We start from the raw sequence: 144,179 nt of genomic DNA on the forward strand, positions 1-144,179 counted from the left end.
CAAAAAAAGTACATCATAGGTATGCTCATGAGCACTGCCCTCCTTTTCTTCATGTCAGTTGCCATTTTGATAGTCACATTTTCTTAACAGGTGCTAAGAAGTTGGCTTCTTTTAGCAAATTGTGTAGCAGTATAAATATACAAACCAGATTTTTTTTCATTTCTGTGGCATGAACTCCTGCAAAGGCCTGGTAATGAAACTTTTCCTCTGTTTTTGTAGTTGAAAGGGTGATGAGGGCACAGCCACCTTTTACTCTGCTGTACCTCCTGACACCAGCCCTAAAAGAATCTTTTTAGACCTGGTGTAAGGATTATTTGCTTTCCTTTTCTGCAGAGGACTGCATGCATGCAAGAGGAAAGCAAACCCTGACCCCTCTTCCAAAGGACCTGGAATCCAGGACAGATTTCCAGTGCAAGGTGTAGCCAGGTGGTTCATCAAAACCAAGCCTCTCAGCTGAGCCTAAATCAAGGCTGAGGGGGAGAGGACTTTCTCCCTGTTGGGGCTCTGTGTGCATTGGTATTCTGAATACTGATTAGCAGTAGAGGAATGTGGGTATCCAGAGCAAATGGAAGGCACACTGTGCTCTGCACAGGTTCTCACCCATATGACAAATCCCCAGGGCACTGGAACATGCTTCGGTGATGTATTCTCCTCCTCTTCCCAGCTTCTCCCACATTTACTTTAGCTTGTCTGGAGCCTTGGAACTGGCACTCAGTTACCCCAGAGAGCTGCCATGGGGGGTTATGAAGAGAGAGACCTGAGGAGAGAGGTGTGCAGTGACTCCTTTGCAGTGGGAAAATGTATATCCATCGCCCCAGGAGGAAGGCTGAGCCTCGGGCAGGGAGCAGTGCTTTGGGAGATGTCATTGCAGGAGGGAGCAGGAAGGGCTAATGAGGTGAGTTTGCTCCTGCTCCACACTGCAGAGGTGAAGAGGCACAGGCCTGAGTGGTCATCCAAGGGATTTGCAATCAGCTCCCATGTGGAGCAAAGCCACGGCCGGAGAGCCCGCGCCTCTGGATTCCTGATGGAAAAACACTCTTGGCTGAGCATGGCCTAAAGTGAGATCTTTTTCTGCAGGGCACAGAAATGTTGTGCTCTGAACACAAGAGGATCAACGCAGCTGGTTGCCAGCATCTTGATTAGGGATGGATGAACTGGTTTGGATAAAGCAGCAACTGGTCTGACTGTGCACGGATCTCCAGCTGAGCCTGAATTTGGAAGGGTCAAAGCAATACAAAGCTTATATTATTATTTTCATTCTTACATGTTGTCATTTATTTGTAGTCCCTGGCTGCAGCAACACAGCTGACAGACAGTGGAAGGTTGGCACATTTCTTGGCTGACTCGAAAGAAAGAGGTCACTCGGTGTCCCTATCACCAGACATGTTTCTAGATGAGATATGTTTTTCCTCTGAACCCAAGCACACATTAAAAAAAAAGGCAAACATTTGCCCATTTCTATTGTATTCAACCTGTATCAGTTAAGAGAGAGGTCCCTATCCCTGATAGGTTTTCTTCTGAAGTGTCTGTGAATTTTCTGTAGAGGAGGCTGTTCAGGGCTGGAACACTGAAAATTTCCATGTAGACCCTTGTCAGAGTTTTCTCAACATGCTCAGAAGGCACAAAGCACTTTGCATGTCCCTGCCAAGGGGAGGTGGAGCTTCTTGCTCAGTCATGTAAAGGACATCTTGGCAATACTCAGCGCTTTGGCTTTGTGGGAGCACCGTGCAAATGTTTGGATTCTGATTTAAAGTGAGCAGCCACCTGGCAGTTGTGCTGGAACATGTGTTTTCTGAAAGTGCATCTCAATATTTAGCACAATAAGATACTAGTTTTGTCCAGAAACTAGTATCCAGACTTTGTCCCTTAAAATGCAGCAATATATAAAGTTTGGTATTGTTATTGAATATACACACATTGGCCTTTTTTCGGAGTCTTTCAGTATTTTCAGAGTATTTTTTAATTTCATGAAGATGGAATGTAGGAAATCCTGTTCTGTAGCCCTTCATGGTTAATCTTTGGAGAGCTATATTTTACAGTGAAAGCTGCTATTTAACATACATAATAAGATTTTTTTTCCCCTTTAATTGCACAGAAGGGATTGTTTCCAGTAAATTAAAATTTCTTTGACACCAATTATTTGGCAATATGGAGATGTAGTATTTTGCTTTCATTTAATTTCCTCTAAATTAATCTAATGATGATTAGATTTAAATAATAAAAATAATGAGTTGTTTCCCTCTCTAAATTACTTTTTTGTCATGTGTGTTTCCCTTTGTATTGAACTTGGTGACTTATTTGCTTTTAGTAGTTTTGAAATATTCTGACACTAATTGCATTTTGAAATATAACCTTCCAACTATGTTGCTTCTGTTTTTCACTCATTTCAGATTGGTTTAGAAGCATTGACTTCTTATTTTATTGCTGAATATTGAAGCTGAGAGCCACGTTACATATATCAGTGTGCTTTCTTTTCCATCTTTAGCTTTGTTAATTAAATTCTGTATTCTCTATATTGCTCATGATTTGTAATGTTTGTTGCCAAATCCCAGGCACTGCAATGTGAAATCTATTCAATATAAATATTTTATTTGTCCAAATGTTTTTTAGAAGTAGTTCAGCCATAATCTCTAGAATTTTCTTTCCTTGCAGTGTACTAAACAACCATTACATTATCTAAAAAAATCAAAGGGAAATATTCTGACTACTCCATGCAAAAATAAAAGATTAAGTGTATATTTCAAATGCTGCTAGTAAAAATGTAGAGAGATGAGTTATTAAGGTTTCTGGGCTATATGTGACAGAAATATAGCAGATTACACAGCGTAAAGCAGCCCAACAGATAAGACCACTGCTCCTTCTGGCTGAGCACTGGATATGGGACAGACCCCAGCACTAAGAGTGGTAGGGAGTTACAAATAACATTTCATTCTTCACTTGTAATGCATTAAATGCACAGGGGAAAGTGTTAATATGTTTCAGGTTCCATGCCTTGTAGCCTAAAGCCATAAACACATAACAATGGGTCAGACAGAAAGTCCATCTGATGCTGAAGTCTGACCCTGTAGGAGCCTGTGAGTGAATGTTTAGGGAAGAGTAAAAGCAGAGTAAAGATGGGGGATGTTTCCATTCACTATTTCTGCTGGTCTCAAACTTTTTTCAGTCAGCAAAGTCTATATGCCAAGTCTGTTTCCTTCTGCTTAGCAGCTGTCAGTGGATTTCTCCCCTAGTGTTTGTCTCCTCTTGATCCCAGATTTTGCATCCCACAGCATGTGTGAGGAGTCTGTCTCCTGCTACCTTGATTTCATGCCCCTAGTTCTGATTCTATTAAGAAAAAATTAAACAGTTCGTTCCTAGCCGTTCTTTTCTTACCAGCAATGCTACTGTAAATTTTTCCCATATCCTCTCTCAGTCTCTTAATTTCCATGGCAGAGATTCTTAGCTTAATTGTGCCCTATACAAAAGCTGTCCTACACCTTTGATTTTCCATTGATTTTTTTTTTTCTCTCCGCATATTTCATATTCCTGTGTTTTTTCAGAGATTAAGGAATAGCCAACATTCAAGATATGGACGTACCATGGGTTTATACAATGGAATAATGGAGTTCTCCACTCCATTCTCTCCATTTTGAAATAGTTTCTAACTATGATTTGTCTTTTTCGACTACTATTGAGCCCTGAGCAGGCATTTTCAGGGCATTGTCTATCACAATTGAAAGATCACACTCTGAAGCTGCAACGCTCAGCTCAGCAGCCATCACTTTAAATGTGGAGTTGAGATTATTTTTCTTCTGTCTGACTAACTGTACTTTTACCTATATTGAACAGCATCTGACATTTTATTGCTCAGCCTCTTCTCAGCTCAGTCTCATAATATCCTTCTGCAATTTTTCATGAGTCTTGTCCTTCCTACTTTAATAACTCAGTATCGTCAGCAAACTTTGTCAGTTCACCACTGGCCCCCTTTGGGAGGCTATATTTATGGCCATATAAAACAGCAGGGGTCCCAGGGAAATTTCACTGATGATTTTCTCTCACTGCTTGAGACCAAGTCATATTACATCTTCTTCATCCCATTGTTAAGCCTATTATCAAGCCAGGAATTCTTCCCTTGCATGTGTCCATCTGGTTCTCAAAAAAAATTTTTGAAAGACTTGTTTGAAAAAAATTTTGAAAGGCTAAATAGGTTATATATGATCTTTATCTAGATTTCTGCTGAACTCCAACAAAGAGAACCCCAAAAGGTCTTTAAGGCACTGCCTCTTTGAAAAGGCACATTGCCTTTTTCCAAGATCATGTTTGTTCAAGTTCCTATTCACCCTCTCTTTTATTAAGGGGTTTACTAATTGGGCATGTGCAGGCATCAGACTTCCATTTTATTCCTTTGACATATTTTCCTTGACTTAATTTCATTTTATTTTCTAATGACACCCTATTTTTATCTTCACATTAGCACAGTTTTATAACAATTTATAATCTACTGTTTGTCTGCTTCATCCCCAGGTTCCCTTGAAACTCCTGAGAGGACACCATCTGGTCCAGGTGAGCCCCTACTGCTCACATTGTCCATTTGTGTCTTGACTTTTTCTGCAATGATTTCAATTTCATATGGACCCTCTGACAAGTCTCACAGTCAAAAGGACTTGAACATGGTGGTCTGGGGTGTTTTCCAGATTAGCAATGGTGTTAAAAATTTATTTGGGTTCTCTGCTATGTTTGCACCTTCATTGAGCGTACTCTTTGTTGCCTTATCATTAATTGGTCATACATATATTTTGCTCATTTCATGTCCCTGCTGCAGGAAGGATTTATTATTAGATTTTATTGCATGCTTGTATTGAGTCTGTCACTTTGATTTGTGTGAGTATATGTGGTTTCATTAGTAGGGCTCAGCCTGTGCGAAGGGAGTCTTATCTCAAACCCTACTGCCTTTCTGCCCTTTCAGAGGTGTTTCTTTAGAGGGTTTCTGTCTCACAGAAAACCACATGTATTTGCTGGGATGTTCAGTTTCTTTAAAATGCAGTTTCCACAACTGTTGAGTAACCTGTGACAAAGTCTGCACAAGCAGATTCCTTCATCAGGTATATAGAGCAGCCTATAAGTGGTGTTTATGTATTTTTTCAAATTAATCCAGTTGTAGTGGAGCTAGTGAGAAGTATCTAGAATTCTAAGCAGGTGGTTTCTTGTTAATTTGAATCAGTATATAAACAAGCTTTAAATGAAAAGGAATATGGAAATTATTCAGCGAGGGAGACCCACAGAGACTTCTATGATTGCTGTAAACATGAGGGATTCCAGATGGGGTTCCCCACAGGAGTTAATGTATGGAAACCTGAACATTGTGCAGGTTCTGTAAGAATTCAGTGGAGTGAAGATGCTATTTTTTTTCCTCTGTTGCTTACTCATCTCATTGCAACTTAAAAAAAAAAAAAAAGATGAAAAGAGGATAAATGTTGTCAAGGTTAAATTCCTGTCTTGTCACAACTGAAAAATTATTGAACACCTCTGGCAGCTCCACACAATATCTTTTTTCCTAAGGTATGCAATATGTAATGAGGTCATACTGTGGGCAGCCTTTCCCTCTGTTTTGGGAGGCTTTTTCCAATTGGAATTTCACGTTATATTGTCAGCTATAAAAATTATTCCTGACTTCTCAGGAATGCAAATGAGATTGTTGTTGGTTTTGATTCCAGGAGAACAGGGAAGAAGGATGAAAAGCAGTTCTGGAGTCCAAGGTTGTGGGAACAAAGGTTTAGGAAAGGCTCTTGTGTAGGGGATGGGCTAAGAGAAAAATGAAATGGAAAGGAAGACTGTCCTACCCCCTCTGGGGAAAGAGAGACAGAGAACTCGGCCAAGAGTCCTGAAAGCAGCACTGCTAATTAGGAAAGGGATGAGAGTGGATGTGGTAACAGCACCCAACCCATGTTATCTACAGCCATCTCTCAGAAAAGCACTTCAAAGAGGAGCTGGTTATTCAGATTTCTTAGTCCTCAAATCAAATTATTGAGTCTTGCCTAATCTGAATGGAAAAGTCTGAAATCCAGAGGGTTTCTTTCAATTCAGATACAAATTCTCCCACAATCACAACCTGAGATTTGCTTAGTTTGTTCATTTACTTGACTTGTTCTCTTAGAATAAAAATACTTTACAAGACTGTGAGCAGGGATATTACTCAATGAGAAGTGAATGCCTAAACTTCTACAATAGCATCAATTACTCATTTTTGGATATGTCCACTATTGAGCAACCAAGTATGAAAAAAATCTTGACTGTGGCATGAAGATGAGCAGGTCTGCCCTGTAAACAAAAGTCACTTTTAAAGGCAGACATAACTGTCTTATTTTTTGGCATGCAGTAAGTTGGATTCCCATGTTGAATATTGTCAATGGTTGTTGTGTTCCCTCTGCAACATGGGGGAAGGCTAAAGACCATTAATGCAGCTCTCAGCTGAGGAATATTTAAGTGCCATGATGCTTAATTTTTATCTCCAGTTTGATTTTATGGAGTTTTTTGTGTGTAGTTGATACCATAAGTGTAATGAGTTTTGTTAATGGAACTTTAGAGACTTTAATTAGTCCTAACCACATCAAAAATAATTCCTATCAGGGCATTTTTTCCTTCTCTCTGAAGAAAAGCTAAGCAGCATTAGTACCAAGTTTGGAAATTAGCATGAAAAAAAGACCTAAAAATCACAGGTATTTGTTGCTTAAGGTTGCAAGGTTATTAATTTCTCCCTCCCAAGTGTCTGTGACAAAGATCACTCCTGGGTTTCTCCATCTGCATCATTATTATTTAGAAGCCTAAATAGTAAAAGTGCTAAAAAATAGGACAGAGTATTCCCTAGAGTAAAAAACCCACAAAAACACAAGGGAGAAAACTGGGGATACCTTGGGTAATGACACCCCCAAGTATTGCTACAGGCTTGGGAAGGCTGCCCACTGGAAAAGGACCTGGGGGTGCTGGTCACAGCGACTGCGCTGAGCCAGGTGTGCCCGGGTGGTCAATGGCATCCTGGCCTGGAGCAGCAATAGCGTGGCCAGAGGAGCAGGGCAGGGATTGTCCCTCTGTGCTCAGCACTGGTGAGGCCACACTTCAAGTTCTCTCTTCAGTTTTGGGCCCCTCATTCTGAGAAAGCCATTGAGGTGCTGGAGGGAGTCCAGGGAAGGGAACAGAGCTGGGGAAGGGTCTGGAGCACAAGTCTGATGAGAGGCTGAAGGTTCTGGGGGTGTTAGTGATAGACCCAATCTCTACAGACTCTACAAGTCCCTGAAAGGAGGATGTGGTGTGGTGGGGGTTGATCTCTCCTCCCAGGTAACAAGGATGAGAAGAAATGGCCTTGAGTTGTACTAGGGAAGGTTTTTATTAGGCATTAGGGAAAGAAAATTCTTCACAGAAAGGGTGGTCAGGCATTGGAACAGGCTGCCCAAGGAAGTGGTTGAGTCATAAACCTAAAAGTGTTCAAGAAATGATTGATCATGGCACTTGGGGACATGTTTTAGTGGCAACTTGGCAGTGCAAGCTGAATAATTGGACTTGATGATCTCAAAAGTTTTTTACAAGCGTAATGATTCTATGATTTCCGAAAGTTTAAATGAGATAAAATGAGGGAAGCAAGATAAGCAGAGACAAGCAAAATCATTCTCAAGGCAGTCAGAGAAGTGCCCATTAGTTAAGTGCTAACATGGAACAAGATACAGCATTTCATTGATTTTATTTTTTTTATTGGTAAAAGGAAGCCTAGTGTATGTGTGTAAACTACATTTCTGCAGGTTAATCTTGGGGACATATATTTTTAAGGCATATAATTAATGGGAGCATTTATGAACTGTAAAATCAGAAGAAATATAGATATTTCATAGAGAATAATTCTCACTCCTCTGCTATTCACAAGATAAGAGTTGAAATTCAGCTTGGAGAGAGACCCAGGGGAGTAACGTGCCTTGGAACTTTATGTACAGGAGCAAGAGCAAGTCCCATTTCAATGGCAAGTCCTCTCGCAAGGTTATGTTAAAGAATGAGGTCATTCCACATTTATCCAAGTTAACAGAGCACTCCAAAAGCTCCTGAAGAATATGAAGTATAAGATTAATTAAAATACCAGGGAGAGGTGCTTCTGTCTGGAAGACGAATAGTACAACTTATGCAGGGGCAGCAGCAGGCAGGCTGTCAGTTTTCTACTTGGAGTTTTCTCTGAATTTTCCAACTTCCTTTATAAATAACAGAGGTAACTGCGAAAGAGGAACAGTGCAATAGCACCAACAGTTGCCTGCCTACAATGCTGTGTTTGCATACATTGAAGACACCTACTTACCCTGCTGCTGGTAATGTGTTGATTTGTAGTTTAAGCTGGCATTAGGCACCCATTGGATTTCATGCGTAGATAATGAGGAATTCAGAGAATTGGCAGCTCGCAGAGATAACACCACAGTTCCTCTGCAAAGGGCTCTCTGTTGGCACTGCAGCTTGGCAAGCAGCGCTGCTTTGATGGAGAAGGGCTGCACAGCTGAAGCATGGCCCCAGGTCTCTTGCTCCCATGCCTGGCAGGGTGCACACACTTTTGGGATGACCTGCAGCAATGAAAATCAAGTTCTGAGGCTTCACTGGCAGTGCTGGCTCCGTGCTTAAAAGTGGGCTCCTGCCCAGTCCCTTGATATCCTTCAGAGGAAGCTGCTTACTGACTCCTCCAGCAAAAAAAGGCAAATTTAATGTTCATGCTAATCTAAATTTTTGGAGACGTGGCAGAGGAAAAGGGGTGGGAGAGAGAGAAAGTTCTCATGTCACCTTCACGCAGACTGTTGATAAGGAAGGACTGATAGACTAATCATAGCCAAGAAGCCTTGCTGGTCTCTTCTGGAGGATGAGTTGATTAAAACCTTGTGTAATTACATTTCACCTTAAATTCTCTCTCTCCTTCTAATTTTTTTACATCTTCAGTGTCAAATTAGAGCTAGAAATTGCTCCTTTTCATACAAGATCAAAACAGTGGCTTGTCTTGTTCTGAACTTTCCTGAATTAAATCTTACTAGGACTAGTGTACCTGGTATATGTGGCCTGTGAATACTGCTGCTCATAACATACTAGAATATTATTTTAAGAAAACTAAAGCCAAGGGATTCACTTGCTTCCAAATGTTGGGTTTCCACTGAATAAAGGATTAAAAGTTGCTTAGTAGACTCTTTGATTTTTCCTTTTCTTTTTTTTTCTCTGCTTCTTTAAGAGGACTTTAATTTGCCCTCTTTGTATATCTTTTTTTTTTTTTACTTGCTGCTCTCTTTCCTCTTCTAAAAGGATCACTGGACATGGCTGGATTAACCCCAAAATATTGCCATTCCTTTTCATGTGGAAATTGCACACACAATCATTGAGCAATAATCTTCTAAGCTTCCTCTAAGTGAGGTGTGGATGAGAATTGCTGTGGTGATTGGAGTGTGATTAGAGAACACCGTGTTCCTTATCAATTGTGAAGAGTAGGATAAGAGATTGGAGTGTCTAGACTTGAGCTGAGGAAAAGACACTACATTTCTACATGTCTAGAAAATCATCTTCAGCCTAAAGGGCTCTTATAAAATGGAAGGAGAAGGACCTTTTATAGAGACAAATAGTGGTTTTAATGATTTAAAACTGACAGAGGGCAGGTTAAGATTAGATGTTGGGAGGAAATTCTTTACTAAGAGGTGGTGAGGCCCTAGCACAGGTTGCAGAGAGAAGTTGTGGCTGCTCCATCCCTGGAAGTGTTCAAGGCCAGGTTGGATGAGGTCCTGAGCAACCTGGTGTAGTGGAAAGTGATCCTGCTCATGGCAGGGGCATTGGAACTGGATGATCTTTGTTGTCCTTTCCAACCCAAACTGTTTTGCGATTCTGTGAGCGTAGAATTAAAAAAATGGATTGGGGTATAGCTGCTTTTGCTCAGCACTGATTTCAGCTCATATCTCACACATTTGGCTGGGAAATGAATCCAAGAGATTTGTTTTGCTAATCTTAAAAACAGTATTTCAAACCACTGCTGTCATCTCTGAAAACAGGACATACATATTTATGACAGAAATAAGCACTGTCTGATTAATGGCATGCCTAATGCTAAAGGGGACGTGTCCATGACTTTGTATGGGCTCCTCCCTCCTAAAAAGCTCCTTCTCTTCGTGAACAAATAAATAAGTCCCCATCTGTGTAAACTGTATTATAAGGCAATTAATGGTGTTGTACCACTGAGGTCATCCATCAGCCTATGAGCTTCTCAAAAATTTAACATATTGATCCTTCTTTGTTCCATTTTCCTCTACATCCAATATCTTTCGCACAGTTGCTAATTATTTATTTTGGTAAAAACACAAATGCTCCAGTGATCATTGCCAACAGTTCAGCACTAATGAGCAGCTCTCTTGTAACGAACAAACACTGTGTGCATCCAATATGAGACGTCAAATTGGTAAGGAAAAAGCTTTAAGCGATGTTGTGTTGCTGTTGTAGATAATAGCGAGGAGTAAAATCTTATCTTTGCAATTATTAAAAAGTATCCATCATCCTGAGAACTGAAACTTAATGGACTATAAATATTATCACTACTGTTACTATTATTATTGTTATTGGGGCAGCAATCTTTTGTTCATGGTGAAATAATGGCAGTGGAGAAGCACTAACACTGCAGCAGGTACTTTCTGGCTGAACAGAGAATAAGGAAAGCTTTTATTTTATCTTAAAATGCAGTTCAAGGTAGCCTATAATTCCAGCACATTCTTATTTCTGTCAGATATATCAGTCGAGTCAGAACTCTGTAGGAAATTTTTGAGGTGTGAGTAGAAATTTGTAAATTTCCAGAAAGTTAATTAATTTAGCAGAGGAGAGATTCTGAGAGCAAATGGTTTATTCAGCTGCATAGGAACATTCTTCTTCAGGGTCTGCACTAGAAGTCAAGACCCCTTTTTATCACCTGTTCTGACCACCCACATATCCTTTCACTTCAATGTTTTAACAATTTATATAAAAAGAGGGTCCTGAGATAGGAATTCTTCTATGTGTTATGTGTTATATATGAATTATTATATATCATGGTTTGAACCCAGACTTCACCCTTTCAGCAGGAACATCAGAAGGATTGTATTTCTTGCTTCCTTGTTTTCATAGAAATTTCAAGAATGAATCTTTTTGAAATACATTAGCCAATTAATTTGAAAGGTTATCACACACCCTGCACATCTTCATTTTGAGACCTCTAGCATTCCTGTATCTGCCATGAAGAATGCACTGGAGCTGGGTGCATGAATTGCAGCAGCTGTCTCGTCCATGCTGGGACCACTCGTCTTCTCCTGTCTCCAAGGACTTCATTAGGGCTTTTAACAGTAATATTGTGTTCACAGTTGATGAACAGGCAATCTCTGACCTCATCTTCAACTGACTCATTATTTTCATGGCTGTGATTCCCAAATGTTTAAACTGCCTCCTGCAATACACATATCTGGGTATTACTCTGAATTTTTGGCTGACTTAAATATAGACTAATGGATGACTATTGTTTAACCAAAAGCTACATTTCACTCTTTAATACTCTGCTGCATCTCATTGTTACCCATTAATCCTTCTGTGCTCTGCAGATTCTAGTGTTTATGCCCTTGTCCAATAATTAGCATGGATGCTTATAATATTTCAAAAGTGTAGCTATTTAATTTCCTATGGTAATGTAGGAATCCTGTATCCCTGCACACCACTTTATTTCTTCAAAGCTTTCAGAGCTGGGTGTAACAGAGAGCTTCAAAACATAGATCTGAAGTAGAGGTGAGCTCTCTTCCCAGAAGAATTTCTATTTATTATTAATTCAAATATTCCCTATGTTTGTGTTTTACAAGAATGTGGCTACTGAGAGATGCCCCCTCAGCCCTGTTCACTGATGAAGATGACATATGAGTCATTCTTCAAATCTTAGTGAAAGGAGAGATTGAGATATGTCTGTTTTGGGTTTTTATTTGGCAACTTCATCCACTATTGAGATTCTTTCTGGGTGAATTTTTATGTATTCTACATTTCAATAGTATTTGTCTAATTGGGTTTTCAGTTATTTGTTTTGCATCATTTTTGTTTCAAAACAAGTGTTAATTTTAGTCAAATTAGACTGAATGTTTCGTGATTAGGCATTTCATTAGTACATAAATCTTACAACATCCCAGCTTTTTGTTCAGATTATCTTATTTCATTCAAATGCATAGCAAATGACAACTCTGAATTTAGTCCCACTTTTTATGAATGTCTTTCCCAGTTCTGGTCTTTTCCTCAGCCTGGATGCTAGTGAGTGTGTCTTGTAGTGATTAACGATGCTGTAGCTGTCCTGCAGAGAGCTTCCCTCTTGCCTGCTGCCTGACCAGTGCCAGCAGCCACCTGTAGCCACTGGAAAAGCTGCAGTGTGTTCAGATAAGTAACATTTCAGCCCCTCTGTGTGCTTTAGCTGCTGTATTAAGAGCTTATTTATTGGCTGTGGTGTAATGGATGTGTTCACAGGGGCACCCCTCACCCCTGCCTGCTCACAAGCCCACAGGAGCAGCAGCCGCCTGTTCAGGGTGTGAATGCACTGATGGAGGTCCTGGTGGAGAAAACAGAAAGTTTTAAACTTTAAAAAAAAATACAGGGATTGTAGGAAATGGCTTTGCAGATTTGTGCTGATAATGGGCAGCTTCTTTGTTGCAAACAGCATTTCCAGAAATGGTGCAGACAGAACTTTTAAATGAGCTGATTTCCCTCCCCACCCCATACCACCAAAGAGTCATTCCCTAATCTCTATGAAAGCAGTGGGTTTACAGAGTTTGGGATGAAGGATACTTGTTTGTTCTGCTGATTTACTGTGTGGCAGAAGTGACTCTCAGCCCCTCCCTGAATATCCTCAATGCTCCAGTACCTGCTTTACCCACATAATCTCTCTGGGTCTTGGGAATCATTGTGGTTCAGCTGGCACTCAGCCATGCTCACACAGGGAATGAAGGCAGAGAAATCAGAATGTTCCATGTAAACAATGAATTATAATGGTTTGGGGTGGGTGCTGACCTTGAGATTTCCATCTGTTGTCATGAATGTCAAGGTGAATATATTTACATGGTAGTGAATGGATGTTGTAATTCAGACAGAAATGAAATTTGAGAAATATTTGGGAAAGGAGAGATGGTGCTTACCCCATTTACATCCATACACTTTAGAGAGGTCACTGGGGAAGCCCTAACATAAAGAGCTCCTCAGATCAGGCTTGGGTTTGTGTTGCAAGTTCTACAATGTCAGATAACATAAACAAAAAGTAGTTTTTATGATCCAAGAAGCCTTTTTTCCACATTCTTTTTGAACAACTTCTTGAATTTTCTAAGACTATTTAATAGACTCTGTTAGGTTTTGTTAAATTGGTGTTTTAATAATTTAAATTGATTAGAGCTTAACATCAGCTTGTTGAAGTTGTTGCTGTGGAGCAATTGGTATGAAGAGGAATTCTTGCTCACCTTAGGCAAGGAGAAGGCATATAGGTTTTGGATCCAGCCCAAACCCATCACCTATTAATAGCTCAGATACAGACATTGGTATCTAAAATATATGTTGAAGTAAGAAAGCAGACTTAAAAGTTTTTAGATGAAGCAAAGAGACAAAAAATCTGTCTCGGGTCCTTTGTCATGTTTTAGTCCATTGAGGCTTTTTAACCAAAACAGCTCCTATATTCTGTTCAGCTCCAGTTTAAAATAACCCTGAAGTGAGAGCTTTGTAAGGAGAAGATGTCCCTTTGCCAAAGACAGTTCCTGCTGAGGAGCAGTCTGGCTCGCTTCCTCCGGTAACTTCTGTGGGCACACAGAAATGGAAGTGTTCCCTTGAGTCTGGATGGGCTGGAGGACAGCAAATATTCACCTTCCCACCCCTGCCAGCCCTCCACGACCTTACCCACCCCACACAGAGATGGAAGCTCTCTCAGGGCTCATTAACTGAGCAGATAAGAGGGTTGATTCTCACTGATGAAGCCACTGGTTCTTTTTAGGGTTTTAATTCTCAGCCTCCTACCTTTACTGTAACATTTTCTGTCTTTTCAGAGTTTTAAGCATTAAAAAGAAGCTTATTTTTAGCTGTGCTGCGTCGGGGACTGTGGAAGCCCCTCCCTGGATGCAGAAACTTCCCTTGTGCCTGAAATATCCCTGTTGGACAGGCACATTGTCCAGTCTCTCCTCTGTGTTGTGGAGGGAAGGCTGTCCTTGAGAGCAGCTGTACCTCTGTGGCACTTTTCCTGTTTTCTGGCTGTCTGCTGCCTGCTGCTGTGGGCTGCAGCATCACCTCACTCTGTGGCTTCTCCTGTGATGGCTCACAATCACAGGATCATGGAAAATCCTGAGCTGGAAGGGACCCATGGGAATCATCAAAGTCCAGCTGCTGGGATCCCTCTCAGGAGGATGGGATTAGCTTGAGCTGCAGGAGGTGGTGTGAGCCTGGGGCCACAGCCTGGGGTGTAATAGGAGGGAGAGGGGATATCCTGGCAGGAAGTGTAAAGAGAGGTAGGAAAAAGAGAAGAAGACAGCAAAGATCTCCTCTTTGCCTTCTTGCACAGCTACACAGAGCTGGGGGTGAGCACTGCCAGTGATGGTGTAACGTGCTGCAGCCAGTGATGCCCAAGCAAAAGAAGCTGGGAAGCCTCTTTCCAAGCCTCTTCGTCTTTGTCGAAGAATTTAAATTCTGTTTCAGCCTGAACAAATTCAATTCTGTATTTCCCATCTCCTTGAGGAGAGTCAATTACAGGCTGCTCTGGGGAAAAAAAAAAAAATCACACTACGCTCTTCATGGTGAGGCTGTTCCAATTTTCAGAAAACACTGCAAGCTTCCTTAGACCACAGAGAAAAAGAGAATGACGTGTACAGCCTATTTCTTAGGCATTCCATGATAAAAAAGAGATAAAAGTTTTGGTCTCTGCTTCACATATTGTCACTGCATTTCCAAGTACTTTAAATAGATTACAAAACAAATGTTCGGGATGAGTCAGTTACTTCTAGTCAGGATAATTGATCTTGAAATTCTGAACCCAATAGTTTACAGGGTTAATTGTTGATGTGCCAAGAGCTGCTGAGATTTCCTTTCATGCAGATATCTTGGGCTTGTCTTTAAGTCAGTAAGACTTTAAGAGATACAAGGCTAGGGCAAAGGCACAAGAATTCTTTGAAAAATGTTTTCTGAGGAACTTCCTAAGGCTCAGCACCAACAGTGCTCTGTTAGTTTTGCAGTATTTTTTCTTTTCGTAATACTTCTTTCTGTAATACTTTTTGCTGTTTTCCTTCCAAAAAGATAATTTTCACTATTTTTTTTTTCCTTTGGCTTGGATTATTTTTTCCCATAGAAATATTTAGCTGTGCTTGGCAGTGTATGAGCCTAACTTAGAAACTCTTTTAAGATGCATGACTTTTTCTACTGCCTGTGTAGGAAGCTTGGGGGGGATTAGGGTTTCACCTCATCAAATTGCAGATTACTACAGTATCTAGATCTGTGCTAGTTTTCTAGATCCCACTTATCATCAGGGGAGAGAAACGTCAGTGTAAGAAGTTATTTGACTCATTCTAAGTGACAGAAACTGGATCAGAGGAGCCACTGCCTGGAAGTGAATGATGCTTCTCTGTGCTGAGTGTGAATATTCCATGACCATGTAAACCTGTATCAGGGTGCTCTCCACTGCCAAATACCTGCTTCCAGTTAGGGGGAAGGGGAGAGGGCATAATTACCAGTCTAATAAGAACCTCAGCCTTGCACAGGAGCACACACCAGCTTGTATCAGGAAAGGCAACAGCTCCCCAGGTACAGGAACTCATCAGAAACCAGCGGCCAGGAGGGGCTGCCTCTTGCAGAGTAAAATGCTGTTATCACCAGTCCTCTGGGCAGCCTCTTCATTGCACCCAGAGGAGCTCAAGAGGCCCCTTACTTTCATCTGCCTGTGTCTGTGCAAGACAACAACTCTCTCTGAGTTTCTGCACATGTTCCTCTCCTCCTCAGAATGCAGCGCTCCTGGAAAAGTTCAATATTATTTTGTTTTTTTTAAAGTATATGTATCCAGTGCCTCTCCACTTGGTGTGTGTTGAACAAAGTGGAGGTCTGAAAGAGTTGAAGTTGCAGGTGTTTTAGGTCCTGGTCTGACTTAAAGTCCTGCTGTGCTCTCAAGTGCAGACTGAGGTTTGGTTGTAAAAGGCTGAGTTCTGTCTGTGTCTGGGCTGAGGGCACACAGAGGGTGTGTTTGAGGTTCTCTGGACATCTCATCAGCCTTGCACTGCACATCCTGAGCAAGATTTAAAAAGCCACCATGCTGGCTGGAACCATGCAAATGTATTAATTAGGATCCCAAAACCCAAGGGGCTAGAACAGGCACTCTGACTAATGAACTTTTCTGGTTCCAATAGGATTTGCCATTCTGTTTCCAGCTGCAGAGCCTGCAGTGCCAGCACAGCTGTGTGTGACCTTCCCACAGTAAGTGGCAAAGGGGAACAAGGCACAAAAAATCCAGGAGCATTCAAATGTTGCTTCCAGAGCTTCAGAAAGCACAGAATGTTGTGTAACCAGCCATGCAGCTTTTGTGCAAGTGTTTCCAGGTTGAAGTGTTGGGGCCAAAGTGCTGACTGTGAGAATGGTCTTAGAGAATTCGAAACAGGAAAGAGAGATGTACCACAGCCTAAACTCATCTTTGCTTGAGAGTGGGGTGAATGGTAGAGTAGCCTAAGAATCTGCACTCACACAGGGAAAGAGAGAAATGGAATCCTACTGAGTGGCAAATTTAAATGTATATCAAGAGAAGCAAAAAAAAAAAATAAAAATGGACTAAAGCCTCCTTAGAGACACATGCTATAAATCATAGAGTCCTTTTGATAGCATCAGTTCAATAACTACAACAACAAAGAAGATTATTTTTTAATAACTTGTCCTCCAACTAGACCAGTACCATGTAAAATCAAGAGAATGACTGACAGACAAAACTACCCTGCAAAAGAGACAGAGCTGCTTTTTAATAATGCAAGCTCAAATTATAAATCATTTCATGGTCTTTGCCCAGAGAAATCCCATGTCACAGGCCTCACTGAGAGTAGCCTGTGGCTCAACACCTATGCTGCCAACACAGCTGCTCAGATGCAAGGTTTCCCTTTCTTTGTGTGTGCAATTTCACCATCATTTTTCCCTCTGTCAGTTTAATTGTTTGGAGACCTGATTCCAGATCAGATAGCCCTCATGGAAAAATACAGAGAAGTGGTGCTGCTACTGCATGGAAGGAAATCATGGGAGCTTCTTGCAGGAATTGTTCTTCTTCTTTAGGATCCCTTTAAAAGTTTATCAGATTGCCTTTGGGCATTACCTGTATCCTTTGGGGGAAATAAACATGTGAGAAAGTAACATTAGCCTCATTCATCATCCAGGTCAGGGCAGTCACAACCTCTGAGCTTGACAATTCCGAGCTTCATAATTCCTCCATCCACCCACCCCCTGTCCCATTGCCAAAGGACACTTGGGATCCTTTACACCCTTTGTGCATTCTCCATGGTCCAGGGGGACTGCATAAGCCATGTTTCCCCTCCACCCACCGTGGATATTCTGCACTTGTCTACTGTCCATGACAGCACTACCCACAGGGGAACCTCCTGCATCCTCTCTTCTTTCAGAAGTCCAGCTTCTGAGGGGCTCACATTCGCCCTTCTTCCTTTTGGTTCCTCCTTTAAATGCTGTCTGAGGTGCAGAGACAATCTTTCCTGCAAGCCTGCTGCATGATTTGGGGAAAGCAAGGATGGGGGAGCATTTCCTTGAGTACCATTGCTGAGAAGACAGCAGCATCTGTCAACTGTGATCTGCTTCAACAAGGATATTGGCACATGACTACCAGGTGAAGACTTGACAGCAAAAACAGCTGACTATATATATATATATATATATATATATGATGCATATAATATACATAACATAGCTGATAATAGGACAAGGCAGATAATAAATGAGCAATTTTACACACCTCAAGCCTTAACAAATCTAGATGATATCATAAAGCATGAGTGATACCATAAAAATAATAATTTGAGGTTTGGGTTTTTTTTTTGTTTTTTCTCTTTGCTCTTTATTTCTGTGCTGTTAGTTTTCAGGATAATCATGTTTTATTCTTGTTCTCAAAAATGTGTAGGCTGGAAATTTGTTTTAAAGAGGAAAGAAGGTACATATATTCATATATTCTGGTACTGAGGACTACTTGGAGGAATAAAAACAGGACCAGCCAAAAGGAACAGAACTATCAGGACTCCATGAGACAATCAAGCTTCCAGGATTGTCAGTCTTGACTGAGTTCCCTCAGTTTACATTTCTGGAACCTTTTGCTGTCTTAGTGAAAGTGTTGCCCAGCAGTAAAAGAAGAATGACATTTTTTTTAGTCAGCAAGTGTTTGAAATAGCATGTCACTAACAAAATCTTTCCTACCACTCTCAGCCAGTCCCTTTCTCATTGCTCTACTTAATGAGCTTGAGACTTATATAAGTATGTAGTCAGTTCTCTTTCATAAGATGGGGATGCCATGATGAGTAGAAGCACATTTTCTGCCATGACAAACTTTGATCCTGATTTCACTGTACTTCACAGATTAAATTGTCTATTTTCTGTCCTTAGTTGAGGACTGCAGTAGTTTGATTTCCTAAGTGTTGGTTTATCCAGCAATATTTAAACCCTCTTTGTGCACAACTGTGTGGAAATGAGAATGTTGTTATGTAACTAAAGGGTTTAAAGAAATTTAAAACCAAGAAACCTGTTGAATATTCAAAATGCACAGTTTTTTCTCCTGAGGGTGTCTTCGCCATTTCTGTTTCTGTAAAATGTAGTCCCTGCAGAAAACCCAAAAAATTAAATGCCACTTTGGAAATTTAGAGCTGTTGCCTGACTTGAATAGGGGAAAAAAAATAAAAATATATAGTGAGGTGCTGTATTTGCTCAGCCAGCACATGTTTCTGAGATGTTTCTGGTGGGTAATAGTTTGTTAGTGGGATGATGTATGTTCCCTTGTGGAGGCAACAGTGTACTGTCATTTCTGCAGTTTGTCCAGAGAATTTTTGCCAACCATACTGTTTTCCTGAACAGAGCAGAGCTACCCATTGCACTCTGACAGGGCAGGATGTGCTGATACAAATCACAGCGTGGTTCCTGAGCTCCGAAGGATCTCATAAAATGAGAGGATAGTCCGCTGTAATTAAATTGTGGAGCGGTCCCTACAGAAAAACATACTTCCCTTAAGGTATAATATGCTTTTAATAAAAAGGATAGATCTCAATGCATCCTATTCCCTCCCAGCTGCTTGGCAGTGTTTAGGTATTCAGGATGTTAAATCAAACCCTTGCAATAGCAAAATTGGAAGTCTGAGATGCCATATTTCTTTTTGATGAGGAACTAATTGTACCATATCACTGACATGCTGAAAAAACATCGCTGAAAGATCAAGTTCCAACCTCAATAAGCACTTTTTGGAGTCACACAGGTTCAACTTGGAGAAGAGGACCTGTTTGTGATCAGCCTGTTGTGTCAGGTAGTGATTTTCAAAACTACAGCCAGAAATCTATTGAGATAACAATTGGAAATACATTGGTCTTTTCAGGTCTGATTGCTTTACTTATTAATTTTTAATTTTAATATGTAATCTACAGAATTGTTGAAGACAACTGATATAAAATAGTTCTTATAAAGCATCCTGGTTAATTAAAAGTTGTAGAAATCCTACAAACAGCCCAGCCAATATCTATCACCATCAGAGGCCTTAATTTCATGAAAAAAAAGCCCTCCAGTGAAATTCCAGTGGTGTCTGGCTAAGAGGACTCTTTAATTTACTTGTCTCCTTTGGGAGCATTAATAATGAATGCCACTCTAGCACCCAGAAATGTTGTTTTGTGCACATGTGACTGCACACACACACAACACACACTTGAGAAAGCTCCACACAAAGAAGGACCTGGCCTTTGCCACCTGGAAACAACACATGGAATTATGCACTTAAGTATGGCCCTTCTTTCTTGTATAAAGGCCAAAACTAAAGTCATGTGTGCAGCTGGAAAGGAATTTTCCATCTTGACCGTTTGGTAGGTTGTATTTTTTTGTTTTATTCTTTCCCAGCAGGGCAGAGCAAAAGGCTGATTCACTCTTATCTAACTTGTCTGAATTGTAAACTGCATCAGGATGCTTCACTCTGGCTTCCTACAAGGTCATGTTTCAGGAACAGCACTGACTCATCTTCAGGTGGCTGCCCAGAGAGCCAACTCATTATGGAATCACAAAACTGAGGGCAGGATGGGGGCTGCCTATTTCCAGTTTTGTAGCCACTTTCTCATGGACTGCACTTCCTGAGCATTGCCAGTTGGAATAGGAAGGTGGACAGTCAGGAAGAACAACACAGTAGATCTCTCTCTATATATATATATGCTTCTATGTTATTTCTGTGGTGTCTGAGCAGTTCCTCTCCCCTAACACAGTTAACTTCACAAAACTTTAGTGTGGAGCACCTTTTTTACCTTCATTTTACTGTCTGGAGCTGAGAACCAGGCAGTGTCTATGTGCAGATGGACAGATTTCTGTAGGGGCTGCATTTTATGCAGAAATGTTGTGTTTAGAGTACTTATGTGGGAAATCCAGCCTGAAGAGACTGACTTTTCACAAATCTAGCTCTCCTGGGAGTGCCACAAAGGCAGGACTTGGGTAGCTGGGCTGAGACAGGAGAATGGGCTTTGCTGTTCTGCAGCAGGTGATACAGGGTGCACCTCAAAGTAAAAGATTCAGGATTCAGGGGAAGATTTTGAGAAAACAGTAACCTGACATTACCACCCAGCAAGGACTTGTCTCTCAGAAGTCTCTTTGAGGGTGTCCTCTGTGCCCAGGGAACTGCACCAGAATTTCTCAATCTGAGCATCACTGAGTGAAGTGTAAAAACTGGTCCTGTTGCTGTGCTGAGAAGCAGGGGTAACTCTGCTTCAATCTATTTTAAATGAGGTTAAAAATAGGTTGACCAAAATAAAAAATGAATTGGGAGTGTGTCATGATGGACTGCCTTCCACTTAGCTTCCCGTCAGGGTTCCTTGAGGCAAGGGTTGAAGAAGTGGGTGCTTTTGCTTCATCGCGGCTGTTGGTTTGTTTTTTGTGGTTTCAAACAGGAATCCACACAGCCTTAAAGACAGAGCTGTAGTGCCAATCAGTGCAGATCAGAAATACCTCAAACAGCAAAAGGACAAACCAAATTAGACACTGAGCCAAATCCAGCAGAACTCATTCTGAGCAATGGTTTGTGAATATTCATCCTGGCTTTGCCCTTTCTGTCCCTGGTTTTCCAGCTGACGGTAAGGACTGTGCTCCAGCACTTCAGGGCCACTGAGCAATGCACTATTTCTGCACTGTTATCCAAGGGACATTGCTCCATCAGGACTTGTGGTCTAAAGAATGGATTTTTTTGGTGGGGAAAAATGGGTGAGGGACAAGCTGCTGATGATTGATAAGCATAATTGTGCTGGGGGATTATTATTTACTTTACACCATGACCAGAACCACAGAATATGTCTGTTACCAAGATGTTATCTCTCAGTTGAGAGAAAAAGCTGTATTTTAATAAAGAAATATTGAGCTCAGTCTCATCCTGCTTCTCAAAATATACTCATAGGCTTGCCACAATATTCTGTGTGTTTGATTAGTTGCTTTCAATCTGCTTAATTTATTATGGATTTTATTTTCTTTAATTGTGTGGGGACCTAACTTTGCAGACATGCTGATATGAATTCATAAACCTTGAGGATTAAATCCCTACTGATGCTGAGTCTCTGAAGTTGCAGCAGCCTTTATTCTTCTCCTGTATTGTTGTGCAGTGATCCCCTGTGCTGATAAACCACTTCCAAAACTCATTGCAGCCATGTCTGTGTTTTAATTGTAGGTGAAATGATCCTTGCCTGCAGCTTGTTAAACACTTTGACATCCTTTTGATTTAAAGGTGTTATAAAAATGTAAGATCATTATGTGGCTTTAGATTCCCAAACATCTCCTATAAGTATTTGAATATTGATAAACTCATGGCTTGAAAGTGCTGCGATTGCAACTTCAGAAATTTCTTCTGTTCCAGTTTGTTTAACCAAAGCTTGTTTAACATTAAATATTTAGCAAATTTCTTTCTTCAGATCAGCATACTCATTAATAACTTAAAATATAAACTATCATGCATTAGAGATGCAAATCAGACTTTTTATTCAGACTGGATCCTCAGTCTCCTACACATAGTTATGATAAATAGCACCTTCTGCAGTGAGTCACAGCACTGCTTCTGTCAGAAATTACTCCCTGAGCAAGAAGCAAGACAGAATAAGGCAGCAGTCTGGCTGTATCTATGGCTAGTGCTGACTGCCTGTCACAACACACCTTTAAACTTTTGGCCTCTGTTTCCCAGTTACCAGGCTCTGGGAATGTCCTATATTTAACTCACTTCAGGGTGTCTTTACCTGGGGACAGTAAAAAAGACCTTTTTTTATTAAGGTTTTTTTTTTGGCAGCCTGATCTGTGGCATGTTCACCAAATTATTGCTCCAAAAAGGCATGTCCATTCTGGGAATTCTGGAAGCTGAGGACCAGCCTGGTTCAAGCTGTAGTTTTGTGGAAATGCCAGTGGAATGTGTAAATATCTGGGGGAAGAGGACTTGATGGCGCTGGCAGAGTGCATATGGGTACATCTAACACAAAACTCTCTTAATCACTGTCAGAGACCCTTGGGCATTCAGAGAAGATACCAACCTCACATGGAAATTGTGAAGGGTCATGGTGAAATGAAATCAAAAACTACACAGCTTTTCCTCTGGGTGAAGCGTTTGTAATAGGTTTTTGCAAAGGGCTCCCAAAGGATTGTGAAGGATTGGTAAAGACTACAGGAGCTGCTCAACCCTTGGGGGACTTAGATATTGATGAAAATACAGATAGACACCAAATGGTGTTGACTTTGAAATAGGCTACTATTTTGTATAAACAAAGTAGATCCTGGAGACAGTAAGTAATTTCATCCAAGCCTATTAAATAAAAATCGATTGATCTTTCTAGGGAAACAGGAATTGCAAAGAGAGACATTTAATACAACCTGCCAATTCAATTTGGCAAGGAGGAAACTGAGGCAATGCATTACACAGTTCAAAAATGAGCGAGCTCCTGGTCTCAGACTGGGGGCATTTGTTGTTTGTCTTACTGAGCCCTATCAAAATCATGAGTTTTCTAGCCACACCACTTCCAGATTTCACAAATATGCTGCTCCTCTGCCTTCAGCACAGCCTCTCTGCTTCTATGCACTGCCAACAGGCCAATGGTGAACACTCAATAGTTTCCTACATTACATGAAACAAAAAGAAAAAAAGTATCTTCACACTGACTACATTTTGTTAACATGAAACAATTATTTTTAAGGATTTTTAGCAAGAATTACCTTAAAAGACTAGCATTAGTTGAGTGTGTGGTTATTTCATTCTGAAAATGATGTGTGTTTTAATATTTGTTTTGTTTGAGGCTCTGCTCTTTCACAGAATCCCTATTTGCAGAGAAGAATTTCATCAGCTTTAGCCAATGCTGCATCATATTCCTATTATACCTTGAGTTTAAGTTTGTATGGCCCAGGCTGTAAGACTAGGAGACAGAGGAAGGCTCACACAAGGAAGGAAAATATTAGAAGGGCACGGATTATGTTAGATTCTAACCAGGATTTTCATTCAGATGTATTTTCTGATAATTGGGAGTCTTAGTTTGACTATTGCATGATACTGGAAAATAGCACCCTCTAAATTCTGAAAACTCCTCAGCCTGCAACATGGTGGCTTGATTTATACCTGAGCTCTTTGTTTTAAGCTATATGGGTCTCATCTGATTATCTTCCTTGTCCTAGGTTTCATACCAGTGTTATTTATTAAAACAGAAAGGTTCTGAGCATTGTCCTTCAGCTTTCAGAGCATTTGGCTAAATGGCTATCACACTACAGGCTGCCTTTTCTTTCAAGCTATTTGTATTGCATCTGAGTATAGAAATTGTTTAGTGCACTACAGCCATGTGAAAACTGTTGTTTTCCTTAATTCTTTATTTTCCTTTCATCCTAACTGATTACCACCTCCGTCAGAATTTATCAGCACTGCTCTGTGCACTGGACTGTGTGACCTAAATTTTATGACCTTGAGTCCAAATCTAATTCTCTGGTACAAACTCATATTTCTTTGTTGATCTTTTAAAGACATTTTCTTCATTAGCATGGCAGGAAAGCATGTGGAAGCCAAGCGAAACAATATGCAATTTTGCATTGCACTCAAATTCCTTGCTGCAGTGCACTCAACTAACCTTCTATTAAAATTGTATTTTCCCCCCATATCCTTGCTTCCACTTTTGCCAACAAATAATCTGTCAGTGCTAAGGAGTTATTTATTTTGTTCATCTTTGATTATTCCTCTTGCCTACCAGCCTTCAATTTGTCCATTTTTCTGTGGCTACTCAAGTAATCACAGTGCCATCAAAACCTATCCAGGACTTGAAAAATACCAGCAACTGTGTTTCTACTGCAAGGATATCTTTATTTAAAATTACAATATTAACTAGGAAATTTATACAATAACAAAATAAATCTAACTCTCAGTTGTGCAGAAATCATACAAGTGATTGTAAGTGGCAGCATTTTTTGTCCCCCACAAGAATTCTTCAAGAATTTAGATTTTTATTTTTTTTTTATAAATATGAAACTAAGGACCTCTCCAAGGCATTTATATATCCATTCTTGGGCAAAACAATGTGTTTGTATGTAGCTGTCAATGCAATTTTATTTGACCATGTCACATCCTGGTAGACACACAAATGCTTATGGGTCACTTGCAAAGCTGTATAACAAATATCCCTCCTGAAGCAGCCAAGATCATCAACAACTTAAGATAAAATGTAAGATTTTTTTAGCATCACAATATCTCCACATCCAGTCGTGAAAAATAGCATTTGTACTTCAATTTATGCAGAAAAATCACCTCAGAAAAAATTGAAAATAACCCAAAAAATAATGAAGGGCATCTAAAGGGTTTTACTGCGATGCATGGGGTAAACTCAGGCTGATGGGATTCCATTTTCACTTCTAGGAGAATTTACTGGTGGTATTTAAATCTGATGTCAGTGTCACACCACCTTCAAAAACACTGAATTGGGAAAAAAATGTTGCTTCCCTATCTTGTGTTCATCTCTAAGGTATTGTCTGACTCTGGAAAATGGCACAATTTAAAGGAACAAAACACAGGTGAGGTTTATGCCCCCATTCATATATGGAGAGCACTTTACTTCTCTGTGGTAGATACAGTATATATTGAATAACTGGAAAAATTATTAGTATTAGAGCTATTTGGGGGAGAGGAAATTTGGGATGGTGAGAATACCTGATGTTTAGACATTTCCATGCTTTTGTTACAAAGAATTGGCTCTCTATAAGGTAATGTGGTAATTTTCTAGAAGAGTACAAGTTAGAAAGTTATGGAAGACTAAAGCACAGCCCCCCTTTTCCCCCCTTTTGTTTGCTGCCATTAAAATACGTGCAGTTTTATGAGCTTCAGATAAACTTTTCACTTTTCACAGTTTATTCAGCAGATGATAATGCACTTGATTAGGTACTTAACCTCCTGTTAAATTCATTGACTCTTGCTGAGTTAAGGAGGGTTGACTTGTGTGCATGCTGAACTGGATACCTTTGTTTTTGTTATTTTTAGTTATTTTTACTAAATAATTTCTGCATCCCAAGGTATCCTGCTGTCAGTCAAGGGTGACAGAAGTTCCTGCCATGTTCTTAGCCAAAATTGGCCTGTGAGGCCCCAGCTCCCATCAAGGCTCTCATCTAGAAATGTCCCTCCAGCATCTTGCCAACAGCAGCATCCCAGGCAGGCTGCATGACCCTGCAGTGGTCAAATGCAAGTAGTGATTTAGCTGACACACACTGGGTTATGAAACCCAAGATCCACAGCATCGTGTCAGCCTCAAGAATGCAAATACCTCCATTTTGAAATAATTGCCTACAGAAGCCTTCAAAGCATAAATAATAACGAGACAATGCGCAGTGTTTGCTATGGCAACATGAGTTCAAAATCCAGCAGTGCAGTAATGATGCCTCTGAAGAGAAAAATGTGGAATTGCTCTGGAAGGCAAGTGTCTCAGCACTGCTTAGAAGTTGATCCAGACCTCCCCTGGCTCCCACAGTTGCACCTTAAACCAGGTTATTTGTATGTGAGCAGATCCTTGCCTAATTCAAAATATTGCTAAAGACTATAAATGAAGTTTGTTCATTTTTTTCCTAGCATCAGAGCCATAGGTCTGCACTACATGTTTTGGAACACATCAGGAAAGACAGATTTTGGGGTAAAGTGGATACTGTGGTACAGTATTGGAGGGTTACACATAGTGAGGAGAACCAAAGTGTCACAGTCTTATCCACAATGAAATGTAGGCAACTGTCCCTTGGGTAAAATATTTGAAACAACTCAGTTTTGTTTGGGTGGAAACTGGTTGGTTGAGTTTGAGAACCTAGACCTGACCTGATTTGTGTTCAGTTTGGACAAGCAGGGTACCAGAGCTTAGGGTTGAGCTGTGAAGCTGATCACAAAGAAGACAAACCCTTGGTTGTGTTTTCTTTTCTGTTCAGATGTGGAAAGAAAGCATTTAGATGCCTCTATATAATATTCAGTCCGAGTGTTGCATTCCCAAGAGGAACCATTTGCAAATGTTTTTATAAGCTTGGGTAGAAATCAAAGGCCAAAAACACATCAGAAGCTTCTGACATATCTTTCATACCTTCTAGCACCGCAGTGTCTTGAACTACAATAAAAAATAATTTCAAACCCAGCTAACATCAGATCAGGACTTTCCTCTGCAAAAGAAAGAGTTGAACAAGTCAGGTTGCTCTGATAGCTGAATGATCACAACCTCACTCGTGTTGACTAGCGTGGCATTTCAGCAAGATTTGAAAAAGTATTGTCAGAGCCCATCTGCTTCCACAGCTAGTGTGGTTCACGTGCTGACTGCAATTAAAGAAGCAGAGCTGTCCTCTCCTATTAGATGCTTTACATACTCTCAGCTCAGTCACTGAAATGGGCCCAAATATGCACCAGGTGAGCAGTGTTTGCATCATTTCTCCGAAGCATCCACACAGCAAGAACTGCTGGAAAAAAAAAAAAAACAACAAAAACAAAGCAGCTCCTGCTGGCTGTTTACCAATGTAAATTAATAACAGATGTTCTAACAAAGTTATGGCATGCTGTCTGGATAGTTAGAGCAACAATCAGCCATTAGTGCTGTCAAAACAGATCTGGAGAAGTGGATAAAACCCCATGATTTCTTTGAAGGTGATTTGACAGGAGTTGAAAGTGTCACCTAGATCCTGGAGCCCATCATCACAGTTCTTTGTGACAAAGGAATGCCTAAAGTTCTGGGGACATTATGGAATGATTTTTATGTCACTGAAAGTCACCAGCCCTGGGCTGGCAGCTCAGTAACAGCAGTGGATACTTCAGAGTGCTTAAACACTGAGATATTGTAGCTTTAATTGTTTTTTTCCTCTGGGGACATACACACACACAGAGGGAAGGAAAAGATATTCATTTCTTGCAAGGAGCTGTGTGCTCAATTCCAGATGCAAGATCTGTTCCCATGAGGAAACCCAGAAAATTAAGATTTATGGTGGATGCTGTAATTCTGGTTGTATAATATGGCAGGGACAGAGAGACACACAGGTGGGGGGTAACAGCACACCTGATAAAACTTTAGAAGGCAAATCCTTGCAATTTACCCCCCACCTGTGAAGTCCTCAAGTGCAAGGATTTGAAAATGTGTGCTTGAGAAGATATTAGTGGGTGTTCTGGTATAAATCAGAGGGGTATTAAATATGCTGGTGTATGAGATTACCAGCTGAAAATTGAAGACAGTAAAATGTGATTCCCCCATGTGGATGAAGCTGTGCAAAACTAGGTATTCATTACTGTCAGCACTGGCAGAGGAATACCTAACAATACCCAGCAATTTCAAATAGTGAAAGAATCTGCTCAGCTGCTTGTGATATTATCAGTGTTCAGAAGTCTGCCCCTCTGGGGAGGATGTCAATCAACTCATTATCATTAAAAAAAGAAGTAGAGAGAAAAGTTTGAAATGTGGATTCTGCCAGTCTGAATTTACTGTGTGTTTGACATTGGCTTTGTTCACTAAAAACAGTTAATTTCCTTTTGTTGGAGCCAATTTATTTTTGAAATTGTTGCAAATATCTTGTTTCCTACAGAGACACATAGTTTATTGCAATAGGTGTAATATTTTTGGGGATACTTTTTCTTTATTCCTGTTGGCTTTTACCTTAAATAAACTCCAAAATTCACAACATTTTAAGGAGACAGTGACTGTTTTTAAAATGGGTTATCTGAAGTTTGGAGATGTGACTTTTGGTCAAAAATCTCGTGGAGAGGAGGAGGCTTTACCAAAGGGAAGAAATCAGAATGTGTGGTATACCCAAGAATATGTGTATGTTTCATGGAAGCTTTGTTTGATAAACTTTCAAGAGGAGCTATAAAACTCCAAGATTAGGATACTTCTGAATGTGATAGCTGAGATCAAAGGGAAAATCATAATGTTATATATACAAAAGCACTTCTATCTCTGGAATACATTACTCAGTCATGGTAAGCAACCCACTTTAGATTCCATGATTACTTGAAAAACACTTTGTGGCTTACACAGAGCAGACACAGCACTTGAGATATGCTGTCATTTGTATATTGTAGGCAACAAGCTTGGAATTGCATAAAAATCTTGCACCTATTACATAGGAAATCAGCTAGGAGGCTTAACAGTAGAGATTGCATTAAGATGTCAAAGGCAACCCTGTTCAAGGATCTTTCAAGGGTTTTAGTTTAAACTTTGCAAAATAGAGTTCTGAGACACAGAGGATAATGTGTGTTCTGCTGGGTTAATGACCTTGGTCAGGGACAGGAGGCATTACAAAGTCCTTAATTTACATCCTCACAGCACTTGTCACCACAGAAGATAATAAAAAGTACAGAGAGAGTTCCCATTTGTGTCTTTCTCCATATGAAGAAATACTTAGAGAATTAAAAGTAATGACTAGGGAAAAAAAATAGATTTTTCTTTTTTTTCAGTGGCAATTGTAATAGTGTTTAGTGATTTAAACACTCTAAATAGACATTTTTCAGGACATGGTGATGCCACTTTTGAAGACCATGTCTATATAATTACCTGTGCAAGAGGAGAGACTTGGAGGACAAACACCTCATTTTGTATAGCCAATGTTTAGGCAAAGCTATAAACTGATGGAGAAGAAGTATCATAAGGAGAGCAACCAATCATCTATTCTTACCTTTTATAAAGTGCTTTACAGGCTTTAAAAATGATTATCATTAAATACTGGAAAATCTGTATTAACAAAAGTGGTTTTAACTCCCCATGGGCCTTCTGGATAGTGTTAATAGACATTATTTTTGTTCTGTTTTGTTTTGTTTGATGGTTTGGTGGCTTTTTTCCCCTTGCAATAGTACAATCTCATAACCTTGTTTGAGAGATCATTATCTAGATCCATTTTTCCAGAAGAAGTATTTTTTTACTCATGTCTGATTATTCATTTAAAGAACCATGTTGACTGCTCCTTGTGAATGGGAAGTTCAGTTTGTCACTCTTCTTTTCTGTCTTCTGGGTTCTACCAACAAATTTCTCTCATGGTTTCATGCTTCAGTGGTAACTTGTGATGGGTTTGGAGCTGCTTGCTAAGAAGGATGAGGTAGATCTGAAGCAAGATCTGAAAGCTCTTCAGAAATAATAAATTAGTTCAGTGAGGAGAGTAGTACCTTTTCTGCTTGATAAGAAAGTGTAACCTTGGCTTTTCTTCATAGGAGGCACTGTAATGGTCCATGACTCTGAAATTCTTCCCTGTATGGAACTGGCAGATCCATTTTCAGTCTGGTGATTTCTCTTGTCCTCAACACTGAGAGGCTTTCTCAGTGGAAATCAGTCTGCTTTTTTACTGCATGCCCTATCTCTTACTACTTTTTCATTTATAAAATTATGAGTATTCACTAGTATTTTTAAGACCAAATTCTGCATGAATAATTCCTTGTTTGCATTATGCTTTAATTTTAACCCCAGAGTGGCAAAATGTAAGCTGCTGTTCATTTCTCCTCCTGGCAGGTGTACTAAGAGGTGCCCATAGTCATGCTACATGTGGCAATTCTTTGTTCCTTTTCATTCTTTCCTTAGCCTTGATTACTGTTATCTCTTTCACCATTTGCTGGATCCAGTTTTTTTTCTCTTTGCCCTTTATTTTTTTCCATGTCCTTTTCCAGCTTCTCATCCTGAAAGTTGTGTATGGAAATTCCCTTTCTCCTTTGTTTGGTCTCCTTCAGCACTACCTTGCTATCACTATTTCACATTCCTGTCCAGAAATGTGCCTCCTATATCTTAGTCCAGAGGCAAACAGTGAATCGTGCCAGAATCTCTGCCTATAAATCTTTGGTGTATTTGAGTACCAGTGACATCTCCAGACTCGACAAATTCTATTCCATGAGGTCCATTAAGGAAAAGTTCACAGAGGAGCAGGAGGTTTCTGATTGTGTGTGTTATTGTGCTCCAGAAGATTGTGTTTCTGTGCTGAATCACGGACTTAAGAGCAGTGAACCCTTTTTAGACATTGTCAGAGGGTCAAGACATCTAAGGCAAGTGTCTGTGTCATGTTATTTCTTCTCATACACTCCAACTGAATTAGCAGCACTGTACAGCAGGTAGCAAAATTCCTGAGATTCTGCATCTCTGTCTTTAGGCAGTGCATGTGTGGAGAGCTGTGACTTATTTTCTACAGAGGGGTGCTTTTATATTGTTTAAGTGTTGTGTGTATTTTCAAAAGGTGGCACTTTTTTTCCCCACCCATTTTTAAATCCCTTGGAAGCTGCAAAGTAAAATATGTGAGATAAAACAGCCCATTCCAGTGAAAAAAAAATATTTTAGATTAAAAACAACCTTCTGTTTTTGTGGCTGTGTGGAAAAAATCATGGAGAGGGGTTCTCCCCACTGGGGAGTGGGTGTTGGGGCTTTATAGCTATTTTCTCATATTGCAATCTGAAGCCAACTATCATCCTTCAAACTATGATTATATGCCTTGATTTTAGCCTGGGGAATGGCATGATCCTTGTGTTTTGAGCTATTTCCCCTGTTTGTAGTGCTGAGGTTGCATGGGCTGCTGTTTTTAAGGGGTTTTGTATTTATGAGGCTAAGCAGAGACAAAAAGGATCCTTTGGCAGGTGTCTCACTGAAAACACGAGTGTTGCTGCAAACTGCACAGGTACCGAAACCCCAGCACTGTGGATGGTGGAAGTTCATGTAATCAGCAAGTTTGAAAGCTGCTGGGGTTTGCATGATACAGAGAGAACTTTTCAAAGTCCCTGAGCACTGAACAGCTCAGCTCCCCCAGCTGCTGAGAGCCCTTTTCCATTCACTTGAAGCAGTGCTCAGCCAATGCAGAGTGCCTTTGGCATCATCCATTCCAAATTCACCACCCATTTCACAGCTCCAGAATATCTCCTTTTCCCTTTTCTTTCCTTGATTTTGTACATTGTGTTGAGTATTTATCTTCTTTGTTGTCTTATTTAATAAAGTTGTTCATGGTTTGCACCTTACCTGATTGTGACTGGAGTCAGTTTTTCCACACCTGAGGAATTTCTAGTCTGATTTATTTTACTTCACCATCTACTTTGCATTTGCTGGTTTGGAGGGTTTTTTTTTTGGGTTTTTTGGGGTTTTTTTTTTGAAGTGTTTTCTGTGGAGAAAATTCAGTACTAATATATCATTGCTACTCTGTTTTATGTTTGTTCCTGACTTGCTGGTTTTTATTGAACAGCTATCTCTAAAGACATAAAATCTTTTAAGGTTTGTCTCAGATGTCTCAGGTGTCTCAGAATTTAAAATTAGACAAATTATTTCAATATAATTTCTTTTTTTTTCTTTTTTTTGCATGCACAAAGATACAAAACTCTTTTGTGGCAGATTGAGGATAACGAGATCTCATATAAGTGTCTGCATGTAATATGGCAGCAAATTACTTTGATTTATTGCAGTTTAATTGTATAGAAAGCCAATGAATTGATATGTCATACACTGAAAGTAATACAATTTAACTACAACAATTATGCAGCTAAGTAGAATTAGAACTTGATTGCTAGTCTATAATAATCTCTCATAACAGAAAAATCTCTTATTTATCCTTTTTTAAGCAATAATGAAAGTTAAAATGGGTTCTTCACACTTTAAGGATGGAAGGCAGAAGAGGAAAAATGAAAGGAAGATAGAGATTTGAACTCAATAAATCTATTTTTATCCAGTGCTGTTTACTTTCTCTGTTTACATGGACAGATAAAACAAAACCTAACAAAATCACAAAAGAAAATATCCCCAAAGCCAACCATAAATCCTCAAAAAAACCAAACAAAATCCAAACAAAAAAATATCCAAACAAATGATCCCTCCTAACAAAATCCAAAAGTGAAAAATTGGGTAGTTTTCCCAATATTCCAGTTGAAGCCCAAGATCCAACCAAATCCAAAAACCTCAGCTGTAATCTAAATGAATAATTCACCTTCAGTGCTATTTTAATGCAAGGCTATGCTTAATAGGTACTGACAGTTCCCCTAATCCATGCTGAAGAATCAAGAGTGTTTTGGTGTAAAAAAAGTATTGTACAAAGCCTGTTGCCATTTTGCTTAAAACTACAGGTTATTTGCACCAGAGGAAAAAATGCAATACAACATGTTATATCAGGGACAGATTTTTTTCCAAGGTATATTGTCAAGTTTCAGCAGCAATCAAGCTTGCTCTTTATTGGCAAGTCTGTGTTTTATGTACTGACTTTAAAAGGGAGTCAACCTCAGGAAAAGCACCAGGGCTAAAGCAGGAGAGTGATGGACAGGAGGCCATGAGGACCTTTATCTCACTGTGACACCAAATTCTTTGTGACTTCTGACGCCTCTGAAGCTAATTTCTGATTTGTGGTGTGCTGCTGTGCTGAGGCAAAACAGGTTGCAATTATTCACAGCTACTCCACAAAATCCTCATTTAACAGTTTTTGAAAGGTGTAGGGTCCCTGCTGATGTGTCACATACATCCCACAGCACCAATTTTTAGGCTGTTTCTGTGATTTGTGCAGTCCCCCTGCAGGCCTGGATGCTGCAGGACCAAGGGGAGAAGGGGCTGGGTGGGATGGAGTGGAATGCAGTGTCCTTGATTTCACATCTTTTGTTGCAAAGCAATGGGTTTCACCCTCCGCCTCTGGTAGGATGACAGGGAGGAAGGTTTTTTCTTGAGGCAGTGGACACAGAGAGGCACCCAGGTTGTTGCTTGCCACAACCCACAAATTCAAGGGTCCAGCTTCTTTCTCAGAATCAGCAAAATGAACACAAGAGGTGCCTTTTGCCAGCAGATTCCCACTGAGCCAGTGGAGTAGGAAGGAAGCAATTAACTGACATGTACTCCCAGTAATAGCTGCTCTAGGCAGCACATTAAGCAGTACATTAATTGATGTATTAATTGATTTATAAACACCAGCTTCCTGATTAGCTTGATTATTGCTATTGTACTGGGATGAGGAGGATGGTGGGGGTCTCAGTAAGCCTTAGTGGCAGTGTAATTAAGCATTTCTTTTGTCATACTCTCTGTGACATTCACTAGAACAGCACAGGAACGATGCATTTTTCTCTGCTTGAGTAACACACTGGATTCATTTCAGCAAACTTTACAATGCACAGGGTTGCTTAAGGGTTTTCTGAACTGTGACTTATCTAAAACAAGAAGGTGTTTTAGTGAAATTAACAATGAAAAGATGCAGGGATCTGGGAGGCAGAGAAGGGCTAAGAACCAGAAGTTTAACTGCAATAAAATGTGTAAGGAAAGTTGTTCTGCTCACTGACACACCTGGACCTTAGAATGTCCTGAGGAGGAGCTTTCCAGATCCCTTTTTTTGAGATGAACATCAAGCTTCAGCTGGTCACAAGGAATTAAATTATGGCTTTGTGCAGATAGATTCTGCTTTTGCTTACAGTGCAGCTGCTGCCCTTCCATGCTCTGGGTATTTCCACTGGCAACAGGCAAAGGGAAAACCAAGAGAAACTGATGTCCCTGATCAATCCCTTCTCTGATGCTGGGCTCAGGGACAGCTGTGAGAGTGTAAATTGCACCCTTCAAAGGCCTCAGGAGAGAGTATGTGTGAGACAATACAGCTAAATATTTCTTCTCAGCAGGGGCTGTACCTCAAAGTTTGGGCTAAATTCTGCTCTTTCTCTGCAGCATCCTTTGCTCCCCTTCCCTCTGCAGCCTCTTCCTCACTATCTATCTCTGCAGCCTGCTCCTCTCTTCCCAGTGGATCAGCAGGAGCTGTGAGTCATTCCACATCTCATACTAAACTCAGAACAATATTTAATCCCTTGACATCCCCCTCAAGTTGTTAATGGACTCTGTTCCTTCTCCTTTTGCCCTCTCATCACGGTGGGGGCAGAGAAGCATCTCTGGGGTCTGTCAGCACTTTGCTCAGGCAGTTGATTGGGCATTGCCTCGGTGTCAGCAGCAGGCATTAGCACAGAATCCTGGGTGTAGGGAGCATTCTGCTCCGGCTTTGAAGGGATGCAGAGCTGCAGTTTAAAACACAGATGCTGCCCAGTGTGTAGATGGGGTGTCATGCAATCACTGGTAAGTGGGTGACTAGGGAAATCCGAAAAAAATTGTATATGTGTATCCCTCTGCCCCCCATACCACTTCAAGCATCCCATTGATTCCTTCTGAGGTGAAAGGGTTTGTCATTGCCTGAAACTCGACGATGAAAAGAAGCTGCAGTGGAAACAGAATATTAATACTCACGAAAAAAAATCTTTATTCCAAGATTTTTCTCTGCTTATCTTCTCAATTAGATGTCTTACACTAATTTTCAGCAGTTCAAGATATGGGTGAGCTCCGTGGAAATGAAGCTCCAGTGATCATGCTCTGTATTTTTATGAGCCAGGTGTATTGCCTGTACCAGGGAGGTTTCATTCTCATAGACATTGGCATATTCCTCCCCCATGGACAAATGCTTGAGGGCAGCTTAGTGTGCAGGGCATGAAACTGCTGCAGCTGGACTTAATCTTTCCAAGTTTCTAGATTGTATTAATATTTGGGCACTGTAGGAAGCTACCAAGTCTAATTGTTAGCTGGGAAATGCTGCAGACATTTGTAATCTTGGTACAAAACAGTGAAAATAATATCTTAGATTTAATGAGGAGAGTGGAAAGCAACTAGGAGCAAAAGTCCCATTCATTTCAGTGGAATTTGTGCTGCTGAAATCTCTTCGAAGTTCTTGAAAATCCTTTTCTAGCTTAACTAAAAATATTGAAAGATGAGACATTAGGCATGTTTCTATGCAAAATAACTCTGCAGAGTCTATCTTTCCACGTTTATTGCAGCTGACACTGAGTAGTCTTTTGTTGCTTGGGTGGTTGGCACTGTCTGAATAATTTGGGGCAAGAAGCAGAATAACTTCAGTAATGTTTATCATTTATTTACTTTCATAGAATCTGTCCCCATAGGACTGCAAATGATGTAAGAGTCTGCTTCTTCTGTTCCAGCAACACCACTGGGAGTCCACTGGTGGAAGAATACAGAGGGAATGTGGTTGGAAATCAAAGTTCACAGGCTAATGCCAGGGTTCAGCTTGAAATGGAAGCACAGGGATGACTCTGCTCTGTTTGCCATTTTGCTCATCTGCAAACCTGGGCTATTTTTCCTGCATGCTTCGTATTTCTGTTTCCACATTAGTAAGAAAGCAATAGTTTCAGCAGCACAATCATCCGGGCCCTCAGTAAATGCTCCGTGACCCCTGATATTACAAATGAATAAGACACAGAACAAACTGTGTGTAGCTCAATACCTTACACAAGGCATCCTGTCTCTAGACAGTTCAGTTCTATCTCTGTTCTTGTTGAGTTCTGGCTCATTCTATTTTTACAAGAGTCCTTCCCTGTAATAAATGGTAACTGTCCTCCAACTGCTCACAATGATTGTGGTAGGAAATAAGTTTATTCTTTAAAAATGCCCAGAAGATAATATTAAGTTTAATCCTCTCATATTGTACCACTTGATTGTTTTTGTCCTGAATTCTCCAGAGGTACTAAATTCTGGCTTTTCAATACAACTAGAAAGGTTTATGTTGTGTTAATACTAATCATCTGTTAATACATTGACCAACAGTGTCACTTTAGAGTGGCAGCTTTCCTGACTGTGGACATACATGGAAAACCTTATCTGAACCTAGGGGCAGGTGTGTGGATTAGCTGTTACTGCATGGATATCACAGAAGTATTGCTGAGCAATGTTCATTTATGGCTCTAAAACTGAGTGATTAACATATCACTCAGATTAATGAGTCTGCATTCTGTATTCTGTTACCTTAGGACTAACATGCCTGAAGGGGTGCCCTTTAATATGTTGGTTGTTTATGTATTGCTGCTACTCTGTACTTGCCATACAGGGAGCCAGCTCTGTTCAATCCAGAGAACTGCTGGAATAACTCAGGGTCTTCTGAATTTGATGCTACAGTAATCACAACACCAGCTTTAACCTGCTTAGCAAGTGATCCCATCTGAGGCAACGTGGATTCCTTACCTTCCTCACCTTGTGGGGTGAGAATGAGCAGATAAAAGATTGTCAGGGATTTAGGGATGATGGAAATGGGGTGTCTCAGATGGTTCTGGAAAAGTGTAATACATTTCTCCTGTGCTATTGGGAATTAGCACCAGTGGCATTCACTGGCATCCAGTCTGTAAGCCCACTTGAGCCACAGAACAGTGACTGTGATTCTGGTGGGTCAAAGTGGGGACAGGGTTTGTTGTTGGTGTCCAGTTTCCACCAAGATCTCTGTCCCTGGCAGCACTCCTTATAGGTTTTCTGGAATTCTGACCCTTCTGGCATTCTTTCCTGGTGTGTGGCAGAACAGTTGCTTACCTGAAGCTGTCCTTAATAAACAGCAAAGCTGTTGGTATGTCAGGGGAATAAAGTATAGCGGTGATTCTTCAGCCCACCAGACACATTAATATGTTTTCTGATTATTAATTCAGTTTGCTGTAATACCAGCAGTCTCCTCTTGTGACAGCAGTCAGAGGCAAAAGCTCTGACTGTAATTACAATTGAAATTGTAAATGAGCTCCTCTAGACTAAATGGGCATTAGATCAGGTACCCTTTGAGAGGTAAACAGCAAAGACTGAAGGGCCTGATTGATGTCTTATCTGGTTTTGTCTCATTTTGCTCTCCCTAAATCACTGCCATTGTTATACACAGATTTTCCCAGTCATGGAAAGATTTGAAAGCAGGAACATTCTTGAGGGTTCATTGGTATGATGAAAAGTGCAGAAGCATATGCTGGTGAGTTAAGTTTTCATTCTCTTGGCTAGTGATGCAGCATTGGAGACTGTAAAAATGTCAGTTTAGGACATATAGCTCCAAATAATTACTCTTCTGGAAGTCTGGATAAAGCAATATAATGAAATTACTGCTAATACAGTGAATTATGGTTTAGATTAATGTTCACAGGCAATGTCTGTTGGATTTTTTTTCTTCTTTTTTTCCTTCATTGTTTGTTTTTTTCTTGTTTCCCCTGTAAGCAAGGTATTTTGATTTCAGGTTTAAAAATCTCTAATAGCTTTCTTTTTAAGGTCTGCTAAACTAACAGTATGAGGTAACTACCATTGATCTTAGCTTGATTTATGGTCTATAGATGACCAAGCAAAGGCTTGAAAAACTACTTTGCACTAAAGAATAGCTATAAACCCCACTTTTCCATCAGAATGAATTTTGTTAGTCTGAAGATTCTGGTATAAAAAACCTTGGTATCATGCTCACAGATAATAAATTATCTGCAACCTTTCCCAGCCTGCAATCAATATGTTATTCGCTATTTATTTCCCAATTTTAATCAAAACCAGAGAAAGAAAACTCAGAAAAGTCAACCCAGGACAAAACTGATGATAACAATGACATTTATTGACATTTCTGAGGCACAAGGAGATTTAAATGAAGTTAAAAAACCTCTCAGCAAATGACAAGGGGTCTAATGAAAACCCAGTGAACACAATAAAATATGCACCGTCAGCTGCGTGCAGGTCAAAGATGGAATTTACATAAAAGTAAGAAAACTTTGCTTTTGTGGCACTTTATCCTGCTGCTAGACAGCTCCTTGGTTGCTGCAAATCACAGCAATAACATTGTAATGGCCAGGCCACACAGCCTTACTTCTGATTATGTAAAAGAGAAGGAAACTGAAAGGAAGGGTTGAGGGGCAGAGACAATCCAGCAGCTGAAACTCAAAGACCTTTATGTACTCTTCTATTTGTTTATGACTTAGATATTTAACTGGATTTCTATTTGCTAACAGAGCCCTTTACTTACAGCTCTGATTCTGGGGGACACATGCATTTTAGCATCCTACACACTTGGCTTTTGCATTTGTGGCTTGTTTTATAATGTTCCACCAGACCCTGTGCATGTACAGCTGGTACCAAGCCTACTTTCAACCAAGAAGAATTTTATTTCCCCAGTCTCACATTGCTTTTGACCTTACTCTGCTAAAACCCTCAAAATGTCTGAAATGTTCCTTCCTGTGTTCCTGTGTCTGTTTTGGAGACACAGCCTTGGAGGCAAGGCTTACAAATATCTGCAATCTAAAGCACTTGTTGGATTGTTGTTTCAATTAATTTTTGAGACAAATTTCATGCTGCTATTAAAAAAATCCTGTGGCTGAAGACAGAATCAGGCAGCATGAGGAGAAGATGGTGAATGTTTTTTTACTTGTCTATGTGAAAGGAGACAAGGTAACAGCTGATTCATGGGTCTTCTGGGCTGATGAGGTAGAAGAGAATACGTGAGAGAGTAAATTTGCAGCACTTTCAGAGGTTTGAGAGACCATTTTCAGAGAGCAGGCTTGTGAGCAAGATATACACTGGACATTTGCACAACTTAGGCTTCAGTTTCCAGGCTCCTCAGAGCAGGTTATCTGCTCTCCTGGTGCCTGAAGATCTTAATTCTGGAACACCAGGAGTAATTGAGAACTGTGGAGGGGTGGAGAAATCTTCTTGGTAACATCTTATACGAGGGCCTGCCACACAACCATGGGACACGCTTGAGGGAAGCTGCAGGAGAGACAAAACTTCAAGCAGCATTAAAATGCTGGTTGAAAAAAAACCAGGTAGGATTGAATTTGCAAGCACATTCAAATACCCCCAGATTGTACATCATCAGGCTCTGTCAAAAATTGCATTTAATATATTCAAGTATGGCACAATAACAACTTTCATGTTACAATCCCTCCAGACTGCTCTGAAACAGAACTGTAAGTCAAATAAGAAGTTTTTTTTAAAAAATTATAGGAGTAGCTTCCATTTTCATATCCTTATCATGGATGATCAGAGAGACCCAGGTTTCACTTAGAAGTGCAGTGGTGTTTAGAAATGAGGTACTACAATTGCAGACCTGGATTTCATGCTGCTACACACTAAATAACAACAGCTGAAATAAAAACAGGTCCTTGTCTGATCTTTAAATTCAAAGTGACACAAAGAAATAGAGACAATACTACGATGTTATATTTGTAGCTGATGCAAAAAGATGTTCAGTAGACTTTTTGAACATTGGATACATACAGCCACTCTATCTTGTTTATCAGTCTTTGTAGGTGCTATATCGTGTCTTGTTATGTTAGTATCAGTCTTGTGTGAATATGCAAAATGAAATATGTGTAATTATTCCTTTCTACACAGAGCAGAAAAAATATACAATCAAGCAAAATTGTCATTTTACCTTTTTTTTTCTGGGCTGGCATAAAATGGGTGATTTTATCCTTTCCAGGGTATGGTTTTGATATTCTTCCATACAAATGAAATGAGCTGATGTAATTTAAATGACAGCTTTTGGAGGGATACCTCCATTTATTTAGTTCTGCTTTTTTTCACTCTTTCCTATTGTATAGCTGATGACTTGCTTTTAAAGCTGCTACTTTGTATGAATTGTGTAAATACTTTTAGTGTTCCATGCATCTGCTGAAATATTTTTACACTTAGGCAGCTCAGAGTGTTAGCTTTTCCTTTAGGTCAGGCTTTTGCATTTGTTTCTGCTACTTCGTGCTCTCCTGCGATCTCTTTCTGTCCTGATAAGGAGGAAATGGCAATCAAATAAAATTTAGATTGATTTTATATTTATACTTCTCATCCTACATCATACAGCCTGTCAAGAGGGGAGCTGTAGTAAAGCTGCTGCTGTACCTACTAAAATCATTACACCACAGATCCTTTGTGCTGTTTTACGAGCCCATAATCTGCTTCCGTACGAGGCAACCAGATTAGTGCCTCATAAAAATGGCAGAAGCACCACTATTACTGTTCTACAAGTTTTTATGCTTTGCTGAATGTTATCATTATTATTGTTATTTTACTGTTAGTGTGGCCTAGTGAAGCTCTGGTTGCAAAAGAGAATACTTTACCTTAAAAGAAAGCCCAACCCAGTAGTTTGAGAGAAGTGTGACCCCCTTGGATGGAAGAGGGAGTTTTATCCATGGGCTTGGGACAGAATTCCTGCCCAACCTGCAAGTCACGTTCATGATGTTGTTCAGTGGGATAAGGTGGTTTGTGAGGCCAAATAAATTTGCAGCTCTGAGTTTTGAAGTGGGGTGAAATAGCTGACATCAAAATCGTTGAGGTGATAAAAGGGAGATAATGTACCTCCTCATCTAGCTATTCAAATATCTAGAGCAGTATTTGAATACTAAACTTCTATAGCTCTCATAAAGCCCCCTTCTTGTTTGACAAGTAAATTTATTGGCTCATACCAGCAGTTTCAAAACTGCAACTTGTTTTTTAAGTATCTCTGTTTCTAGGTAACAGTCATGACAACAGAAGACTGAACTTGTGAGAAAAGGGGGGAATTTTCTTCTAGTTGGGGGAAGCAGGCAGAATTATACCCATTTGGTCTATGGAAATTCTCTTAGAAACTGAGGGAGTTTTACCTGTTTACTTGCATATGTATTGTATTGCTCTGAGAAAGTCACCCACAGTCTTTGTTTTCCCCTAAGTGTGGCCTCAACTTTAGAAAAACAGGATGAGCACAAGGACAAAGCTCCAGAAGTTTTAATGAGAATTCCTGCAGATGCAGAATGATAGAAGTTACGTCCCATGTGCCAGGGGAGGGAGAGAAATCCTTGGGATGAGAGGGCAGGCAATTTATCTGTCCCTGCAGCTTTAGAGGCAGAAAGGACACCTTAGAGGGTCAGAGAACTGTGGGTTCTGGAGGGCAGCCAGACAGGGGGAGAGCTGAAACACAAGCACTGAGGGGGCAGGTGGTGATGCCCATGTCCCTGGCTCTGGGCACTTGGTCTTTGCCAGGACCTGGAATAGCCCCAGTCAATCCTTATTGCCACCCTGCTGAGTCAAAATCAAAGAAATTCCTTTCTTTGTAGCTTTGTTGCTAACTGATGGCAACCTTCTAGATATCTTCTGGTGCTGCTGTTTCTGAATACTTCACCTTTTAAAGTTCATTTTTCTTCTGTTCCATCTGGTGCTATATATTGAGTATAAATTATAATTGCAAACGCAAATAAGGGTATTTATCTTGACATCACTTTAAGTGTATTTTAGCAGAGTGACTCCAGAGTGCCCATTCAGCAAAATGCATCCTTTCAGGTGGGATCATTTGCTTTTCCTGAGCCTGTCAGACAGAAGACTATTTCAGCTTTTGTCTCAATAACTCAGGGCTCTCTTAATTTAAATTTATTAGAATCCAGGGAAGGTGCCCTGCTGCAGTATAACCTTGGATGTCTTACAGGTTTTTCAGCTGCAGGATAGGGGCAATGCCCTGAGTAGATACAAATTTAACTAGACATGAGAAATTGCAAAATCCTTTTTTTTTATCACCAGTTTTCAAGTCCCTTGATTCGACCATCAGAATAAATTTTCTATGATCTCATAACTTCAAAAGCTCTCCTCTCTCCCTTCTTCCCCCATCTGTTTAACCAATAACCTATTCTCACAAACACTGAAAATCACATTATGAGCAAAGTTGTCTTGATGGGTCTGGAATGTACTGTGGATCCATGCTGAATTAAGTTATATGTGTGTTGAGACTAGGCAGTTTTTACTAGAGTAAAAACTGGCTACTTTTTTTCCTTTTTTTTCTTAGAAGTAGGCTTTCTAAAAAACTCTTTTTTTTAAATAAGGATAATAAAAATGGATTTGGGGCCAACTAAGAAAAATGGACCTGATTTGTACAGCTGAAATTGAGAAGGCTTTTATTCCAAAATATTGCTAATCATCAAGGAATATGGAAGCAAGACTTTTCCCGCCATTTGTTAGTAATACTGACTGGTCAGAATTGTAATTTTGGAGACTTCTTTATATTTTCCCCCTAAATAATTTGAGGTGATGTTGCCAATAATCTCTCTCTTAGTAAATGCACACAGAGAATCCAAGATCTGAGTCCACTTGTAGGAAATGAGGTCAGTGTGGTGGTGTCAGAGATGGTGATTGTCATGAAGGATACCAAGATCTCCATGTTTTAGGAATGGAAGGAGACAATGAATTATTTATTTATTTATTTTTAAGATGTTGGACTGAAGTTGCATTTAAAGAATGTATTTTTGGTAGGCAAACAATTGTGTCAACCAACCTACTTCACTTCTGCAGCATGCTAGGGAAGAAGCACTAAATCCTTTGTGTCTGGATGATGGGAAGCCTTCTGATCCTGTCTCTCCTGATATCCTCAAAAGTAAGGAAAGCAGAGTCTGCAGAGATCTGTGACAGCATCTGTGTGTGTAAAATTGTTCGAAACTTCTACACAGAAGGAAATTATCAGCTTTCCTATCAAAAAAGTGGTGTTGGAGCTGCCCTGTGCTGCTGGTTGTTCATTAATGATCCCCACCCTCAAGGTGTGGGCAAGTTGAGAGGGAGAAATCTGCGGGCACTGGGCAGCGAGAGCAGAATTCGAAATGATCTTTGCAACCCAGGGAGTATGAGCTGCAATGGAAGAGGGGGAAGTGCATGATCCTTCACGTAGGCAAGCTGAGTCAACTCCATAAATAAAGTATGAGGAGCAGCTGGCTGGGAAGCTGTTATACAGAAAAGGGTCAGGGGTTGTGCTGAACCACGAGCAAATACGTCTGAGTCATGAGTTAAAAATGTCACACTGCTGTGGTGAATCCAAATACCATACTGGGAGGCAGCAGGGCACTTGAGGGACTGTTTCCACTCTGCTCAACTTTGATAAAGATTCCTGGGCCTCAAGGCTAAAGGGTTATACTGAATTCGGGGCACTCGCTTAAAGAAAGATCTGGATCAGATGGAGGCTTTTTAACAGGAAGTTCCAAGAATGATTGGATTCCTAGAAACTCGTCTGAGATCAGAGACCAAATTAAAATTGTATAGCCAAAATAAAAAGGAAGATGGAGGGAGCACATGGTATTTTTTAAAACTAAAAAAGTTTCTGGAATGAAGGAAAAATGGATTTCTTCTCCCTGCTTTTGGGCTAAAACTCCCAGTCTGTAGTGGACTACAGCCATATCAGAGTAAGCACAATTTACTGGAGGATGCAGAAATACAAGGAGGACTCTGTGAAGGGGAAGTGTTTATTGACTGTAAATGAGGATTAGGAATTGTTTGGATTATCAGGCAGAAGGTAGCATAATGCCACTGGAAATCAAGCAAGAAGGTGGGATGGGTCCATCTCTCCCAGGTGCATAAAAGTTCCAGATAGAGCTCTGCTGATGTGTAGAATATGAATATTGGCAATTTGGAATGTGACAGAAAGGAAAATGTGACAAGGAACAACCCCTTAGGTTAAATTAACCTGAAAAACTAGAAAAATAAAGGGCAGATTATTTACAGAGGAAGAAGAAACTCAGCTAAGGAAGGAATATAGCTTTATTGCAAACATGAAAGGTTTATGTGGCAACTTGCTTTGAATGTCTCCCTGTTTCAAAAGACAAGGAATTAATGTTCTGCTTTTGGAGTTTTAGGAGCTTAAAGACACTCAGGAGGGACTAGACCTGTCTCTGGCAACTTTTAGATCCTGTTTAAAAAACAACATTATGTATGTTGACACTTAACTACAAGTGCACCTTTGTTCTGCTTTGTAGATGTCCCCTGAGGGGAAGGCCAGTCCCGGTGGGCAGAAATGGAGGACCAGGCAAATGTCATCTTTAGTTTATATCCCACTCAAAAATCATGATCTGTGTCTTGGCTTGCAGTAGAGCAAATACCAAAGTCAGGAGGTGAAAACAAAACCTCAGGTTAAACTGTCAAAGCAAAACAGCAAAATACGAAGGATAAACAAAACCCAAGAAACTCAAAAAGCAAAACTGTATCTGACTTATGCAACAAAAGGTTTCTGATTCTTTGGCTGACTGGAGAGAAGAGAGGTTAAAAATAAAGGTTGGGAGGAGAGATGGAAGAGGGAACAGGGAATACACTTTCTGTATCCATCATGGACCTTGGCTGGGATGGTGAGAGAATTTGGACTGTGGCTGCAGCAAGGAGCTCTCTCCTTCTCTTGTGAGATTTCTTCATTACCATCTGTCTTTTGTAAGGGGAAGGCACTCTCTTCCATTATTCAGCTATTGATTATCCAAGTATCAGCTTGGCAATGTGCCACTGTTCTGTGTCCCATGCTGCTGTTTCCACAGTTCAGAGAAAACAAAAAATCACTGTCAAGCCAGGTTAGGATGGGTAAAAACATAAAAATAAAACAGATGGAGCCATCAGCCTGTGCTTTTTATGGAGATCAGGTCTGACCCAACCAGAATCCTCACTCCTGAACAAATTTTAATTCAGCCATATCGCAATGAAGGTTTTGGGATGGGTTGTTCTTTCTCTACTTAGATATTTTAAAGAGATATTTTAAAGTGCCTGGACACTGTATATATCTATAAAGATTATGTTCTTGCTGAGATCAGGCTCAGCAGTCTCCTACAGTCTCCTAAAATAATGGCTGAATTCTAAGCGAGTAGGATAGAGAAAGGAAAAGGGGAAAAAGAAAAGAGAACTTGTCATTTTCTTGAGATGAAGATGACATTTGTCTAAAAACTATAAAATCATAGAATGGTTTGGATGGAGGGGACCATAAATATCTATTTCCAAATCCTCCTGCCATGGGTAGGGGCACCTCCCACTAGCCAGGCTGCTCAGAGCTTCATCCAACCTGTCCTTGAGCACTTCCAGGGATGGAGCATCCACAGATTTTTTGGGCAAGCTGTTCCAGTGCTTCACCCCCCCTCACAGTACAGAATTTCTTTCCAACAGCTAATCTCAACTTTCATGCTGGTGGAAGAAGTCCCTTCCCATATATCTTGTAGGCTTCCTTAAGGGGCTGAAAGGCCACAATGGATTCTTCCTTCCAGAGATGTTGAGCTGTTGACCACAACTTTGGGTGCAACCATCCAGCCAATTCCTTCTCTGCTGGGTGGTCCATTCATCAAATCCAAGCCTCCACAGTTTATAGACAAATGTGTCATGTAGGGCACTGCCAAATGCTTTGCACAAGGTAAATGACATCTCTTGTTCTTCATTTGCCCACCAAAGCTTTTTTAGGCCACTAAATTTGGCAGGTATGATTTTCCCCCAGTGAAACCGTGTTGGCAGCTGCCAATCACTTCCTTATTTTCCATGTGCCTTAGCATAGGTTCCAGAGTGATATCAATCTACCATTAATCTTCTCACACTGAGCAAAGGCTGTGTGAAAAGTGGGAGCTCTTCAGCTCCTTCATTATCTCTTTAGCCATGTGTCTTCAGAGAAACTTCAGTGTTTTCCTGACCCAAACATAGCAGTGAGATAACCTCACTTCTTATTAGTGCTGACAGAGGTACCTTGTCTCCACAGACCCCCTCAGTTGTCTCTTCTTTTAGCATTGTACATCACAGAGTCCTTGCATGAACATCCCAAGGATGTGCAGCAGCCAGATTTTAACTGTGTTCTTTAAGGCTTTTCAATCTTTCATATGGCTCCCCCAACCTTTGGAGATGATGTATTATCCAATTCCTCGCATTAAGAATTTACCATTCCTTGGGATGCCATGCTGGCATCCATCCCCTGTGATGCTTAAAAGGACAGCAGTATTTCACAGCTTTAGTCACTGTAAGAGTAACCTAGTTTCACACAATTTTAAATTGGAGTGAGCTTTAAAAATTATTTGGACTCACCTCCTGACCTGAATATTCACATTCTTGTCACATTAATCCATTTTGATACAATAATGTCTTAACAGATTTGGGGAAGACTCAGGCAAGTGTCTTTTCAGCTTAAGTAAGTCTGGAGAATTCTTTCTTCATAAGACCTAAAGCACATTAAGTCACACAGTGCAGGAATTGGGCAATGCAGCTCTGGGTGTTTAAAACAAAAGATTTAGCATTGAAAAGGCACTGGACACAGTGGAAAAGATGGGCTTTGAAAACCCTCTATACCACCCATTGAAGACAAGAAAAGGGTATTCAAGTCTCTATTATTGTGATAATGGTGTCTCTAGTGATAAAATCAAGATTATTTATCCACTCTTTCAACTAAAAAATCCCAAGAAATAAAATGTGTCAGGGAGGAACAGCAAAATAATGGAGTACAAATAAAGGATAAGTATAATAACCTAATCTTGGCTTCTTTTTTTTTTTTTTTTAACCAATATCCTGCCATTTAATTACGCAGTGTCAGTGTTCTTCACTGCCATACCAGTAATTTTGTTTTCTTTTGGGGTATTGTACTTTTTGTGGCTTATTGTAGACTGCATTCTGCCATCCATGTCACTACTGTATAACTCACATTCTGCCCTCCCAGTTACAGCAGGAATATAAAGGAAGTGAGAGACTAATCAGAGTGAGCACAAAAGGAGACAGAATGTGTCCCTGAATGCTTAAACTCATCAAGAGAAGGCCTGCTGCCTTTTCTATTTTGAATGCGCGGTTGGTGCCCGATATCAAATACTTCTCTTTTGGTAGTGAGGTCTGTGCTTGCCTGCACAGAAAGCATTATGATCCAAGCACTAATTCCTATTCCCTGTTCTATTCTACTAAAAGTTGTCAGTGCTTGCATGCACCCATTGAAGTGGTTTAATCCTACTGCCTTTCTGACACCTGAATAAAACCAGGCTCCCTGCGTGGCTTAAGGGGCTGAGCAGATGTTTCCAGGAGGCAGAAATGAAAACAGGAATATTCAGGTCAATGGCATTGCAGAGACAGTAGTCAAGGGCCATGAAAGACATGAGGTGTAGCAGCAAGTTAAAGTGAAAGGTCTCTGGCAGGCCTACCAGATGTATCTATATATAAATATAAATAAAGAGGTGAACAAGGGTGTTTCCATATGTTACACATAACTCTACATATATTTGCACATGCAAAAGTAGGAGTGAGCTTTCTCTTGGACATAGCTATAAAAACACCAACATACTTCACCAGAGACCAGGAGAAAGGATATATGCAATGGTCCCTTAGGCACTTGTAGTGCTCTGAAATTTAGCAGGATCAGACACAGGGAAGCCAGAAAAAGCCCAGTAAAGGAAGAAGTTAAGGTAGAGATAAAACAATTGATTATTTTTCCAAGCAAAAAAAAGACTGGAAATGCTTCTCTAAAGACGGTATTCACTTCATGATCAAAGATGTTGGGATAGATTTTGAACATAATTTTTTTCATTTCAAGACCTAGCAATAAAGGAAGAGAATATTAAAGCCATTAGTTATGCACCACATCTTAATATCAGTGGTAGAATTTCAGCTGTCATAAAGCCACAACATCAGAAAATGAAGATCATGGCAACAAAGACATATCTACAGATCTAGGTAAGTAAAATAAAACAGACTGTATCAAGACATGCTTCACAAGCAGCAGTGATGGTTCAGTCTGAGGTCCCAGCTTTTAAGAATAATTCTCATAAACTAGACAAACACAGGAAATGTAAAAGTGCAGAAAGGTGTAGTCCCACGTAGAAATGCAATTTTTCCAGTTTCAGCTGTCTCCCACCTGCACTGTACTTTGGCAGGGGCAAAAGGAGCAGTTGCAATATCAGTGCACTTGATAAGTGCCTTCTGCTTTGTTGTCTTCTGGGGTTATGTGCCAAGGACAACTCATCCTTCTTTGTGAGATAGCTGTGTTCCTGTGTTCAGAGATGTCATTTTTATGCTTCATGTTAAAAATTACCATTTTCCAGGAGCAGCTCAAGAGCCCTTCCTGAGTTTCTGGGAAGAAAAGTTCTATTTTCCTCATCCTGATCAGATATCTTCCTGCATCTTTCCCTTGGCTCCTAAGGGCCTTCACACAAATAACTGAGCAGAAGTGAAGGCCTTGTGCCTTCCCCAGGCCCTTTTCAGCCTCCAGAGAAATGTCAGCCACAGTCTGGAGTGATTCAGTGACATCCTCTCTTCTGTCCCCCCGATAACCCGAGCCCCCTAGAGAAGTTTTCTTCTTCTCTGCACTCCTGGCCCTCCTGTGGGATCGCTCTGATGTGACAGACTCTTGAGCTACATTCCCTGAAATGCTTTCTCTCCAAATGATTTCTCAGAAAATAATTTAGGACTTGCTTCCTTTCCAGGGAAATCTGAAAAATTTGTGTTTTCTCTACCAGGCTGGGCTGGAAGGGGAATAATTTCCCTGTTTTCTGGCAGGCTCATCAAGAGCCAGAGGACCTCTACTGCCCACAGGCTGCTCATGAAAAAGGCTTTTGCTAGCCTGGGAGGAAAGAATGGTAAGGGACAAAAACAATGTTGAATTCTCAAGTTTTGGATAGTAATATTGTAGATTATTGTGGGCTAAAATCAGCAAAAGCTATTATCTCACTACTTTTTGGGGTGTACTACTCCTACTATGACAGCCATACATGTCCATCATCCTTCTCTGTTTCAAATGGATGGCAGTGAAAAATCAGGAAAACTGTGTCATACCCTGTATTCCTAAATCATGCTGCACAACCACTGTGGTGTCCTCAGCAAGGTCATGAATATCTGCAGAATATATTGGTTTTTTCCTGTTGTGGAGTGTTTGCACTGCTTCCTCCTCTAATGCTAGCCTTCAGTGAAATACCTAGATTTATTAAGAAACATATTAGCAGATTGTAGATGCTCAAACAGCACTCTTCTCTCCCAAATTCCTAATATAATTTGTTTATATGGAAATTAATGGCCATAATAATACCATAGCCATAATAATATTCTAGCCATCACACTGTTAAAATGTGGGTAAATCAGTACCAGACACACTGCTGAGATCTTGTAGGGCCTCTCTGATTTGAGCAGACTCTTGGTAAATTTTCATAAATGCCCTTGAATCTGGATGCTGCAAATTAACAAGCAAATTTTCTAATTTTAATGTACTTTTAACCTCTGCTGCTAATAGTCACCTCAGCTTGCAGAGATGATTCACTACACTGTACATAGCAATCAGAAACATTAACTTTGCCAGTATCAGTCTGACTCAAGATACATTAAAATATCATTTCAGAAAGCTAAAAATATATTAAATTTGATCTGTGTATGTTCTAAAATCTTGGAGTCTTTGTGGTACTACTCAGATATCTCTTTTGTGGGCCCAAAAATGAGAGAAGCAAAGAATAAAATTGCCCTTGATATTGCAATTCCGGAAATGTGGAGAGCTTGGGCATGAAATAAATAACCTCACTTGCATCTTCTGAAAATGACTTATGTTTTTAAGGATGTAAAGGTGGTGTTGTACACCACTTTTGACCAGCCAGCACAGAGATTCAGTGAAATGTTCCCACTTGAGACAGGTGCTTACATAACTGAATAAAATTAACAGCTTTCCTGTTTATGTAGTCATAGGGGGGGAAAAAAAATCTCATTAGGATATGGGTCCTATCTCAGATTGCACTGCACTTCAGGAAGCTGTTTCCTTCTGACTTTGTACAGGAAAATGGAAGTACTGGCCTTGCTTAGAGTGCATGCAGAGGCACCAAGGTGACACACTGAGGGTCTTTGCTACCTCATGATCAAAGAAACGAAAGGAGCAAGTCACACACAAATGCTGTAATAATGGTGTCATGAGGCAGTGGTGGTTTGCTTCTGAAGGGGAAGGAAACAAATGAAAATAATTCTTAACTGGTAAATGTGACCTCAGTTGAACTTTTCAAAAGTAGGAAAAAACATAAGTGATGTTTCAAGCCTTTTCCTTCTTTTTTTTTCCCCCTTTTTTAAAAATCTTTTTGAAAGGAAACCATGTACCAGTTATAATCCCTTAAGATAGCAAAATTCTCTAAAATAAATTGTCAGGAAAGATCAAAGAATGAGTCAGGGATGTAGGAAAAGCTATGCCATAGCCAATAAATAATGAGTGATTCTTTAGCATGTTGCCAAAGGCAGCCAGGATCTGGTCTTTACACAAAGCACTGGGAGTCTTGGTGTACGTGTTAGGTAAACAGGCTTGAAGAAATGAGGAGGGAAAAGTAAAACCAAGGTAATTTTTAGCATCTTCTTTTGGTTATAGATTACTTTTCATCTGTTATTTGATCAGCTGCTGGGAGTGCTCAGACCTTCTTGCAGATATTCACATGGATGGAGGAAATGCCACAGATGGGGAAGGAAGGAGCTGGGAGTGGTGGCAGCACAAAGATGACTCACTTATAAACAGGGCACAGGTAACAAGGAAAACTGCTTGGCTCAAATTACTGCTCAAATTAAAAATATAAAAATGTAGGGAGCAATCCCACCAGACCTCTGTTTTCTTTTTCTTGCAGCTTAGAATTTTCTGGAGTTTTACAGTTGTTTTTTGTTATCCTGTTACTTTCAGGTGTCCCACCTTTAGCAGACCAGCTGCTTTTCTGCGTGCTACATCTGACAATGCAGAGCTCTTGTAGCTGTCTTGTGTAACAATGAACAACCTGGTCTCTGCTTCTTCCAAAACAGAGACATGGTTTGAAATACAAAATTTTCACACACAACCCACACCCCATCCTCTCTCTTGAAAAAGGACTCAAGTGGCAGCCCTGGAAAAACATGTGGGCTGAAAGCAGACAGAATCACAGAACTAATTGGGAAAGACCTTTGAGATCATCAAGTCCATTGCATCCTTGCAAATTGTTCTCTCTTTCCCTATCAGACATCAGCTTGTGTCTGCTGTATTTGCCAGGCACCCTGAGGAGACTCTTTGGAGGCTGCTGGTGGGCTACAGCATCACCACAGTGCTTTGTGCACAGCCAAGACCTGGTAGAAATCCCTGTTAGTTCTGTCCCTAAAAATCAAAGCTTAATGTCACCACTGGATACCCTTCTGGCTACCAAGATAAAACTGCTGATGTTAAGCCCAGCTTAAGCAGGGTAACATGAGGGGTGTACCACAAGGCATTTAGTGCAGAAAGATAATTATTTAAATTACTGGATGCTCTGCTGTGCACCAGAACCTAAGACATACCTAAAGCTTGGCCTTGAAGTTTTCTGTATGCTCCCCTATCACAGGAATAGAGTTGATTTGGGATGGGTACCAGCAGAGTTTCTGTGGTTGCTGTGTTCCAGGAGTGTAGTGGGCCATTGCAGAGCAGAACAAGTCAGAAATGGAGTATTTGTGGCAGGCTGCAGGGCTGGCAGGCTGCTGGGTGGGTGGGTGGGTGGGTGGGTGAAGAGCCTGGCAAATATAAATCGTGAGGTGGGAGTGAATGTTCCCATCTGATGATAGACATATCTAAATTGGGACTCTAATTAGCTAAAAATATTAGTTCTTTTAGCACAATAAAAAAGTAGATGGGCTGGTAAAAGAGAAAAGAGGAGGATTAATGGAACACATTCCTATGAGTCAGTGGCAATATTCAGCTAGGTATAGAGGATTGGTTTTGGTTTGGTTATTTTTTCCTTGATGAGATATCAGAAAGCCTTTCCTCATCTGATTTTCTTGGAAAAAGCAGACCTTCCCAGGTTAGGAAAACAGATTATTGTTAAAGTTAGAAAAAAATAGAAAAATGAATGAAGATATCAATACGCTTATATTTGCCTAAATAGTTCCATTTCAGAATATATATTTTGCTTAGAGTCTCATAATTTAGTGCTGATTTTCCAGGCAAGCAAGAGTATATGATCCTGTTCTGTCTCAGTGCTGCTTCCACTTATTTCTGAAATTGTTACCCAGTTCAGCCAAGAATTAGATGGATTAGAGGATCTCAGAGATGAAAGTCCTATTTTGTGAAAACTCATTCGGGAGAAAAACTGGAGTCATTACTTGTGTGGAGGAAAATTTACAGCACAGGGTCAGTAGCTGGCTGGCCTGATGGCCTCTCCTCAAAGTAAATCCAGGGCTTAGGAGAAGTGCTAAGGCTGACTTTGCAGAGAAGGAAAATAATAAGGCCCTGTTAACACAGGGAATTGGGGTTCAGGTCATATGCAGAATTAGGAGTATGCTGGTTACAGAAGGATATTGAAACCTGTCTCCAGAAAGATCTGCTCGTCATAAAGTTAAGCTGTGTCTTCCTTTGCTTTTCAGCCCAGATGGTAAAGCCAGTTCCCACATGGAGATAAAATTATATTTATGTTCCTTTTTTTAATTTTTATATTTTTTTTTTTTTTTTGTTTTAATGGTGTTAGTCCTACTTTACCATGGATTCTGTGGTGGTGAATTGAGGTCTGAACTTCAGAACAATTCCTGCAATTCCCTGTGGAGTTGTTTCCATCTCCAGTGTTTGTGCACCACACTGTGGTGGTGTCAAACAAACAATACAACATTAAACCTGTGAAGGAGTCTCAGTAGTAGACGATTAGTTTATAAGCATGAAGTTTTTCAATAAATTTATTTCCTATCCGCCAAAGTTCCCCTTTAATATCCCCTCCTGATTCTCTACATCAATTTTCTGATATTGGACTGGACTTCCCTGATATTAGCTCTTTCTTAAGTGGACAGAGGGATTTTCTGGTGCATCTCATTCATGTCTTGAGTGCCTGGGAGCAGGGAAAGTGAAAATCCTGAAGGCAGGTGGGTGCAGGGTGGTGGCAGGCTGTGTTTTCTCTCACTTGCTCCACTCCATGAGCTGCTCTCACGTCTCTGTAGCTGCTGCTGAGCCCTGGCCCAGGGCAGGAGCTGCTCTGCCAGAGCCTTGCAGGGACAGCCTGGTGAGCTGCTCCTTCAGCCATCATGTGCAGAGAGAAGCAGGGAGAGGAGCTGTGAAAAGCCAACAAACAAACCCAGGGCTGGCTGCAGCTGTGTACAAAAGAGGACGGCAGGAATTTCCCTGCCCTATTAGACCACTGGTCCGTCACGTCCCGCGTCCAGCCTCAAATCCCAGCCAACACCAGCTGCTCCAGAGTGTGGAACAAGGCACAGGGCAGCAGGCAGCCACGCTGGCAGGAGCTCTAACATTAATACTCACTTGTCTAACTCTTTTCTGCTTCTCCTCTTGGAGGCTAGGCTCAATAATTTAATTTCAGCACATTCTTTTCTCCTAACTTTGCCTCAAAAAAGGGTTTGATTCTCCTACTGTATTACCAGTTTCCCAGTCATCTTTGCTAAGCAGCTAAAGGATTCAGTGTGTTCTCTTAATAGTAGTTTAATTCTGTAGGTATTGATAGAGGGGGGAATTTATCTGCAGTTAAATCTGCTCTTTGGCTGTGTGTAGTAACTTCTCAGGCAGGTCATGTACTCCATTCCACTGCTATCTCCTGTTCCTCTGTATATTTTTCTGCATTTTGCATTATCATTTGTTAAGTACATTCCAACCTGCAATTTATCTTAGTCAGCGGTTTTAGCCCCTTTGTGTCTCTCTGCACACCCAGGGAATTTAGAAATAAATCACTGCTCTTACTGGTTGTTTTTAATGAAAAGAAATGTTTTAGAGAAAGTCAAGAGGGGCTTGGTCAATATTATCTGGACTCTCCTGTGCAATAAAACATTTTCCATATGCTTACCCAAGTGATAGGAGAATCCTGATTCAATTCCATTTTCTGTACTTGCTATTTTTAATTTTTAATATGTATGTTTTTCACTGAATTCAAGCTCTGGTGGTTAAATTTCATGTGTTGGAGGTAATGCAGGCACTAGTCAAAATTATTTTTCTGCTACTTATGCATTGATTTTTGTTGGCAGGGTTTTTACATAAAAAGAATCTTTCTGAAATATTTGGTGGGCTGGATAATGATAAAATAACCTAAGAAAACAAGAAACTGCATACAGCACAGCTTTGTTAGGCAGGGCTGCTTAGATATTTAAAGACAGAACCTGTTTTTAATAAGATGTTTCCTACACTACATTGTTTTGCTGGGGTGGAAACTGCATTAATGTAAGACAAACATGTCTTCTTTAAAGCCTGTCAAAAAATAGGGTTCTTTGAAATGAGGAGAAGGATTTGCATAAAGATCTAGGTCTCCCTCCTGCACCGTTGAAACAAGTGAAAGTCTTTGTGCATCCAAGTCTCATCTCAGGGTGGTGGAGGTAGAAGGATCCTGCTCCCAGTGCAGTGAATTCCCTTGCTAGGCTTGCCTGCCTTCTCTAATTATTGGTGGAAGGTGTAATTGGTCTCCTTTGGCGCTCAGGGTAAGCGTTCCTGCCCCTGTGCTCCTCTGGATCAGCACCAGAGCACTTGGGGCTGCCGGGGCTGTGTCCCACCCATGGTCCTGATGTCCCCTGGCTGCTGTGTGGGGTGGTGGGGCACCTGTCTCCTCACCACACACATCCCAGAGCCTTAGCTGGCAGTGTTTAGGGGCACAGGCTGCTTGCCCATCAATTTGTCTGCTGCTCTCAGCAGGGCGAGTCCTCCGCAGCGCTGGGAGTCACTGAGCGCGCAGGTAATAATGCGGAATAAATGATCACGGAGTAAAAAATTGTTGTGAGGATTGTGCAAAATTGATTCAAATGGGAGGCAATTGTCACAACTTGCTTCAAAAACAAAAGCAGGGCTTTCAACAGAGCTGTGGCTATAGTGCTTCATTATCACAATCAAGTTTCTGTCAAGAACTAAGAAAGGCTGGGAGCTCATGGGGACCCCTCTTGATAAAGAAGTAACATTCACTTTTCGTTTGTGAGATTTGTCTACAGGTTTAACAAATTATAAATAATTGCTGAAATTAAAAATGATTGAATAATGCATTCAAGGGACAGTTTTCATATTAGCAAACTGGTCTGGTGTACATTCAGAGGAATTTTCTGCCGTGTTATTTTGCAGCAGGGATCAGAAATATTCATTTCCTCACAGTAAGATGCATCTAACAGTTTCTTTAATTTGGAGACAATTAAGACTAAAATGTGGAGGGACTATTGTGGTGGAGTGACTCATGCCATACTTATTAGGGAACAATATGATTATTTTACCTTCTGAAGCAAAACTAAATCTCCAAACTGCTTATTTTTAAATAACTGCAGACCATATATTAATAGGGATAATCGGATTCAAGAGATTTTTCTGTTACTGAACCAACAAAAAGCTGACACATCTATTTGCTGTGCCTGAACAAAATGAAGAAAAAACCTTACAGTCTAGAGAAAATGACCTAAGTTTATAAGTACAACTGATCTTTTCTATTTCTGTAAATACTTTTGGGGTGTTTTTTTAAGTTTTGAAGCATTGGTAGATGAAGTTATTTCAGCTGAGGCAGCGGGCAGAATTTTGCAGATTGTGCTTCCTTATCACTTCATCAAAAATACAGTCCTGATATGTACAGGCAAATTCTGAAAGAAGGTAGCTGTTATCCTGCCAATGTGCCTACCCTGACATATTTGTTATGTGGCAAGGCTGCTGTAAATATGAATTTATAGTACACTGGTACCTCTGTCACCAGCTGGCTGGACATCCTTTCCTTGAACATGTTCCCTCTTAAGACAGACTTTCAAATGGTCATCTTTCTGCCTTATCAATCTAAAAGTCATCATTATATAAATATTTTGCCAGAAAGCTCACTTGCTCAGAAATATGTCAAGAGATGATTTTTGGGGTTTGTAGATTTATTGGTGTAAACCAAATTTCAAATAAGATTGTTCATGTGGGCTTTCAGGATAAAAAAAAAATTACTAATAAAACTTCTCGTGACACAGATTTTGCACAGAATTAAGAAGCCACTGAAATAGGAGATGCCAGCAAAAATAGGGTTGAAAATCGGTATGAGATTGTCTTGTGCAGCCTTTGTGGCTTTCTGCTCCCTTCACTGATCTTCAAGTGTAGTGAGATATGGGAGTTGGAGAGAGATGGGGATGACTGAGTGGTGATCAGAATCCAAATTTACTGTGGGCTACATAAGCTTATGCACCATTCTAGGAAGGCTAGTAATTTTTTACAACAATGGTTGGGTTAAGCATCATACAAACATGCAAACATACAAACTTACACAAACTCTTGCAATCTTCAAAGCTGTTTGTTCTTGCCAAGGCATCTTGATTATCCAACCTCTTATGCTAATCAGGTCCAAAGTACTTTCTGACTTTATAGTAGGAAGAGACAAGGAGAGAAGAGGTGGAGTCTGGACAGAGGAAGAGCTTTATAGGGATGTGAGGTGGGAGAGTACGAGCTGGACAGAGAGGGAGAGCATGGGAAAAGGGCTGTGGCCTTGCTGGAGCTACAGCAAGAAAAAAAAATTAACTTGTCCTGCAGGCAGGGAGAGAAGAGGAGCAGGGAAAGTGGGACAAGGAGTTGTAGCCATTTCATAATGAAGAACAGGCTTAGCAGTAGGAACAGTGACGAATGATCAGCTGTACAACCCAGAGACAGAGAGGGCTGCTAGGCAGAGGAGGCTGTGCAGAGATAGCCACGGGGGAAGGAAGATGGAGAGATAATTACAGAGAAGTAAATCACAAAGCAATATGTCTGTATAAAGAATTTAAGTAGGAATTCAGTAAAGAATAAGATTTTTAAAATACGTTTCCAGATATATTTCAGGTCGGGTAGAATTACTTTAGATATTTACTTTATTTTAAGGATGAATGAGGAAGTTCCTTGCACCATCCTTCTGAGGGAGGAGTGCTATGACATTTGCTAGGAAGCACAAGGAATTTTAGAAGATAGTTTGCCTGTTTACAGTCAAGGTCTCAAGAGAATCTGAAAGGTTTTAAGACATCAGTACAGTAGCCAGTAGAACGCTGTTTGAATTCTCTTAAATTCAAGAATCATTTTTTGCAGATGTAATGGTTGGACACTGAACAGGTTTTGCAAGTGTGTCCTACAGTAGTCACACCATTTAAAAATCAGCTCCTCACCAAAAAGTCTTCTTTTATCCTGAGATTTTTTTGTCTTTTTTAATTTTTTTTTTTCTTCAGATTTATTAAAATAAAAGAACCAAATGAAAAAGTATCCATTTTGCCCAGTGACTTTAGGTGAAAACACTATCATTAGAGATTATTGATACATATCCAAAACCACATACTACCAGAAGTGAGATGGATACCTGGTAGAAAGTAAATTCAGCATGATCTCACAAAAGTCATCTGAACTAATAAACTCTGAACACAACTGGATTTATTAGAATTGGGGATGCTTTGAAATCACAGGAGAGTTGTCCACCACTTTTAAAAACCACATCAGCAAAAGAGCTTCATAGAACAACAGCAACAGAAAGCTCCAAAGTTTAAGGAGCTTTGGAATAACTTCACTTACAATTCCTTTTTACTTGTCTAGCTGTGCTGATCACTGCGATCCTAAATGTAGAAGATTTTAGGAAAAGCAATTTTCTTATCCAGTTTCTCAGAGGGGAAAAAAAAAGGCACAAGAAAAATACTAACGTTCAAAAACTAAAAATGTAGGGAGCTCATGACTCTGTTTGCATCCAGCTGTGAGCCATTACTCACATGAGAAGTCTCACTGATTGCAGAGGGTCTATTTGTGGATGCTGGAGCTTACACCTGGGAGCAGAGGCAGCAAAGGCACAGGAATCAGGGACCAGCTTGGAGAGGCTGCCTGGAGCAGGAAAAGGATGTTCTGACAGTGTTGGAGGAAGTGGAGGATGTGCTCTTACAGTCTCAGGCTCTGGTGGTACCAATTTCCACAAGATTTGAGGGCATCTTGTGCTTTACTGCCCTGATGCCTCTGCACCTCCTCACTGGCCCAGAGGCAACAGGAGAAATAAGCAAGGGATTGTCAGAGGGTTATTTGGGTTTTGGGTAAGAACAGAACAGAAGGGAGAACAACAGATGATGAAGGTGAAATTCCCAAACTGGTCTTTCTTCTTCCCCTCAGTGATCTGGTTCTTCCACCAGCCACCCTCTGCCCCTCTCTTACTCTTTTCACTCTTCTCCACGCAGACCCCCAAACTCTCCCTTTCCACATCACCTGCAAATCCCTCTCCTTTATCCATTAACACTACACCTCTCTTGGCTCACCTGTAGTCCTTTCTGCCACATGGAGAGACTCAAATTTTATTGCATTCCTGATGCACAAATATCATTTTTCTGGCTCCTTTTGCCCTTCCTGGGCCTCCAAGCACTGCCCTTCACCACAAGCCACATACCTATCAGCAGGTGACTCCTTCAAATCTGGCCTGTCACTTCTGCTGCTGAATTGAATTTGCTTGAAGGATCTTTGGAAGGGCACAAATGAATTTGTAGCTGAGAAGCCTTGGGCTTTCTCATCTATAAAAGAAGCTGAGGGAAGAATCAGATTTGAAATCCAGCTTTTAGTGATCCACATGCGAAATAAGTTTTACGGAAATGTCTTAAGTGGGGTATGGAATAAAACTCGGAGATCTCAGCTAATAGCACAAAGCCAAAAGAATAAGGCATGATGTATTAAATCCCCTTGCTAAAATCTACTTACCTATCTAATTACAGAGATGTCTCATCAGGACACTGACATACAATATAGAAACTACTCCTCAAAATTTTTTTGTCATGGAAGAAATTTATTGTGAGTTCATTGGAGAAGAAATGTGACAGATGAAAAGGAATAAGAATGCCCTTTACCCTTGTTATATTTCTTCCCTTGGATTTAGGCCTTGGGGTGGGTCTGCTTTTGCTAAATATGCAGAGAATAGTGGGCAGCTACAGGAATGCCAGCCATGTTTAATGACTGTGGAAAACTGGAATGATAACTGGCCTAAGGTTATTCTCTTTAATTTTCTTTTTTTTTTTCACATTCCTTCCCCTAATATTTCTTAAACAGCATTTTTGGCCCAATATAGAATACAGCTGAAAAGATCAAAAAGTGGTGTACAACCAAATACAATTGGAAGTTTTGCCCAGTTTCAAAGTGTACCTGGGAAACCAACATCATTTTCTAGGAAAATATCTTCATTCAATATAATATTTACACAAATACCTAAGTCGATAATAAAATAAATACTTTCATGGATCAGAGACCAAGATCATCATAAGCACCTAATTCAAATCAATTTTTTTGTCTCTAAATGCTCAAAGTATATCTGCAGGGAATATGGACATTTTAAGATAGCTGTCACTTCATGTAAATAATGTCATTTTTAAAGCATTTTTTCATATCATCTGAATTGTTCTTGTTTTTACCTGGAATTTATTTTTCCATCTACAGAGGCAGAGATGATCCATGATTCAGTTCTCTTGTTTAATGGCTATTTTGGCATTCAAGTCACTTGAGCTCAGCACTCTGTCCCAGCTGTAGAAATTTTCTGTTCTTTCAGGTGAGTGAATAGTCACCAGGATATGTGCATCTCTGTATTCATATTTGTTTTTGTAAGAGCAGGGTACCTGGAGAGCCCTTCAGAAAGCATTGAATAGCTCATTGAAGGTCTAGGTTATTAAAAGTGTGCCTACAGAACCCAGTTCTGATGAGGATTTAGCTCTGATCAGCTGTGTTGCAATCAATAAAGAAATGTTTCTTCACTGTCTTGCCTTAGTGGCCAAATCCATTGTGTGACAAAGCAAATCTGCATGAGGTGTTCTTACACAAAAGATGGCAGATCATGGCAGACAGGCTATTCTTTTTTTATTTTCCCTTACTATCAGGCTAAAAAGTAACATCCTCTCAGGATTCCTTCCTCCCTCCCTTTTTCAGACCCAGTCACCAGCTATTTATTCAATACAAACTGAACTCTCTAGCACTGAAAGTGAGCCCCTCTGATCACTCCTGAATACCTGTCACTCACTGCTAGAACACCTTCCCTGAAGCTAGAGAATATAGGTTCAAACAATCTTAAATGGCATTCCCCCTATTTCTGTTTATAAACTTGAAAATGTCTGCAGACCCACCAGGCTGTGCATCTGCTGAGCCCAGCAATCCCAGAATGTGTCAGATTTAATCTCTGTGGTATCCAGCATGTCTAAGACATGCTGAACTCAGTGCACATTTGCTCTAAGTTGATCCTGAATCTGCAGTGGCATTTGTCTGGCACTTTGGGCCATCCAGACTTATTGTTCAGATGTTCAAAATCCTCAGGTTCCTCCGGATGGAAAAATAATTTCTCTGAAAAAAAAAAAAAAGCTTGAGCAGTTTGACTCAAAAGGAAAATTATTCTGGGCGTGCCAAAAGCCTCACTTTGCAAGGAGTTAAATGTATGTAAGACTGATGTGATGGACTTTGGCAGAGAAAAAACTGTTATTAAATACAGAGCAGCCATTACCACAGCCTCAACCTTGTGACAAACAGCAGATCTGGACACTTGTAATTCCAAGATGAGGGAAAGAGTCTTAATCCAAGAGGGGTATCTCTCTGAAGCTCATTACAATGCACCTGCAAGTCTTGGAAAAGCATAAATGTGTGTTTTGGGAGGCTTAGATGACTCCTTCAGCAAACTGAGGTTGGTGAAAATCATTTATTTAAGCCAATTTCTGCCAGCATCCTGCAAGTTCTCCTCACCCTGGGCAAGGGATTGCAGCACACAGCAAAGAATCTAAAAGTTTGGGAAATTCAGCCTAAGGCTGGAATTTATGGTCTTACAGGTGGCTGAGCTGATCTTGTGCCTTTCATCCAAATGGAAGTCAGTTCACTAATTCCTCCTTCATACAGAACTTTGTTATCTGTCAGATGTTTCTGGAAGTTGTGTTCCACCTCTCACCTTTTGGTAGAAGAGGACTTTGATAGAGCTCACAAAATGTCTTGTGCAGCTCTGCTCTGAGCTTCACAGTCTATGAACAGCAAGCAGAAATTACTTTTTTTAATGGAGGTTCACACTAAAAGACAATGAGGAACTCAGTTATTCCAGTAATGGAGATAAGTATTGCAGACAAAACTGGAAGGATTATTATCTAAACTAGATAAAATATTTCAGACAATGTGTTAGGATTCTTGAGTACAATATCTTTAAATTTTATATTATGTGTTGATCACAGCTGATGGCAAATGTATGTATTGGCTGAACTGGCTCCCTCAGAAAAGCTGAATATTTCTACAAAATTGTTGCATGCAGTTGGGTACTCCATGCAAATATGAGTAATTCTATATGTGCCCTCACATGCCAGATGGGGCTTTTCACATCTAAAAAGGGTTGTGTTCAAGTCAGACGTAAATAAAACTTTCTATTGTTTTAGATTCCCTAGTCTTACTAAGAATAATGAATATGGCATTAGATATCAAGCATTAAAATTTGTTATTTAAAATATGATACATGATATTCCCAGCAAAACTTATCCTGATGAGGGAAAAAATTACCAAGAGATGATAAAAACTGTAAGTTACACATGAATTACCTGGAGAATGAAACTTCCTTCTATTGTATATAACTTTTATAAAGATAGTGGTCCCACTGAAGATTTCATGTTGCTAGCTCTAAAATACAGCTGCTTGCACCAGCTTATGATAATATAAAAATGTTGGAAGGGGAGTTAATTCACTCCTTTATAATGGTGAAGTTATTGAGCTATGATAATAATTTCTGTGGATTATATATTTATTGGGGGGGAAAATTGTGCTCTGGATGGCTGCTCATTGGGCTGAGAGGGATCTGGGTTTATTCATTCTGGCTGTTCTCCCAGAAATAGATGGTTGACCTAGAAGATATTCAGATCTAAGGTTTTTTTGGATAGAAACCCATTTCAAGCTGCAGGCCTTGCTGGTGTCCTAGAGTTTGGTGAGAGGGAAGCCTTGACCAGTTGCCCAAAGTGTGGCACTTCTGCCAGGCTGTGTCCTGGCAGCACATGGGGGGCAGAGGAGCACAGCCTGCCCAAGTCTACCCTGCAGAACAGATTTGCTCTTTGACTCAGAGCAGCTACTCCTCCAATTCCTTGTCATTTTCCCTCTTTTTTTATCATTCATTCCATTTCATTGGTATTGATGTGGCAGCGAGTACAAGAGCACTGGTAAAATGCCCACAGCAGTTCAGTCTCATCGGAGTCTTCGAGGCACCACTCTTACACAGATAAATTAATCATCTATTAACTTAATAATAAATATAAACTTAATTATAAATAATGACCTTAGCAACCTCAGAGAACTTGTGACAAGGCACTGCAAATTTGTCACCAAAATATCTCACCCAAGGTACCTTCTTGACTGTGGTTTAGTTTACCAACTATTTAGCAGCACAAATGTGCTGTCTCTCAGATTTCCTCCAGTTTGAGGGCTCTCCTCATGTAAAAGATAGTCAAAGCCATTTCCATTCCACATAGCTCAAAAGCTCCTCTTTCTCTCAGTTTTCTTGCTGAAATTACCTTTGAGACAATGCTTTACCCATCACTCTTATTAAATTATTATACAGCAAGAGCTATTTCTTAAGTGGGATTAAGTCTGTGACTTTGGAGCGCTATTTTTTTCAGTTATTTATTCTTTTTTTGAGCAAATATTTGGAGTCCCTCAATTTGGTTCTTTGTTAGACATTATGCTACACATGTGGGCTCTGGCAAGTTGAGGGCCATGGGAGCAATTCTGATCTGAAACAGCCTTCTGGTAAACACAAAAAATGAGTGTATACCAATTTCAGAACCTCTCTATCTCGAATTACCAAAACAAACAGCTTTGAAATTGGAAATGTGTTTACCCTGGCCCTTCAGTCTGGCAGAGCAACCCTGGCCCCATGGAATGGAAACTATGCATTTGAAACATCACAGGCACTGTAAAGGTTTGGAGACCAAATATGGATAAAGCTGTGAGCATTCTGGATTGAAATACATAAGGAAAAGAGGAAAGAGCTGTCTGGATTCACAAGACAATGTGAGACCCTTCTGTTGCACAGGGTTAGCCACAAAGCTCCTCATTTTTCAGTGCAAACAATCACTGTTACTTCAGCCTGGAATTCTTTGAATTCTATAGTAACACTAATTATTTCTAAGAAGCATTGCAAACGTTGTAATGAGAGCCATAGTATGATTTTGTCTGTACTCTCTGTTTGTTGGCAATAAAATAAGTAACAGGATTTGATTTGAACCCTACCATTATCAATCTTGGAACTTTTTGACAAAAACTAATCTGCCATGCTTTATAATTTAAATTATTAAAATGTAAGTTAGAGTTGCCAAGTTTGCAAATTAAGTATACACAGGGAAAAAAATCCTGGCCACTGACTTAAATGACCAAATAGTTTTATTAGATCTTCTGAAAAGATTATGGAAATTGGTAATAATCTGAAATAGGTCACGTTAAGAATTTTTGTGCATAATTAAAACACATGTGCTTGGCATAAATTTTAAATGTTGTGTGGTTGTCAGGGCTGACAACTATTTTACACCCATAATGGGCCAGAGCCGACTGAAAATAATTTGTCTATGGACTAAGTGCTTAAACATATTGTAGCTAAATTCAGTGCATTTATGGGGATCCTAAGAAACAGGTAATTAGTGCATTGCAATTTTATTTCCAGCATCAACCAGTAATATGAGTCTGTGAGCCAACTTCACAGATGGCATAGTCAACTTTAACTCCATTTATTTCATTGTGATGTCCTCATTTAGTCCCCCAGTTATTTCAGAATCAAACAATATTTCGGAATCAAGTCTATCATTTAATGTTTTTCCTTGATGATCCTGAACCTTTCTAGCCAGTGTAGTCCCACAGATTCGTAGTCATTGTCTGGATTGCATTCAAGGTGCAGCTGGGAGCTGGTCCTATTTCTCTGCAGATACATTTAGGCACAGCAGAAAACTACAGTCCTCCCCAAAGTTGTGTGTATCTTGCACAGTGGAGAAGCTCAGTGTGGAAAAGCAGGTGTAGCTGTGACACAGCAGACACAACTCTCAGCATCCTTGTGTTTGCCTTGCTCTGGCTCCAGGCTCATCCCATGGGCTGAGCTGAAGCGTGTAAGGAGAGCTCACAATCCTTTAGTTTAGTTTGATCCAGAAGGAGCCAGTTTGTGCACACTGAGTCTGCTTTGGTATGCAAACCAAGGCATGGTGAAGAGCAGCTGCCAAAATTTTATTACTGGCCTGAACCAAAATGCTATTGTAAGACATTCTGTAAAATATATTCAAAATCACTCCGAGCCTGGAGAGCAGTTTGGACAATTTCACCTTTCAGCAGAGTGTTTTCAAGTCAGAATCTGCAGCCTAACTTCTATGTATGAGAGGTAACCAGTGACACAGTTCTGGAATTCCTTCAAAAATGCTCCCATTATCTTCCCTCTTTTTTTGTTTTACAATGTCCAGCCATGCCTCTCTTTAGAGAAAGAAAGATGTACTGATTTAAGGTTTTTCTTTTCTTTAGTACTGTCGAAAACAGACTAAGGGTGAACATAATTTACTCCAAAAAATCCAGGTCAGTGAAGGAAAGAAAAGCAGTGAATCTTCCAAAGACATGATAATTCTATGGAAGAAAAATTAGATAGAAAATGTGAACTATTCAGGGCTTCTTTACCTAAGATTTTACAGTACAGAGAAATCAATGGAATACAGGATTTTTGTGTTTGTGGTGATATCCAAGCTGCAATAACTGTGTAAGTCTGCTGAGATGAGTTTGTAAGAAAAGCTTAGCTAGTCCTTGTCTTTGAATTAGTTGCAGAGTTAATGGACAAGTCTTCACAAACCTCATACAAACACTTTAGCCTGATACATTCCAAATCTCTGAAAGGCTTTACTTTGTTGCAGCCAATGAGCACTTTAATAAAATATTGCCTCATACTTTTTCATTGAACCAGTTATGAGTGCTTTGGTGACTTTTAAGGAGCACCAACCTGGTTGATGCAGTGAAGAGCTGAATTTAATCATGTTCAAATGGTGTCAAGTCCTCAACTCAGGGCTTTCAGGTGAATAACATCTGAAAAACTTTCACTGGCAACTCCAACATTCCTCCTTGCATGTTCTAGCATGACAGCACAACAGCTCCCCTCACTAATGAAAGTAGGTGCCCCATTTGAACATACACTGCCAAATCAAGCCTACCATTCCCAAAAGCTGTCAGACTTCTGGAATATTTTTTCAACTCCTTGAAAAAACTCTGGGCAGTGCTTCTAGAAGAAAGCAAGCAAAGCCAGTTCTTCAATTGTAGAAAAGTTTCCATGCATGCAGAAAGCAAAACCACTCTATCAGCTCTTTGGTAAAAATAGATTTACAAATCTCATAACCTGTAAAGGAAAAATATTTGTATACTTATTTGTACACAGTTGCTTGAAAGGCAATTTGAGTTGATATATCATTTGGCACCTCATGAAATCCTTTTCACCATTATATTATGTGAAACTACAGTCCCATCAAATATTATCTGCTTTTTCTTGGTCACTGCAACCTACATCATTCATATACTTTTAATCATACATTGCATTTTATTTTCTTATACACATTATGTACAGGTATGTCTTTGTGTATGTATCCTATGCACATTATACCTACATCCACATACATATGTGTGTGTGTAAAAGTATCTATACATAGAAAGAGAGAGAATCTGTGTCTGTGTCTGTGTGTACAGAATGAATGGACCTCAAATTCATGTTTCATGGCGTGGCTCCTGTTCTTTCTGGCACGAGGGATGATCATGTAACACATTTGCCAAGATGCTGTGGAATAATTTCTCTGCAGGTTCTATGAAATTCTTCCCTGTATTAAACCTCTTTGTGAGTGTATTTTTACAAACCAAACAGGCTGAAGAACATTATAAATAAGACATAGCTTTCACATACTGTATTAATTTTACTCCTTGCAGTGAACCATCCTTGGGTTCTTTTTAAATTTTGGTGATGTTTTGGTCTTTCTGTTCACAATTACAATATAGCTACTTCTAACAAAATTTGAAGTAAGTTTTGGACTTATTTCATATACTTAAGAAGGTGAGACCCTGGCTACATTCTCCAAGGGCTTTTTGCCTTTTATAATTTTCTGCAGCATCATCAGTCACAGATGAGGTGAACCTTGCACTGAAGTGCCAGGCCTGCAGGCAGCTGTTAAGGATTTCTGCTGCTGTGACTACATGCAGAACTTTTCATCACTGGGTATCTTCCTGACTGCAAATTGGTAATTTTAGTTTCATTTCTCTACTTGAATTCTATTGCTTTACAGGTTTGTTTTCTGGGAGTGCCACACTGGCTTATAATTCTCTGTTTGAGACATGAGCTCTGTCACAGCTGAGCACGTACAGCATCCCTTGTGGTGTGTGAGACATAGAATGGTCACTCCTGCTTTAAACTTAGCTAAAATAAATCCTCTGTGGCTTTGTGCCTCTGTTTAGTTTCTTTGCAGAGAAACAGCATTGAGGGGAAAACTGCAGACCATGACTGCAAACTACCATAAAACCTGTAATAAAGCAAAATGAACTTAAATATTTCAGGCTTACATAGAACCAAGCTATAGGAGTCCTCCTATTATCTTTATAATTCTACCTGCTAATGAGTTCTGTGACTTGCTCCTGGACCAAAATACGGCTTATCAACGTTAATGAACCTTTATCGCTTTTCCCTTAAAAAGTTTGTGATCTGAGCCTTTGGGCTGGAAGAGAGTTGCTAAAACAGATGCTTTATAAAGAACTGTTAGTCTTGAGCAGCCAGAGGTTTGACAACCTAAGGGGTTGCTGAGGCCATTTGCCGGTATCATTTCACATTCCTTAGGCATCTCCTTCAGGGAAAAGGAAAGATATGATACCCAGCCTGGTTTTCTCACAAACCTGCGAGACATTATGGAAAAAATATTTATTTTATTACAGGTCAAAACAGGACACTTTATCTAAATGTTTTTTAGAAATTATTTTTACACTATTACATCTCAAGGCCAGGAAATATATCAGTATAAGAACATGAACGGTAGTTGACATAAAAATGCCTGCATCTGTGTTTCTTAGACAAACTACCTAATCAGTTTAAGGAGTTATTTATTCAAACACTTACTCAGAAGCTGAAAAAATTTCAAGCTTGGAGATGCATTATTCTATGAATTGAATTTAAAACTGCAGCTGACTTCACACTGAGCTATAGGTCCTGGTTTAAAGAATGAGAGGCAGACTATACTTTTTCCTGACATTTTTGATTGGATTAATGTTGGGTACAAATAAAACTATTCTGTATCTCCGAACACAGACATTTTTCAGAAGGACAAAAATGCATGCTGTTTAAATATTAGATATCCATGTCAAATTTCCTTTTGTACATATTCTCTCAGTATATTGGCATTACCCAGGTTGAACTTACTGCATTTCTACTCGAGGAATCTGAAAACAATTATTTGCCGGCTTCAGATTTTTAGCATTGATAGTTTTGTCACGTCATTCATTACAACCTTCTGCTTCTCTTTGGGAAGCATTACTCCACTGGAAAGGAGCAATAGGATTTCATGACAGCAGCACGTTAGCCAAGACAATCGATTACAATTGTAATTTCTCACAGATGTTTTAACCCGGTGGGTTTAAATTGATATCCAAGTAAGTTTTAAGAGACTTCGCGGAATGGATGTGCATCGCCACTCTACATACGGTTGTCTTCCTGACAGTACCACGCATTTTCTGTGAGGAAGCACCATATGGCTTCAGCTCTGATGAGACAGCACCACTGTGTACCAGATGAATTTCTCTCAAGCTGAACAGCAAAACTATAATGCGCCACGCTAAAGTGCATATGTGAGGAAACCAAGAGTGTTATAAACACAGGTGACAGCCTGGCAGGCTTTTCTGGAGGCATCACCTGTCCTCTCCAGATGATGCAGGATGAATAGATATTGGCTGCACACGTTCTTCATCCTTCCTTAGGCCTGCTGGTGTTTGTACTGCTTATGTGCTTGGGTTCTTTGGTAATACAATTAATAATGTTACAGAGGTTTTGACCTCTAAAGACCTCTGCAGTAAATTACATTCCTTTATTTCAGAGGTTGACTCTAAATCTGTGGGAAATGCATGTATTATAGAGAAGGATTCTTAGAAGTTGTGTTCCCCACTGGGCTGTCATAGCAGCTGACATATGGCCTCTTGTTATGTGTAAAAGCTAGCACTTCACTAAACCCACTCCAACTCACATGAAATCTGTGAACAACTGGATTAAATAAGAAAGCTCACAGAGAAATTCAAGTACAGGCATTTTTCTAGGGGTCATGGAGAGATTTGGGTTTTGATAATGTTACTCAGTAAGTTGCTCATGCCTTGGCTTTTGCAAACTGATGCCTTGCCACTTTTCACCAAAAATCCTGGCCTTTGATATTTTGTCGAAATATCTGTGGAAAATTTTGTCAAAGTGGGTTATGATGTAATGTTTCCACTGAGAAAGTAAAATTCGAGAGAAGGAAGAAAATGGGTTTCTTATATGAGACTTTTCTTTTTAAAATGCAAATACTGAGGTCACTAGTGGCAAGTTTTAAACATTTCTTTTGAGCCTAGATGGTGACACTTTTGCAGTGGGATGGGTGTCCAGGTGAAACATCCCTGCCTTTACAAAATAAGATTTTCTTGAGATATTGCTAAAAATATGCTATTTCTTTAACCCACCTGCTGTGTGTTGATTGGTTTTGACTACTGATGTCTTCTTTTCCCCCTCATATTTTAATGTGCACTAGAAGTATTTGTTTTGTTGCTGTTTTTGTTGTTTTTTTTTTTAAATCCTATATCAACTGTGATTTCTCAGCTGCTAGGGAAACATTTTCCAGTAGACTGAACTTAAAATTTTACAACTGGAGGTGAAAGCTGATCCAGTACCCAGGCTGTCAACTACCCAGTCCCAACACAACACACTGTCAGACAACTCTAATTTATGCAACCTTTGTGAGGAACGACAGAAAAATATCCCTCTGACACATCTGCTACCATCATTCTCCTTCATCACTGCTATCACCTGTGAAAACATAATCCAGAATTTCATTGCTCCCACCTTCTGCACAGAACTGGTGCTAATTCCATTTGTGGAGCAGGGAGAGATGGAGAAAAAAATCCTAAAAGTAGTGAGACTGGGTGCTTTCCCATTCTTTGCTGGAGTATTTTTTGAGAAAATGGTGTCATTATCTAGTATGTTAGAGAAGAAGTATAACTTAAAGTTGTTAACAATAGCACACTGAAAATTAAGGTACTGAAGACCTGACCTTGACAGGTGTGAGACAGTTGTCCTACAGGTCTGGCCAAGTTCATCTGTTCTCTGCTGAACCTCCTAATATGGTCAAGAATCTTTTAATCTTTCTTGTTCCCCTGCAGTCACTGAAGCAAAAGAACCTCAGTGCTCTTCTGAACAGCTCAATCATAAGAAGGCTTAGGCAGTATGGAAAGAAAAACAGATCTGGTAACACAGAAAAAAGTGTTTTATGCCCTTAGTGAATGCTGGTTATTCACCTCAAACACTGTGCAGTTTTCATGCTATCTGTTAAAAAACAGCTGTAGAAAAAACTAATTTCATTGGGGAATAAACAAAAGTCACACACAGAGTAAAGTAGAATTGCAAGATAAAATTTAGTAAAAAATTATAAATGTTTGAGGTTTTTTTATCATAGTGTTAAACTGACCTTGATTTTCATTGTCACAGGCTGAATAAACAGAGAGATATGAAACAGAGTGGAAGCAAGTATAAAAACATACAGGCAGTTCTCTATTTAAATGACATATTGTTGTCTTCTGCCTATAGTAGCATAAATTCCTATGAAGACTCTCTGGCTTCATGCTTCATGAGAGGAAAAAAATTTGTGCCTTTATTCAAAATACTTGATATACAGAAAACAAAAACAGATCATTGATTTGGTCCATGACATGATTATGTTTTACTCTCGGCATTATTATATTAATAATTCTAAAACCTTTGAAGTGCCTCATTCAGGTTAACAGGTTTTGTTTTAATTGCACAGAATAATCTTAACAAGAATGTCTTAATCATATTTTAATGTCAAAAATGAAGTACAGATAATGACTTCATGTATAGCAATGAGGCTTTGTGATATCAGAATGTATATTTTCCTTTTCTTCTACTCTGTTAGTTGGAGGTCAACACTAGCAGACACTAAATTTGAAATTGTGTCTTCAGTCCTGAAAATAACATTAAACAATATTTTCTTTTTCAAAAAATAAGAGCACTAATTCAACAGCACTGACTGCCTCAGTTGTTGCAAGAAAAGAGCAGAATTGTCTGTCACAATAATTCCCACACAAACAACAGTGAGGAGCCAGAACTCTTCCTGTTGGTGCATATTTTTATGGCCATCCTCTGTGAAATGTTTCGTGCTCCAAGATAAGCGTCAGGCAAGTGCAGTGACTAAAACTCCACTTTTTTGACATTTTTTGATTTATTTGGTATCATTCTGGAAAGTGTTATACAGTGCTCAGTTTTGGGGTTTCGTCACAAGCTTGGAGTTTGTTCATTTGGCTTTTCTTTTTCTAAGATTTTTTCTTTTTCTTATGCAGCTTCTTTTAATTGATTTCCAAAAGGATAAACGTTTATACTGGGTATCTGAAGTGATGAGATGTCTTTAGTATTTATGCATTGATTACCATGACAATTGTAGAAATTGATCATAAGGTCTGTAAATTGAGAGATTGTATTGGTGGTACTCATTTCCTCTGGCTTTTAGAGTCGTGAAGATGAGTAAATTTCTCCACTGAATTCCAAATAACAATATCTGCCTCCACTCTTGAGGAGTTACAGTCCCAGCAAGCAACAGTGGTCATGTAGGTGGTGCTCCCCTGGTCTTCCAAGCTGACAAAATTTTCTGCCTGATATTTGTTTACCCATGCACTCATGGGTGAATGAAATACCTTTCAAATTATGAAGTTTTCTTGTGTATTGACAACGCATAGGGGTTGTCTCATACATTTACAACTAACGTGTCTGGTAGTTATTACAAAAAAATGCTCTGTGATCTGCTCTATTAGGCCAAATATTGCCTAGTCAAATTGGTTAATTTGCAGCTTTCACTGTGGGCAAAGTGAATCATTTAAAGAGAGCTTAGATGGGCTGACCAAATAATCTGTATAAAATAAATAACTGCACAGATTTCTTTCATCAGTTTCCCATTCCTGCTGCCCCTCTCCTTCCAGTTCCTTGAGGTTCATTCTTTCATTTCTGCTTTCCTTACATTTATTTGTGGCTTTGTCCACCAGTCTCTCTTCTCCTTTGCATCTCTCAGGTTTCCTCCAAGGAGAGTCTTCCTATGTTTAACCATCATTTTTCCAAGGCACACGCTCTCTATGTCTACAGCAAGAAACAGAAAAGCATAATTTTCCATCACTCTCCCTGCAGGCTATATGAGTTCCATTTTCACATTGTCATTTATGTTTTAAAACCCCTCAGATTCTTCTCCATTCAGGTCTGCTTCCTTTTAGGGTCCCTAGCAGAGCAGAAGGATATGATTATTCAAGGAACTGAAATTCAGGTTAAAAGTGGAGATAAACACAAAATATTTCTGTTGAGGGCCAAGAAAATATAGAGTAGAGAAAATCAAAGCAGGGAGTCAGGCTGAGGAGGAAAACACCAAGAACCAACCAAAAGCCATAAATGGTCAGGTTGAGAGGTTTGAGAATTCCCTGCATCACACCTGTGCCTGCATTCCCAAATAGTTCCTAACACATACATCCCATCTGGAACTGGAGCTTGCTCTCACCAGCATCTTTAACTTTTTTTCCTGCTGACCTTTCATGAGAAATATACTTTTTGCACTTCCTCATCCATGATGCAGTAAAAAGCAACTGGCAAATAAAGCTTGTCACATAGTCCAAACTATTTTCCAATGAAGCATTTTTAAACTACAAAGGGTTAAAATATCTCATTTGGGCACCACTGTCCCAAACAGTACCACTATCTGTCTTTCCTTTTTACGTATATTCCTTCTTTTTATTCCCCTGCCTTATTTAGGTTTCCAGTCCTATTCAAGGTGAAACACACTCCTAACTGGGAAGCTGATGAGAACAGACATTTAGGTGACATGACTATAGAGGAGAAAACGGCTGTAGCAGGTAGGAAAAATAAATTGTAATATAATGCCAAAAAATGGATTTTGTTCAGGGTGTCCACACAGCTTAAAACACAATGAAATCAGTTTCATATGGTGATTTTTCTATTTTTCTATAAAATAGAAAAATCACCCATAACTACCATTATGTTTTACAGTGTTTTTCAGATTTTTTTTTTTTTTTTTTACTTTTGTGAGGGGGGATTGCAATCTTCTTCTGACCATCTAAAAGTATTTCCATTCTACTCTTGTTCACCTTAAATACATTTCACTGTTCAGGCCTCTCACTAGCTCAGTAAAACGTTTCAGATCTGAACTCTATCACTCCATGGACTGAACTTTGCAATTTAAAACTAATGTGCTGTTGCACTGTCTGCAGGCACTCCTAATGGACAACTTTAACATTGTTTAGATGCCAAGTAATTTGTTACAACCTGAATTTCCTCTTCTACTTAATGGCTGGAAGTTAAACATTTGCCATCAGAACCAGTGGTCTGTTGAACATTGATCCATGTGAGAACAGTGAACCTATGTCTCTGCAAATTTGTAAGTCATCTAGGAGGCAAAGCAAAGCTGACCTCGTAATGTCAAATCCCATTTAGAGCTGGTGAATAGGGTGGAAAGAAGGTACTTGATATCTTTTGAGCAGTATTAAAAATGCACTACTGTGCAGCAGGATGAAAGCCTCAGCAAATTAATATAGGGAGTCTGGCCTTTCCAAACAATTTATAGTTGAATTTTTGTCTTTTAGGAGGAATAGGATGCAATTAATAAGCATTGTGATTTCAGTAAACAGTTTCTGAGCACACAGGCTTCCAGGTAAGTGTTAGAAGCTGTAGCTTTGCCCTTCTTTGTGCACCATTTTATTTTAAATTGTCTTTCCTTAGAAACCATTAGTAATTGCACTTTATAACTTCACTCAAAAGTGGTAATGCACATCACTTAGCTAAAGCATTCATCTGGAGTTGAAATATATATCCAAATGCATTTAACTAAGATATGGAGTTTTCATTTATTCTGTATTTTACTTAAATCCTTCTTAGTCACTGGCTACAGGCCACAGGAGCACCTAGGCATAGAGTCCTGAGGCTGGGGCTGATGCCCCACTCAAGAGTAGTGTTTCCATTTCCCTGCCAGGTGTCTGTGTTGTCCTCACTTGATCAATTGACTCTCCTGGACATCAGCTATTAAATTTCTGGAGCTTCCAGACTTGCACCTTTAAGATCTGACTCACCCAGCTTCCAATTTGCTGCATAATTTACTGGATAGGTATCCACTTTATTTGGCTAAACTAACAGGCATTGTTGCTGTTTAACATTAAGTTCTTGCATAATGGGAGTTAAATTTTTAAGGACTTATTTTTTTAAAAAGAAAAAGCTTAAGAACTGAAAATTAAAATGTTTAGGTAGTAAGGCTTTTGCCTGTAGGTCTTGCAAAGGCTCTGAGCAAATGCCAGAAAGATCTTCATCCACTCTCTTTCCAGAGTGTCACTGCACTGTTTTAAACACATACATACTGGCAACACCCAGGGCAGGATTTGAAATGGAAATCAAAACTTCTTTTGAAGGGCTGCAGAAATTTATCAGAATTGTCAGAGACCAGTGAAGAGGATGGTTGCTGGATATTAAAACAAGATGTGACTCCTCTGGTTGTGTGTGCTAATATATTTATGAATTTGGGCAGAAAGATGATCGGACACTTCATCTGTGCCTAATGCAATTTCATGCAGATTCTCACCAGTTGTGACCTCTTTGCATTGCTCCAGAATGTTATGCTTGAAATAGCTTGCCCTCTTCATCCCAGGATTTTTTATTAGGCTTCTGCTGTGGCCAAAACCTACAAAATCTAACTATGCAGCCTGTGGAGTGCAATGCTTTCTGAGGAATTTAAGTGGAGCCAAAAACCAGGCTCCAATTAGACAGCTTGCTACATTCTCACCATGGAGAGGAGACAGCATGTAAACTACCCATATGCATTAATTATAATCTCCTCCCCTGCTTTCCATTTTTCAGCTTGCCAACTCTCTCTCCCCAAAATGAATTCTCCTGCCCTTCCTTTGTGACTAAGATTAGGAGGTTTTGCCCTCTGAAATTAAAAGGAGATGGGCACAGCCAAAAAAGGCTAGTCTGTGGGGACCCAGTCAGGCTGGTGTGGGGGGGGTTTTGTTGGGTTTTTTTGTTTGTTTGTTTGTTTGATTTTTTCACTAAGTCATCAGTGTTTAAGGGTGACAATTAAGTGGGGAACAATTAGTGTTTTCATAAAACTTAGACCTAGGGCTGAGAGGAGAGTAGGAAGCAATATATCTGTGGTGAGTAAGCCTCAAGAGCCATAATTTCCCTGTTTGTTTCAGTTCAGATGAGTGCCATCCTGTTGTTTGTTTTATAAACTGTTTAATAAACTGTAATGTTTATTAACAGTAATCCATTAAGATCATCTCCTTTGAGACCTCTCCTGTACAGTCAGTGCTCTGCACTTCAACGAGGAGCCCAGTTTTATTTTCCTCTTGTTTCTTGTTCTGCACCAATTCAGTATCTCTAATGATTTTATCTGAACTTTTATACCATGCTGCATGGAGAAAGAGATCTTAAAGCTGTTTGGACAACCTCTGCCAGCTTCAGACGTGTCATACAGAAAAATAATGAAGTCTAAAATATGTGTATGTGAGCCCCATCGTCTGAAATTGTAACAGCTCAATTTCCTTGCTAGGATGTGGGAAAATTAGCTGTGCTATGTCATGTGGTGGATCGAGGTGGGAGGTAGCACAGGTGGTCATAACAACTGCAAAGGTTTTATTACAGAAGGCTCTGCTCATTTTTAATAAAATTGTCCTTGAAACCCAGCTAGCCAGAAATTAATAGGAAGCTTGCAATGATATTTTTTTTTTCCTCAGGAAAGCGCTCTGAAATTTCACATAGTGAAAATCACTTATCAGTGCATCTAAACCAAGTTTTATTTTAAAATACTGTTTTTAATTAAAGTTTGCAATTCTGAGCCTGCTGCTAGCACCTGATATCTTGCTAAAAGGTCACAGCACTGGTGGCATTAATGGCATGAGAACCTGATATAAGAGATTATGAATGTTCAAATTGTGTTTCAGTGCAGGTTTATCATTAGGAGGGGCTGCAGCCACTCCTGGCTGAGGGCAGGCTTAGTGATGGAAGTGAGGTGCTCGTTCTTTGGCATGGATGTTGTCACAGGAGATGTCACAGGAGCCAGGTCTTTTCCTGGGGTGGCTGTGAGCAGGACAGGGACAAATGCTTGTCCGTGGTGTCAGCTCCCCCCTTTGAGGAGGTGTTGCCCCAGCAGTGGTGTGGTGGGCAGGGTGGGGATGGAGACTGGCTCATGCCCTAACCTCTGGAGATAAATTACAGGGACAAAAACACCACCTCCCTGCCCCAGCCTTGTGAGCTGTCCTCACCTAGAACAGGAGCTGCTTCATTTGGCTCCTGTCCCTCACTCTTCTCGTGACAAAAGTGACTTTGCCTGAAGTGGATTGGTTCCAGTTGTATCTTGAGATGTAAACAGAAGATCCTTGAGTTGCTTTACTGCAGCTGACAGCGATAAAGGGGGACTGTGGAGCTTTGGGCGCTTGCCAGAGGACACAGGAGATGCAGCTTTTCTCAGAGTGGCATTGCACAGAGCTAAAGAGGAGCAAATTTAATTTGGAAGATGCGAAAGAACCTCACAAAGTGAGGCAGGGTAGATGTTTTTTGCTGGGGGGTGCTGGCATTGCTGCATTCCAAGCTCCTGAGGCAGCCCAGTGTCACACCTCCTGCCTCTGGAGCGTATCTGAAGTGAAGCACAATGATGAACTTTGCACAGCAACGTGAGTAACTTTGAGCTGCCTGAGCCAGCAACCTGAAGCTGCTGCTGCTGTGCAGGGCAGGCAAAGGACAAGGCTTGAAAATGCTCCAGTTTGGCATGGAGGAGGATGCTAAGGAGGCCTTAGAGCCAGTGTTCTCCAGCAGTAAGCACGAGACTAACCGTCCGCAAACAACCCCAAGGATAGATTGGGCACAGCCTTATCACTCTGCTCATAACTCTGAATTACTATTGCTTTAAAAATATATTGGTCTAGTGAAAGCTGAAATTAAGTGGAACATATTGCCACTGCCCTCAGGGATCTGGCATGGAACCATCACTTGAAAGCAGAAATGATCATTTGCAAACAGAACAGAAACCAGAGTTCTGAGAGTCAGAGGCACTCGCTTCAGAACATCTGCCAGATGAGCCATGGCATAAGCTGCAGCGTCAGATATGTGTGTTGGGCTGTTGGGTTTTGTTGCTATTTTCTTTTAAAATTGCTTCTTGGTCTCATATAAAGCCATGAATCCTTGCCAAAGACAGTGCTGAGGGTGAGGATCCAGATGAAGTAATTATGTCTAGTGCAGGTCTCTGAGAGAATGTATTTCCAAACTTGTGTTATCAATATGAAAGCGAGTCTTTTCTCGCTTTTTCTGAAAAGTACAAAGGTGGTCAGAATGCTTCAGAAAATAAACAAATAAATAAAATGGCACCTTTAAAAGGTTTTCATTAAGGAATGCAAAATCTGAGCCATGGCTTCAGCCATATTGAGGAAAACACCATGCCAAAAAATACTACCTGCAATAGCTAAAAGTAGCTATAGAGCAGTATTTTAAAAATAGTCTCCTGGTTTACAAGAAACTGCTTGTTATAAACCATTATTCTTGCTTTTATGAAGTATCCTTTCCTAAAAAGATAAATCAAGTGAACTTTCTAATTTGAAGCCTTGGGAACTGCAGCACTTTCCGAAGAGACCTATGGAAATTGGTGGTGACAAACAGAGGCCTTGGGTAGCTCGCAGTGATATCAAAAAGGGACTTTTGTCATTGCAGAGAAATTCTTGCTCAGGCAGAAGAGGTTATGTCAGTGTAAGGTAAAATGGGAGGGAAGCAAAGGTCTTTGTGCCCAAGACAGTTTTATATGGGTAATAACCTCCCCTTGATGAGCTGGCTGAGCCTGGGGACGTGATTCATCTGGTGCTAATGAGCTTTCTGCTGCCTCCAAACAGGTGAGACAACACAGGGTGTCTCAGAGATTAGCTGACTACAGTTAGGAACTTGCTGGAGACTTTTTATTATGCTGACTGCTATTAGGGCTGTGCTTGGTTGAGAAAGGTGAGTGGAGAGGAAAACTGCTATTCAAAGAAGATCTTTGTTCAGAGGTCTGTGTTAGAGGTTCAAGGCCAAGCAATAGATCTTAGAAACTGAATGAGTTTCTCAACACAGCTTTTGTCTTGCTCAGCAGCCAGGAAAACAACCTAAGGATAATGGCTTTTGAGAAAGGTAAAGACTAAATAACTTTCGGTTTTCTCATTAAAATCTTCTCATTATTTAAAAAGATATTCGCCTAAGACAGCAAGCTGCTGTTTTGTATTTCAGACTTCCTCTGAACTTGGGCCTCTGAAAAGTTTTATACTGTTAAGCAGACTGAGCAAAAAAATGGAAGGAACTGCTTGCTTGAGGTAACAAAGAACATCCAGGAATTAAATCCAGGCTGCATTATTCTCCCACCTTGCAGGCAGCCTGAGGATGCTGATTTGGCCAGTACCAGGCTACTCTGTATTAGTGAGTGACACACAGGCTTTATACTTATGAAAAAAGTACAGTCACTGATAAGAGTCTCGATATGCCTTGTCCTTTTAACAACAAAGTTAAGCAGTGGAGGAGGCTTTGCATGTAAATGAGGCTCTCTTCAGGTTTCAAATCTAATCAAAGTGGAATTCAACTTTCTTCTAAAGGATATGCAAACTAGTTGGTCAAACATCCTTCAGCCCCTAAGTTTATCACCGGCCTGACGTCAGTCTGGAAATCCCAACTTTCTTAAGAGATGATAAATGTTATCTGCCAATCTCTTCCACTGAATAAACTCTGTTTGATCTGCATTAATCACACTTGGCAGAAGCTGTTCAAGCCTGCTAGCAGCAATCCTGGTGAACAGCTTGGCATCATTGCTTAATAATGAAGTGGAACAGTATGAAAAAAAACCATGAAGGAGCCTCCTTTTCATTGCCACCCCAAAGTTAATGAAACACACATTAAAATGTATGGTTTGAAATATTCAATAGATCTGAAACTGTCTTCTTGTAATCATATTATTGCTCTCAAGGGCAAAACATATTCCTTTCTTTTTCACTTTTCTGCTAAAATGCTATGTGTCAGAAGTGCACAGAAAGAGAAACACCAGATACTTCTGTAATTTTTAATACTTTTTACAATTTTAATAAACGAGCGTTCGATGTCCGGAATTAATCTTCACAAATTTTGCCCGAGAATATTTGAGTTGTTATCGCTTTCTCTCCAACATGATCAAACACAGTTCAGAGCTCAGCAATTCCTCCCATTTTCCTGAGTAAGGAGAGAGGGCCCAGGACAGGTCTGAGCATCACTTCAGCCCAGCAAACCCTGTTTTGGGGTTGGGTCTCAGGACATTTAAGCAGTGACTGGAACACATGCTGAGAACTTCCACAAAAATTCTCTGTCTGGCTGCAGGTTCTCATCCAGCAAAGGCTTCAAAACCTTTCTCAGTGACTTCATTTGGGTGTGTGGCTGCACTAAACTCAGTGGGACTGTTGACATGGTGAAAGTCTAGCACAGAAATAAGGAATTGATAGAAACACCTATTAGAGTACCCAGGGACAGTGAGAAATGTGCTCCTGGGGGGTTACATAGCACCTGCCTTGGTTTTGAATAAATGGGAAGAGGAGTAATAAATGGAGTCAGTAGAGAGGGAACTACAGAAAGTGGAGTTACAGCACTGAAAAATGAGATGGAAGAATGGAAGAGGAGAGAAGAGGAGACAAAGTGAAAACAGTGAAAATAATTAGTTTGCTTGTGGCTAGACTGGGAAAATAATGTTTATTAAGAAGGGAAAGATCTCCAAAATCTCCTGTACAGTTTCTGGCTATGCAGGGCCCGCTCAGCAAAGACTTGCAGTGCTCTGCTGAGGAATCTCTCTTGTAAAAAAAGAACATTGGCAAAACTAGCATGATTGACAAAGGAAAAAACACCAATTAATTTTTCCCCCTAAAAAAGATAGTAGACTTCTCCAGAGACATTAAAGATATTTCCATGTTAGGAGTGTGCAGGGATGTAAGGATAACGTGGCTGATCTTCTTTATAAATGTTCATTCATCTGAGCTTAAGCCTTGAATTTTTGAGACTAAAAGACAATTTAAACACAGGTTTTTTAAGCATTATCATAATTTTGTGATCCTCTGGGCCTTTTCCTCAACTTTTATTTCTGAAGGTCAGAGTTACTTTAAAACATATTAATAAGTAAAAAAAGGCATATTCCATCCTAGCATTCTAACAGATTCCGTGAATCCATCCTATTGAAACATAAACTTCTTCCTCTAGCCTATAATATACACTACTATTGGGTTTTTTTTCTAATTAAAAAGTGTGTAATTTGAATCCTGAGAGACACACACACTTGGAAATCAATCTAGTGTGATAGATTGGCATTTAAGAAAACAAAGAGAAACACCTAAGGAAGTTAAAACCGCTTGAAGCTGGTGGGAGTTTTTCTCCTAGCCAACAGCTGGCCATTTCTAAGAACTGACAGCAGTTTTAACCATTGAAAAGTGAGATCAACCTGTGAGCATCACCTTAAGACCTAAGCCTGGGAATTTCTTTGTCTCTTTGTTTCTGCGGCCCAGGCCGGGGCTGGGCTGGGCCTGCCATGGCTCCCGGCCGGGAGATGGGGCCTGCAGGGCTTGCCCCGAGCTCTGGCCGGGCCAGGCCGGTCCCTGGCTCGGCTGCAGTTTCTGCTGTGACGGAATTCACCACAGACTGCCGAGTAAAGAGAGAAAAAGCTCTTGACCTGCAGCTGGCCGAGACAGCGACCACACTCTCCAGAGCAGCCATAAAGAATCTTCCATTGCAGACAGCTCCAGCTCCTGCTCCAGCAGAGATCACAGAACATCTACAAAGCCTGGGCAAGATTTTAACCTTTTCATTACCCAGATGAGACTTGCAGATTAATCCTTTTATCCAGAGAGAGAAAAGGAGAGTGATCAACATGTAAAGAGAGTTTATAAACTATCAGAGACAGTAAAGAATTAAGCTTCAGAAGAAATAGAGAATAAGGAGATGCTTTAATTAAGCTGAAATATTTTTCTGTTAATGCTATGGAGATGGACAATAATGTTGTGAAAAAACTCCTTTAATTCATGACAGAGTATATGGGGAGGAATGGAGTGTTCAAAGTGTGGATTTTGAGCAAAAGGTGGAGGAATTGTGATACAGTGAGGTGCTGGAACAGAAGGGGAGAAGTAATAGTTGAAGATTTGGGGCTGCTTGAGGCAAAGAGAAAACTTCTGTTTCCCAGGGAAGCTCACAGAGACAGATGAAGAGGACTTTTACCTTTGAATAACTCATCCTTAAAAATGCCATCCCTAGACTCATGGCCCATACACACCTCAGAGTGATGTGAAATGGAAAGAGTGAACTCTGATGACAGATTTCCGGGCAGCTGGCATCAGAAAAATAGAAAGCTATAACAGAAATAGTTTTCTCGTGAAAAACTCCATAGATTAGCAGAAGAAAACTTCTGTTTCTCTACAAAGGCTGATGAAAAGACTGTAGCAGGAATTGGAGACTGTTTAAACACCAAAGTTCCAATGTTTTTTGTCTCTGTGTTGTCATGTGAACAAGGGAATGGTTGGGAATGGTGGGGGATAAAAGGGTTTTCTGAAAGTTTATTCTGGTGTTCTTATTCTTGTAGTTTTGTTAATAAACTTTCTTTATTCCTTTTAAGTTTTAAGCCTGTTTTGCTCTTGTTCTAATCTGTATCTCACAGCAAGAAATAGGTAAATTTCCTAGTAATTTTTTAGTTACTGCATTAAAACCATGGCATGTAGTAACGTTGTATTTAGAGTAACAATGAACCTCCCTCTTTTTTTTCAGGAATTTATTGCATTGCACAAAAAAGGGAAAGACTTAGAATTAATAAAAAAATTAAGATGCGAGTGTATAAACATACATTTGGATAAGACATTAGCATGATGTAAGATTTTTTTTCTCAAGTTTGTATAAGGCAAGGAAATCAAGGAGTTAATTAAGTTAATCACGTTCTGGAAGATATATCTAAATACTTCAGTTTAGTGCTGGCCACAGAAGCTACTTTCATTCTTAAAACAAACAAGTTAATTACTGAAGTATCACTTGGATACTTGAACTTTCATATTAGACACTTGGAAGTCTGTGAAAATATTTAATTAATTAGTATTGGGCCAAAATATTCCCTATTAATGGTAACATGTGTTTTCTTTCTTGCAAACACCTGCACTGATGCCTCATTAATTTATAGGCATTTGCTACATATTCATCTCCCTGGAAATACACTTTTGGCTATGCCCACAAATAACTTACATTTTTAATTCTATTTCATTAAAGAATTGCAGTATCCATATGGCAATATATATGTAATGCATACTATATTAATTCAAATTACTCTCCCCTCTCTAAGAAACTGTCAGTTTAATGAGACATCACAAATAAAGTGCAATCTGAAAAAAAATCTCTCACCTATAATTGCTCAAAGCATGCATTCTCTCTCCAAGCTTCATTTTCACTGCATGTGTAATGTTTTTAAAGTGGTGTTGAATGTAATACAGAGTAATTTTACTCTGAACACTCTTCACTTCCTGGCTCAAGTTTCCTTCTTGATATAAGAGGTAAAAGTTGAAATTGCTTCCAGACATGTAGGGAAAGCACTAGAATACAGATTAAATTCTTTACAAGGTTTTGATAAGTCAGGAGTCCACTATCTCAGAAGCAGTTAGGCTAATCAACTATGAGACAATACTAATTAATTCATGTGCTTGCACTGGGGCATCCTTTTGCAAGCTTATGTATAAATACATGTGTACATATATATAAATATATGAAGATCCTGAGGTCACATTCTTTTGTCTCTGTTATTCAAAAGAGCATTTTCTAAAGCCTATACTAAAAACTGAATCTGACCACAGGAAGAATATACTAAAAGCAAAGAATGCATATGACAAGAAAGAAATGTATGAAAGAGGACCTATCAAAAAAGTATGGACTCAGAATAAGGGCCAGTACACAAGTAAAACATTATGGATAAAATTTTCAAAAGCATTTTATTCCCAGGTTCCAAAATGGTAAGCTACACTGAATTGAATTTTACATCCATCTCCTGGAATCTGCTCTCAAACAAATTTTAAACCTAGAAGTCTAAAAGCAACAATTGCCCAAGTGCATTTTTGTTAGGAACTTTTGTATCTAAATGTAGGTGGTGAGACAAAGAGTAGTTTATAATGGCATGATATAGACAAATTGGTAACCACAGTGTCTCAATTTTATTTTTTTTTAATGTTTTTTGGGTGTTGTGTAAATGGCAAGGTTCCTGCACTTTCAGTTCTCCTAAAACAACTCTATGGTTGGAAAAGGATAATTTATGAGGAGCAGTGTCATTTTGGAAACATGCAGCTTTTAGTATCAATCTGAATTTTTCACATAAGGGGTAAAAATTGTATTGAGAAATATAGAACACAGAAGACCTTTTCAAAGGTTAATGTAAATAGCAGGAAACCATTTACACCTTTCTTTTTTATTATTATTTTGTTTATTAGGATTAAAGGACTTATTGCTGTTCTGAAGTGAAACTTCAGGACCCTGGGGAAGGAAAAAATCTTTGCTTAGGAATTTGGGTACTGCTTATAGACCCATGCTCTATGGTGTAAAAACCTGAGAATATTGCTACATAGGATGCTTAAAAACTTAGAAGATGATTGGCAAGTTGGAAATCTTTCCTTGCTTCAACATAGGTTTTATTAGCCAGGTATTTATGCCTTAAAGAAAATGGTTATTATTTATGAATAAATTCACTTAGCAAATCAAAATTAAAATGGTAAGTACTCTGCTGACTCTGCTGTCTTTCTTCCAAAACTATCTTGTCGTTTCAGGATAGCCAGGACTGTGAAGGACCTGGAGATTAGGAGGTGATCTCAGGATAATGAACAATGAATGCATGTGCATGCTGACTAGATGGACTTGATCAAGATGCTATAAATATCATTGTCAAGGAGATGTAAAAGTGGTGGAAACACTCTTCCAAAGATGGCTCATCAGGATTCCTTCTGAGCACATTTTTTGGCCTCATTTTCTGCTGTAATCTTTGGTGTGGACAACCAAATCATTCCCCAGATTTTAACTTCACAACAACAGGCGGCTGGAATGCTGAGGTAAAGGTATTTATCTTTCCAAGGGAATGAACCAGTCATTGCCAATGAGAGCTCGAGGGCTACCAGTCTGGATTTTCCTCCTGTATGGATTTGACACCCTGGGTAACCTGCCAGGTCTCTCTCCTCACCTCTTTTTCTTTTTCTCAAGTCTCAAGTTTGCTGTTGGTGTTCTCTGGTGCTTGTTAAAACCCTGTCAGTCCTGGTGAGCACAGTTGTGTTTTTACTGTAAACTTATCTAGAACTTCTGACAGAACTTGAAGTGTAAACAAGTAAACAAACAAACAAATAAGTCTGGTCAGAGTGATGGCAGATTCATACTTGAAGCTGACAGTGGCTCAATTCTTTCCAAATAAATGCCAGCTTTCTTTGAACAAAATCACATTAGAGTAGATAAAATGACATGAGAACCTTTAAAAAAACCAAGCACAGCATAAAAATGCATTGTCACTTAAAAATCCCAATTAAAAACTAAATCGAAACAGACATAGTATACTTGAAGTGTTGGATCACACATGCTGCAGATAAAATTAAGAAAGCATCACCTGACTTGTGGAATAGAAAAGAAACCTTGTTTGAATGTAAACAAATGAATCTGACAAGATTATTTTTGGCCTGTTTTTAAAGAAAGAGGAATGCAGACAGCTGACTACAGCAAATGCATACAGAAGCAATGGCTAGAATCATTGCTCTTGATAATTAGAAACAGTTGTAAGTATTTTTCAATGTCAAAGTATATAATGACAAACACCCAGGAGTAATATTTCCTTCTCTTTGACATACAGAAAAATTTTTAATTTTTATTTTAACAGTGAGAGTTACACTGTGGAATCCAGAATTTGGAAGAACATGGATTTGAACATGTTCAAGTACAGTTTTAATATTTCTTTTAATACAAGTAGCCAAGATTCTTTCATCTCTTGGTTTAACCCTCAATATGGTCATGGGTCCTCCTTGCAATTATTTCATATCTTTATTACTTAGGGGGGAAAAAAAAGCATCAAAATGTGAATGTGTCAGAATTCTGATGGTGAATACAGGGACCTCTTTTGGCAGTGTTATAGCTTTGTAAAAATGCTTGCCAAAAAGATGTGATAAGATTGACCTTCTCTCCAGAGAGAGAAAGAGTGACGACAAGCAGAAAGACAACATGAAAACACCAAGGTCAGGAAAGAAGGAGTGGAGCCTCAGGTGGAAGGAGAATGAGGAGATGCCCTAATGGGGCTGAAAGTTATTTTGGTAGGGCCATGGAGATGGACAATGGTACACTGAAATATCTCCTTCAATTCATGAGTATGGGGGGGATGAAGTGTTCAAACTGTAGATGTGAGCAGAGGCATCCCCTGATGAAGCCAAGCAGATGTTGGAGTAGCTGTGATCCCATGAGAAGCTTGAACACAGAGAGAGAGATGAGGGTGATGAAGACCCTTTGGCCCCCAGGGAGAAAAGAAGAAAATCTCTGTTCCCAGAGATGATCACAGAGACAGATGAAGAGAACCTTTGCCTTTGAACAAGTTCATCCTTAAAATAATACCCCATGAGTTCATGGCCCATGGACACACCTGTAGCAGGGCTGTGAAAATGGGAAGAATTTCACGATGCAGAACTTTTCCTGGGCAGTTACTATTCATGGAAGGGAAAAGCCATGAGAAAAGTGTTTCTTGTGGAGAAGTCTCCATGTCATGACAAAAGAAAACTCCTCTCCCTACGAGAACTGATGAAAGACCATTGTATAGCTGGTAACTGATTTAACATCCCAGGCTTTGTCTCTACGTGGTCAGTTGGGAAAGGAAAGAAGTTGGGCAGGGGGTGAAAAAGTGATCTGGGGGATTTATTCTGATGCTTCTTATTCTTGTAGTCCTGCTAATAAAGTTTCTTTATACCTTTTATACCTGTTTTGCCCTTCTCCAGATGCATATCTCACAGCAAGAAATGAGTAAGTGCACTGGTGATTTTAGCCAGTGCTAAATCCACCACATTATTTGGTACATTGGTCAGGAAATGAAAAATTGGTGAGTGTAAACCACTACATTGCCACATCACATCTCTCAGTCAACACAGATTCCTTTTAAGAGCCTTGGCTACTATTTCTTCAGGGAGTCAATTTGATTGCTCATAGGCTTAGGAGCCCACACAGCAGATCTTCCTCTGATTTTACTCAAGGGATTTTCAAACACTTCCCAGATTTCTGGAGATAAACTAGACAGATATATGTAAGCTGATTTGATTATTTGTTATGACAAGGTTCATTTGATTATTATGGCTTTGAGGTTTTCAGATCCAACTCTGTCATCATTTATCTTGCCAGGTGATGCTTTTTTTCCTAAGAATTTCAAAAATAGAACCAGTCCAGGGGTAACTGTATGTTTGACTTCCCACAGTGTTTATTCCAAGGTATCTCACTTAGGCATCTGACCACCAGCAATCTCCTTTATTCCTGTGCCCTTCGTCCCTTGCTGTGAAGATAGGTTTATGAATTAAGTCCCTTGCCATAATCAGCTTAACAACTCTGAATTTAAGTTACTGTTTGCAGTTGCTGTTGTTTCTCAGGGCTGACAGAGTTAATGGCAACCTTCATAAAACACATCAGGTTTCTTTTTCCTGTAGACAAAATAACTGCAAGGAAAAAAACAGTGAAGCTAAGAATAAAATGATTAAACGAGCATCTTTAAACAAGGTGTGATACATAGCAGGTAATAGCTGTGAAACAATTGAGACCTTGTTTGACAAAAACACATTCCTGCTTTGTCTTCAGATACATGTCCTGCTGTGAGCTCATGGCTAATTGTTTAAAGTATTTCCCTCCAGCCTCTTCCTTTATTTTTTATTTTTTTTATTCTTTCTATATTCACGACCAGTAAGAGCTACTGGTTCACACTGGTACAGGCAGACAAGCCTGAACAAGAAGCAGACTGATCCATTCCTTGTAGTCCTTCTTAAAGTCCTTGTCCTATAGCAAAGGACATAGAGAAGTTTCATCTTTAACTGAGTATGTGGAAAAGAGAACCAAATTTTCCGTGATGTAATTGCACCTGAGCTTTTTAATAGAGACAATGAAAGGAGCATACATTTGTTATTGACTGGGGAAGGAAAGCTAAATGCTCTGCCATCTGGGGATTTTATTGAGCAGCACTTTGAAATATTCTAAAATGAAAGTGAGCAGCCTGATCCATGTGTTGGCAAAGGAGAGAATGATTTGAATTAAATTTTCTGCTCTGGGTTCTAAGACAGTATTGGTCATCATAACCTTGGAGGTAAAAAAGGTGTAATTGCTTTCCTGCAATTACAGGTGGAGTTCATATAGGAATAGCTCCTAAAAAAGGTGAGGGAGGTATCCAACAACAGCCAACTATTGCAAGCCAAATTATCTGCCCAGAGAAACAGATAAAACCCTGTTGACACTAGAGGAGTTTTATCCATTTAACAATAGCAAAGATCTGCCTTCTTACTGAGGTTTGTTGTCGTACACATTCTGCCCCAGGGTCATTCTGTAATTACTATAGAAAATAGTGTACTTACTTGATAACTTCTTCCAGCAGAAAAGCAATTAGCCTGCCAAGTGACTTGATGTTCCTAAGAAGGTACTGGAGTTTTGGGGGCTGGAGGTTTCAGCAGAAATAAGTGGAAGTGAAAGAGGGAAAAAGTCTGGCTGGCAGAGCACAGAGGAGAGGTCTGGCTAGGGAGATAGAGATGGCCACTTCAGGAATTAGAGTTCCCAACAAAAACTCAAGGCTTTGATGCAATACCAAACTCAGAAAAACACTTTGCTGCCAGCTAATGGTACAGGGTCCTTGCAATAGGGAGAAAAACAACTGGAGATTTTGCCTGAACAATTTGCTCAGGCTATTCTAGGCTAGTGAGCAGTAGCCACCTTCTACAGAATCAGTTGTCACATCTTTCTGATCCAAAATATTATTGGTGCAAAAAGGAAAGAGATCCTTCTGTACAGAGGCGTTATTACCTCCTGAATATCATTACTAATGTGTAAAATGGTGCTTGACCAGTGCTTCAGCCAAAGTTTGCTGGATTAGGATGGTGCTGGTGAAATCTCAGTTTATCGGGCACAAAGGCAGAGATGGAAATGTTCGTGGATATCTCAGATTGTTGCAGTATTGTTATCAAAATAGCACAAAGTGTTATTATTTTGTTATGGAAATCAAGACAATTTCTCTCAAACAGAAAATAGATGCAACACATGATGGAGTGTGCAACGTCTGAAAAAACTGCTTAGGCGGTTGGGAATTGAAGAATAAATTAAAGTGCAGCAACCCTAAAGAATAATAACCATTTTTTGACTCTATTAGAGGGGAAAATGATTTTGCAAAGTGTGATTTACCTGGTTCCATAGAGCAGGCTGAATTGCAAGCCTCTGTTGCATTTTCTTTTCTCTTTATAACTCTCAAAAAACAATTTCGAATCAATATGATGTGGAATATTGGAATGTCAGTATCTATTGAAAATAAACTGTTCTATGCTGATCTGATCTAATTAAAATCAATGCAGATAACTTTAGAAAAATGTTTTCTTTTGGGGATGAAGCCATATAGGGTTATTGGGTAAATAAAATGCTCCCAATTGTCTGCTTTTTTAGAGAAAATGTTTATGTGATTGAATCTCTGTTTATCGATAGCTAATGTTCCTTTTTATTCCATTCAAACTAGAATAAAAATGAAAATATTCATAATTCACACTAAAATTTATTTTAAGAGATGGGACTACATGTATATAAAGATGTAAAATAATTTTTTTTCAGACTGAATATTACTGACATTAGTCAGAACAAATAGAATATTAAGTCCACATATAATTAAAAACTTTATGTTTTTAGATGCAGGAGAAATATTAAGATTGCATTTCCCTATCTACTTTCAAAGAATGAAAACAAAACACCAGCCAGTTAACAACACAAACTCAATTTAAAATCCCAGTCAAGTTCCTAGAAGGCTCCTGCCAGCCTGATTTGGGTTTTGTAAGTCACTGTAAATTCAAGAGAAAGCAAATCTGTGCGATGCAATGCCTCCAAGGAGATGAGGATCCAGACTAGATCTAAAAAAAAAGGAGGGTTAATTTTTTTCTTCAAACTGGAATGCACATTATCTAAGTTCATAAATTCTTCTTGAAATCTTCTCTTTTTACGGTAAAAAGAAGGGAGGAAGTGGGAAACAGTTGCAGGTTTATATTTTTTAAGAGAAAATTTTAAAATCAGTTTTCACTTTCATTTTAAAAGGAGAAATATACTTTCTGTGTTCAAGAAAGTAAATTCTGGTTACATTTAAGTGGCCATCAAGCTCTGTAGTGACAGTGACCCCAGTAAGAGCAGGTTCAAGACAGAATTCACTCCATGGAGCAGCTCAGAGGATGTGTGACAGCAGGAGTTCTCACTACTCCTCAGAGACTGCAGCTGCTGGGAGGCTTCCTGAGGGAGCAGGAGAAACAGGAGCAAAAGAAATGCAGGATGTCTCATAAGCACCAATGATTTTATCCTTTCCTATTTTCTAGTTTTGTTAGAGCAAAACAGCAGATTTGTGTGTAGGGACCCTACAGATCTCACCTAAAAGGGTGAAATCTCCAAGGTAAGGAAAACACAGGTCACGTTTTATAATAGACACAAAATTTTGAGTGTGTATCACTTCTCTTATCAAATGTAAGAACAAATGTAATGAGCTAGTTAAGTTCTGCTGCAAGCCTGTCATTGCTGCAAACTGGGTGTAAGAGCAGTAGCCAGCAGAGTTCAGTCTGCAAGTATTTGACATCCATATGCAATGTCAAATAATTTTCTAGGGCCAGATAGTCATGAATAAAAGTTCATAGATTAATTCCACAGTTTTCTCTGCTACAGTTTTTAATGAGTTCTCTCACTTAGAGATTTACATAAGGCAGCCTGTTAAAAATTAAATTGAGATGCTCCCACCATGAATCTGAACATGCTGTAACATCAAACTCTGCTAGGGCAAAGTAAACTTTTAGAGATTTTTTTAAAGCAACATTTAATTTTTGCATTGGTTTTGGAATGCAATTTAATGACAGTTTTATGATCTTGTCCAGGTTCTTTAGATACCTCAAAGAAAACATTGTTTTCAGCCTACATCCTGCTGTAATGACTTGTACATGTATTTGTCCCACATATTGCCCTCAGCCCCTCCACTGTAAAGTATTAAACTTTAAATGGTGAAGCTTGTACAAGGTAGGCTGTGTGCATTCACAGGGAAAAAAAAATGTTTTAAGGCAATTAAGTCAGCTAATTGTGAGAGCACAAGTTGGAGTAATGCTTGTCCTCTCACTATAAAAAGCTGTACCCAAGAGGAAAATGTCACAGGATTATCAGAGGTGACTCCTGATACAAGGTGGCTTGCCTGCATTTGTTATTTCCAGCTGTGGAAGTTTCACTAACTGCCCCTCTTGTAAATCACTGTGCTTGCTTTGATGCTTCTCCTGCTTTTGATTGTATTTACAGCAACTTTTCTTCTCTCATTCCACATGCACTCCCAAATTATCCATCCTGGCAGTTGTTTGCAGTGAGCCAGCATCACAGTTTTAATGAGCTGGTTTGTGGAAATGTTGTTTGGTTTGTTTTTTTCTCTGAAGACATATCAGGCATTGCAGACCTCTAATTAGTGGTACTTATAGTTAAAGTTCAATAGTCAAGTCTTTTGAGGCATTAAGAGATTATATTCTTTAATAGCTCTGAAATAAATGAAAAGCATCCTTTTTGCTTCTCATTTCTCAGCTTTACTGGTATCAGGATCTAATTTGGTGTCATGGAATGTGTGCATTATGTCTTCAAGAGGCTATACTGGTGCATTGGCATGTCACCAGAACAGGGAGAAAGCTCCTGTCTATCAAAGAACAATGAAACACAAAAAATTGAGTGAATCAAAATGAATGTGTGTGTGTGTGTGTGTGTGTTTGTTTCTGTAAGGGAGAACTTCTACTTTTTTATCCTTGGCTATGATCTTGCAATAGATCAAGTTGTCCCTTCTCTTTCATTTGACTGACAGCAGAGCCAACACTCACTGAAACTTTCTTTTCATTCCTCACGTTTCCTTTCACCTTTTTTTTTAACTTCATTTTTCTCTCTTCCTCTCCAGAGATCCATCACAGCAGAATGCAGCTCCCAAGTGTAATCTTTGATTTGTTTGGCAGTGTATGTCTAAATCAAAGAGAAGGGGCAGAAAGTATCCTGACTGATGTGCAACCTTATAATGATTTTCTTCCATAATCCCTCACAGAGTGTCATTCAAAGAAAAGCTAAATAATTACTTTAAAACAAGACCTCAGAGTTTCATGATGAAGTTCTGCATGTCAAAAGCTCATTCTGTATCTCAGTTGCAAGAAATAGTCTATCTTGTCAAACAGTCAGTCAGTTAAAGAAAAAACAAACAACCAAACAAGTCAAAATATAAAACAAGAAGGATCCAAAAACTTGAAATATTCTCTAACAAATCAGTGATCCCAGCTAGGTGGAGGAGTCATAAAAATTGATCCCAGATACCCCAAATATCCCTTTTTATGATTAATGTGTTAGACCAAAAGTCAATGAATACTGCCTTGAGTTACTTTCCCACCAAATTAAGGGTATTGAGTTGTCAATACACCTCAGGCTTTACAGATCTTATCAGATGTAGCTAAGATCTGCAGTGTAAGAGCATTTTTTTTCTACCATAGTGTTCAATTGAAGAGCAATTTCAAGTGTTTGTTGTCAACATCAAAAGCATTCAGCAAATTTTAGATCTTTTTTAATGGAGTTGCTTATGTTTTGTAATTAAGGAGTACATTTATTTATCTGTAAGGTTTGCAGTTCTACTTCCAACACAACTCTTTACTATCTGTATCACTTTGCTTGCCCTATTGCAGCATATTTTGGCACATTTAAAGAAGAACCCCTCAACCCTTGAGTGCAGCTCTCCCAGGTTCTAAGCCAGTGTAAAGGAAATATCCCAGCACATCTGCACGAGCTACACTCCTGTGATAAACTTGTGCCAGAAGAAAAAGTGTCAACATCTGCATTTCTTCAAAGGTGAATTCATTTTCTCTCTCTCTCAAGTTCTTCACAATTTTTTTAATATACTTTTGGCTTTGGTCATGTGCCCTGCTGGACACACTCAAGAGGAACACTTGTAAGCTACAGCCTGGGCCATCAATCCCCAAATGTCCATTTTAGTCTGGAGACCCCCTTGGCACCCAAACTTTTATTTTCTAAGCTGTTTGAGTTCTGTGAATACCCTGCAGCACAGCCAGGCCATCATGCCTTGTGCCAATGGCAACAATTTCATGCCCTAAGATAATTTTCTGCACTTTGAGAAGTTTGTTCTGCTGGGCACATTCAGTGTATTGCCGTTGCAATTATGGCAGTGATGGGCACTTCAAACCTGTAACTAGAGGAAATTATATCAGTCTCTAATTTTTGAACAGCTTAATAACTTGTCTCCCATCTGGGGAATGAAAGACTTCTTTTCCTAAATATCACCTTCTATTGCTTTCCTACAAGATAGTCATCCTCATGAATAATTAGAATCACACTTGTCCTCATGTCCCCTTTACTGTCTGTTTGGCCCTCTGAATCTCAGATATTTCTCTAGTATGGTGGCAATGAAGTGTTTCTTTGCCTCAGACAAGTGAAGATCTCTCTGCATAGAACATCACACAGGAAGGGCAAAGCTACGAACTCAAACTTCTTCTGACCAAGGAAGATCAAGAATTGTACTTCTATTCTCAGGTAGTTTTATCTTGGCATAATTGTAGGGCAGCAATAAAAAGTCACATTGTTATCTTATTGTCCTAAAACCCAGTCAGCCTCCCCAAAAATTCACTCTGTGTCCACATGCAGGAATGCATTTCCTATTTAGATTATGTAGATGACAGCCCTGAGTCAACATTCAAATGCACATTTATTTTGGGAGCACCTGTGCTGTTTGGGGTGCTGTGAGTCTCACTGTTAGTTGGGAGTCTCATTTCCTTTGTTCACTTAGGAGAGACTTTTGGCCCTAAGCTGAATTTATGAACACAGAATTTGACACTAGGTTGCTCTGGTTTTCTATTTGCCCACATTTTCTGTAAATGCAATGAGAAACCCAGATTGCTGAACTGTGGACATGGACATCATTTCTGCCAGACTTCACTGTGCTGTATTAAATAATTATGGAAGCATGAAAAAAAAAGCCATAGAGACAATGATGAAAGACCTCAAAGTACCAAAGGAATGAAAGTTGATTTCATTATCTTTTTTATTAAAATATTCAGAAATATTCTGGAGTACTCTATGGAATCATTAAAATACATGCTTATTTTATGTCCATATACCATTTTAAATTATATAATAAAATAATTATCAGTTATTCTTTTTATTTTTTCATGTGAGCTAGACTTTGCTGTTATTAGTAATTCAACTGGTGTGTAAAATTATACAAGACAGAATAAAAATAGAATCCAGCTTGTAATGCTTTTTGTATTCAAATCATCCCAAAGCATTATATAGAATATGTTGTTGTAAGGTATCATTAAAGACCTCCCATTAACTAGGAAAAGCTTTTTGATGGCTTCAAAGATAAATGAGAAGTTTCTTAACAAAAAGAAAAAGCACTCTCAAACAAATTTATCCTACAGAGAAAAAGCTGGGGAGAGAACTGACTTTTGTCCTCTCTTAGTCAATAGATACTATTAAATCTCTAAAATCATATTAAACAATATTTTAGGAAACTGACTTAAATCCACAAGGGGAATGAAAAGGAATGAAGGCAGATATTTATTCTGAAATTTCATACTATTGCAACTGTATTTCAGAGGCTGATGACACACCATGAGCATGTTATTATTCATTTTGGTCAGACAGCAAGGGTTAAGGTAGGAATATCATCCCAGGCATTAGCCATTAATCTGGGTATCTCATTGCTTCACTAAGGTTTAGGTTATACAGATAATAACTCCAGGCCATATTCTGACACCTTTATTCATGCTGAATGGCATCTGAGGCAGCATCAGGTCCCACAAAAATCAGAGGGTTATTTACAGGGAAATGCATTTGTCAATGTAGCAGAATATTGTCCTTTGGCAACATCTGCAGATGGAATTGTGCTGTAAAACATTACTGCACCAGCCAGAGCAGGGTGTCATAATGGCTTTGTATACAAATTTAAAGCAGATTCTGAGATAGTGGCTCCTGATAATGTCATTTTTCTCTCTCTTTCAATGTGTGATTCCTTGCCACAGAGGTGTAATGACAGTACAACACTAACATTTTATCAAAGAATGACAGTCAAACCACGGATAGGAGTTATCAAAGTTATAACACTGAGACATGTTTGGGACTCAAAGTCAGGAATAAATTTACTGTGTTGATCTTAAAAACTGTTTTAGTTCAATGCAGAGTGCTTCGTGATTCTGTGCCTTCTTTTCATAGTTGTATGGTTTAATTGTTATATTCCGCAAACAAAATCACAGACAATTCCTTTAAAATGTACTTTAAACTTCTTTTGGAAGTAAATTAGACTCTTTTGCAGCCATTTCAGTCTACTTGAGTCTGTGTGATAGCCATAATATTCGAAAATATGATTGTAAGGCTTCTAAATGTAATATTTGCAAATGGTGAGTCCCACTTTAATAACCTCAAAGAACTGCACTTACAAGAAACCGATTTTTGGGGAAATTAAAATAGCAGAGAAAATAAATGGCAAAAATTATCAATGGAAAACCTGCATTTCAAGAGACAACAGAAATAACATTCTATTTGATTTAGTCAGATATCCAGTTTCAGCACGATGATAATAGTTTGCGTAATCAAAATCCCTCACATCAACAGCTAATAGAAAATAACCAAATGTTATTGTGTACTTCCTGATAGGACAAAAATGAGTGCACACCACGTACTGTTGCCAGCAGATGATCAACTTTGACTTCAAGAACAGGAGCTCCAGGGAAACCTTGGGCCTGACTTTAGGCATCTCTGCCATTTGTGGTGCTACATCTGTGTCTTCAGCAAGATTCCTGGGGGAGAGACAGGTGCCTGTGTATGTGAGAACATCCCAGGATGTCTTATAAAGTACTGAGGGAAATGAAGTAGAAAAATTCCCCCACTTCTGGCTGTGTCTTTTAGAGGTTTCCAGCACTGCAAACACCATGGGGAGGAGGTGATCAGATGTTGATGGGAGCTGCTCTGCTCTCCCAGGCAGTAGTTGGTCCTGTACTGCTGCACAGCATGTTATCCAGCTGCCAAGGTTAGAACCAACACTGTCACTTTTGTTAACACAGGACAAAAAGCTTGTATGAGCTGGGAAAACCTTTCTGGAGCCTTTCCAGCATTTCTGACCCCAGGGGTCAGACCTCTTGCATGAGAATGTTGAACCCTGTTTGTGTGGACTCCTGATGAGAGCTCTCTGGACAGGAGCTCACAGCCCAAAAAGTGAGGTATTTGAACTGCCCCCAGTTCCTTTTCAGGAGCTCCCAGTCCCTGTCTGGAGTAAAGATGGGTTCATGCTTTGAGGAGAGGTGTAGTGGGCATGGGGATTTATCAAGTGTGCTGAGGAGAGTCATCAGGCACTGAAACACCCCAGAGGACATCTCCCATCCTCTCAGGCAAAAAAGTTTGAAATTTGATTCAAGGTGTTTCAGGAGCCTTGCTTTTCCCATGCTGAGAACTTCTGCACCACTTCGTTTATCAGTCATGGACAAAAGAGTTGTGGCCATAAAACTTGATCTCATTCACACCCTCCTCCATCAGCCATTCACCCAGCAGAACCTTTCCTGATTCACCTCCCTGGTTTTCTCATTCTCATCACCTGTGAAGGGGATTTTAAGGGAAACTATTAGATGGTCCTCAGAATGTTTATGTGCTCCTTTGCTGTGCTGATATCATGCTGTCAGCCTCTGTCACAGTCTTTCGCTGTTACCCAACAACTGCTGTCTCCTCTGAAGGTCTTTTGTGTTTTCTGTCTCTACTGATGCCTTCTTTTCTTTGTCTCCCCTTAGCAACTGCTCATTTAGCATATGAAAATGAGATTTTAAAACTTGTCTGGCTGTGAATCTTTTTCATGGAATAACACTGAATTGTCCATTACATGAAGGTGACTGGCTCTCTTGTCCCACTCTGTACCATCTGCTGCTGCTGTCACTTTGCCAAGTTTCTGCAGAGCAAATAAAAGTTAGAGTTTTTCCACCCAGCAATGGAAAAGCCTTACCCTGCCCCTCAAAACAACTAAAACAATCTGCCTGAAAATCCCCTCTCTTTTATCCCAAATATGCGAATCCACATCAAAAATTGTTCCAAAGGAGACACAAGAAGTTTTGAAAATGCCGTGTCACGTCACAGAATGATGACAACATCCAAAAATGTGAAGAGTTGTGCAGCTTTAAGATTAGCTGAAACTAAAGGCAGAACTTTTAATTAGAATCTAGATAGTGAAAACAGCACAGCTACTGAAACCAGAGCTAAAATCAGCTCTTAGACAACTATTTTGTAAGAAGCTCCTATCAACTTTCAGCAGAAACATTTGCACAGATCCAGCTCTGAAACTCAGCCTGGATTTGCAGAAAGTCATGTTTGATTTTGATGCTGGAATCATTATCAGTTAGAACTGACATAATTTCTGTCATTCCTTGCTATGAGGAGAATGGATATCATCAGCAGCATGTTAAGATGATTAAAAATATGAAAAATTTTAAGTACAATTACCTTACAATATGATCAGATTACACTATTGGGTATTATACTACTTCATGCCATGCACAGTGACACCGATGGAAATTTTAATTTTTACTGTTGATAAATTATTACTTTATTACTTCCTTAAAGTTTTTCATTCTCCTTATGGGAGAGTTCCAGTGAAACAAATGTGAAGTGAATGGAGTTGAAATGTGCAGCGTGGGTGGTGAAACAGCCAGGTTGATCACTTTGTTCTGGGTTTAGTGGTTGTAGACAATTCTCTTCAATTTATTAAAAGTTAAGAGTGTACATTAAAATAATTGAGACCTCATAAGTGCAAGGAACAAAAGATAGGACTTCCTTTGGTAGACACAGAGGTACAAATATTAATGCTTAATATAGGTAAAGTAATAAATTGTCTGCTAAACAAATCTGACTGTATTGGGAGCCTGAGCCTTTACAGGAATTGATACTAAAGCCAAATTAATTTGTTTTCTCTTCATAATGTGAGTAATAGGAGAGAAAAGCAAATTGACCACTTCTATTGTGGGTTATTAATTAAATTCTGTGTCTTAAGACATTGTCCCACCACAAAAGGAAGTATTTTCAAATAAATGAGTAGCCTATAAGTATATACATATATATACACTTCATTAACATTGACTTGGATACATGCCTGCCTACTACTATGTGCCTGTGCTTTTAAAATTTAAGGCCATATTTCTAGTTAATCCTCTTTAACACAATTGAAATTTCTAAAACATTTGCTCTGAGATTCTGCATTAAAGTTTAGTAGTTGAACTTTTGTCTGGCAATCAAAGAACCACTGCATCATATTGATTGCCGCTGCCAAGTACCTCTCATTCCTTAGGACTGAGCAATTTTCTTGAGGAATTGGAGCTAACTAGGGCCAGTACCAGCTCACCTCTGTCTCAGACTCTGCCTGTTTGTAAAAGAAACTTCTCCAATGACTTGAAGTCTTTGATCTGCAGACTGCTTCTCACAGAAAGCAATAATTTAAGGGTTAATCTGCCTTATCTATTGCCTCTCTTTAAGATGATCTCCAAATTCAGCTCACAGATCTAAGTCTAAGACTTCTCTGACTGCAAGGCTATTCCACAATCTTAACCCTACTTTGCCCCCTTTATTCTTCCAACAGATCCACAGTGATTTGATTATAGGACTTCTTAATAGGACCATCACCATCCTGAGTATAGTCCTATGTGATTTTGTAAATACCTGTGATCTTTGACTAAGGATATGAGAAGTGCCTGCTCTCATCAGAGCAGAAGAGTTTATGCACTTCAAAATCTGATCACTTTTATGCTACAACACCTTCCCCAATCAAAAACATCCTCTCTCCCATAAGATGCTTCCAAGTTAAGGGGATTCTGGGCAAAATAACTTGCCACAGCAGGACTTGCTCCTCTGGCCATTGATGTGAGAGAGCAGAGTGGCTACAAGAAGATATATTCTGTACAATGCAGAGGCCAATTTAATCTTATGAGGTGCAGGCATCAACCTTAAGATGCCATGTTGAAAACAATAATAAAAATTTAGTCAACAGAAGAAACAAACATATTTATGAAGTCTTGGCCCCATTGAAATCAATGGCAAAGCTTTTATTAACTTCAGAGTAGTCTCTTTCCAAATTCTGTAAAGTAGAGAAAAATGGGGCCTGAGAAATAGCTGCACCACCCAGACACAAAAAGCCAGCTGCTGCTTTCCCCCTTAAGGGCAGTTTCTTGGATCCATCAGCCCCTGCCATCAACCTTCCAATTTGTGCCTAAGATCACAGGTAACATCACAAATGATGTTGTGTTTTCCTTCTGTTAAAACTGTCTGTTTTTGAGCTGCCTGAACAGCCTGAACCACCCTAGGACAGAATAAAGCAAATGCTCCCAAAGGTACCCCCCAGCCTCCAGTGATGAGGTGAAATTGGGATTGATCCCTTCCATTCACATCACCATCACTGAACATTTTTCTTGCTGTCCTTTGAGGCCAAGCCTCATAGCTCATGGGGTAAAGATGTTTGCAAGCAGCACAGGATCACCCCAGCTGAACCCCTGTTCTTAGCAGTGCTGTGAATAGTACTTCTGCTGGAGTTTTGTTTGTTTGGTTTGTTTGTATGTTTTCTTTTTCTTTGTGGCTTGTTATTTTTAAATACCGTATATGTGCTTGATCTCTTCTCCTCTTAAATAAATAGCAATGGCTCTTGGGAAGTCAAGAGGGAGAACAAACAAAGTTTGTTAGCACTAAAGCCTTTATTTTTGTCATCCTGTCAGCTCTACTACATGACAGGAGATAAGGTTTAGATGAAACAGCAGGACTGATCCTACATCAAAATAAGGAATGAACCCTTCTGCTTAAAACTGTGCTTATATGAATACAACCACTGAATGGTAAGTGGATCTTTGAAGCCAAAAGCTTAAAAATAAGACTTCAGGTATTTAAAAATACCCACACACATATGAGCCTTTCTAAGAATTTGACACTTTGTTCCTACTGCGTTGTTGGTGACAACTGGATGGCTGACCAAGCGCTCCAAGCTCAAACATCCCAAACAGCAAATCCATAAATAACTGCATCAAACAGTGCAGAGAGGGCTTGGGAGTTCTCTTCTCTGCAGACATCTCTAGTAGTTTAAAAACAAACAAACAAAAACCCAAAAATACATCCCCTACATGATATTGAGAAGAAAAGAATGATACATAAGGCAGTGAAAACTCATTACAAGTATCTCAGTGAAATTTTGTAAGACCTTTTTGGCCATGGGTGCCGATTACTCAGTGCTGTAGCTTTCCTTAGATGCTTCTTGTTGCATTTGGCTTGTTTGTGTATTTAGTGCAATACATTTCCATACAAAACTTCTATTTTTTTTTGTTGTTGTTGGTTGAGTCCTTTTTAAAAAGTATATAGCATGGCAGTAAAACAATAGATGTGGTGTTTATAATAAGCTCTACAATGAGGCAAATATAAGAGTTTTTGATCAAGGGCATGGCTGAAGTGATAAGAAGCCATTGTTCCAATAATATCCAGTGTAGGGTTTAATGTCTTTTTATCAGTTCTTAATCTCTGAACACAAAAACAAAGAGGACCTAGGTGATCAACTCTGGTTTTCATATCACAGAAAAGAGGCTGGTTTTATCTGTAGGAGCTCTGCAAGGTTTGTCCCTGTTATCCCAAAAGCCAACACGTGTCACTATTGCCATACCTGCACTGTGATTATTCAGATTATTCAGTCACATGCAGCCATTGCCACAGTGCTGCATGAAAGTGGGAAGGGATTTGGGTTGGAGTTGTACAGACAGGATACAGGCAGTGGATGGAGAAGACAACAGAGGGGTGGAAAAGCCATGTCATGTTCCAGCCAAAAATGCTTGGGATGACATAAAACCATGCATACAAACACAAAAAACACCCCCCACACACACACCCCAAAAAAATAAGAAGGACACGAGAAGGAGCAGAGTCAGGTGAAAGTTGGATTAATTGAAAGGTTCCAAAAAATTATAAGATATTGTGCCATTGTTAACATTTCCTTTCTCATCTCTGCTTTTTTTCCCTGTTGCACTAGACTGGTCACTGACTGACAATGTGATTAGGCCTTTGGTCTTTTGATTTCACAGCAGAAAATGCAAAGTTATTTCAGTGCTTCTCATTTCCCAACTCTCTCGCTTCATATCTTCACAAGTTTAGGATTTTTTTGCCTCCTTCCCTTCTTTATCATAACTTTCCTCATTAACTATATTTTGCATACTGCAGTTCTCTGCTCCATTGATGTACAATCTGCAATAATATACAATTAGGTGACCCTTTACTCCTTTTTTTGGCAGTAAGATATCTGTCTTAGGATGATTTTTGTCTACTGTCACTGCAAGCATCCATGTTTGTTAAGATATTTCTTTTGTAACAATTAGAAGAAATAACTGAAATCAGACTCAAAATGAAGGCATTTTAAATACAACTGGGTCTTTTACATTCCTTTTAGTTTTATCCATCCTTTTCCTGTGGTTCAAGAGACTGTGCTTCACAAATATATGATTCTGTAAATCAAAATTTTTTAAACTTCAAGCTGGAAAAAAGAAATAAGGTAGGAAGAAATTAACTAAAATGAGAATTCATCTCTTTTTCCAAAAGATTATTTTATATACAACTCCCAGCAATTCGTCACTGTGCCACATTCTACTTTCATGTCTTTATAGGATTATTACTTAACTTTTTTATTGAAATTTTTGATACAGAATAAAGACAAGTAAGGCCCAAGGGACAAAGCATTTGATTTATGTATGTTTCTCTTGTGTGTGACAATAAACAAACAAAAAAAAAGCAAATACATTTCTTCTGCACCAGATGTATGAAAGTAAACACAGAGGAAGAAGTTTCAAAGGAGAACAGCATTAATGGCAAGTTAAACATAACCAAACAATCAAAGGAATCTCTGGTGCAGTATGTCTTTAACAAGAATAGTGAAGAACTTGCTACAAGGAAAAATCCACCCAAATTGTTGTCACAGTGAAATGATGACAGAGCCTGCAGAGCATGCTAAAAGGAGCAAACTAAATATGGTAATTAGACTTTTTGCTTGTCAGTGCAGCCTCTGAAGACTTAAGCAGGCTGAGCTAAAATATCAGACTAGAGGAGAAATTGCCTGCATTTGATGGTGGTATGTCATTGGAGCATATTCAGGATTTAAGGTTTTGTGGGGTTTCCCTGTTTTTTACAGCAGTCCAAAGAGTTTATCTCTGTTCCCCGCTGCCATTGCCAGTATTTTGGGGCATTTTGGCTCTGTGAATTGTGGTAGTGTGGTTTGCTTTCCAAGAGTGGCACACACAAGCACAGCTCCCCATGCTGAGGACTGCCATGTGAAAATGTCACCATGTCACTGCTGCTTCCAGCTGGTGGCCAGAGCAAACAGCTCATTGCACACCTTTAAACAAGAGGACAGGGCTTTACTGTCCATACCATACCATAAGGCCAGGCATCTGGAATTCTGCCCAGCTTTATATTCCACTGGAATAATTCCCCTGGCATGGTCAGAGAGGTGACACCAAGTTTCTTAGTTATGTTTCCAGTTTAATGATCAAATCAAGGAGCCATTGTAACTTGCACCAACATATCTAAACCGGATCTTGTAAATTCATTTATTCTAAGAGTCACTTCCCACTTTCTGGTCATGGTGATTATGCCACAGAGGCAGCTGTCCTCTGTTTGGAGAGTGAATCCCAAGGTGTTTAGTGGCAGCATTGATGTTCACCCTGGGCAATACACAGGTGCCCTATGTATAGAGCCCTACAACTGCTTGGAATGAATCCTGGTAGAAGTAATTTCTGCCATGAATTGCAAGAATGCTGAAAACATCTCTCCAGTTTGCCAGGTTCCTTGCTGCCAAGAGGATTTCTTATGTCAAGTACTCATTCTGCACTCTGGCACGTCACTGTGAGCAGCTGATGTTTCTGCAGCAGCCTCAGAGCTGTGACAGGGTGACTCCCACAGTACTGAACCTTGGGCCCAAGTGATTCAGCCACAGAGAGGTACTGCTGCTCCTGCTCTGTACTTGCAGAGAATTTAGGTGACCAAGTACCTTTTAAGTATGTTTCTCCCTCTACTGTCCCTGACTCTCTTTCTCACTCGGATATATTAATAATGGAGTTTTGTCCTGTTGAGGGAGCTTTTCTCTCAGTAGTTCTCTGGGATGCCCCATGGTATCAGCAGCTTTTCACCATTTCACCATTAGCAGCTGTTGCAGCCTCCTTCTTTGAAAGTCCTGGGAATGCAGCCCCATGGGCTCCTCTCATCCCTCCTGCCAAGCCTGCTCAGGTCTCTCAGACATCCTTCTCTGGGTAGCAAAAATCAACTGGAGTCAGATCTCTGTAGGAACAAATTGGCCCTGCTTTACATTTCATGAGGTCTTTTTATTCCTTCATACGTATGTCTCTCTTCCAGCTCCTCACCCAACCACTTCTTTTTTTATCCTTTCCCTTCTGTAATTGTAGTGCCCCACAGTGCTCTTCTTCCTCAACACAGACTTTTACACACATGTCTTCACTTCATACTATTCTCTCAGGTCATATCAACCTATGAAAATAGCTCCCATTCCTTTCCAACTCTCAGGCAGCAGAAGCTTCTGCCAGAGAGATCTGAAGAACTTTCCCCCTTGACTTTAAACTGGTTTTGCATGTCTTGTTTTCAGTGAAGAACTTGGACAAGAAGACGAAAACAAGAAGTGTTAACATTAAGACGCTTTACAACTGTGGTACTGGTCACAGAAATCCTGAGATTAGTCCTCAGACCAAGTCACTATTTTACTGTTTAGAAAACAAAAGTATGAATGAATGTAGCTATCCATCAAAGCATAGTTAAGTATAAACTAAAGGCCACAATTATAGCAGGGTGAATTGCTTTTCTATCTCATCACATCTGTCACACTCAAGAAGTTCATGAATTCTGAAGAAGTTTTCTCATTTAAAATAGAGGATATATCTCCTACATACTGAGACATTATTTTTAAGAGCTTACATGGGAACTGCTGTACATCTCCAATGAAAATAAAAAAAATAAAAAATCACACATTTCAAAAGAATGACTTTTGGAATTAAACAAATCTGAAAAATTAAATAAAAGGCATTTTTACAAGATCAAGGTATGTGGTCATGCCCCCAGTTGCTTTCCTTGGGGATTACAGTAATGCACCACTCAGGTCTGCTTCTACAAATTTGCAACTGCTGCTTCTGATTTGTTCTGCCTCCATATAATCAATCTGAATTCATGGGCTCACCCTGTGCTGCCACACAGACGACTCGTGGGAAACAGAGCAAAATGCAACAGATTCTGCCCCAGTGCTAATGGCTGTGACATGGTGTCTCCACTACAAGGTCAGTTAGTTAAGAGCTGAGTGCCTCTCACCTTCCTCTTGCTTGTAAATTTAATTGCTTTGCTTGTTAGCTAATGTCCTGAAGAAAAAATAATGGAAAGGATATAACCAGCTGATTTATATTTATTTATTCTGTATTTGAGTGTTTTACCGATTAAGAAAGCCATTGCCTGGAATTGTGAGTGCTGCCCAAACATGAGTATTTGCAGTGCTGACACACCAGATTAGCTGAGTGCAATATTGCATTCTCAGCAGATTGTCTATGCATGTCCTAATTCAAGAATACACCAAACATTGCTGTCCTGACTGCCCATGTATTTGGATGCTACTTATGTTTACACTTAAGCATGCTATCCAGTGATGGGATGAGTTCCTAAAAAACTCCCTTATAAACAAAGCAGAGACCGAGAGGCTTTAAAATTCAAATTATGGGATTCACACGGATTCAGTTGCACTGGTGTGAAACTGTGTGGTTATGCATACTTTTTCTGCCTCATGTGCAGTAGGCAGGAGGGCAAGGGAAGCACTTGAGATGGTGATTTTTAAACAGTTAGATTCAATCTTTGGGGTTTATTTCCTTTATATTACAAAAAAAATAAAAATAAAAAATAAAAAAGCAGAAGTGTGTGCTTCTCCCTTCCCAATTTATTCAGTCACTTGCAGTGAAGCCAAGCACTAAGATAGGTCTGGCCTGAAAATTGAACAATGAGATGATTTAAGTGCTACAGGAGATGGTCCAGAACTGTGCATTGGCTTTGTTTGCAAAATTTTTCTGTCGTGATGGTCACTTTGTTGAATAGTCTCGTACCTAGGCAGGAATGCTCCTGTATTGACAATCCCTGAGGTCAAGTTCCCAGAAACCTCTTCCAGACACTCTTTGCAAGTTTGACTAAATGAAAATGTCGGTCACTTTAGTGACGCTGTCAGAAAAAAAAAAAAAGTCACTCCTGAGACACCCCAGTAGATAGGAACTTTGTTAATTAGCAGTGGGAAATGGGACTAGGAACAATTTTCTTTTCACAGGGAAGGCATTAGGTTTTTGTTTTTTACTTGGATATTAAAGCCATAAAGCCTTGATATGTTAATTTGTTGGATCTGAATGTGTTTAGGCTCCGTGATGAAGCTGTTTTGACATTGGATGATGGGGATGTTTTGATAGTGCATTTCTGAGGTTGTGCTGTTTTGACACAAAAGGCTTTGACAAGATATTTGTAAGGTCACTGTGACCTACCGCTGCTGTTATGTGAAAGTGATGGAAATGTAAATGCACTGATGTCTAATCAATGGAATGGAGCACTGTGGGATATATGTAAATTGAGATGTAAATCAGCTAGTTTGGGTTATAAATGAGCATGTTAGAAAAATGCTTTATGGGGGATTTCTTGGCCATCTTGGTTTCCAGTCCTGTAGGTAGAGGAGGATTTAACTTTGAAAACCTCATGAGGCTTTGTGGTGGCCTTCCAGTACCTAACAGGGCCCTACAGGAAAAATGGGGAAGGGTGATTTCTCAGGAAAAGGGGTAGCAGGTTTAAATTAAAATAGGTGAATTTAGATAAGACATTATAAAGTTGTTTTTTTTTTACTGTGAGGGTGGTGAGGAACTGGAACAAACTGGCCAAAGATGTTGTGGCTGCTCCATCCCTGGAAGTGTTCAAGAGCAGGTGGGATGGGGCTTTGAGGAACCTGGTCTAGTACAAGGTGCCCCTACCCATGCCTCCTCCTCTAGAGGAGGGCTAGAACTGAATACTCTCTAAGGACCCCTCTAACCCAAAACTTTCTTTGATTCTATGATAGTAAGAAAAAAATGTTTGGCTTTTCATAGCTGGCCCTTTATGATTAGGACAGAAAAAAAATGTAAATTTTTATTTCTATTTTTATTTCTATTTTTATTTCTATTTAAGAAAACTTGTGACTGTAATAACCTAATAACAAATTTGAACTGAAAAAAGCAACCAACTTTAACTGGGCCTTGCATAATCTCAGCTGAATTTCTGGCCAGCCCCCAGTGGGCAAACTGCTGGTTTAGTGATGTAGAATCCACATCACAAAATCCGTTTTCCCTCTGACAGAAAAGAGGCTTCTGTCACTTCTGCTCCCGAGATGACACCTGGATGAAGCAGAGTCAGCAGTGCAAACTGCTGGGCTGACAAAGCAGAGGGAGGCAGTGAGGCAAGCCCTGGTGAAAGGATGCTGCCCTGGGCTGTGGGATGCTTGTGGCTGTCTTTTCTTTTACTGTTTTGTGCCAGGCCAGACAAAGGTTGGAGAATTAACCAGGGGCTGCCACACAAATAGAGCAGCCTGTTGTATTGTGTGTTATGGAATTTAGTGTCCTAACAGGAGATGGATCAATATCATAGCAGGAGAGGTAAGGAATCCAGGAATAGTCACAGAAGGTGAAAAGAGAGAAGAGGCCAGAAGAAAGGTTCCCCCTTTTCTTCAGAAATAATATTATTCCTATTTTTTTTTTCTTTTCAATTTGGTCTGTGTGCCTGTATATATTTGGGATTTGCTGGAGGGCTTTTGCCAGTTTTGGTTTGTTTTGTTTTGTTTATTTTTTTAATTTCTGTAATCTTGTGTCTGTTTCATTACTCTAAAGCCTGCCAGAGTTTGATGTCAGCGCATTGCTGCCCGAAGAGCTTGTACTGGCCTCTATTTCCAATCCTGTACAATCTCACTTTAATCACCATGGCAGTCAGCTCAGAAGTGCCTGTAGGTGGAAAACATCACTGTAACATGATGCAGTTGATTTTACTTCTGCATGGACTTGAGACAGGCCACACTGGCCCATGGAATGTGTGTGGCAACTCCTCTGTCTCCGTATCAATTCACGCACTTGGAGACATAAATTTGCCCTTTCTGAAAATGGTTTTAGAAAATGCACAATAAGCCACCAGTTTTAGAAGATAAGAGCAAATATTAAGCAGATCACAAACAAGGCAGCCTGACAGAGAAACTTAAGATAACCCATTAAGCAAACACGTCATTCCTTGCTCCCTTCTCTGCCCCTTCACCAATCTTATCACTTCCATCAATCTTCAATCACTCTCATCATCTCTTTCCAGCCTCTGCAACCTGCAAAGAGTTTAAAAAGCCCTGCACTGGCTTTGTGGTTTAATTTCTCTTCTCTTTGCTCCCAGCAACACAAATAAGTGATTTCACAACCATTGGGAAGGGACAGCAGAGGGAAAAAAGATTTAACCTACCTCATCTAATCAGAAGCTCCTAACAGATGGAGGAAAACTGCTCCCTGAGCCCAACAAGGAAACTGAGCCAGGGCTCTTCCCTCATCACCAACTGCTGCCAGCTAAACATCTGAATTTCCTCTCTTCTGGAAGCTTACAAAAGCTCTTATGCAAGAAATGGCACTTCATTCTCTCCTCTTCCCACCCTCATGCCATCTTCCTTGTCCCACAGCACATGGCATTACACCCTCCAGACAGATGAGTTTCAACATTATGACAATGTCTGAATCACCATTTTCCACCCACTGTCAAATCCACTGAAAAAAGAAAAACACCCAAAAAAATCAAAACAAAACAAACCCCACAGAAAAAAAAAAAAAAAAAGAAAACCAGCAAAAATTGTTAACACTTCCTGTTTCTACACATCCTCTCAAGGGTTTTTTTTGTCCCAAAGGTTCAGACCACCACTGAGAACCACAGTTTCTGAAATATCAAGAAGAACCACGTTTTATGTCAGGAGGGTAAAATTCAAGTGTCTCTCTGGTAAAAGGTAACATCTATTAGCCAGCCTCTTGCATTTTTGTGGCCTTGCCTTTCCTTTTTGGAGCAGGAATTTAATCCTGCACCTGACTAACCTCAAAAATGAAGCTGGTACCTTGGTCCCTGTCAGAGCACCAACTTCAGTTGCCAAAATTAAATCGCCCATCACACCAATTACTCATTTCCAGCTATGTGCCGTGTCTGGGATGAGGGGAAGATGTACATGCTAGCATATTTCAAAGTCCAGCTCCTGCCTGGTCATCCAGATGGGAAACACAGCCTGTACTCCTTGGCTCCTTTCCTGTAAAGCATCACTGTGTGTCGAGGATGGGGCTGCTGGATTACCCAAACGAGGGGCTAGGAGTAGTCAGCCCCAAAGGCTGGAAAGGCTGCAGTGCTCCCCAGGTTGGATGCACCTTTACAAGTCATAGTGAGGAAGGGTTTGTCGACAATGGAAGCACATGCCATCAATATTCAGTCCCAGGGAGGTCAGTGAGTTGTTAACTCATGTGCACCTTAAACATAAAAAACAGCTTTACCTTCTGACCAGGTAGGATCTCGGGGCCTATGTTGCAAAAGATCTGCCCAATGCAATCCACCTGCTGAAACTAATCAGAATGACCCTTGATAAAAATTTCAGGTACAAATCGCTCCATTAGACAGATGGTCAGTATTTTGCGTTTCATCTTCATTAGAGGAAGGAGACCCCCTTTGAATACAAGTTACAGGAAGAAGAACCCCTTGAATATGAGGTAAATGACCAGCTAGGCCCTAAGGACTTTCTGAGGAGGGGACCAGAAGCAATGGCTGTAAAATCATGGAAGTTCACCAAGTTTTAGTTTTGTAATTATTTGAGTGTGATAACATTGACACAATGCTCCTGTTCAAATGCTGTACCAGAGACTCCTCCTGGGCTCTCCCATGTTCAGTTCTGAGTCAAACACAAAATTCTTCTAAGTTTCACCTATGTTTTCTCCAGAGATCTAATGTGCATGCAGCTATACACACATGCATCTGCACCTCTCACTGAAAAGGAATCTAAGAGTAGGAACCAAACAAGTAGATTCTCCTAAAGTTTTAGAAGAAGGCACAAGAACAATACTATAATTTCTCTCCTAATATCCACTATGATATAAATTATTCTATGGCTTTTATTCCAACCTTCACTGGCAAATAATTCCTTTATTTCTGTGCATAGCCAGTGTATTTGTCATATTCATTAAAGTGAATAAGACACTGGTTTTGTTTCATAAAGATTTTGATATGTCTAGTAGTACAAATATCTAGGTTGATGTTACAAATGCACTTCGTCACCTTCTGCAGAAAAACAGGTTCACTTTTTGTAGCTGATTTATTTTTCCTGCAGAATATACCTTGGCAAGAAATCTGTTTTGTGAGTAATGAAATGTGACTTTCAAAAGTAGTAAGTGGGCACAAATTGAAATATAAAATATTCTTTTTAAACAAAAGAAAAAGAAGGTCAATTTTGGGGTTTTTTTTCCCACTGTGAGAGTGTTTGAACACTGTTACGGGTTGCCAAGAGAGGCTATTCAGTCTCTGCCATTGGAGATATTCAAACCCCAACTGGGCATGGCCCTGAGCAAAGTGTGACACTGCTTTGAGCAGAGGGCTGGACTTGACAATTTCCAGAGATGCCTTCCAGCCTCAGCTACTCTGAGAATCTAAATAGTTGTGTTTCCTGTACAGTCACAAAAGGGTAGTTTCTTTTTAGGTAGTTGCATAAATTCCTCCCGTTGTCAGATTCAATAGCATCAGTCATCTCCCTGTTGTTGTGATTGCTGAAGCTTATCAGAAATAAGAGGGACAATTCTGAGGTGATTTCTACCTTTCCAGGAGAGAGGGCTGAAATAAAGATTAGCTGTGAAGCTATTGAAAATTATGGATGCTGAATTAGAGAAAACAGAGTACACCATTTTTAAGTGAAATTTACTTACATCTTTCATGTTAATAGCTTTTCTTAATGTTTAAAGACACTTCATCCTTTGAATGCAAAAAATCTTCCAGGTAAATTAGAAATAGTGAGAGTCACTGCACTAAATGATTGTGACAAAATAGCCAAAATGAAGAGTTGTGTTCCTCAAAACTACATCCTCATCTGACACGCTACAAAGGGATGAAACTAAAAAGAGAATATAAAATGTTCTTGGATCAAAAGCATAACTCTTGTGTCAAATGTATTCAATAAGCCATTGAAAGATAATATGATAAACTGTGAAGGTTAATTACTAATGAAAAAATAAACACAAAAAAAGAGGGGAATAGAAAGGGGAACTCTGGAGTTTGTAATTATTGAATGCAGCTTGCTTAGGGGATTATTGCCACACATCTGCTTTGTGACAAGTACAGTAAAATTAGTTATGGATCATCAAAGAGACTCCTAACATTTAACAAAATGAGACCAAAAGTGCCTTTTTTCCTCAGGTTCAGACATCTGGGAAAACATTAATCAAACATACAGATTCAGTGGGAGGAAAAATTTGGAAAACAGCAATGTTGAAAAAGACTGAGTGGATAATATTGGCAGAAATTAGATGTGAATCTGCAATGCAGCATCACAGCAAAACAACCATTTTTGCATTTTATTTTTTTTTTTCAGTCTGCCTATGAAGAACCATCATATTCCTGTTCAGGAAAGAACAATTATGCTGTTCTGTTCAAGAGTGGTGAAATGGAAAAACTTGTTTGATTCTGCAAGGTTTTTAATGTTTCCTGCTAAATGCCCTTGGGTCCCTCTGATGCAGAGGGGAGCTGGCCCTTAGAACACAGAGAATGGGGCTGGACAACCCCTCACCTTGATGCTGCAGAGCAGTTGGAAAAGAAATCAAAGAAATGCAATGCTGAGGGGACTGGCTTACAAGAGGAGATTAAAACTTGTCTGATTACATCTGTGCCTGGTGGGAGGCAGTGAGGATCTTCCTAAGAACTAGACAGAAAAACAACGTTCTATGATATTGGCCACTGCATAAGAGCTGATTCCTCATTTGGGGAAGAGAGTTGGCTCTCCTTTATCTAGTGTGTAGAGGAAATCTCTTCAGCAGAGATTTCATCTTGGTTTTCATCTACTTTGCTTTTAGCTTACCTTGAACACTTCTTCTTAACCTAACTTAAACTGGCAAATTTTAGAGTCTGTTTTTTATTTTTTTAAATCTATTTATTCAATTTATTAATATTTCTAGTGAGTAGCAGATGGTATCAAACAATAAACAGCTACAGTTGCAAAATATGGGAGAAGAGTCACTGTGCAAATGGGTATAAGGAAGAGCAAGGGAATATTGCTCAAAAAGGGACAGTTGGCTTTAAATATCAGCAGAAACAGCTTCTCTCATGCCTGCCTACATGACCTGCTTGGTTTGCACAAAAGTGTGACCCCTTTAGCAGTTGCATATTCAGTACTGCACTATATCTGTCTCAGTGCACTTGCTTCCACCTCCCCACCCACTCTGATCTATTTTTTGTGTGTAGGCGATAAGCATTGTGATTTTTTTTTTCCTTTCTTTGGTGTGCTATGAATCCTTCTCTCTGCAACCGCAATTCTGGGACAAAATTCACACATATCCATTCCTAGACCTGCCCATCTGACAATTTGGTGGTTTTGCAAGCTATTTTGAATAAAAAGGGTCCAGTATTGCACTACTGGCCTCTACCAGTGCATGTCAGGCCGGGAGGAAGGGATGTACTCGACTTCTTGCCATCTGCTGGCCTCAGCTCTGCAATTCAGAGCTCAGAGTCAGACCAGCCTGGGTAAGAACTTTGGCCCTGTACCTTCTCACAATCACGGTGGGATGATTAGCAGGAGCACAAGATGCACTGCTGGCTGCTAAGCCAGAGCTGCTTCCTTTAGTGGAGCAGCTAGCAGCGCTCCCACAACCCTGAGCATATTAACAGAGATGACTGAATCTTTATCCTGGGAGACTCTGCTGACTCTCTCCTACCTATTTCTAAATAATAAAAATCACAAGCAGGAGCTATTTAACTATCACCTAAACTAGTGGAGGATGGTGGAAGGTTTTGGAAGCTGAGGGCAGGAGACATGGCACTGTAAGTAGGCTCCCAGCTGCTGGCCAGTACCTGCCCTTCTCACATAATTGCATCCCATCTTTTGAACAGCTAAGAGAGCAAAGAAATGGAGAAAAACTGCCTCAAAATCACATTTTCCCTGGAAACTTAATCACTTAATCAGAGAAGACTCTTGTGGTCTATATGGAGGATGATAAAAAATTCAGAGCTATATGAATTCCCCTCCTTTTCTTTTTATTTTCTTTTTTGTGTGGAGCATTTTCGTGTGCATTTCATCACACTTTGGTACATTATTTCTTAAGGAGTTCACAGTCTGTTTTGTGAATGTGCAGGAGTATTGAAAAAAGACCCTTTAAAGTGGGGGAATACTGCTTTCATTGTGTGTGATGTTGCTATGTTCCCACTGTTATCCCATTTTGTTTTAATATTAGCCTATTGGACCATGAAAAAATCTAAAGTATGAGAAATGTACTTTTTCTTTTATGTAGCTGGTATTATGAGCCTCATAAAAAACATATCTCAGGTGAATAAACAAAATATTTATTTTTGCAAAATAGAATTAGGAAGATATAACTATTTAGAAGATATAACTGCTTCAACTGTGCAAAATTACACAGGTTGCAACCACTGTGCTGTTTCATATCCAGGGGCAGAAATGAGGCTGGGTTTGCCAAAGATCTGTGCACAAAGGCAGTGGGCTGAGCCACCCTGTCCTTCAGCAGGTTTCAGTCTTCCACCAGCTCTGCATTTTCCCAAAGTTTCTGAATTTTAGAAACCTCCTGCTCTTTGTCAAATTTGGCTGCAATTCTGCTGTCAGTTCAAAGATTGTGGAAAGGGAAGGAGGAAGGACAGACATGAAGGTGGAAAGAAAATTTGCTTCTATGATCCTCCTTTCCAAAAGGAAACCACTGAAGGTAAAAAAGGATCACAGAGACCATAACAGCGCAACATTTCAAAATGATCAATTCACAAAGAAAAGAGAATTTATTTTTTTCTTTACGCCTCCTGTTGCTATAAACTCTTCTCCTTCTCACCTTGGATTTGCTGTCCAAGACTGTTCATGTCTCACCTCTCAAGGACAAACACAAAGGACACAGGGACAGCATCAGAGTTTTGAAATAACTGTCAGAACACCAGGGGTTAATGATGCCCAGAGCCTCCAGCCTCACTGCTCCCTAAGTCTGTGCATTTCTTATGCAGAGCTGATTTGCAGCTGCACTGCTAAGTTTTATCCTGGGAAAAAGCCTCAAAAATATGTTTCTGCTACAGCAATTCTGCCCTTTGTAATTGGGGAAGAAAATGCCTATGAAATATGCCATAGAGCTCTATGGTGCTGCATTCAGAAATGTATTTCATTGCATACCATGAAAGCTGGAACTTCAAAACCCATTGATTAAAATGAGAGCATTACTGTACTCCACTAATTAGGATATAGTACTTAACACTATTCTTAGTTTGAACTGTGCACAGTAAGTACACATCTATTAATAGTTTTTTTGGGGGTAGGGAGACAGTGTTTATCTATTTTCTTTTTAATTTTTTTTTTAATTTAATTGCATGAAAAGGCAGGAGCCAGCAGTCACATTTTAAGTATGCTCTGGTAAGAGAAGATTTCCTGCTGAGAGAAGCCAAACAAGTGGAAGGAGAAAATATGTGTCAGATGGCAGAAGGGGGGAACAGACCAGTTGATAGCTGAGATGCAGTGAGCTACTACATTCTCACAATCTTTTTTAACCAGTATTTTTGGGTTTGAACAGGGAGAATACTTACCCTTTTGAACATTTAGGGGAAAGGGTTATCATCCTGCATGAAATAAAATAGTGCAAATCCATACAAACACCCATTTGATAGAGTGGGAGCAGGAAATTTTAGATGCACACAACAAGCAGCAAGTCTAAGTAGTGTTTTCTCTGCCACAGTCACAGAGGAAAGGTTCAAACTTCAAACAGCTACAGGCCTCCAGCAGACACGTGGAAAAAGAGGTCCTGGAGGTGTGTCAAAATATCTAATATTTGCTACATCTATTAGAAACATAAAGTTGAAAGTTAGAAAAGTGAAAGGGAAAAATAGCCACAAGCCCAGCTCAGTTTCTCGGTACTAACAAGCAGCCCATGCAAAGTGCTGACAGGTTTTACACCAGTGGTGTAAAAAGATCCACGCTGGGCTCTCACTTGAGTGCAGAAGAGCAGAAAAACCCCTCACTGACCCCTCAGCAAATCAGCCACCTGAAGAGAGAGCCTGGCAGGCACATCTCCTCACCCAGCAGCCTGAACCTTCCCCTTTTCCCCTCCGTGGTGGCTGTCCCACTGCAGGCAGGCGATGTCCTCGTGCCAAAGCACGGTCACACTAACAGGGGGTGTCACCAAGGTGACCCCTGGCTTGTGTTTCCCCCAGCCAAGGGCTCGTCCCAGCATTCCAGAGGGAGCAGCTCCTGGTGGGGAGACACAGGCAGGAGCTGCCTGTGCCCCAGCTGCACCCTAGGAATACAGCATGCTTTCACTTAATGCTCTCTGGATCTGCCATGGTTCCAAAAGAGGCACAGAATATATTTCCTCTCAGCAGTTAAGGCAGGCTGAGATTTGTGCTGAGTGAGTGCAGGTCATCCAAACCAAAATGGAAAGAAGGTGAAGGGAGCCCCTGGTCCCCGGTGCAAACAAGTTCCCAATCCTTCTAGGTTCTACCTGAGAAAGGATTTAGGATGTTGAGCCTCAATTTTTTCAGTCTCCTCTCCATCATGTGTGGGTGTTTACCAAAGCACCAGGTTGGTTACATAATTTTTCATATTATTCTCACAGGCTGTCCAATGTATGAAGTCAGTCTTTAATTGAAGTTTCTATTTGCATGCTTCACAACCCTTAAAATATTCTGCTTGGAATGTCAGATGAGGTTAATTGAGGACCCTCTTGATGATGGTAATATTGTAATTTGAAGTTGGAGAATCCAATATTCTAGGAGGATCCTGTAAGACTTATTTTTTCTCTTTAGGTTTTATCTTTGTATTGAGAATTAGTTTGCAGTTTAAATTCAAAACGATTTTCAATAAAGTGAAATTCATAATATTCTAATGAACTCTAGAAATTATTCTATTCCTAGAAACAGGATAATAGCATTGCATTTAAATATTACTATTTGGATTCTACCACATCGGAGACTGCATTATACCCTTTTTTGGCTGGTATGATTTGAGGAATTTTTATTTCCTTTTGCTGTGTGCAAGAAACTATTCCTCAAGTTTGGCTGAGATCTGCTGTAATTACTGTTCTGGGCTGTTGCCTCCCTATGCCTGGAGTTGTATATTATTTTTGGAAAACTAAGTGTATAAGTAGTTCTTTACCTAACAATAATGTTGTTTAGGAATAGCTTGTTTTCAATATTCCTTACCATTTTTTAGCAGACAGGACTTTCCATGAGGAAAGGTGTTTGCCCCAGTTTAGAATACAGAGCAGCATGATTACAACCTCAGTGAAAGGTACCTTTGTCTCAGTTCTCTAATTGAGGCATCCATTCAGACCTGTAAATGCAAATTTTATCACTCAAAAGTTATGGAAACTGTTTTTTTCCCCTTAAGCATATCTTGGCATCCATTTTTCTGTCGTCATAGTAAGCGCAGGTCCTGTTGAAGCATTTTTACCTTCTGTTGGCAATATTTCACATGTTCACACTGGATACAGTTATACAAATTCTGTAACAAAGAGAAGAAAAGGCACACCATATAAATCTAAATTCCTTATCCTATTTCAAACTAAAACTTACAATGATTTCAGAGAATGTGTGTAACCACTTTTAGTCCAGAGTTTTGTGGGATCATTTAAAGCCTGATGCAAAGGGTAGCTTAGCTAGTGCTTTAAAGAAGTCACCACTAACTTAATATCAATGTATTTACTTCAGAGTTTCAAAATCCTGTGGTATAATTCTTGATCAATTGATTTATTTTGGAAGGGAAACTGAATATTTGTTTCCTAGCACATCATATTCTGTGTCCATAGAACTGAAATGGAATTTGGATACAGCTGCAATATTCTTTCACTGGGCCATTTGACAGTGTCTAAAAATCAGTATTTCAGGCACTACTCTACACAGATTTGTTATTTCAAGTTCTGTGTCTGATCCCTCAGAAACAAAAAGAGGCAGACTTTTACCTCCATATGGAGTCAATGGCTGTATTCTAAGGGTCATCTGCAGGGGATTGTTTCAAAACACCAATTTCATGCTCACGTTCGTATCAGTTCTTGAACCGATGTTCACGTTCATATCAATTTCATACAGTATGGCTTTTCTTTGCTCTGCTGGACTGTTCAACAAGCTATCTTTCTTTGGTTTTTAACTTAATATTCTGGCCTTTCAGTTTTACTCCTCTGCACACCTGGATTTGAGTCATGCGCTGAGAAGAAATGAGACAATATTTTATTGTAGCAGCATCCAGAAAGAGTTCTCCTGCTGCCCAGCCATTCCTGTTGTTTCTGTGCAGAGGATACTAATTATCTAGTATGTGAAATTACAATGGCAGAAAATAGTGAACATCTCAAACAGAGAAGTAATTACAATGTAAGACAAATTATATGGTTCTGTCTGTTTTTAAAAAATGTTGTGAAAAGTTTGGTTTTTGTTTTATTTCTTTCCTTTTCTCCTAAAAGCTCTGTGCTCACCTCTGTTTCACCGCACTGGGAACAGCAGGCTGGGAATGCTCAGATCCCCGTGGGCCACAGTGCTGCTGGTATTAAGTACAGATCACTCTGGAACATGTCTAGCCAGCAGCAAGAGGAGCTGTGCTGAGGGGCAGGTGTCCATATGGATCTCTCTGCTCTTTATGCATATGCAGGGCATTTCCCTGCAGATTTTCCAGCTGCTTCTTATCCTTTTCCCCTCAGATGGGAACTTACATTTGTCTTCCTCTGCTGGCCCTCTCCCTAAGGTGTTACAGCAGAGGGAGGTGATTTGTCCATGGGTTATTAGAGCAGACACCACATACACTAGGAATTCCCAGTGCATAAATAATGTCCTTGCTAATTAATTTATTTTCGTTTGAGCCTCTCGTCCCGTCCTGTTACTGGCACTTGTGATTATTAGAACAGAAAGCCCAAGTCCTTTCCCAGTCCTTTGTCAGATGGCTGCCTCTTGTGTTAACTAGTGGGCTGCTCTGTACACCAACCTTGGAATGAAAATTAGCAGCTCTGCAGAAAGGCAACAGCAGGGGAAGAATAGAAATTATGGAGTTTGAAACTCCACAAAAATTTAAAATAAAAAAATGTTGCTGTCATGGTAAACCTGGAGATGAACAAGGAAGTCATAAAAACACCAGACAAAGGTGTCCCCTTGTCCTTGGCCAGCCCTTCCCAGCCAGGCCTGAGCAGTCAGAAGACAAGACTTCCACTCTGAGATGGGATATAGAAACAGGACACTAAGGAATGGTGATGCTTGTCTGACCACTGTTATCACTGCTAGCAACTGCCAATATGTGCATTTCCAGAAGCTACAAGAAAAGCAGCTAGATCTGCTCTGGCAGGTGTTCCAAGCACAGTAGCAGAGCCCTGTCTGGGTGAGAAAGACTAAAGTAAATGTTTATCAAAGAGTTCTGATTGCTAGAGAATTGTCCCCCCCAGCTCCTAATGGAAAGTTACATTTTGCAGAACAATCTATAGATTCTATCTCACAGCTGTCACAGTGAAATTACCTTCAGAGAAGTGAGCCAGGAGTCTGCTAGGAGTCACAGAATGTGCAAATGTCCTGAATCCAAGTGCCTCAGTGGCGCAGTTATATCTCATCTTCATTAAAAGAGATGCAGTGAGGAAAGACTTCACATCATTCTTTTAGATAACGTGAAAACCACATCAATTCGGGACCGTCACATTCTTATTCTAACCAAAGGTAATTTATTTCCTAGCCATAAGCAGAGCTGCTATTTCCTTTTCTGCATCCTCAGAAGTATGCACTTTGTTTCCTGCTCAACAGAAACTCTGAGTGAAATCAAATATATAAACTACCTTTGCCTCTGTAAAGTAACTATGCAAAGTTCCTGACTTACAGTTCAGAAGCCTGAGAAAAAATGCTCTTTGTTTTATATTTGGGGTTTGGGTTTTGTTTGTTTGTTTTCTGAACAGTGTCTATGCTGAGAGCTATGGAAATAATCAACAAACCGAAGAGACAAGCAACAATAGCCACCACAGGGAAGTTCAGAAAAATCTAACTGATGAAAAAGTTTAGCAAACAGCCTGGAGAAAATACAAGGGTTTTTTTTCCTCTTTATTTTTCTGTGAGTGATAAGCAGAATGATGCAAAAATATGTGACTTGCCAGTTTTGTTTTCTCAGCTGCTGGACACGTGCAAGAAGTAAAAATAGCTTAAAATAAGGGTGAAAATGTAGACTGTGTAGTGGAAAGCATTTTTTAACAGTGAAAACAGTTAGGGAAGTAAAAGCAAAAACCTTAGCTATTGAATGCAAAAATGCACACAAACTAAAATTCCATACAAAACCCTGAAGAATGTGTATTCAGAAGCCACAAGTCTCAGCTTTAGATTTTTCATGTAAAAACAGAAGATTTTTTTCCACTTATCCAGGAATGCATGGGTTAAACTGGTATTCACTGTACCACATACTCTAAAAGAGTTTCCCAAATAAGAAAGATATATATATATATATATATATAGATAAGTGCTCTATATAATGTATGTTCCTGAAAAGTCCAGATCTGGAGAAGGACACTTTTATTTGGTGGTCAGATGTGAAAGTACCATTCCTCTGCTTGGTTTAAGACCAAAACTGCAACATTTAAAGTTGTTTTATTAAGCCGTGGAGACAGAGAGTAGACTGTGGACTAAGGCAATGGCTGAGGTTGCTGTATCTTAATGAAGAGCTGTCAGTACCAAGTTGTTACTCAATTTTTTGCTGCTTTGGGCAGAATATTCAAAAGATAGACAACTTCTGACAAGCAGTAATCCTTTCCTTATACCCCAAGTATTTGGATGCTTCAGGACATTTATCACGGCTGCCAAAACTGGATTGACAACCTGTGAGTTTCAAAAGGAGAGCGAGATTTTGCCTGTTCTTGCTTTGGGAAAAGGGGAAAATATTCTCATTCCTTCTTCTCTTTCTTTGCCTACATCTTTTTCACCGACTTTTGGCTGGACTCAGCTCAGTGATAAACCATCCACAGGAGCAGCCAGGGCTCCTTGTGGCTCTTTCCTAGTGAGGAAGCTGTGCTGAAGCCACACCTCCTGTAAAATGCACTCAGCATTTTACATACTGAGCTTTCCTATCAGCCTCCCACATCTCAGCCATTCCGTGCTGGGAAATGACAGACAGGGCTGCAGAGTGACGGGGGGAGGAGGGGAGAGGAGACAGTGCTTCATTTAATTATCCCACTTCAGCCTGATTGCTGCAGTGTTATCTTAAAAGTGAAAAGATTTGGAAACTAGATTTCTGGTAATTATCATTGAGAATATTGTAATGCCAGCACCCAGCCTCTTTCACTGAGGATTTACTTCTCTGGGATGAAATTTCCAGGCTCTCACATCCTCTGATCTCCTCAGAGAACCAGCTCTCACACGTGCTGGCAGACAGCATCTCTGGGCTCAGGATCAGGGGCAGGTAGCAAAGAGGGGACTCTGTCTGTCGGGGCTGGGGAAGATCCATCTTGTCCTTCAGAAGGGAACCCACGCTGCCAGTGCTACACCAGAGTGTTTGCAGTCATTGCTGTCACCACATCCTGATGTGAAACTGCTGCCATTTACTGCCCTGGCTGAGGCTGGAGTCCAGCACACATAATAAGAGAGGAGCTTTAAGCAAGTAGTCAAGAGTGAAGGGAGTGTGAGTGTCAGATATTGATGATACAGCGTGCCCAGTCTGCAGCTGCACTACTGGGGGAAACCAAAAGAAAGTATCACAAAAGCAGCAGGCATCACAGATTGCCTTTCACTCTTTCCTGGACAAAANGGGGCCCGAGGGGTTGCTTGCACCACAGCCATTCCCACACTGTCAGCTCCAAGGAGGAGGCACAATTCAGCTTTACAGCACACACTGCAGAGCTGGGGCTTCCGTCCTCATGACAGTAGCCAGGAGGCCTTTTGTTCTGGCTTGTTGTCTAGGGGGGTCAGTCCTTTCCAGTCCTCTTTAGGTCATGGTGATGCAGGCAGATGGTTTCTAAGCAGGTTTAGGTGATACAGGGAGATGATCTTTATCATAGCTTGCTAGAATATGTTTCCTTGTCCTTTTATTCCTCTGTTAGCGCATTGTTTTGATGTCTTGCATGCTTTAGTTTGCGTATTACTCGGTTGCACAGCTTCCTCGAAGTTTCTTTGTTCTAGTGTGGCACAGCTTCTATGGGAGCTGCTTTGTTACATAGCTGCAGAGAAGTAAGGGAAAGGGTACAGGAATGTCTCATAAGAACCTTTAAAACACTTCAGAAACTGGTAAGTAATTAACATTACTAATAACCATGGGAGTAAACAAGGGGTACAAGATTTACAAAGGGGATAAGAACATTAACTGTACATAATTAAACACAGTATTTGAACCGGAGTGGATTTCTGGAGAGATTTTATTCATGACAGTAATGGCAGCTCAGCCCTGAGGGGAAGGGATGGCAGAGAGGCTTTGCTTCACAAACCCTGGGGGCAGCCGATGCCGGAGCCCCAGCAGGACTTAGGGACTGAGCAGAGCTGGGCCTGCAGGAGGGATCAGCAGGCAGGGCCCACTCAGCTACAGCATAGCCAAAACCCAGAGAGGCTCTTATAAGCAGTGATTGACACTGTTTGGAAAGTATATTCTCGGTTATTAAACAAAAATATCACTAGTTGAGGATGAGGTCCAAGATAAGCCCACGCCCCACTCAACAAGTCAGATAACTTAATCGACCTTTACAGACTTGACATGGCTGGGTGTTCATTGGGAGTTTGGCTCCATCGAAGACCCTGACTCTTAGTCCCTATCCCTTTTTATAAGTTTGGTGTCAGTTGGATCAGTTCATTTTGGATTCTTCATTTGATTGGTTAAATCCGGGCTCTCCTATTGATCAATATCACAGAGCGTTGTACACCAATCATTTCTCTGTAAGTCCTTTTCATTGCTGGTATTCTCCTGCAATCAGTGCATTACGTCTTCCTTAGTATTTAATTTCCAGAAAGTTCCCAAATTGTTCTGTCCATACCTTATCTACTGGCTAAAACCCCTCATGACAACATTCCAGTACAATCCCCGCATAACTTATATAAAATGTATTAACTTAATTAAACATGAATTAATAACTTTCAAAAGAAGATATTAGAATAGTCGTAACAAAGCAGCAGGAGCGGGGCAGCAGCCGCCCAGCTCCCAGCAGGGCAGGGAGAGGCCAGCTCTGGATCCTGGGTGTAATATATGTTGGTATAATTTGTGTTTTATTGTACATGTATAAAATCAGGTATAAAGCATTTTTCATGTATCAAACACAAACCAAACAATTTGGGATTGCAAAACTGAAGGGAGGGAGGGCATATTCAAGAAAGAAGGAACGGTTTTTAAACTTGATTCAGAAAGATGAATAGGTAAGTGTAATGTGTAAATTAATGTATATTTAATAAAAATATACACTGTTAAGAAAAGTTAAGGAAAAAAAAAATAGGAGACCAGCCTATTTTTTTACTCATGGACCAGGATCCATGAGTAAAAAAGTAAGACCTTTAGTTAGGAAATAATTGCACACTTATGACCTGAGGCTACATTTTTTTGCTGAAAACAAAATGGCACATGTCATTATATTTAATAATGCTTAATTATAGAATCATAAATATTTGAGATTGGAAAGGCCCATCAAGTCACTTAAGTCCCCCTCCTTATCAATGCAAGACTGTTCCCTGTTGCACATATGCTGGTATGTTTTCTATAGACTATTAGAACCCATTGTCAGGAGGATTTGCCTTAAATTCTGCAGTTTTCTCTTTCTTAATTTCATTCCATTACTCCCTGATATACCTGCTTGTTTCCTGCTAAGAAATTCCTTTCCTTCCCTAGAGGGTGTGTCAGTCAAACATTTGTAGATGGTTGGAATGCCTCTCCTTAGTTATCACTTAGCCAAACTAGACATGTTTATTTAGTTCTTTTAATCTTCCTCGTAGGTAAATCCCTCTAGTGCCTTAATTATTTTGTTGCTCTTTTCTGAACTCTCTCTTTCCAAACCCTTCTTGTAGTCATATTAAATGCAGTATCCTAGTTCTTGTCATCCAGAACCATGGAAAAATCAGGGGTGCTGTTGCATCTCTGTTGCAATGTGATGTGTCTGACCCACTATAATATTTTTTCCCCTGATCTATCATGCTGAGCACTATGCAAGGCTGTAGAGAGGTCAAGAGAACCTCTGTTTTTAAAACTCTGCCCTGCAGCTATTCCTTACGGTGCTGTCAGCAGGGAAGACATTTTGTCTTCTAAAACCTTACTTCTGATAGTTTTTCCATCTGAAGATGCTGTAACTTGAGCCTTCTTCTGCATTGAGCAATCACTTCACTTTACACTTCTCTCTCTCTGTGCTTCTTTAGTGTCCTCTGCCCCATGTGTTTCACAGGAGATCAGTAACAATGGCAGAATAGACAGAGTAAGAACAAAAAGTCTCAAAATGTAGCTTACTGCTCAAAAAGCTTTGTCTCCTGGGTTTATCATCCCACAGATTAGTAGCCCAGGATGAGGAAAAGGCTCTAGGGAGACACTGTGCTGAAAATTCAAGAATGAAGACTGAAGTAAGGTGACAGAGTAGTATAGAAATAACTTAGAGGGGCAAGCTGACAGGGGAGATGAAACAGGAAAGACAGTGAATGCATTATCTCCCTGGCCAGCACCTAGCAGCGAATTCTGTTCTTGAATAATTGGTGCTACTTTGATTGCTTTGGAGAGCGCTGTTTTGACTTTTCCTTGTCAGTTTTGATATTTCCATTTATACTAAAACACTTTCTTCTTCCTCAGACCTTGGTTCCACGGAGCTGAAAGGTGGGCCTTCCATGCAGACTCTGCTTTCCTGACAGGTCCTCTGCCCTTGCCACAAGGTCCCCAAACAGTGACATCCATCTCTTTAGTCTAACTGCAGAAAATTTAGGGGGTTTAGGATAACCTTGTTGATGCCCAGGGTTAGAAAGAGCCTAGTCAGCATCCATTCTTTTGGGACCTTACCTGGTTAAATGAAACTAAATATTAAATAGAATATATTAAATAGAAAGTCAATATTGCCCAAGAAGCACTAGATTAAAATAATAATCGGTTGTATCATTGTTCAAGCCAAGGGATTTTGTAGTGTTTGCTTTATCCTTATCTTTTACACTTTTCATTTTGTCTTGTAAAATCATGGCAATTGACAGAGCTGCACAGGAATGCAAAAAGTGAATGTGAAAATCTGCAAATGTAAAGGCATATATGTAAATATTCCAACAAAGGAATGAGTGTCTGTATAAAAGACAACATATTTCTTCTTTTCTGGAAGTTCTAATCTGGTTTGTTTTGTTGTGGTTTTTGTTTCCTTGAAAATAATGAAATTGTTGTGTCTTATACTTTCTAAACATCTGTTCATATGACAGTTGCTATGATATTTGTTACAATTAATGGGAAATACCTTATTTTTAAGTTTATTTTTCATGTAGCTGCCAATGATCTCTGTTTTATGCCTACATTTGATAAGTCATTATCAGAGTAACTGTCTGAAATCATTCCATGGGAGGAAACCGACCCTTGAGAGAAACTTATTTCAAACAATAGATGACAAACACGAACAAGGAACGTTTACATCTTTAATACAATTGTTTCCAACCCAGCCATCAATTTTTTATACATCCAGCCCTACACAAAAGCGTGCCTTGTGTGCATGCTCAGATGAATAACGAGTGCCCGAAGCTGACAGGATTCGTGGAAGCCGTCACCAGCCTGTGGAAATCATGGTGCTTAAACAAAGGGCTCCTGAAGAGCTCCTCTTGCCAAAACACTTTACAGTTGCACGTGTACAAGAAGTAGCCACACTGCCACAGAGGCAAGGAGAGCAGGGTACAGTGAGACCAAGCTTTTCCAGCATGGGCTTGGCTCAGCTAGGCAGAACAAGCCCAGGAGGTTTCCCCTCCTGCTCTTCCTGGGTGCTACAGGAACCTAAATGAAGCTGAAAAGTGAAGTCCTGAGGCAAATTCAGATGATGGATCCTGAAAGCTTTTGCCTTTCTGAGATTTATCTAATATGTCAGGCAGTCAGCATGACACAGAAAGAAGGGTGTTTATGCAGCATTTTTCCCAACTTACATCATTTTCTCAGCCTATGTCTAAAACACTCTGACACTTTAAGTTGTTTCTTCTCCCCTTAAAAAGGTTTTGCGACATTTTTGGTAAAAAAAGGAAGTATGCAAAACATGCAGAGATTAAACTCCAGTCTCCAAATCTCCACATTTTAGATTTTTGTTTTGGTAGCTGAAAAAATGAAGGCTATTGGCTTTTGCATTATGTAAACTGACACAGTACATTTTGTTTCATTTTCTTCAGAGTGTATGCATCAACTTACCCATAAACTATTGATTGCAGGGGGTTGAAGCTGTCTGCAAGTGCTGGCTGATTTTAGAAGAGATTTTATTTGCAATTCTGCCTCAAAAGCAAGGTGTTGCTGTTACTTATAACAGAAAGTATGTGGTGTTGAAGACATGCAGGTGCCTGTGGGAGAGGGGCTTGCACTCCAATGCCCAAATTTGTGTCTTTATGCACAGTATTTGTGAAAACATGAGAAAGTCATTGCACTTGAGTCATCCCTCTGAGGCAAATTGCCTTCAAAGCTTTGTTTTCCTTGCTACATCTGCTGTACCGCTTGCTCTCTCTGTTTTCCACACATCTATATCTACAAGGGATTTCCCAGGCAGGAGCATGTAGTTCTGTGCCAAACCCTTGTTCTGTGCACAAACAGCAAAGATAATGTTCCGGGGATGGATCACACGCTGAGCTCGCTCTCAGCACATCCAGCAAACACAGCCTGGAAGCCTCAGCCTGGCCCAGCAGTGCCACAGGACACAACCACAGAAACCCTGAGCTCCTCAGAGCTGCCTGGCCCGTGGCCACAGCAGAGACCTGACACCTCTGAGAGGACCAGAGCTTCAGCAGAGCCTTCACACAGCTCAAAACCTCAGACTGCTGGGGAAACCTGCAAAGACTTTGATAGAAACTGGATGAAGCCTCCTCAGACGAAAGGCTGTTCCTGAGAGATCCACTGGCACCTCAAGGATTTTGGTGCAAGGGATTGGTCCCACCCTATCATTTTCTTGGTTTAGGGTGGCAGGCAGTGCATGCACAGGTAGAAGTTTTAATTTTCGCTCTGATCCGGGACCCTTGAGCACCAGGTGGCCCGACAGCCGTGGCATGAGCTGGCAGAGCTGCTCCCTGCTCCGGTTTGATGTGTTTGCTTGTTCAGCCGGCCCTTGTGTCCTGCTCAGCTGTGAGAGGCAGGAGCGCAGAGCGGCTCCACGGGGGTTTGTACATCCCGCACCTGATGCTGCGGCTGCGGCTACCGGGGTCGGGCGCTGCTGCCTCGCTTCTCCCGGTGGGCCGAAGGATGCTCACACTGCAGCTCTCAAACAGCTTCCTAATGTTTCAGACAGGCTTTTAAAGGCTGTCATGTTTCCCCGTTCCGGTTTTGCTGCCCTGCGGCTCCTCGGAGCGGCGGGCGCCGGCAGTGCCGCCCGGCCGGGCGGGAGCGCTGGGCTGACCCACATTTCCCAGCAGAGTGCCAAAAAAAGGGACTGAGCACATTAGTCCTGACCACTGGATTAGCAAACTGCTTATGCGGAGAAGCATCTGTGGGTTTTGCTGTCTCTCTGCGGTGTGGTTCTGTGCTACACGTCTTGCACTTTCTCTGGAGCATACGATTTGATTTTATTTTCTGCGTCTTAATTTGTCACACCCCCATCTCACTTTTTAAAGAAAGGATTTCTCAAAACCAGAGTGGTCTAGGGTGATTAATGAAACTCACATATTCTTCATAAACACATATTTCAGAATTTAGTAACACCACGTTGCTTCTTGTGCTCCTATTTTAGGGCGTCAGTGTTCACACCACGAAAGACAGCATCAGTCACTTCCTCAGATTTTGTAGCCCGTCTGCCCTGCACTGGAGATCCCTGGAGATGTCATTACTGAAGTGATGAGACATTCTGGTTTAAGTGCTAATGGTCTCTGCAGAGCACAGGGTTGGGAATTAAGCATGCATCTTACGAACAGTAGTGCAGAACAGCATCAATAAATGACTATTCTCCTCCTTAATGTTTACTTTTCAATTCAGGGGGACTAGAAGCAGCTACTGCCAGGCCAGAACTCCTGATTTTAAAATCCTGCTCAGGCCTGGATTGGTGCTGCTGAATTCTATTGTGCCTCTGGGAAAAGGACACAATATTAGCACTTATCATTGAGCTGTTATGCTGACCAGGTACTGCCCAGGAAGTTCTTTGAGTGTAGAAGAGCTATATGGGAAGAAAGGATTATGGCTGTAATGGAGCAGGGCTTTGGTAATGATTCTTGGCTAAAGGTAAGACTACCAGCCCTGTCCAGTGAAACCCTGGGTAGTTTACCAATTGTCTCAGATGGAGAATTATTCTATTTTTCATGTTATTTCTTCCACTGCAAATACCTGTGTTTTTTCTACCAGTATATGGCAAGTAAATGTGTGTGTGTGCTCTGCAGCAGGTTCTACGATTTGGGTTTTTCCTTTGGTTTGGATCACACATTAAAACACAGAGGAGTAATCTGACAGCAAGGTAAGCTTTGTGTTGAGGTTAGCACTAATATATAGCAAGTACTCCTTGTGCTTAAAACACAGCTATGGTAGCTGAATTATTGTCCCTGTGCAGTTTTCACAGTTATTACTTGGTAGGTTGCCTCTTCAGTGTCAAATTAGAAGTCATTCGGCCAGAACCATTGCAGTGCTGCCTCTTGAGGTTTGTAGGTCCACATACTCGAAGTATATTACATATTTTTCTGAACAGTTGTGCTTTCACAGGGGTCTGTATTAGAACAGCATGAAATCTGCTGCTGTTTACACGGGTTTCATCTAAACCTCACTGGTGGGTTCGCTTTGTGCAGTGTCAGCAGCACTGAGAGTCAAACTCTGTTTCAGACAAACTTGAAACTTAAAAGAAAACTTGGACTCAGCTGCCTGAATCTCTTCCAGTATCCTTCTCCTTCCCATTCTTTTCTTGAAGGGCAAATATGCTTTTTGCTTTCTTATACTGTGTGGACACCAAGCAGCTTTTTTTCATACTTTTCAAGAGCCATTTCATCTTGCAGTTCTGTTTGCACACATCCATGTCACACACTGGCTGGCGTGTACAGAAAGCAGGATGGGAAACAAGTATAAATTGAATTCACCTTTTTTATTTTTTTTTTACATATTTCTGGCCATGGAGGATGAGTTTTCTGTGTTCAAGTGTTTGTTAAAATGCCATTTGTAGAGACCATAAAGAAGAGGAAAAAATAGGAGGGTTGATGAAAGTATTCAAGGAACCATCTGCCTTATTCAGGTGAAGAGGAATTTCAGGAAAGAAATGCTTACACATTATACTGGGCATAAAGTTAGAAAGTCTTTCTCTGTCCCTTAGTAATTAATAATTGGACTGGCTGGGGTGGCAGAGAAGTGCTGTGGTCCTCATTTCACTGTTAAGGAATCTACAGCTGCAAAAAATGGATGCAGATATGAGAGAGATATCTAACCATTTTAAATTTGTGTAGAAACATGATAAAAGAGCTATGCACCAAATTAAATGTGGAATTAAGCAAAATAGTGATGAATTTTCTTTTCTACAGGTGCTTCTGCTTGTGCTAATTTTATTTGGTCTCACACATTTTTTTAAAAATAGTTTTTAATAAATAATACAAGTGGTGTCTTGTCCTTTACACTTGACTGAAAAGCAGCCTTATTTTTCATGTAGAGCTTTTGCCTAAAAATTGTCACTACAATGTCTTCTGGCAACTGAGAGAGAGATTTGGGGATGGTAAAAGACAAATCTGTGTATGGATTAAAACAGAGAAGATTTCCAGCCTCCCCATAGGGTTCTTAATCTTAAACAGTAAAAGCCAGATGAGATTAAAAGGAATTATATAGCAAATAGAGTTAATTCTTTTATCTAATACAAAAGGATGGGAAAATTTTAGACACAGATAAATAGTTTAGTTAAAATGATTAAAAATAAGCATTTTATTTATACATATATATGTTTTATTTTCTACAATGCATGTTAAGATGGAGTCTCCTGGGAACCTCTTAAAGTTCAAGATTCAAAGTAAAAAACTGACTGAAAATCCAGCTTTGATCATGGTTATTAAAACAGATACCATGAACTGAATTGGTCCTTGTACAGTTGTCAGTGTAAGAAGATGAACTGTCATAAACTGGAGAAAATATGATAACATTTCCTTCTGCTGTAGCTTGTATTTGCAAAGCATTATAGACAAGTGGGTTCAACGTGACCAAGATCCACTAAAATACTTACATTATATGTTAGGTGTAATTTTTTTGTGTGAAATCATGATAGATTGTAACAATCTAGAGAGAATCCTTATATCCCCTTTTCCATGAAAAGGACAGGCATAAATGTGGCAGTTGCTTTGTCAGACATGAGGTTTTACAAACACAGCATCTCCTCTAATTTCATTCTCTATACAACCACAGCCACACACATGCAGATACACACATCACACTTTCCTTCAAAGGGCCTTTCTTCAGTCCTGCCCAACATTTTCCTTCTATATATTTCAATGTATTTTTGCTGCCAGAAAGTAATATTACTTCTGGATGATACACAAATCCATCCAGAGTAGGGATGGAGTTGTATTGTCTAAAACGGAGTTGTGATGGATGAGACTGATCAATATGGAGTGAGACTCTTGGGACAATCCTTTCAGAGCTTCTCTTTGGGTACACCCACACACCAGTGCAATCAAACAGAAAGAAGAGTGTCCATGGAGCACCATTCTGCTGTTGGAGCTTGAAGTGCTGGGCAGGGGAAGTCTGGAGTTTCCTCAAGCCCCAGTGCACATTCATAAGGGATTACAAGGGGGCTGGGCACTCTCTCCAAAAGGCACATCCTCAGTGGGACCGTGTGGCTGCAGCTACACCTCTGAAACCTGCCCAGAGACATTTTCATACACAACATATGATGTGCTGGCCCAAAACTTGGAAGTTTTACCAAGCATCTGCTCAGGCTTCCCAACAGGGAAGTCGTGCTTACACGGGAAGGTGCTGGGCAGAGTCCGCTGTGAGATTAATGAGGGTAAGTGGAGGTTTAACAGAAATGACAAAAAAAAGTATCAAACGAAATCTTCTCCAGGTCTCTCCTGTCTGCAGAGTGTAACTCAAACCCCTCAGCCACATAAGAAACAAATATAAATTCTTTCTAGGTCATTTTATTGTTGAAGATTAACTTGAGATCAGAGACTCGCATCATGCTGTGCCCATGCCTCTGTATTTTGCAATATAGTTATTGGTACAGATTTTTGAGGACTAAATTGTCAAAATAGCTCTGTAGTTTTGTGAAATCTAATAATTTTGTACAGATTACAGTACCTCTGTGTTTGAAATGGATTTTTAAATTCCTATTGCTGAGACTGCATCTTTAGTTGTTCCCTGATTGTTTGTAGATATTGTGAATGCCTTTGGATCATACCAGAGTGATAATGACTTTGAGCATGGAAATGGACTTGCAGCTGGATTTCCAGGAGAGCCTTCCACACAGGGTAATAGCTCACATATTGAAATGTGCTCACCAAAGAGGTGTTAGGGAAGCAGTAAAGAGCAGTAAAGAGAACCCAGAAATGGGGTTTAGAAACATGAGGAGGTAAAATGAATCTAATTTCTCACAAAAGTTCTGGTAAAAATCAAACCCCATTGTTTTCATCATTAATTATATGCCAGGGTCTGCAGCCATTGCTGAAGGTACCCAATACTTTGTTCCCAGTGCAATTCCATATATTACAGTGTGTGTCAAAGAAACATGGACAATTGTTCTTCCCAGGCTAAGATGCTGCTTAGCACAAGTGTGAGAAGTGTTGAGCCTTTATTGATTAGGATTCTGAGTTCTTTCAGCCTAAGCAGAAATAGCCAATATGCTGAAAGGCAGCAGTAGATTTTATTTGCAAAAAGAACAGCGTGAAAGGATCTGTGCTGCAGAGATGTCTTGTTTTCGTTACTGTTGCTGTGGAGCTGAAAGCCCATCTGTCCTTCTTATTATGTTAAATTCATTCTGGAGTCACTTAACTGAAGTATCCTTAACCTAGTGCTTCTGCAAACTAGTACATCCAGAAAGAAAATAGTTATTAAAACAAACATCTCATTATCATCAGCCTAATGCAGTACCATTGTGAGTAATCAATGAGGTCTCTGGCAATCGTGGGAATTATGCAATCTAATCGAGTTATTTATAATAAAATTGCTGAAGAGTTCATGACTTTCCCCAGTTAAACATTTTTTCTTTCTTTTGTACAGCTTGCTGGTCTTGCTCTGGGTTTTCAACACATTATATTTTCTTTTTATCCTGTCATAACTTTAGAATAGAAATCTATTAAGGTAAGCACAGGTTTATAAAAGATCATGAAGTCACATAACAGAATCACTTTGTGTTCCTTAAGCTTTAAAAACATCACTTGAGGTAAGAATTTTATGCTATCTTCCAAAATGAAATAGAGGCTGAAAAGATACAGCACAAAATTTTTTTATGTGTTGCTTCCACCTCATGCTGACAGTTTATATTTTGCCCCTTTTGCTTTAGTCTCTTAGCCAGCCATGCAGTAAAATGGGTTTGAATCCCCTGCACACTCATTACAGAGAGCATGTAAGAGTCAGGGAAATGCTGAAGCCTCAGCTCTGAGTAAATAAATATAGGAATAAGAAGCCTCCAGGAGATACAATAAAGGCATACAAATGCCTTTGCTTTGCAAGCCTGTGCCACCCTCCCCATTTTTCCCTTCTCTTCCACTGCTCTTTACCCACAGACAGAAGTCCTGGCAGAAAGTGGCAGTTCCTCCTCTCAGATATTTCCACCTTAGCTTAAATTGGTGATGAAGGTGGTGTAAAAAAAGCCCTTGCAGATTTTATCCAAAAATGAATGAAAGAATATTCATGTTCTTAGTTTCAGGAGTGATCTCTACCATGTGGGTGTTGGTAATCATCTGGAAGTAGTAAAGATATTAACCACATCCAACACTGGGTGTTTGCCCACTCCTACCTGGAAAGGGATGTACATGCAGCTGTGATCTTGCCCTCTAGATTTTCTGACAGTCTAGAAGAACACAAATGCACTGGATATCTTTACATTTATCACAAATATTTTCTTCTCTCCATCAGATGCTCTGGCAAATATTTGGACCCCCAGAATAAGATGGTCGTGAAAATTCACCCAGGTTTGCATCAGCACAACTCAGTTGTGAGACCATTGATATCAGGGGTTATATTTTTTAGGAAACGATAGGCTTGTCTCCTTTTCTGTGGGCACAAGATTTGCAGTGCTGTGCTCTGGTTCAAGATTGAGAGGTTAGAAGACACGCAAGCCACCAGTGTGAAAATGGAAGGAATCAAATTCAGAGATCCTATTCTGTGCCAAGAAAAATATCCAGACAGTAGCAGCTGAAGCTTGTGTGTTTATCAGGAAGCTGAATCTGTAGGTGAGCTGACTCCAAGCTGCACAGAAGTTGGGGAGCTTTTCTGTTGACTGACAGCAATGAGCTGAGGACACCTCAGAAGTCAGGTGGGAATAAAACTGCTCTCTGCAGGCTCAGTGGTCCTGACACTACTAAGAGAGCACTAAGAGAGCACACGTGTGTCTGTGGGAGGAGGATGGGAGAGTTAAAACATGGTCATGACTGCTATAAAACAAAAGTCAGACCGAGAGTCCCCCAGGTCTCCACCCAGCCTGAGAGGCTTGCAGGAGATGCTGCCTTGCACCTTTTTTAACACACGGGGGTGATGATGGAGGAAGGGTCTTGCCAGCTCCTTTCCCCTCATTTGAAAAGCTGTACTGCTGTGTTTCATTTTACTTAGTGCAAAAGTGGCAGAAGGAGGGAGGCAGAAGAAAAGCATCTATATCAGACACAACAGAAGGAAATATGGGAGGAGGGTGGGGAGGTGGGCTGGTGGTGTCTGGTTTATGGCCCTTCTGTGCCATCTGAATGGTACAAAAGGCTAAAAAACAGCCTGAGCATCTGTGTTACACTCTGCACCACTATGGTAATGAAAATCCACAAATGCTTTGAGGAATAAACAACATTCCAAGTTTCCTGAGGTTATATAAAAGAAATATTTATTCTATCTGAAAAAGACTATGCAGAGAAGTATTGGAGTTTAAGAAAAAAAAAGTCATAATGTGTTCACAATGTGAGGGAGAAGAGCAGCACAGCAAGCAACCTTAACTAGGCTGTTTCCAAACTTTTGACTGCCTAACCATGCAGCCTTAATGCTCTGTTACCATATTTGTCATGCACACAGTATTATATAGATATATATAATACCAACTGTCTGGCCAGATATAGATATCTTATTTTTATTGGAATTTTATCCTCAGCCTCCTCTCTGCTTCTCTTTTCACAGTTTTTCTTAAGCAGAATGTGAAACTAATACTTTCAAATTTCAGCTGCACTTTTGAACTCGTGATATTTGAAAGCAATTTTTTTCTCATCACAACCTGAAACTGATATGTTGTTACACAGGAAATGTTGCACATCTCAAAACTCTCCACTCACAGAAGAGGCAGAATGTATCCTTTTGAAGGTGTGGGATGCATGTGAAAAAGTATCAAGATTACTTGGCTCCTTGGAAATTATCACTGCAACTCTTCTCTGCCTCTCTTTTTCTTTCCACAAGTGCCAAAATTGTCTCCTAAAAATGCTTAAAATTCATTTTCTGTCATGTAGATGCTGGAGTTTATTTTGAAATGCAAGCTTGTCTGAGAAAGCTGTATTATGCACGGGTTTATGATACATAAAAGTATCAACATAAAGTAAATGCAAACTCAGGTCCACATTTAGATCTAAGAAAGGAATTAGTAAAGCAATTAAATGATCCCCAAGGTTAAATCCTACCTGCCCAGTGAAAGCCAGTGACACTGGAGCCCTCCAAGGTCTGTGAGGACCAAATTATCTTAGCACCCAAGTAGTCTCAAAGATTTAAATCTGAAATCTATAGATGGACAATTTCTTCCTATTTTATTACAAAGGAATTTGATTTTGGTGACAAAGAGAAGGGACAGAAAATGGAGTGCAGTCCTCTTGCCCAGTGAGGTCCATGTCTTGAATTTGTGGCAGTTAAACAATCTTCAAAGCAAGGAGACTCCTGATCCAAAAGGAATATCAGGAGAGAGATTGCTTTTTGTCACTTCTGAGCAGGATCAGATGCACAATAGGAACACCAGGGAAATTTCTGGTGAACATCCATCTTTATCCTTTTGGATGCTAGCAAGGTTAAGAAAGGGTTTTGTGTTTTTGGATTGAATGACTAAATCTCACATAAAACCTACCCAGGATATCTAACTGCTTCTGCTGAATTGATTTTGGTTCCTACTGTTTTTTCCTGATTACTTTTACATATATATATATATATATATATTCCTTACACGTATGCATTTTAACCCATAACTGCTGCTGTGTTATGTGGCAAATCCAATTTTGATAAAGGTGAGACCAAACTCCTAATTTCTCTTCAGTCCTAGAGTTCTGTAACTCTGGATAGGAAACATTTGTCATGCATAAAAGTGTTGATTCCATCTCCAGTAATCACCCACCCATCTAATCCATCATACTCGATCAGATTATATGTAAATCTGATTATCTCACATAAGAATGTAAAGGGGTTTCTTACTCCCTTTGGTAAACACATCAGTCCAATAAGCTGGACATTAACAGAAGGAAGCTTTACACTTTATGGGGGAGAATCAATAATCCTAAGGATATGCTGATTATAAGTGCTCACAACCACCAGGAAGGCTGTAGGCAGTTTATGAGAGAAATTCTTCATCTCTTAAACTGGTCACACTTGCAGATTTGCTTGGTTAGCTGATCATGCTTTCTTCAGAAGACCTATCTGCTTAATGCAACAGCTCAATAACGCAGCATTAATTATAATTAGCAAATTGCTTGTACACCTACAGCTCTATCATATTGTTGCTGTAGCCAGGGTTAGGAAATTGTCTGAAGAAAATAAATTTGAAGCAACTCAAGCACAGGTAAATAGCCTGTTATTATCCATGAACCATTGTCATTATGGTCATTTCTGAAAAATCATGTGTTTCCCATGGTTCATTAAATCTGTTTTACTGCCTGGATAAATGAGCTACTTTGAGGTGTCAGCAACAACCCCAAGCAGGAGGCTTTATTCTGCTGAGAAAGATGGCAATCAGCAGCAAGAAAGGCAATCCCGAAAACATCTTATACAAAATTCACGGGTTTATTAATTCATAATGTTAAATGGTTTTGGCAGCTAACTAGTCACAGAATTTCATCAAAATGTGCACTTATAAACAAAGGGAAAGCAATAGCTTTTCTTTAGCAACTTTGTTCTGATACTTTTAGTCCTTCAGGTTAAAAAAAAAGAAAAAGTAACAGTCTCAATATGGAAATTTTCTATTTCAGCAAACCAGATTATCAGAAAATGCCCTCAAAATGGCCAGCATGAGGCTTCTACCAAGATTTATCAACAAATGAGGCAGAAGACACCCACATTATGGAACCAGAAAAAGGTAAGAAAGGAGAAGAGGAGGAGACAATGTGCCCATTCCAGCCAGGGATTTGTTCTGCCCACAAACAGATTTTACAGCAGGCCAGGGTGGTTAACGTGACTTTAGTTCCTCAGCAGGCACTTACACGGTGGCACATGGAATTTATTTCATGTGAAACCATTACAGGAATGATGTGAAGAGGGAGAGCAGAAACAAAGGCTGACACTGGTGCCTGTGGTGTGGTTTGAAGAGCAACACCCTAGAAACAAGAGAGGAAGGGGAGCTACACCTTCCATTAGAGCATCCAAACAAGCCAGACTCACAACTCCCCTGGAGGGAAGGGCAGGACAAGTGCTGGGAGAGGAAGAAAGCAGGGAAGAGTCTGAAACAGTGGGTGCTGGAGAATTTCTGAAGGGAGCAAGAGCAGGGCAGATGTACAGCAAGCCTCAGAAATGGCAGAAATTGGCCTTGAGGACTCCAAAGAGAAGTCAGGGGAGGGAACACTTTATCTCAAACACAGAAACACTGGAAGTTGCTAAAAATTTGAAAGATAGCCTGGAGAAAAGGACTCATCCTTCTCAAGAGGTATACTTGTTTTTCAGCTTTTCATGCAATTTATTTCTCACATTTTAGGTTCTGAATTTTTCTTGCTTAGCCTGCTATCTTGCTTTACTGTGTGTGATGTGTTCTGAATTTTTTCCCCCCCAAATTAATCCTAATTTAAAAGGCTATAAAAATGTTAACTTCAGATCAATGGGAAAGGTTTGGTTTTCGTTTCAAGGCCCTCCTGGTGCATGGCTTGTGAGCAGGTAACTCTACACCACCAGTTGTAGCTGTCAGTACTGACAAACCCCACAAAAGTAGAGGATAGGTAAAGAATAATGTTGAATTACTCTAGGAGGGCTGAACAGGGATAAGGAGAGGAAGCTGTTCCCCCCTTCTTCTCTCTAAAATCTGCAAGCAGATATGTGCTTATATACAGATATGTAGCTAAGTGACACTGCCTAGCCTCTTGCATCTTTCACAGACAAAAATCCAGCTGGCCTTGGACATGTGCATGCAGTAGAAAACTGATGATGAGGAGACAAGGAATCAGTTGCTAGAAATCAATGAATGACAGCCCTAAAAGCTCTCTGTGACTTTCTTGAAGGTGTGCAGTGAAAAGATTCCTGTTGTGTATCCACATTACATGGTGGCCTTTTGTACCCTCCCCAGCAAAGCAGAAATCTACCTGTGACCCAACCCTGCCTATGGGGCAGCCTGTCCTCCAAACCAGCCACACTCACGATATTGAACACACCTTTTTTTTCCCCCCAGTGCAACAGGGTACATGTGGAATATTAGATTGGTTTCCAGCCACCTGCCAGAATCTGATGGCAGGAAATTTGCACGGCTCTTGCTGTGGCCAAGTGACAGATAGTAAGTGAGAGGTGCCTTTGTTGGAATTATCACTATCAGATTTTCTAATGCAGCCCTCTTGTAATGAGATCATGCACATTGCTCAAGCTTCAATCAGAACTTCTACTGAAGGAACAAGCCTGAATAATAATAAAAGCGGAAAGCATTTTAAGTAAATAGAATTTCCCAGATACTGCATAATGGTGTTTGTTATTGCTATCTTTTATGAGCCTCAAGAAATATTTTGTATAAGAATGATTTCCTTCAATATAAGCTGTTATCATGGAGGTCTCCTATGTCAATTCTTATTTAAAATATATTTCCTTACAGTCCCAACATTATGAAAGCATAAATTAATGCGACCTCTTTGCTTCCATTCCATGTTCTTATAAAACGTGCTGCGTTGTACAAAGGTAGCCTAACCCACTCCAAATAAAAAGATCCATTTTGGCTGTAAAAATTTATTCTATGTACATCTTTCTGAGCCTCTGAAAAGCCAAGGTCTTTCAGTGAGGACTGCAGGGAGCGTTTTTTTCCCAAGCTTGAGTGCTAAGACGCTTGGAGCCGATATCCCGCTCCGCTCTCCTGATGGAAAACCTCCACGAGCCCCAGCAAGCTGCTCCTCTTGAAGAGTTTGTGGGAGCACAACCAGGGACCCTGACAGAGCAGGCAGGCAGTGCAACAACAGCACCCCAGCAACTGCAGAAGGGAGGGCAGACTAATTTCAGGAGCTACAGTAATACATTATTTCCCTCTTGCCTAAAGCTTGCCATTGGCAAAAGGACAAAGCCAAAACAAACTCCTACAGTGTGCACATTCCTGTTTAACATTTCCCTGTTAATGCCATTTTCCTGTTTTGCACAGTTTGCTTTTTGTTTTAGTATGTATTTATTATTGCTGGCAGCAGATAAAAATTATTTCATTATTTCATTACATGAAGTTCTGACCACTGGATCTCCATATTCTGTTTTTTGTTAGTGTAAAAGAGATGTATGATTTCAAAATTTCTTTCTTAAGTAGTTAAAATCTTGTTTACAGGCCAAGAGGAAACATGCCTTATACATAAACTCAAAATTTATCGTTAGTACAATTGAAATCCTAAGAGTCTCATCCAATAATTGTTATTATTCCATATAAAATTGTTATGGAAAGAGAAATACTAAGTCTGTGCAGAAAATTTTCAGTAATAAAATAATAATGCAGTTAATTTTTTACACGTGCACTTAGTTTCTACCTCTTTTCATTATGTTCTGCTCACCCTTCTGGTGTTCCTCTTACCCCTTGGGTTGGGGGTTTCTTTCTCATGGAGTGTTGTCAGCACTCAAAGTCCTTTGCCAGGAGGAATACAATGTTCACTTTGAAGTGTTCTTCATTCTGTGTCTTGGATTCTTTTGGGGGTCACTTCTATATGTCTGCTAACATGATTTTACAGCCAGGCTTTATTATTTCATTAATCTGCACCTTTAAGTTCCAGCCATTTTTAAAGGTGGATTTGCATGTGCTGGATATTCTGTGTTTACTTGCTTATCCTAAAAAGCTGAGATCAGCTCCAGGTCTGCATTCCTTTAGCTGTGGGGCCTTTGGTGTCAAGTCTGACTTCCATATTTCATAACCTCAAGCCTCTACCCCTCCACACTCAACTCTGTGTCTCTCTTATCCACGCTCACCAGTACTGGTGAAACCACGGTGGCACCACAGAAAGATGAACAAAAGTAAAGCAAATCAGCCAGGAAGTCCTAAAGAGTTGGAGAAACTGCTGTCACAACCCAAAACAACTGAAAAAAGGCTGCAGGAAGGTCAAGAAAATTTCAGACAGAGCAAGTCCTGACACTTTGCAGACTCAGTGCAAAGTTTATGGCCACAGCAATACAGTATTGCAGATAAATATGACAGCATGTTCTTACAAAATATCTTGTCACTTTTCTTAGAAACATGAAGCAGATTTACCTTCTTTATTTTTTTATTGTAAAACATGAATTTCACTCCCCAAATAATTCTACGGTTCTTATAAATACTTTACTTTGTTTTGTGATCTTCAGGAAAATGACAATGATAACAAAATAGTTGTATAATGTAACATGCAAAGCTTGGTGAAGTGTATCATAAGGGACAAGGTGCTAAATTTCCTGGTTGTCACCTTTCCAGACAGTGGTTCTCACTATTTTAGCTTCCAGCATTTTTAATTCTATGATCCAATATGGCTCAAAACAAACTTAGATGTAACATGTAAAGAAATTAAAGAAGCTGATAGGGGCTGAGCCTTGTATAAGCAAAGGCAACAACTGGTGAGACTATTCTGTACACTTTACTTTAAAAAGCAGAAAATTCCCAGAGCCCATCACTGGATTATCCAGCACATGTCCACCACAATTGGATTTAATGAAAATTCATACAATATTCATACAAAATTCATTCAATTTATTTCCTAAAGAATGGAATCTGAAATCATGGTATCTATATGAATCCATTGGTTTAATCTGTTTCCTCTTCCTTTCAGAAAGTTTTTGGACTATTTCCCATACTTTGTCTATTTCAAAACAGGACAACTCATCCCAGAAGCTACTGATTTCTTACTGAGGAAACATAGGTTCGGTCCTTATAAAACACAAGAAAATCACCTCAAATACAAGAAAAACCCAGACACAAATCAGCATCTCTCTGGTATTTGTTGGGCTGCTTCTCAGGGAACAGCTTGCTGGCCAGGTAATGGATTGCTGGGCAGAGTTTTTGGTGCTAACCATGGTAACAACCCTTATCCAAAAAAATGTACCAGGAAAGACAGTGCAAAACCATGAAGTAGCTGGTGGATTTTTCAGTCATAAGTATGCCTTCTGTTTCCTTGGGTTTTTTGCTTCCATCTAATTTCCACTATTTTTTTTAATTATCAGATTTCATATTGGAAAGTATTTCTGTTCTCTGTGGCAGATGCACAGATATCTTACCATCAAATACTGTATTGGTGATCTGTTCTGAATGAAGAAAACCAGTTCTTACTCTGTTGTTTCTTTCCTACTTCAACATGTTCTAGATATTGCAGGCAGGGGGAGAGGACAATACTGCAAGATGCTGCCAACATGTACAGTGAGCAGCAGCTTCTGTTCTGATAAATTTATGATTATCCACTCCATTTATCTCAATGAGAAGTGAACTTTTAAATTTGCATGGCCCATTAGGGCCTCAAGTGAGCAAGGCATTTAAGCATGTGCTTAAATCCATCTGTATTCAGGAAACCAATTAAGTACATGCTTAATTTTAATGATGGATCCTGTGCTGAGGGCTATAAAGCTAAACTGCCTTTAAACTTGGACAAAGTCCCCTTTCTCTTGATTTCAAAAGAAAACAAGGAAGTTCAATGCAAGAGGTGGTTTCAGTGCAAAACAAGGCTTTTCAATTTCAGCTGTCAGGAATGGAAACAGTGAGGATGAGCTGTAATAACTTTAACATGGAACAAGTAGGGTTAATTCACAGAAGCTAGCTCTGCCTAATGAGTCAGGGCAGTTCTGAGTGGCAACACCAGGCTTCTGCCTCTTCTCTGACTACAGAGGCAGCCTGGGGAGACCAGCACAACTAGAGTGGAGCCAGCAGTCGTTCTGTATTTGTGCAACCAGGCCTAGAATTCCACATTCTCCCACAGGAAACACTATAAAAGTACAAAGCAAATTAGCTAATGAAACATTTCTTCTCCTGTGCATTCTCATCTGCAGCTTTAATCATTCCATTAACAGTGTCATAGATGCCTTCATTTTGTTTCCTGAGCGCTGCTATCAACAGACCAACCAAAGCTATGAGATATGTATGATGCCTATTGATGTCACAATTAAAGGTTTCTGAGGAAACAGTGCTGCAACATAATTCACTAATTGCTCATCATTGAATTGACTATGACATTTCATAATACATTCTATTTCACCCTCTTCACCAAACTATGCAGGGCAGCTAAGTACTTTGAAAGCTTTGAGGAGGTATTTCTATTTATGAGGGCAAAGGCAATATGTAGACATCCCTTTATAAAGTAGGTCTGAATCAGCATTAAAAAAACCTGTTAGAAGTAAAGCAGCAGCTTATTAAAAAGGACTTTAGTGACAGATGATTTTAGCAAAGCCACCAATATTTGAAATTACTGGGAAGTACCCAGCAACACCACAAAATTACATGAGGAGACAAATACCACAGCCTATCTCTGCGGGTGAGAGAAGTAGCAGGCCAAGGCTGGCCTATCCCTGAAGGACTAATTTTGAGCTGTATTAACTGCTTAATCCATGGAGTTCAGTTTAACACCATTAGAAAAAGCAGAGCACACGTTTAACAAGTGAACAGACAAAAAAAAATACCTCAAAGGTCCAGCTCAGCTTGTACTACTCAATATAGCTGTTAGAGCAACACTGGCCTGGGGCACATGAAAAGTGGTAGAACAAGAAGATAAAGAGGTCAGCAACATATTTACAGATACTAACATTATACTTCTGGAAAGTATTTTGTGTTTCCTTCACAAATATACACATTGGCAAAAAGGTAAAGATTAATTTCAGAGCAGTGCATTGATGGGTTGATTTTTATTTTTTTTTCAGGAGACAACTACCGTAAGAAGGACATTTTTAGTAGCATTTGTGCCCAAAATTCTGCAGCATGTGGATGTGCAATGGCAGGAAAATTCATCCTTACTTTTCCCCTCCTCTGCCTCTTTGTTAACTTTTCCATTTGGTACTCAGATTCCCTCTCATTTTCCCAACCACCAAGTAAATTGATCCAGACCTACATGCATGCTTTACTCTCATTACAAGTGTTTCATGTCCTTGGCAGCAAGAACTTGTGATGGCAGCCAGTGTGAGCCCATGTGTGCACTGGGGTCTTCAATTATCCCCCAGGAACCAGGAGAGCTCTCACAATTCCTTTTCTTTTTTTTTTTCAGTCTTCAAGATTTTGCTGGTTTTGCAATGTGGCAATTATTCCCAGGGAAATGTAAGAGATCTTTCATGTTCCCCTTGGTGAGAGATAGTTAAATATTTGCTGGGTCACAGGAAGCAAATGTGCTGCATTTCTCTTAAATTAACCCAAGGTGAAGCGGTCCAGAAAAGAAAGAGAAGGTCCCTCATTTCCAAGGGTGTTTATCCAATGTTGGCGTATTCCAAAGCAGAGAAAACACTGCTTCAGTCCTGGGAGCAGCTCCCACTTTCCTGTCTGTGGGGTGACTGCCCACACAACAAGGCTGCTGTGTGAAAAGGGGGCCCACCTCATCCTTTGGCCACCTTTTAAAAGAAGACAACCTGTTGCCTCTGTATCCTCTACGTGTCCTCCAAAAACCCACGGATAAGTCCTCATTTGGAGGGAGGTTTTGTTTCTAGGCCCCAGCTGTCAGGAGCTTTACCTTGAACCTTTGAGAGATGTAGCAACCCTTTATATACCTACAGAGATGTGAGAAAGTTGCCAGTGGGGTTTGGGCAGGGCCAGAATTAGGATGCTAATCGGTGGGTTTGCTCCAGGGGGTCTGGATGTGGGTTTGGATAATGTCCCTAAGCTTGCACGCAGGCAGGAGTTGTGTGACAGAGTTCTCATCAGCATTTCTCACTGCAGGAGCCCTCAGCCTTTGCCACAGAATCCCAGCTTTTTTCTTTATGCCTTTTATACGTTTCTGAAAGCATCCTAAAAACATATGCTTTTAATCTCCTTTGAGTCATCAAAGAGTTTAAAACAACACTCCTGAGAGCCTGGGGACAGAAGTGATGCTGTGCCACCATGAAATCTGACATTTTGCTAAGGTACCACATGAGTCAGTGTTTTACTGCAGATTTAATTATTTTTGCTGCTATCAGAAGTCTGAAGGCATTAACTTTTCAGAGCCCATTCTTTAGTGAGGCTGGATATGGCTCTATGCATCTTGCTCTGCATTCTTCCCTGCAAAGGAGGAATAATACATTGGTGGTGGGGGGGGTAGGAAAACCAAAGCTGTGTCACCGAGCCTAGGAAAAAAGGAGAGAGCACAGAAAGCAGAAATATCTTTCTACCAATCCTATTTGGGTTTTGGTGAGAGGGACAATAGCTTGACAAGCAGAGGAGAAAATGCTCCCTAGCATCTGCTGTGACTGTGGGATAGTGAGAACACAGGAAAACCTTGTGTATCCTTTCCCTCTGCCCTGTGTGTCCACACCCATCCAGCACTTGGATTCTGTTGCAGCTCTGTCTTCACTGCATGCACTTTGATCCTGGTGGACTTCTGTTCTTTCAATGATTTTTTCCCCTTGGATAATAAAAAGCCCACGTGTTTCTACGAATAAGATTTTATGCATACCACTTCAGGACAGGGGCTAAATAATATCTACAACATGAAAAGGAAAGTTTGATCCTGATAAAGTCATCCAGTGGACAAATGACCTCAGAGATGTGCCCAGGAACGTGCTGGATCTGCAGCCTTTGGAAAGTGTGTGGGTGCCATGGGCTGCTATTAAATTGTGCTGCTGTGTTAAACTGCACTGGTGTTCACCACCTGTGGAGCTGCTCCGAGGTCAGGATGGAAGAATCAGGGCAATAATTAGACATTCTGTTTTTTCAATTAGAAACCACACAGTAATGAAAAGCTTTTTAGAAGATTGCATACTGTATTATTGGGTTGGGTTTTTTAATTGGCTCTTGAAATGAATTCTGCTTAAGCGACTAACTGGACAGTCACTATTCAGCTTGGGAAGTGCAAACAGGCTGGGGTAACCAAAGCAAAAAGGACTGAATTCATTTTCATATTAATAAGAGAGTTCATCCTAGAGAGAAAAGGTTAATTTGCTTTTCAGTGAGTTTATGGAGAAAGTGCTTGTGGTCAGGGTGATAATTTATAGCTAAATCACACGTTTAAAGGCAAAAGTGATTACAGAAAAGCTAGGAACAGCATTTTCAGTGTTATGCAATGGAACTGTCAACAATGTTTTCTGTGCTTTCTTCTTCCCCACGCACAAGGATTTGAGAAAGAAACCAGCACAACAGCACTGTCATCTGTGGCCTTATTTTTCCTCTGCACATCAGATATCCTAACAAATGCAGAAGCAGACAGTGCTGCCTCTCCCAGCTTTAATGCTGCTCATATTTATGGGAGTTCTCCTCAAATACACATGGCTTTTGCTGGGCTTGGCTTCCCCACAAAGGTGCTGTCTGTAGGTACTGAATTTTTAATTTATTTTTTGTTAGCATGATAATTCTCCAGATTTGTGAATTTTTAGACACACAAGTAAAACAATTTATACCTAGCATGGTGACTTGACGTAGATAAAATTGTTTCAAATATGGGCTGGAGTTTCTTTCTTTAATTTTATCCAAAAGAATCTGTGATATTTAAACAACTGACTATGAGATGGGCTAACTTGTTTCTTTGATGTGTCTAGGTTTAGGAGTTGAAATTTTGGATCATCACCTCCAAGGGTAAATATGAATAACAATGGTAACTGTGCTGATGATTTAAGAAGTGATGTAAAAAGTGTGACTTGAGGAGCAGTGACAGCAGCTTGTCCATCCTACCTTTGATGCTTTATTTAAAGGCTTAAGCAAACATACAAACCTAGACAAGCTCAGCAAACAATTACCCAGCAAAGCCTGACTTCTGGAATTTTTTTAATAACAGTTGCTAAAACAGCACCTTTAGAACTGTGGGGTTCGCTACACCTGATGTAGTTTGCATGGCAGTGGAATGAAAAGTCAGGGAAACATCCAAAAGGCCACACTTAAAATTTGTGCCCCTTCTTGTGTGAGAGTTTGAATTTGCAGGGTTCAATCTACTTGGAAGGAAACTTTTTGTTGTAGCTGTTCTGTGTTATCCTGGTCCATGGCTGAGGTTCATAGGCTGCTTCTCTCTGGTCTCTGCTCCTGTGTGGGAGGTCAGAGCATGGTTCCACTGCTCCATCTCATTGGCTTAACCTTTCTCCCCCATCTCTTAGCTCTGCCACCGTGCTGGATAGATCATTCACCTGGTCACATCTTCCACAGCTTTCATCTCTCCTGCTGCCCAACACCACTGCCAGGTTCTGGCATTCCCTGCAGTCCGAGAATTTGGCATCTGCATGTTTTCCTGAGGGCTCCATCTGTGAGGTTATCTGAGTCTGGTTATATGGGAATGCTTCAGAATCAAACCACTTTAAACTCATCTTGCAGTACAGAAACATCCCTGATGCTCCTGAAGAAATGAGAAAGAGGAAAGAAAGCAGACATGCACTTTATAAACACTCCTGGATGACGTGTACAAAGGTGCATACAGGGATTTTCACAGGCTATAAAAAAGAGAGTTCAAACTGACCAAGAAACAGATAAAACCAGTAATCTTCAGCATGCTATCTGCAGTAAAGATTATGTATTGCAGATTACAATCTATGCTAAAAAGGGTATCTTCTTTGCTATGGCAAAGGAACGGTTGAACCTTCCACATTTCCAAGCTCACATGTGGGCACGATAAAATCTTAACAACATGCCATTAAATATGCCTTTACAACATCCATTCTGCCTTGGCTAGATATATCTGTGAATCCTCCCTTTGCACTGCAGATTAAATAAACTCCCTGGACAGCTGAGAAGAATTAAAGTATGACCTGATAGTTTCTCTGCTTGACAATAATATTGTCTGTCAGTTTGTGCTGTATCCAAGATACTGTTCTCTGGTCCATGCTCAGAAAACAGATATTGATGGGTTTAGCTGATTAGCATCTCTGTATCATTTGGCCTTTCAGTCTCAAAATGCATTTTACAAAATGTTGCAGCAGGTGCTTTCTAGACTATGCACAGTGGTGCTCAATGCAAATATTTCCATGTTTCCTCTAGCTAAAGCCTTGAAACTTTTTTCTGTCTTAAACAGCAGCACTGTCAAGTTTGGCCACTGAAGCCCAACATTTTTACTGAGTCAGGGTTTCCACCCTGTAAGAAGATATGGGAAGATTGTTTGGCCATTCCAAGCCTCTCTTACAGGACAGAACATCAGCTTCTAGCTGGTCTAAATGCAGATATGCTGATACCCCAATAATTTTGGGTAAGGCATTTGGACAAGGGGTGACACAGGGAAGGAACTCTCTGCTACATGCTTTGAAGCATATTGATGCTTCTTAAAGATAACCATGGTCTTACCTGTCACACAAGAGGAATACCCAAACTTTAGTTTAGTGTTCATGAAGTTGGGAGAAGGGAGAGGCTGTGAGTGCCCCTTTGGAAGAGGGTAAAGCTGGATACAAGGCTGCTTGTGGGCTACAGCCTGCTCCCTGCCCTGAGATGCCTCTAAGAAAATATTTGCTCACTCATTTTTTGTTTAATAAAATCTTCAGACCATTCATTTATTTAAGCTTTACATCAAAATTACCCAGAATTGCTTTAAACAACAATATTTTGTCCATAAGTGAAAGGAGAAGGTAACTGTGATGTGTCCCACAGGGACCATCACTCACCTCCAAGGCTGGTGAGGAAAGAGAGGGGATGCAGATTTGGGGAACCCAAGCAGCTTCTGAGGAGAGACC

Source organism: Parus major, chromosome 1, assembly GCF_001522545.3.
Source record: "Parus major isolate Abel chromosome 1, Parus_major1.1, whole genome shotgun sequence".
Classification (NCBI taxonomy): domain Eukaryota; kingdom Metazoa; phylum Chordata; class Aves; order Passeriformes; family Paridae; genus Parus; species Parus major.